At 39.3% G+C, this 130,800-nt stretch overlaps 6 protein-coding genes and 1 long non-coding RNA gene across 18 annotated transcripts in view; 4 read left to right on the top strand and 3 right to left on the bottom strand.

Moving 5' to 3' along the window:
* nrde2 (NRDE-2, necessary for RNA interference, domain containing) overlaps positions 1–21,345 on the bottom strand; it is a 36,433-nt gene extending 15,088 nt beyond the window's left edge. Inside the window, exons 1-10 of one of the 2 annotated variants that reach the window (XM_077239669.1) lie at positions 21,323–21,345; positions 20,134–20,249; positions 19,219–19,330; positions 18,587–18,751; positions 18,157–18,300; positions 13,747–14,215; positions 13,255–13,663; positions 11,853–11,986; positions 6,748–6,871; positions 1,289–1,461 (exon numbers count right to left, since the gene is read on the bottom strand). In XM_077239669.1, the coding sequence (XP_077095784.1) occupies positions 1,289–1,461; positions 6,748–6,871; positions 11,853–11,986; positions 13,255–13,663; positions 13,747–14,215; positions 18,157–18,300; positions 18,587–18,751; positions 19,219–19,330; positions 20,134–20,194 (1,791 nt within the window). In that variant the 5' untranslated portion in view covers positions 20,195–20,249; positions 21,323–21,345. Of the gene's footprint in view, positions 1–1,288; positions 1,462–6,747; positions 6,872–11,852; positions 11,987–13,254; positions 13,664–13,746; positions 14,216–18,156; positions 18,301–18,586; positions 18,752–19,218; positions 19,331–20,133; positions 20,250–21,195 lie in introns of both variants that reach the window. The other variant, XM_077239668.1, reaches the window with a different exon arrangement.
* Positions 21,346–23,025: 1,680 nt separating this feature from the next.
* calm1a (calmodulin 1a) lies at positions 23,026–33,414 on the top strand. The gene is made up of 6 exons (XM_077239667.1): positions 23,026–23,157; positions 28,822–28,852; positions 29,060–29,203; positions 31,483–31,589; positions 31,981–32,116; positions 32,378–33,414. Exons 1-6 carry the CDS (start codon positions 23,155–23,157, stop codon positions 32,404–32,406), a joined length of 450 nt encoding a protein of 149 aa, XP_077095782.1. The 5' UTR covers positions 23,026–23,154; the 3' UTR covers positions 32,407–33,414.
* Positions 33,415–45,957: 12,543 nt separating this feature from the next.
* On the bottom strand, positions 45,958–85,108 carry ttc7b (tetratricopeptide repeat domain 7B). 9 transcript variants are annotated; one of them, XM_077239656.1, is made up of 23 exons: positions 84,901–85,071; positions 82,568–82,722; positions 81,579–81,747; positions 76,463–76,596; positions 75,748–75,869; positions 75,260–75,280; positions 72,255–72,333; positions 70,713–70,885; positions 70,342–70,405; positions 69,345–69,482; positions 68,318–68,401; positions 66,535–66,639; positions 66,269–66,386; positions 65,202–65,259; positions 65,038–65,110; positions 64,232–64,392; positions 62,225–62,341; positions 60,347–60,444; positions 59,335–59,490; positions 57,162–57,212; positions 50,807–50,947; positions 48,436–48,638; positions 45,958–47,462 (listed from the first exon to the last, which is right to left on the bottom strand). In XM_077239656.1, the coding sequence occupies exons 1-23, from the start codon at positions 85,019–85,021 to the stop codon at positions 47,241–47,243; spliced, it is 2,763 nt and encodes a 920-aa protein (XP_077095771.1). In that variant the 5' UTR covers positions 85,022–85,071; the 3' UTR covers positions 45,958–47,240. The 9 variants fall into 9 exon arrangements, with proteins under 9 accessions (XP_077095771.1, XP_077095772.1, XP_077095773.1 ...); XM_077239657.1 differs by lacking the exon at positions 75,260–75,280 and having other exon boundaries at positions 84,901–85,088; XM_077239658.1 differs by lacking the exon at positions 59,335–59,490.
* Positions 85,109–86,212: 1,104 nt separating this feature from the next.
* On the top strand, positions 86,213–86,732 carry mrpl57 (mitochondrial ribosomal protein L57). Its single transcript, XM_077239655.1, has one exon. The coding sequence runs from the start codon at positions 86,265–86,267 to the stop codon at positions 86,574–86,576; it is 312 nt and encodes a 103-aa protein (XP_077095770.1). The 5' UTR covers positions 86,213–86,264; the 3' UTR covers positions 86,577–86,732.
* Positions 86,733–88,788: 2,056 nt separating this feature from the next.
* On the top strand, positions 88,789–89,731 carry LOC143747150 (uncharacterized). The gene is made up of 2 exons (XR_013206682.1): positions 88,789–88,869; positions 88,950–89,731. It is a non-coding gene; the product is annotated as an uncharacterized LOC143747150 (long non-coding RNA).
* Positions 89,732–89,968: 237 nt separating this feature from the next.
* Positions 89,969–116,754, top strand: fam149b1 (family with sequence similarity 149 member B1). 2 transcript variants are annotated; one of them, XM_077239650.1, is made up of 16 exons: positions 89,969–90,417; positions 90,888–91,007; positions 91,172–91,319; positions 91,472–91,614; positions 92,700–92,816; positions 92,901–93,053; positions 93,162–93,340; positions 94,143–94,285; positions 101,283–101,351; positions 101,774–101,889; positions 103,154–103,378; positions 103,479–103,602; positions 104,725–104,850; positions 104,953–105,034; positions 111,587–111,724; positions 114,411–116,754. In XM_077239650.1, the coding sequence occupies exons 1-16, from the start codon at positions 90,371–90,373 to the stop codon at positions 114,476–114,478; spliced, it is 1,998 nt and encodes a 665-aa protein (XP_077095765.1). In that variant the 5' UTR covers positions 89,969–90,370; the 3' UTR covers positions 114,479–116,754. The 2 variants fall into 2 exon arrangements, with proteins under 2 accessions (XP_077095765.1, XP_077095766.1); XM_077239651.1 differs by lacking the exon at positions 101,283–101,351.
* An 892-nt stretch (positions 116,755–117,646) lies between these two features.
* ndnfl (neuron-derived neurotrophic factor, like) lies at positions 117,647–130,407 on the bottom strand. Of its 2 annotated transcripts, none has more exons than XM_077239652.1 (4): positions 130,076–130,407; positions 125,676–125,867; positions 120,951–121,075; positions 117,647–119,698 (listed from the first exon to the last, which is right to left on the bottom strand). In XM_077239652.1, exons 2-4 carry the CDS (start codon positions 125,834–125,836, stop codon positions 118,272–118,274), a joined length of 1,713 nt encoding a protein of 570 aa, XP_077095767.1. In that variant the 5' UTR covers positions 125,837–125,867; positions 130,076–130,407; the 3' UTR covers positions 117,647–118,271. The 2 variants fall into 2 exon arrangements, with proteins under 2 accessions (XP_077095767.1, XP_077095768.1); XM_077239653.1 differs by lacking the exon at positions 130,076–130,407 and adding an exon at positions 127,477–127,600.
* Between the last annotated feature and the right edge of the window lie 393 nt (positions 130,408–130,800).

Below are 130,800 nucleotides of genomic sequence, written 5' to 3'. Positions count from 1 at the left end.
GTGTTGGGTCTTGCGTCTCTCAACTTTCTCTTCACAATATCCCACAGATTCTCTATGGGGTTCAGATCAGGAGAGTTGGCAGGCCAATTGAGCACAGTAATACCATGGTCAGTAAACCATTTACCAGTGGTTTTGGCACTGTGAGCAGGTGCCAGGTCATGCTGAAACATTAAATCTTCATCTCCATAAAGCTTTTCAGCAGATGGAAGCATGAAGTGCTCCAAAATCTCCTGATAGCTAGCTGCATTGACCCTGCCCTTGATAAAACACAGTGGACCAACACCAGCAGCTGACATGGCACCCTAGACCATCACTGACTGTGGGTACTTGACACTGGACTTCAGGCATTTTGGCATTTCCTTCTCCCCAGTCTTCCTCCAGACTCTGGCACCTTGATATCCGGATGACATGCAAAATTTGCTTTCATCCTAAAAAAGTACTTTGGACCACTGAGCAACAGTCCAGTGCTGCTTCTCTGTAGCCTAGGTCAGGCGCTTCTGCCGCTGTTTCTGCTTCAAAAGTGGCTTGACCTGGGGAATGCGGCACCTGTAGCCCATTTCCTGCACACGCCTGTGCACGGTGGCTCTGGATGTTTCTACTCCAGACTCAGTCCACTGCTTCCGCAGGTCCCCCAAGGTCTGGAATCGGTCCATCTCCACAATCTTCCTCAGGGTCCGGTCACCTCTTCTCGTTGTACAGCGTTTTTTGCCACACTTTTACCTTCCCACAGACTTCCCACTGAGGTGCCTTGATACAGCACTCTGGGAACAGCCTATTTGTTCAGAAATTTCTTTCTGTGTCTTACCCTCTTGCTTGAGGGTGTCAATGATGGCCTTCTGGACCGCAGTCAGGTCGGCAGTCTTACCCATGATTGCGGTTTTGAGTAATGAAACAGGCTGGGAGTTTTTAAAAGCCTCAGGAATCTTTTGCAGGTGTTTAGAGTTAATTAGTTGATTCAGATGATTAGGTTAATAGCTCGTTTAGAGACCCTTTTCATGATATGCTAATTTTTTGAGATAGGAATTTTGGGTTTTCATGAGCTGTATGCCAAAATCATCAGTATTAAAACAATAAAAGACCTGAAATATTTCAGTTTGTGTGCAATGAATCAAAAATATCTAAAAGTTTAATTTTTATCATTACATTATGGAAAATAATGAACTTTATCACAATATGCTAATTTTTGAGAAGGACCTGTACATTTGCAGAAATTTCCCTCAACAAAAATGCAAAAACATCTGCAGATTTCATTTGGGCCAACTCAACAGGTTGCCAACAAAAGTCGCACCTGCCTGTCGGGGTCCTCGCAGTCCTCTTCTGATTGGCCCTTGGTTTTATCTGGTCTCCACGGCAACCAGTTGTTTGCCTCACGGGACGTCTCTACATCTAACCAGATCTTCCATTTAGGCCTGGTCTTGTCTTTGATCTCTGAGTCCTCCTGCTCTTCTTCATCTTCATCATCTGCAGACCAGAGTTCACTGTAATGTTAGCTCTCAGAATCGATACAAAAACTTTGATTTGGGGGGGTGGGGGGGGGGGTATAGAAGTCTTTGATGTATTGTAATTATTATAATAATTTGTTACATTTATATAGCGCTTTTCTCAGCACTCAAGGCGCTTTACATGGAAGGGGGAATCTCCTCAACAACCACCAATGTGCAGCATCCACTATGGATGACAGCCATAGTGCGCCAGAACGCCCACCACACACCAGCTTACTGGTGGAGAGGAGACAGAGTGATGAAGCCAATCAGTATATATGGGGATGATTAGGAGGCCATGATGGATAGAGGCCAAGGGGCAAATTTGGCCAGGATGCCGGGGTTAAACCCCTACTCTTTTTCGAAGGACATCCTGGGATTTTAAATGACCACAGAGAGTCAGGACCTCAGTTTAATGTCTCGTACGAAGGACAGTGCTTTTTGACAGTATAGTGTCCCCGTCACTATACTGGGGCGTTAGGACCTACACAGACCACAGGATGAGCACCCCCTGCTGGCCTCACTAACAAGTCTTCCAGCAGCAACCTGGTTTTTCTCAGGAGGTCTCCCATCCAGGTACTAACCAGGCTCAGCCCCGCTTAGCTTCAGTGGGCAACCAGTCTTGGGCTACAGGGTGATATGGCTGTGATAATTGGGCATCAGTTCTGAAAAAAACTTGTGTTGACAACACCTTTTTATCTATCTGTTTTTATCTTTATCCCATGATGTGACAAGCATACGTACTACCGGCACATCCGGGAACTTAACTGTCGATTTCGTCACCGCCCCTTTTTAGGGGAAAATAACTAGACTTCCCATAGACTTCAATACAAAATAGCGTCAGAAAACAACGTCTGTACACAACTGGCAGTCGTGAATAACTTAAACGGGTGGTAAAACACGATTTCACTTTTGTAACTTTAGCTAGTGTGTAATGTTGCTGTTTGAGCATAAACAACATCTGCAAAGTTACAGCGCTCAAAGTTCAAAGCAAGGGAGATATTTGCTTTTAAAAAATTTAATTTCTAAGGACTACAGCAAACAGCCGCTTTTGGACTACACGACATTCCTCTGGGTTTGCTGACGTCAGCATATCCAATTATAAACCCCTCCTCCGAGAATACTTAATAAGCGGGGCGAGGCCATTTTATATTGCTGTTTGGGAGATGAGTTGTCGCAATGCCGACGAAACGCTGCTGTTACTTTCATCCGGATTGCAGGTCCACTTTGTTCAGCCTTCCTAGAGACAAGGGAGTTAGGGATCAATGGTTAAAATTTATTTTTAACTCGGTCCCTCATAATTATGACCCAAATCTCGCTCTCTGTGCTGCACCTTACGGAGGAAAGCTTCCACAATCTTCCTGAGCTAAATGCAGGATCGCACATCGACTTGTCCTGAAAGATGGAGCAGTTCCAACTTTAAAAACAGAAGCTTTTGTTTACGATCCACAACCTGTAAGTATGATTTATTTTTCGTCAATGTGTTTTCCTGTAATAGTTCGTATTGTTAATTGTACGTTGTAGCAAGGAAGTAAACAAATGACAACGCTGTTTGGCTCTGGTGGTTTGTTAAATGCTCATTCATACTTAACGTATCTGACAAACACCTAACGTACCAAACTTTTTTTTAATCTCAACAGCGAACTTGTAATTAGTGTAAATTATTCTTTGATTAGAGCTTTTATGTTTATCTACATGCTTGTTCATCTACAGGCATGCTAAACATGGTTCTGTGTTTGATTTAGCAGCCGATGTTTAGTGTTCGTTTTGGGTTAATAGCTCTGTCGACAGATGTCTACAATCGTTCTAAAAATACAAATGTAACGGTGGCATACATTCAGAAACGATCACTATAGATCCGCAGTCTTTACTCAAAAAAATCCCTTTGAGAACTGTTGTATAATTTGTTAGAACGATTATATGAAATTCATGTTTATGAAGCTTATTTTTTTGTAATTCTATAATAATTAGTACAATTAAATAACAGCGTATCTAAAAAGTAATGAGAGAACAAAAAAAAAAAACCTTTCTGAAATGTCGTTTAACAGCCATTCTTGAACAGGTTCTGCTCGATTATCTTCACTAACGTTTCCCCGGGTCCGACTGGTTTTATTGACGCCATTGTACACCAAAGCACAAACTACCATAGCAAACTACCGTTAAAGGTAAGAGGCGTGTTTCCGGAAAACGTGCACTAGACGGTTAGCGAATCACAACACACTGGGCCAGCTAACCAATCTGAGCCCATTGCGTAGTTTTGAGGGACTGGCATCATAGAACCAGGAAACCATCAGACCGTTTTTACAAGGAGGGTAAGAGCAGTGTAGAATAAAGGTAAAATATATGAAAAATAATGCAATTTTTAAAAAACGAAGCATGAACACGTTACAGTGCACCCCACAAACACAATCAAGCCTTCGAAAAAATGCATTTTACCACCCCTTTAAGGAATCACTAAGTTTAAACATGTCAAGTAATTATATGTCCACCCTGCCTGCCATAAAGTGTGAAAGATACATCAACAAACTTAATTTGGGCAATTTAAAAACATGTCCCTTCATTCTCCCAGCATCAAATTCAGGGCTCTCAAGTCTCACGCATTGGGCGTGAGACACACGCATTTCAACCCATTCACACGCCACACCTTGTATTTCTCACGCTGAGGAGTAAGGGAACTTGTCCCGCTATACAATTAATGGACGAGGCGCAGGCAAACGGAGGGAAGTTTCTGCCGAGTTCATAGCATCTGTCTCAAGTTATACTGAGTTAAATCCTAGCTACCAGCCAATCAGAAATTAGAATTAGTTGTTTCCGTGTAAATTATGTGTTCCCGCTGCAAGCACGTTCGTTACTAGACAACACGCGCACACACGGAGTGGAAGTTGAAAGAGCACGATCTGATGAATGCGGTTTGCGGACATCATTTTTTTTTTTTTTTTTATTTTTTTTTAGCATTTTGATTTTACAATTCCTGGACGATATCTCTTGCCTGTGATCAAAGACAGTGAGAGCTGATGTTGAGGAGTATAGCCAAATTCGTGCTAAATTATTTTTGATTGCAAAAACTGCTTTTAAAGTGGTCATCGGATGCAAAATACACTTTTATATGGTATTTGCAAATAAATGTGTCTTTGCAGTGTGTGGACACAATCACCATGCAATGAAAAAAATCCATTCACTTTTTTTTAATCCTCAAAAAGCCAAAAAGTTGTTACTCATTATCATTTAAAGAGACATGCACCGAAACGGGTCACTGTGAACAGAGCTGTTTTTGAAGAGGTAAAAAAGGGTGTTGTTTTACACAACCATTGAGAAATTTTAACCAAAGTATGTTTCAAACTTTACATGAAGACCCAAAAGAATCATACCAACTTGTGGAAAATGGGCATCCGATGACCCCTGTAAAGGTGACCGGTTTGGGTCTTGACATACGTGCTCAGGGCAAGTTGTTATGACACAATGTTATGTACATTGAGCACTGATGTTCAGTTGGCTTGTTTGGGGTCAAATTTATTTTTATTTTTCAATAAATTTGTATTTTTTAAATATAACTATTTATTTTATTTGGATGAATTTGTCTTTTTATCAGATTTAACAATTGTTATAATTTCCATTTGTGCTGGTCAATTATGAACAATAGGCAAAATTGAACTGCTAGCAAAAAATTGAAGCGAATTTGGTTGGGTCGAGGGACCGCTACTGCAAATATTTGGGTGGCTCCTCCCCTAAATCTCACTCTAAACTTTTGATAAAACTTGAGAGCCCTGCAAATTGGTGTAACAACCCCACCCAGTGGGGTTATATATATTATAAAATATATTATAATGTATATTATAAGACATAATATATACATTTAAAGATGTTTACTTTCAAAAACGAAGTAAAATCATTCACTGGCTTACCATGGTTACTCGATGAGGAACGACTACGAGTAAATGTCCGGGTAAGACACCTTTGGCCACTTGGTGGGGTTGTTACACCAATTTGACGCTGGGAGAATGAAGGGACATGTTTTTAAATTGACCAAATTAAAGGGTTAGTTCACCCAAAAATGAAAATGATGTCATTAATGACTCACCCTCATGTCGCTCCAAGCTCGTGAGACCTCCGTTCATCTTCAGAACACAGTTTAAGATATTTTAGATTTAGTCCGAGAGCTTTCTGTCCCTCCATTGAAAATGTATGAACGGTATACATCATCAAAGTAGTCCATGTGACATCAGTGGGTTAATTAGAATGTTTTGAAGCATTGGAAATACATTTTGGTCCAAAAATAACAAAAACTAGGACTTTATTCAGCATTGTATTGTCTTCCGGTTCTGTTGTGGATCCGCGTTCAGTGACGCTGCTGACGTAAGACGCTGCTGACGTGTGTCTGGTGCGCCCGAGCTTCGTTTACAGTCTGAGGGAGATGCACGCTGGAAACAAAACAATCTTCACAAATATGTCTAAGGATTTCCACATAGAGGAAGACTTGCATTTTTTTGCCCAGCCATATTTATTTAAACCCGAATACACGGACGCACCAGATACACGTCAGCAGCGTCTTACGTCATCAGCGTCACTGCGGACTCGTGAATGCGGATCCCCAACAGAACCGGAAGACAATACAATGCTGAATAAAGTCGTAGTTTTTGTTATTTTTGGACCAAAATGTATTTCCGATGCTTCAAAACATTTTAACTAACCCACTGAGGTCACATGGACTACTTTGATGATGTATACCGTTCATAAATTTTCAATGGAGGGACAGAAAATTCTCGGACTAAATCTAAAATATCTTAAACTGTGTTCTGAAGATGAACGGAGGTCTTACGGGCTTGGAGCGACATGAGGGTGAGTCATTAATGACATCATTTTCATTTTTGGGTGAACTAACCCTTTAAGTTTGTTGATGCATCTTTCACGCTCTATGGCAGGCAGGGTGGACATATAATTACTTGACATGTTTAATCTTAGTGATTTCTTAAGATATTCACGCCTGTCGGCTGTGTACGGACGTTGTTTTGTGACGCTATTTTGTATTGAAGTCTATAGGAAGTCTAGTTTATTTTCCGCTAAAAGTGGGCGTGAATCTGTTCAGAGACATTCTACAACGTTGCGCCGGTTGTGAGTATTCGCTTTTACCCATGTCCGTGTAGTCAGAAATACCAAACTTAAAAATGCCTTTGAACTAAATGCTGAACCAGCAGCTACATTATATAGTACATTGGCAATTATCTACATCTGTGTGTGTGTGTGTGTATACTGTGTTTGGTTAGAACACCTGGCTCAGGTGGAATCACCCATCCTCCTCTCTCCTGCTGAAGCATCCAAGCATTCCAACCCCGAGCCCCCCGCTCCCCTATCCTGGGCTCTCCACTGTCCCAAAATGGCTCAAAAAATTCCACCTGGACAAAGAAATAGAAAGATTATAAATATCCTAAAAAACACAAGTAGAACAACAAATAAAAGCCAACAATCCATCAAATTTCCCACACATTTAGACCAATAGATTTTCATGATTTTTCCATTCATTTATTATTATTTTTTTTAACTTTTTATAGAATTTATACCCTTTCTTTATGAAATATTTAAAGCTAACCATATATAGAAAATCTAAATTTGCTGTAATAGTGCAGCAGATTAATGGCATATTTCAAGAGAATCGTTCAAATTGGTATAGAAGCATGAACTTTGGCACAGGTACTCTCCAAGGGTCCTTTTTTGGGAAAAAGGCGTTGGCCACCCAAAAATTCAATATGGCCATTTTTTCAAGATGGCCGCTATTTCTGTCAAATGCTAATTGTCAATTTTTCAAACAGTGATATCATGTAGGCATAACATTTTGTGAAAATACTCTCTTCAGAATGTTGTTTTGGAAAACAGTGCTTGTCCCTCAAAAATTCAAGATGGCAACCATTTTTCGAGATGGCCGCCATTTTTCTTGAATACTTACATTTTTTTTTTACAAATGGTGATGCTATCATGAAATTTGGTACAAATATTCTTCAAGGAACATTATCATGGAAAAAGGTGTGTGCCACTCAAAAATTCAAGATGGCGACCATTTTCAAGATGGCCATAGAATGTACATTTCCAGAAGAAAATGTGAGTGGGTGCTTGCAGTGGCAAAACTCGCCACTCGGTTGCTAGGGTGTGGGACATGATTGCATACGAGCCAAAAAACACGTCTGTACGATGTTCTGGTGCCGAGATATGGCTTATTCATCTGTTCAGGTGGTTGCTAGGTGGTTGCTAGAGTGTTCTGGGTCGTTGCTATGGTGTTGGTAGGCGGTTGCTAGGGTATTCTGGGTGGTTGCTATGGTGTTTGGTAGGTGGTTAGTAGTTGTCACAGATGGTCACTATTGGAGTTCTTAGCATTTTCTTGGCATGATTTAAAACTTACTTAATCGCTATTAGCATGTAGCTGTTCACAGCTAGCATGTGTACCATGTTGGAACTCCTGTTTGCTAGCATGAGTCAAAAGAGCCAACCCCCATCTCCATATGATGTTCTGATGCAGAGATATGCTGCCGTGCAAACACAAAAGACCGTAACTTCGTTTTTGGTTGAAAATGTGTTATTGATATTTTTGGCACATTTTTGGCCTGTGTACTTACAGCTGCCATCAGTCCCTGTAACTTCTGATGTCCTGAGAGCCTTGTCCTGCACTAATGCGGTCAGATAATATGGTCAGATAGTCCAGGGACCGCTCCCGTCACGTCTGCCGATCCAGGGACCTCTCGCGTCACGTCTGCCGATCCAGGGACCGCTCGCGTCACGTCTGCCAATCCAGGGACCGCTCCCGTCACGTCTGCCGATCCAGGGACCTCTCACGTCACGTCTGCCGATCCAGGGACCGCTCGCGTCACGTCTGCCGATCCAGGGACCGCTCCCGTCACGTCTGCCGATCCAGGGACCTCTCGCGTCACGTCTGCCGATCCAGGGACCGCTCGCGTCACGTCTGCCGATCCGGGGACCGCTCGCTTCAAGTCTGCCGATCCAGGGACCGCTCGCATCACGTCTACCGATCCAGGGACCGCTCGCATCACGGGACCGCTCGCGTCACGTCTGCCGATCCAGGGACCGCTCACGTCACGTCTGCCGATCCAGGGACCGCTCGCGTCAAATCTACCGATCCAGGGACCGCTCGCGTGAAGTCTGCCGATCCAGGGACCGCTCGCGTCAAGTCTGCCGATCCAGGGACCGCTCTCGTCATGTCTGCCGATCCAGGGACCGCTCGCGTCACGTCTGCCAATCCAGGGACCGCTCGCGTCACGTCTGCCGATCCAGTGCCTCCGAACAAGATGGCCGCCACCGAGCCTGTGTCTGTTCCTGTTCCTGTGCCGGTGTCTGTTCCTGAGCCGGTGTCTGTTCCTGTGCCTGAGCTGGTGTCTGTTCCTGAGCCTGAGCCAGGGTCTGTTCCTGTTCCTCCGCCATGGCCGCCCGATGGACTGTCGTCTCCGCCCTGGCCGCCCGATGGACTGTCGTCTCCGCCCTGGTCGCCCGATGGGTCGTCTGCTTCGCCCTGGCCGCCCGATAGGTAGTCTGCTTTGCCCTGGCAGCCCAATAGACTATCTGCTTCGCCATGGCCGCCCGAAGGGCCTGCTCCGCCCTGGTAACCTACACAGCCTGCACCACCCTGGGCCTCAGCCAGGACTTTTGATAGGCCTGAACCTCCCTGGTCAATGCTTGGGACTTGATTGACTTTCATATTTGGTTCTGTTTTGGCTCCCCTTTTCCCCCTTCTTGGTCTCTGTTTTTGGTGTATCTGACTTGTCTGCTGTGGTGTTGGGTTGTGTATGTTTTTGTTCCCGTCTCGGTTTTATGTCTCTCTTTAGGGACGCCACGTGGCGTCCCTTTAGAGGGGGGTAATGTCAGGATTCTGTCACTTCTGTCTGGTCTTATCTTAGTTGGTGACAGAGGTCTGACATTCCCGGTTTGTCATGTTCTTGTGTTCTAGTTCTGTTTATTGTGAGCACATGGCTTGTCATGTGTTTCCTTTGTGCCATGTGCTCTCCTGTCTATTGTCAGCCCCTCCCATCTCGTTACCTGTTAATTGTATTATCTCCCTCACCTGTCTTGCTTGTTACCTTCTGTCATTTGTTCCCTATTTAGTCTCCTTGTGTTTGCAGTCCTGTGTTGGTTCGTTATTATCTATTTCCCTTGTGTTTCCTGTGTCTCAGTTTTGGTTTTCAGTTTTCATGTTGTTTTGTAGTCATTTAATTAAACTTACCTTCCTGCACTTGAATCCTCGTCTTCCTTATTTTCTTCATCACGTGACAATTTCATGGGCCGTCCTACACCATATTAAGTCAATGGGGCAACTTTGGGCAGCGCCTGCCCCCCAGGGGTGCAACTTTTACACCGTTGTGAGGTATGTTCTTACAGAGCCTGCCAGCCTCTTGAAATGTGGTAAACCACACGTTTCTGCGAAATCCTCGCTCGGAGCTATGAATCGTCAAAGTTTGTCGCAATGTTAAGTCTATGGGATTTTTTTCGGCCGCTTTTTCGCCCCTGGGGCGAACATCGTACCCCCGATCACTTATAAAAGTCATAGCACACCATTTCCGAATAATCCGAACGATTTGATGCCTCATTCGTGGGTCTGTGACAAAAGCTGCGGGAGGAGATGCGGGTTGGGGACAAAAGTTGGGGCTTTGCCTTTGGCAATGGCGGCCATCTTGAAAATTCGCCGCCACATTGAATTTTTGAGTGGCCAACGCCTTTTTCCAAAATAGTGGCCCTTAGAGAGTATCTGTGCCAAATAGGTTATAGGTTCAAGCCTTTTTTAGTCTTGGGTTTTAAAATACTGATATTTCCTGGTTTTCACGGAGAAATCCATTTGTAGAATCACTAGCAGTACGACTTTCACATAAAAGCGCCGTAAAGTGTGTACTTAACTGCAAATTAAATGAGACTTCACCATTCAGCTATCACACAATCCCCCGGTTTCACAGACAAGGCTTAAAGGGGGTAGTTCACCCAAAAATTAAATGTGTCATTAATTACTCACCTTCATATCGTTCCAAACCTGTAAGACCTTCGTTCATCTTCGGATATTAAGATATTGCTGCCTATGGGTGGTTCAGAAATTTGATTAAAAATATCTTAATTTGTGTTCCAAAGATGAACTAAGTTCTTAGGGGTTTGGAATGACATGAGGGTGTGCAATTAATGACAGAATTCTCATTTTAGGGGTGAACTAACCCTTTAAGCTTGTCACAGACTAAAATGCATGTTTGAGCTGTTTTAACTGAAAGCAACTTACACTGACATATCTTAAAATTTGTCAGTGCCATTGTTTTGTCTCAAGATGCACACCAGTAACGTATTTTAAAACGCATATTTATAAAAGCTAATGTCCTAATTAAACTAAGGCCTAATACTGACTTAATCTAAGCTGTCTGTGAAACCACACCGAAGTGTCAAAACTACCTTATACTGCAGTACCAAACTCAACCAGCACCAAGAACTTGCTCAGCCAATCAGAGAAAGACACCAGGAGTGGTAAGGCGATGAAAGGATGATTAATGCAACAGTGATGTGCACGTCACTAATTAATATCTCCTAAAGTTTAAGGATAAAAAAATTTAAAGAAACAAAGGTTCACAGTTATCTACCATAAGTAAGAATGTGAGGTGGGTATAATAGGAGTAAACAATCACAGACTGAAATGCATATCACGTTTTTAATAATCACCAACAATCGCTTTTGAGCCTATCAAGTTCATGTTGAAATTGTCTTGGACAGAGCGTGGTCTGACTTTCTAGGACTTTTTAGGTCTTGCTCAGCAGAATGTGTATGTGGCTGTTGATAGAACAGATATTTCTGCCGTTAAAGAAACAGTTTTTTTTAAAAAGCAACAGTGCATGTGAATATGCCTCTTCAGCAAATCCTTTGACCGAAACGAAGAGGCCAGAACAACCACAGTTTCACATTAACCCCTCTTCCTGTATAGTATATATAGCATATATAGTTATGCCTCTGCTGTATATACTTTTATAATTGTTAAATATTTTTACCACAGATCTCACGTTTATCTTAAATGGACTACAGAGTTACAGTTTCACGGCACAGTAAAAGCGGTTACATATTTTGAGTTGGTGGGTTGCCTGAAAATTACTTGACTATTTTGTTTTAAGGAAGACCAGTTTAATTCCATGGGTTTAGGGCTCAACCTGACCCCAACAGGACACGTTTCCTAGGGGGTGCTGACATAATATGCATTCATAAACAATGAGATAGAGCGCAATCGAATGAAACAGAATGCCAAAGACGTTTATCATCGTAAATTGTATGGCTGTAGTGACAATGCTTCAGAGGAAATGAATTAAAGGACGCAACTTTTACACCAGGGTTTTAATGCTTTTGTATTTGTTTGTATACCTGCTGTCTAGTGGGCAGATCTTTCACACTGTCTGGCTTGAAGAAAGTGAAGTCCAGCAGGGCTTGGAAGAGACACACGGCTTTCTCTATGTGACCTGCTTGCCGCAGGAAATGGCACTGCTGTAGGAAGATATCTGCCAGAAAAGAGAGAATACTTTGTTTCACTTGAGTTCTGATCATGGATTATTAAATATATACCTGAAATAAGAATAAATATAAATCAAATGAAGATTTAACCTTAAAACAACATTGAAATACTTAATACGGCACTGCCACTTCTGAACACAAGAGGGAAGCACAGAGTCACAGGAATAATTTACCCAACTTAATCTTTCACTCACCCTAATGCTGTTCCAAACCTGTATGTTTTTTTATTTATTTTTTAATATTTAGAACAGCATGAGGGTTAGTAAAATATGGTAGTTTTCTGGATAAACTACCCCTGCAACTAATTTCAGAACCTTATGTGTTCTTAGTATTCAACATTGGCCCCTCACATTACAATAACAATGTCAGACCTTTATTTGTATTGCACTATAGACATTAGACCTCATAATCAGTCTGGTCCAATCTGTGTAAAATTAATTGCATAATATGAGTGTAAATTTCAGCTCAGCAAAGTGCTGGGAGTGCTGATCCAGATAAAGGCAGCACATTGACCCGACCTATCGGGGTAATTGTTTAATTACGCTAATGGACAACCCAGTGATAGAGAGCACAGAACAGCAAGGGGTCTGGCTCAAAATCTGATCACACACACCGATATTAATGGCATATTAATGGTTATTAATATTAATGGTTCATTTCGGCGAATCCCAGTGCGGGGACACCCAGGACAGTGATGTTTGTGTTATGACTCACTGTCTGTCTTTCTCTAAACTGAACCACACAATACACCCTCTAAACTAGCTGACAAAAAACATTACAATCCACCTCAAAAACACCACATCATCACTTTTTACACACACGCGCACATGCACGCACACAGACACACACACAGACACACACACAGACAGACACACACACACACACACACAGACAGACACACACACACACACACACACACACACACACACACACACACACACACACACACACACACACACACACACACACACACACACACACACACACACACGAGCTACTTAACTCTACAAATATTTATGCATGTAATCAAAACAAGTTTACAGTTTCCACCCAACTGCTGTCACAGCAACATAAGGGGAGGGAGAAGAAAAACAACCACGGATGCAAAAAGAAATAAAACCCAAACTATGACCATGCAAAAATGATCTGAGGACACTAGGAGACATTAGGAACACCGTGGTGGAAAATCTGAGCAGTCTAAAAATGATACATTTGGCAAGTATCTACAATTGACAAGTAAAAAATATCGCTGTACCCAAGAGGCTTTCCTGTGTGCCTGGAAGTGGAGGATGAGACACCATACTGCCATCCTGGACTGCACTGAGCGTGCTCAGACATTTTCCAAATACGCCGTTGACCTTTGACACTGAGAAAGTGCTGAAATGACTCTGTGTGAAGAGGAGGTACTTCCTCCATAAAGAGGCACTGTTTGGATGGACAAACACTAGTTTCTTCCACTCTTTCTGCAGGACGACAGGCTCCCATAGTTCCTTGCACAAGCGGAGTTTCTCCAGTTTCAGGTCCACGTTGGCAGGGTTACTTTCCACCGCCCTGTCCACTATGGACAGCTTCTTCTCCAGCACAGCACGAATAGACATCTTTCTCATGTCACTGTCGCAGTCAGTGTTAGCAGAGAAAGACCCAGAACCGAAGGCCAGCTCATCCTGATCAGAGACAAAAAGACAGATTTGTAAGATAGGTAAAAAGGAAACTATTAAACTGGTCCATTTAATCTCTGGAGGCCTACCTGGAAGTGTACGAAGTCCAGCCACATCTGGATGTCTGTAGGATTCTCCCGTAGCTTCCTGTTAAACTCCTCCACTCGTGCGCTCAGAAGGGTGCTGCTGCTTCCTTGAACCTTAACGCCCTGCTGATCTCCCTTGACCTCCGGTTGACCCTTGCCCTCCAACCACAGAGAGGTTCCAGGGTCATAGATGCCGAGCGGATTGACCCATGATACAGGTGCCTGGGTGGAAGAGCCCTGCTCTTCAGTGCAGGCTGGGAGCTTGATGTAGGATTCAGAGGTGGCGGCACTGCCCTCAGAGAGTCTGGGCAAAGCCGGCAGACTATCTGACCGGAGCCGCTGAAGGGTGGAAGGACAGAAATAGCGCTCAGGTTTCTTGACCAGCCGTTTCTTTTCTGGGCCTCTGTCGGCCCAGTTTACATCCTGCATCCTAAAGTCCAAACCTAGGCATGAGTCTCCCTTCCTCTTATACCTGAAAAGCAGAAGTTAGCATAAGAAAAGCGACAAGTGACAAGTTTTAATTAAATTGGTGGAGAACCTCTACGCTCTCCCCCCAAAATCAGTGCTGAAAACATAAAGAAAGATTTAGATTCCATCTGGGCCTGCTGACAGATGAAGGACAAAGTAAAAACAGGAGTTGGCAGGTGACTGAGGGAGTATAAGATAACTTGAGAATGTGAAGGAAAGAGATTGAAGACGAGGGATATCCTCTTTGAAGCAGCACTTGACCTTCTCAAGAAAAGAGTGCTGGGGTGCACCTCGGTAAAACAAACTCTCTTTGTGCATGATACCGATCAGCTTTAGAGCAGTGTGTATGGGGGGCATCTGTATGAGAGGGGGGTGTCGGGAGAGAGGGACGGTGAGAGAGAATGTGAGTATTGATTGTAGTCTCTTAAGTTACAGATGGCAGCTTTGACACCAGATTAAAGCTGGAGAACTGCCAGGCGTGAGATTTGCTGCCTCTGTACAGCTAATAAACCCTGCACTAAAGCAAGCAGTGCCAGAACATTGGAGAAAATAATATCCAGAATGACACTTATGAAGAGCAGGGGCACCGAACTTTAACTACAGCTGCAGTGAGTGCATTCACATTGATAACTATCAAAACCTATGAAAAAATAACTCATAAAAAAATGCAAGCATATGGCATTTAACTTAAATTTTCCCAAGGTATGTCACCAAACCGTAAACAGACATGTGCACATTAACAGATTATCAGTAAAGATGTTTACATACAGACCAAAACTGGGGGAATAGGTAAAAAGCTTCTGTGAGCATTTAACTGCAGCCTGCTAAAATAAATACAAATTCTATTCTATTTCACTATTCCTTCACCTATGCTCTCAGTTCCTTAATCCCTCCATGTTCTAGCTTGCACTAATTCTGAACGATGGGTGAAACTTTGTATTACTAGCACTTCATGGCCTGGTTTAACAGACAGAGCTCAGCTTAAGCCAGTATTATGCCTTAGTTAAATTAGGTTATAGCTTTTATAAACGTGCCTTAGAAAAAAACATTACTGAAGTGCATCTTGAGACAACAATGGCAGTGACATATTTTAAAGGGGACCTATTATGCCCCTTTTTACAAAATAAAATAAGTCTCTGATGTCCCCAAATTTTTTTTATAGCATGTTAAAATTGCCACTTTTAGGGTGTGAGCAAAAACTGTTTTTGTGTTAAAAAGCAAATGAGCTAGTGCTCCCAGCCCCCTTTCAAGAAGAGGGCGGGGCTTCAAGAGCTCATGCTCCGGCATACCGGCAACAATAAAACAGGATAATCTCACGCACTGAAAAAGTCGGAAACTGTCAGTAGCAGTATTCAGCCTTATATGTTCGAACCGGAGCTTGCGCACATAGCGTGAGCGAGCATTACTTTGTAACGCGTTATACCCAACTCTGTTAGTGAGTGGATTTTTTACCATTATAGGCTGGTTGTTCTCACACACTGCGGACACACACCGATGTTTAAACGCCTTATAAAAGTGAATTTTATCTAATAGGTTCCCGTTAAGATATGCCAGTACAAGTTGCTTTCAGTTAAAACAGCTCAAACATTTTAGTCTGGGACTACCTTAAGCCTTGTCTGTGAAACCAGGGGCATATGTTTACTGCCTCTTTAAGATGAATCATTTGTTGAATTCCTTAATTAGGGGTTCAAGCACAGAGTGCTGAAACCCTATTGTGATTGTAAGGATTTGTATTTTTGATCGTGCAGCCCAAACCGTAAGGCCTAGAGACTTGAAATTTGGCCAGATGTAAGTCCTCAATTTGGTGAGAACCTATCAAAGTATGAACCTGATTGGCCAATAGGTGGCGCTACAGCAAGCAAAAGTATAAAATTGCTCATAACTCCTAGACCGTTTGTCATAGAATCAAGTGTTTTACACCACTGTGACCCTTGGCTCAAGACGGACAAGATGTACATCTCCGATTTCGGCCGGAAATCGAGGAGAGATTCAGAGAATATGACCCAGATTGGCCCATAGGTGGCACTACAGCGATCAATTGTGCAAAACTGCACATAACTCCTAGACCGTATGTCGTAGACTCAAGTGTTTTATATCATTGGAAAGCTGGACTCCTGATGAACAAAAAGTATATCTCTGATTTCATTTCCGCCATTATAGATTTTCCGCCGTTTTGAATTTTGTCAAAGAAATACTTTTGCAAACTAGTCCTAAGTTTTTCGCCCGATCAGAACCAAACCAGTGCAGAAATGTTCTCTGGAGTCTGAATATCAATAATTATCGGAAAAAAGTTTAAATTTCGATTCACGATCGCTAGGGGGCGTAAAATAAACGTTATGGGAGGAGCCTATTTTACTAAAAATGGCTATAACTTGAGAAGTAAATAAGATTGCTTCACCAAACTCAGCACACATGTAAATGAGTTCAATCTGAGGTCACAGTAAAAAAATCGCGACGACACATTGGTGGAGGACATTGGTGTATCTCAAAAAACATTGCAGCCATCGGCCAATGAATATGACCACCTATTAGACAAAGTTAACGGAGGCCGATCGGAACGAAACTCGGTGGGCATGTTTGACTCATGGCCCTAGAGGTCTGTAAGAAGTTTGAAAGAAATCTGCCACTATTTGGCGCTAACGAGTTTTACGGCTCTGTAATTACGTGGTGTTGCAAACAGCCACACAAGAACCACTTAAGAACCACTGCTGTCAATTCAACCGTTCATTAAATATTCGCAAATATGTTAAAAACCTACTTTTGCGAACTAGTCCTAGGTTTTTAGCCCGATTGGAACCAAACCAGTGCAGTACAATTCGCTGGACTCCCTAGATCAATAATCAGTTAATAAATAATAAAAAGTTTAACTTTTTAATTTGGTTGGCTATAAAAGGGTCATTTAGAAAATGGTTGTGGCAAAAAACACTCAAAAGCCTATAAATCCGAAACGAAAACTCAGAACTTTACGAAAATTGGTGGGCATGTGACATAACATAGTAAAGAAGCATGTAAAATGTTATGGAGATCGGACCATAGGTGGACCTATAACTGTTAAAAAGCTTTGAAAACCATGCATTTCCTATGGTAAATTGCCTGTATTGGCTGTAACTGGTCTTTTCCATCTATGATGTCACTGGTTAAATGCTTGCTAAATAAAACTTAACGTGTCTAATGCTTATGTACTTAAAGGCCTTAAACGCTTGTACCCCCCTCAAATGCGGCTTGCAGCTTTAATTGTAAATTGCTTTTGATAAAAGCATCGACTAAATCAATAAATATCAAACGTAAAAAATCTAGGTTTTACTCAAGCCTTTATAAAAAACTGTTAAAGATGTTTACATAACCTCACACATAGCAAGTTATTAAGCATAATGGGTGTAAGATGTGAATGTAAACACACTCCATGTACTCAAACTTTGATCTTAACTACAAAATAACTTTACAAAAAATACAAAATTCAATTTATCAGATATTCGCAGGAAAAAAATGTTTTAACACAAGAAACTTGGGTTATATAAAAAAAAGTTATCTAAAAAAAAAAGTTTCTTGTCCACATGTGGATGTTTTTTTTGTGTGCAAATATCACATTTCAAAAATGTCGACAGAAATGCTCTACAGAAAAAAGTTTAATTTTTGTTCAAAGTTTGTGAATTGGTGAATTCATTGCAGAAAATTGAGAAACCAAAAAGTGCTTTTGGAGTTGCAGATGCAGACGATGTCATGTGGATTTTAAAAGGACTCTGCAAACAGAAGTTTGTGTTCTAAAAGCGGTTGAAAGAGACACGAGCACAATACACACTGCAGCCCTCTCATACACACAGTTGCAGTGCGTCCATGGATTATGGAGAGTCTGGCACCTGCTGCTGCTGCCAAACAGAAAGAATGAAAGAGGAGCGCATCTATGTGTGAGACAGACAGACACACAGAGATGGTGAGTAAAGTTACCTGGCTATGTCTCCTCTATAAAGGGATTTGTATTCCCAGTTGGCACGGTCAGCTCTCCTGTCGATACAGAAGGGGGAATCAGTGGGGGTCTGGAGGTCATCCAGCCACATAAAGGTCTCGCTCACCCGAACCTGAGCTTCCTCTCTGCAGCCAAGAGGATGAAAGACAAGGACATAAAAAAAACACACAGACAAATAATTACAATAGACTGTCTGGAAATGTGGTTGAAGTTTTGTATATTGCAAAGTTCTAAAACAATGCAAAAAGAACAACCTTTGGAGGGAATTAGCTAATTTTTTGCACAAAAAGACACACATTCTGCTTCTGTTGTCTAGAAAAGAGCTGCATATTAATTCTGCTAAATGTCTACTTTAATGTTTAATGTAAGAAAGTAAAGTTACTACAAGACAGAATTTTTCTATGAACACACATGTCAATATTGTCCTTTTTTAGCAGGTCGCTGGGGTAAACGGTGTCGGATTCAGAACCATTGCTCTCAGAATTATCTCTGCTCCTCTTCTTGTGTTTTTTCTTCTTTTTCTTTCTCTTCTTCGGTCTGCCATGGCTATCTTCTCTCTCTTTCCGCTTCTGCTCACTGAATAGACATAAAAAAGGAAGTTATCCTCTCTGATAAAAAGACACTTTTTAACAAGAAAGCTAATACAATAGTGTTTAAATGCGTGTATGTGTACATTTCAAGCCTGGTCTATAACAGGCATATAGTACTATAGTACTGTACATACATACATAGTTATGAAGCTTAAATAGCCATTTAAAGAAACATTATATATTTACAGATTACTATACTTGTGCATGACATTTTAATGTGGAAAGGACAATGAAACATTTAGCTAAGCTTCAGCTTTGGTTTAAGTTAAATACAATTTTTATTTCTGTTTAATGCATATTTCATTTTAACAAGATTTACTTTTGAATCAAATAACTGACATATCCCCTTTTGTAATCTATTATGCAAGTTTTTTAAATCACACATTAAGTTTTACACAGGTGATAAAGTTAATTTATTGAGTCAATAACTGCACTGCGCAAGGATCAGATGACCTTGTGCCTGCTGGTTCTTCTGCTTGCACTCGGTCTGTGGCACGCTGGTGAGTCTTCAAAGCATCTTCTCTGTTGAAGCTCTGATTATTCAGCCATTCCAGATCTGCTGGAGCTGAGAGAAGAAACATTCAGTCAAACCAAATTAGCTCTGCCGGCCTCTTAAGAACTGAATAAATCAGTCAATCATGACTGTCCAAATGAAGTGAAACCTCAGAGGAGTGCATCTGATGTGATTCACCTGCAAAAAAACCCTGTCAGTTAAAGAGAGCTGATTGCTTTAAACAGTGAGAAGGACAGAAGCATGATGCTATCTGTTACTCTGTGGACAGCCTGGGAATGAGCCAGATGCATTGCAGACCTGGCCGATATTCTGCACAAATCCCCCACTGCAGCAAAGGTGATCTGCATGCAAGGGCAGTTTGTTCTTTTCTACAGTACTCAATGTGAGAATGGTCCTTTCCCAATAATTTGATATTGATTAGTTGGGATGTGCATCTTCATCTAGTTTTAACTGCTCAAAGGAACCACTCGTACAGTGTGTTCTCATACAGAATGCGTTCTCATACAGAATTCTGCACTCATTCAGAATGGCTGACTGATAACATTGTGTTGAACTACAGCCAAATAGGTCCAGTTTTTAGCATACAAGATTATTGGTTTGTGCATAATATGTGCTATATCTAGCTTGTAAACATCACTCAATCTATTGCTCACTTTGAACAAACCCTATGCCTTAAACTTTGCCGTGTAACTTGTCCGGAATGTTTGTGTATGGAGATCTATGACACATTACAGATGCTTCATAAAGGATTCAGTTCAGTGCAGTATATTCCAACAGATTCACCACAAATCACTGATCTAGAAGTAATACCACTACTACAGATGATTCTATAATTAAAATATAATGTAGCTTACCTCTATCCTCAGTAGAGCTGTTAATGCCTGACAGTCCAGCGCAGGACGGAAACAGAGCCATGTTGCTTAATTCAATTCAAAACAGACGCGCGCCGATTGCGTCATCCGTCTGCGACCTAGCAGGAACACATGCAGTGATGAGAAGTCCGACTCATTTGTACGGATCGGTTCTTTTGAACAATAAAAATTATACAGTAATTGTTTTATGTCATGACATTATTACAACAAGCTTGCAACATTGATTCAGCTCATTTAGAGAGAATATATATATATATATATATATATATATATATATATATATATATATATATATATATATATATATATATGTGTGTGTGTGTGTGTGTGTGTGTGTGTGTGTGTGTGTGTGTGTGTGTGTGTATATTACAATGATTCAATTTGCAAACAAATACTAAAGTTAATATTTTTTGCATGTTTTAATAAAATACGATCTATAAATGGCAACTGTATTTCTTGCGCGTGTTGATAAAAATGTCACACAATATGTTATATTTCACATTTCATTCTAAGTCATATAAGTCGTAAACATATTTCCAGTTTGATTAATTCGTAACATTTCTGCTATTATAGTAGGCCTAAACTCCTCCTTGTCAGTTAAAATCATCCAAACCAATCATCTTAATGTCTTCATATTCATCCAAATTATGAATCGGGTTCGAAAGAAACGGTTCTGGTTTAAATTAATCAGTGAGATGATTATTAGAAAATCGCTCAATCGGTCATGTTAAGATTTATGATCATCAATTTTGGGAGAAATGTTTTCCATGGCGATTAGGAAATTTGACGCACTTTTGTTTACCGTTAAATATAAGAACATAAGTTTGTTTATTAGGTTATAGTAACAATTTTCTGCATTTAGGCCTATTTAGCAAATGTTTGGTCCTCCTAATAAGTGTAATTCTTTCATTCTTATCATAACGGATAGATAGGCTGCATGTATGTATTTATTTCAGTTGTTGCAACATTAATTTCACCCAGTTTAAAGTGTTATTTATTGTCCAAACCGGTTTATGTTCAAAGAGGATAGCAGTCAGTGCTTACCACTGCTTTCTAAGAAAACTCAATTAAAGCTTAACTTTCTTGAAGTAAAGAAGGCTCACGGTGAGTATATAATATGAAATCTGATCGCGGGAGAGAAATTGAATCAGCCCTGGCTGTCTTGTCTAACCGAAGGGCTTGTTGGCCCGCCGGTTTCAGTGCTGCGTGATCCGGGACACACAGAGCGCAATGGCTTGACGCATTGCAGGTCTAACGTAACCAATCGGAGACTCTGTTACAGTCACGAGCGGATTGCGGGTCTCAGCTGGCCAATCATAAAAGCTGTGACATGCTGAGTGGAAATCTCACTAGCGTCAACAAAGGCACTGAACTTGATGCAATAAGTAATATTCCGACGATAAAAACTAGTGCCTTTTTGAGAAGTAGTCCCTCAAGATGTAAAGAGTTCTTTGATCATTTATAGTAATGTGGGCATAATAAAGTACTTTTACTGGTTGTCGACATGTCCTTATTTTTATATATAGAATCTGTGATTTTTAATGAATGGGTGACTTTTTAATTGGTATCCTATATTCCTAAATGTATTCAAAACACGCTAATTTAATCTGCCTAGTGTGATGAAGAACAGAAATAAACTTAAAACAATGTTATTTATAATATTATATTAATATAATCTATAATTATTTTCATGTTTTATTTACTACTTATCAATGAACATTTCGTTTTCAAATGTAGGCTAGCTGTTCACTGGGAATTATTTAAATTAATAAATGGATTAACACACACACACACACACACACACACACACACACACACACACACACACACACACACACACACACACACACACACACACACACACACACACACACACACACACACACACACACACACACACACAACACACACACACACACACACACACACACACACACACACACACACACACACACACACACACACACACACACTGTTCACAAACTCATTCTTGAAGTTCATTTTTGAAGTTCATTTTTGAATGTGAAGGTTGAATGAGTTTACTATTCTTGCTGTAGACATTTTGCCATAACAGGCCTATGAAATACCCTTATTTTTTTTGCTTGTCACATTTATAATTGTGATTGTCTATCAACCATTTTCCCTGCATTTTCTGTACACAACTTATAGAAAACATTGATTGGTCATTTGTGGGAAGATTTGGGTCTGCTTAGAAATTAAACCAGAATTATCAGCATGTGAGAACGCACACTGTGAGATATTTTGCAAATAATCCCATATTTTTTTTGTTATTACAACAATGAATTGTATGTGAACCTTTGTGAGTGAGATAATTTTTTCCCCCGCAGTAGTCATATTACTTATTATACTACATACAATAACAGTGTGTAAAGTGCTCTAAGAAATAATTACATATCAAATACACACTATTGATCTGTATTGCGTGCTTATATTGAAATTATTTTTTAAGAAAATACTAATTAGGGTACTAAACTTAAATTATTAATACGTAATATAATATATTACTATTCTAATAAACCTGTTGGTTTACATAAAAAAAACATTTTGGCCTACATGCAGTAGAATGTAAATATGCTGTTTGTTTTCTTGTAACAGTGCTGAAACTCCCCTGACATTTTCATATGGACCTACCAGAAAATGTCAGATTTCATGTAAGTACCGGTAGGCCTATATATAATACATTTCTCCAAATAGAATTATTGCATTTCACTAGTAGATTTTTCTTTTAATATATATATAACTAAACACTTCCCCTTGTTGGGACTGAGGTGGTCTTGATAATTAGGTGGGCGGGGCTTGTGACTGCACTATGCGGAAGTGAGTGATAGGGGTCCGCACGGCGGAGGAACACACAGATGTATATAGAACCGGATCACCTTTAATACTCTGCGAGCGACAGTCGCACGGTAGAGCTTTCAACAGTGGAGCATCGCTGCAATCTAGTGTAGATTTACAAACCTAGCCTACTTTCCAACCTCAGATATGGTACGTATAGGCCTTTGTCATACACTACTCGTTTATGAAACGGTGTTAATCTTTCATGTATTTAACGCTTTGCGATTAATATGCAGATACGACTAACCACCTGCTTGCTTGCTTGCCACTGCTGCGTTTTGCGCTCTGCTCTCGTGCAACAACAAATTTAATTTCATATGCATTACAATCTGTTCTGTATTTCAATGCACTTCGCAAGAGGTGGTTGCGTCTGTTTATTATTTTGAACGTGTTGCAGTGTTATTGATGTCATAGTGCGGCAGGAAATGTGACATGCGTTTTATTATGGTGCTGAACAGCAGCAGACAGATGATCAGTGCTCACCTCCTATTAAATAAAAACACATTGTTCTTGCATTCATATTTGGCGTGTATGAGACAATATTTGCTTTGCTTTTGCAAATTATTTTTGCTATCTAGACATAATTGACAGCGCCTGGATAAATCAGGCCAGTCTTATTAGAGAGCATGGAAAGACCTTAAATGATTAATTCTCCTAAAAAAAATTGTAAATTAAAACATCATTTACCCGCCCTTATGTCGTTACAATGCAAACCCGTATGACTATTTCTTACCTGTAGCACAAATAGAGATGTTAGAATGACTGCCTCTGTCGCCCTTCACTTTCATTGTGTTGAAAAAGATGCAATGAAAGTGAACAGTGACTGGGGCTGTCAACATTTCTTATTGTGTTCCACAGAAGAAGAGAAGTCGTCATAAATGATTGCAAAAGTTCATTATTTGGTTGAAATATTACTTTAAATGTTAAGTGTAATGAAATGAATGAGATCTATTGAGCAGTTGTCATGCGAGCGAGGTGGGTTGGCTGTAGATGGTCATTGTTTCATTTTTTTAAGAGAAGGCATTATGACATACATATGTGACCTTGTTATTTATCTCAGCTCCTTTTTCATTTAGCTTTTTATGATTAAAGTTTGCATAACTTTCAGATCTGTCAAAATAAGCAGGGTTAGAATTGCACATTGGCTTTATTCAAACATTTTTTATTCATTTATTGCTATATTAACTTAATACAACAGGTCTGTTTGTTGTCTGTACTCTGGACTTTTTGTACGCTGGATGGATGCGCTCGAAATGGATTGCATAAATCATACGGCTGTATACCAAATGAGAAAATAAACAAACCTTTGTTTAAATGGTGCATTTTAGCTCAAGAAAGCAAACATTGTTCGTGTAGCATGGAAAGAATGTCCCGAGTGAGTTCAACAAAAGTCAATACTGACTCAATGAGTCCATACAAACGTTTCTGTTTCAGCTTCTCCACAGCATGCTGCCAGAAGGCTCAGTGTTTAAAAAAAATGTTTGAAAAAAATTCTTGGTGCTATTTAAGCCTGTGCTGTTTGGTGAGAATGATCTCAGTTCTTTGATGAACTATGAATGGTTAGTTGCTGAGAGGTGTCTGAGGTGTCTGTTTCCTCCCTGGTTGCGTCTTCAGGATCTTTCTGACCCTGTTGCAGCTCTAATTTCATTGTGCTGCCTGTACAGGCAACTGTGCCATTAGATTAATTGGGTACGTGTGGGGAAAATAATCATGTTTTTTTTTCACCCATCATGTAAAACAGTCTAGAAACAGTCTGCGCTTCTTTATATTCTTTGGGGTGTACCTCTGAAATGACAGTCATGCTGAACTGCTTGAATGCTAGAACAATAACTAGTCTTTTACTGTGTATATAAGAGCTAACCAGCTGTCCATAGTTCAGTACTGGATTAAAACTCTTACTCGCTTATCCTAAAGAATTTATTGGGAAATCTTGTAACTAAAATGGACAGATTGGCCTTAAAAGTATGGCTTATTCAGGCCTCGCTGTCTTTACGGCACACAGTTGGTTTGGCTCATAAGGAAGCCGCCTTCACAGTTGTGGTCGTGAGTTTATATTAAGCCGTCTTCCTGTCTTGGGTGCTAAGTTGTAGGAATTTGTTCTGTGTATAAAGACAGTTACTGGAACTAGACTCGGTAGAGCATCGGTGTGGTCGCATGATGGTTCAGGGCCTCGGGGACTCCCATTTACATGGTGTGAAAGTGGCAATACCACACTCATTATCGTACACTGGGGGTCCTGAGCGCCAGGCCAGCCTTTTCTCAGCTGCTCCTGCCGCTTGGTGGCTCATAAATCAAGGCCAGATTCCAGGCAACGTTGCGCAGCGTTTCAGATCCAGGCCAAATTCCTGGCAGTGGTGTAAAATGTTTGAAGCCTTGCTGGATGGCAAATAGCCTGGAAGGTTTCCAATAGAGGTGCAGGATCTTATTCTCCCCTCCCATCAGCTTGAGAGAAGAAATTATCCTTAATGGGCAGGACCAATGGGGTATCTGTGGACATAATGCGGGGGGAAATCTGCATAAGAGTTCTAAACTTTTATTGGTAGCTGAAAGCTTCAAGTTGTTGAAATGTTTATTAGATGGACACTAATGTGGATATTGTTACAGATTTCCTTATTAAGATTAAATTTGATTTGATTCGGATTAATTTGGGTAGGCCTATATTTAATCTATATTTAAATATAATGTCCATTCCCTCTCTAATAATGCTATAAATTATACAGAGCTATATATTTTTTAACTATTCATTAAAGTCAAAATGTAATTTAAAAAAGTGGATAATGTTTTAAACTAGCATTTATGAATCAAATATAATTTTGTAAATTGGATAAACAATTATGAACAAAACAGCATGAATTTATGCAGTTTAATGGAAAGAGCCAAAGCGTTGATCACAGCGTACTTTTTGCATTTAAAAACATGAGATGCAGTAGAATGGGGAAAAAAAGCCCACAAAGTCTTGAGACGTATTTTAAAAGTTGAACTACTTTTAACTTTACATGGCTTTCTAAACATACAGGCATCTTGTGCGAGACGCAAGTGCAATGGTCAAAGATGTCAGTCTAGCGCATGTTTACATAGAAAACAATGGAAAATCTGCGCAGAAAAAGAGCTCTGGGTGAACGACTGATCTTCACTGCATTGAGCTTCTCTATTTCTGCGATGTTTTGAATGAACAACGCAGCAGTGCCACATTTAGTGGGTAGAACTGGGTAGGCTAACAAATACATTAAAACACAAAAACAACTTGCATCATCACATCTCATGTGCCATTGAGAAGGCTTTCTGACGCACCTAAGATTCGAATGCACTGTTTTTGCATTTAACAGTGGAAACAATCGCTGCAATTACCAAACAAGAAAAATCCAGTCAATTTCCGATGGACATAATCAAGTTCAACCCTACATTATTTTCTCTCTTAACAAGCCATATTACTCTGATAAATGCGTTACGATAGGGAATAAAAGATGATTAGCATTTTTTGCTTCATGTTGACTTTAAAAGAATTGGCTCATAAGATTAATTAAAGCTAGCAGAGCTTTTTTGCAGAGCTTTGCAGGAATACTGTTGGTGCAACCAAGGATAGAGAGGAATCGTCACTCTTGCATAAATCACAACTTTTGACAAAGTTTGTTGTTAAAGTCGTCATGAAATGATAATTCACTCTTTATTTTCTAAATACATTTTATATTAGAAAATAAAACAGTTCATCCATGCATGTGTTTCTAGGTTTTTTTTTGTTGTTGTTTTTTGACCTCATAATTTTTATTCAGAAACTTGATCTTCCTGTGAAAATGATAGACCTCTCTGGTGACATGCGGGACTTCTTCAATCAGTTCATCCTCATAAACCCCACCCCTTTCTTACAATTGACCCCAAGCTCACATTCAGATCTCAATCCAATCAACAACCAATGAGCCCTGAGCAACATTTTTCTTTTTTCGATCATTTTCAACCCCAGTGTAAGTCAAAATATAGAAGAAAAGTTGTGTTGTTACATACATTACATTGCGACTTTACTAGCCAAAGTTTTATGGGTAAAGGATGTATGTTCATATTTAGTTTACATTTAAAGGGAATTAAGGACAGCACACTAATTGGATCAACGTGCCGAGATCCCTTGCACAACAGCATGACCTTTGTAACTCTCCAGGTCATAGTTTGTCCCTACCTGAATTTGAACTCAAAATTTTCCTGCTAGCAGCCCAGATCCTTAACCCTCAGGCTAACAGGACCCTTAGGGAGAGACGGGGTGAGAAAAATACATTTGATCACAAGCACATTGAGACAGGTGAGATAATGGATCCACGCAGGGAATGGTAAAACCTGCCATAGTGTTCATAGACAAAGAGGTGTTGGCACAATTAGCAGAGATGTGATGCCACTCAGATGGTCAGAGAGATATAAATGTAAACCTACAGCTGGCTGTAAACTGAGATGACCACAGGAGCAGGTAAAGTGACGAGCCGTTTGATTTTGACAGACGGGCCTTAATACCCTTCTTTGATTTAGCTGTCACTCTGTGTACCTGCCGGTCTATCTCAGAATACTTTGCTTGAGAAACCTGATGGGACGCCCATTTGACTAATCTCAAATAATGTAAATGATCCCTGACCCTCGGCTTTGTAACCGTAGTAAGCTGCTGACATTAAGCTTCTCAAAAAACAGCCCAATATCTTGCTGTACGATACCCAATGCGGCCCAGGAGGTTGGTACAATAACATCGGCCTCAAGGGTCAGGTGATCTCTCTCGGGGTCCGTTGTTCTTCAGCCTGATCAGCCAGAGTCACCGCTAAATGCTTCAGGTATCGTCTGCTCAAAGAGACCAGAATGCCTCCAAAGAGACCCATCCTCTACTCTGAGAAGAACTCTGTGTCGTTATCCATGGTCTACGATCTCCTTGACCAGCAGCAGTTCTTTTATAAAGAGCTGATCGAGCTACAGGAGAGAAACTACAAGTCATTCCTGCAGATGCTGGTGGACTCCACCAACAGCCGCATTGACAGCGTGGTGAGAGATGTACAGGATTTGAAGAACTGTCTGCAGCAGTGCAGGACTGAGTTAGGTGATGTCAGGCGCCAGGGCACACAAAACGCCAAGCGGGCCGAGTGTCTGGCAGAAGGACTGGTGATGGTTCGAGAAGTGGTGGAAGGCCTGACCTCATTGAAAAGCCCTAACGTTGAGGTCAAACCCAGGAAAGCACCAGTAAAAATGGACAAGCAAGATGTAAAGACAACTGATGGCTGGAAAAACGAACCCAAAGCAAAGAGGCTGGTGGCTGACCTGACCGATATTCAGTTTGATGGCATAAAGGTTGCATTAGCATTAAGACAAAAAAAGCATTTTTTTGTCTCTGAATACATTTAACTCTTTTTGTTGTGGCCTTGGATATATATATATTCACCATTAGTTTTTGAATTGGTGGTCAAAGTGGTATTTTGTTTTGTATGCTTGAATTGATTGGTTAATCTGGGACCTTGAGTTTTTAAGTGGAAGCTTTGGGTGTCAATATCAGGAAGTGATGGCAGATGAAGTGGATGTTTATTTTTTAAGAAAGCTTTATGAATAGCATTTATGTTGCTGCAGTATTTATTTTTTATTCATGTTACGGTCGAGCTCTTCTATTCCCATTTTTTATATTTTAGACTGTGGGTGTGCAATGACTTGATCTTGCTTTTGTGACTTGTTTTTCTTTATGACAGGACATCTGTGCCTTTAGGGTTTTCTCAGTTCCACAGTAAAGTGTACAGTAAAAATAAAATGAGTTATGTTTATGACATCCGTTATCTAATCACTTTTTTTTTCTTCTATTTCCAGGCTGACCAACTCACCGAGGAGCAAATTGCTGGTAAGCCAATCCGTATGCTTATGTTATATACATGCCCTGAAATTACATCAGTGCCAAGGATGAAAGTCACATAGTAGCTGCATACTATCAGCACACCTGCGTTTCATCCAGCCAGACACTTAAGGAAAATGTATCTTTCTTGTGAAAATAGTTTAAAATGGGATTGTATATGAGGTTTAAATGTTGTTTTCATCCATTTCTTTACAGAGTTTAAGGAGGCTTTCTCCTTGTTTGATAAGGATGGTGACGGTACCATCACAACCAAAGAGTTGGGCACAGTGATGCGTTCGCTCGGTCAGAACCCCACGGAGGCCGAACTCCAGGACATGATCAACGAAGTGGACGCTGACGGTGAGTTGGATTTAGTTCAGACTTCAGAAAGACTTATCAGGATGTGCTATCGATGCTATTCTAAGGTTAGGCTTTAAGTTAGAGTTAGCCTAGTTGTATCAGCGTAGTGTAGCCAATCAGCTGTTTGCGCTTAACTGGTTTGAGAGAGAAAAAATCACAACATTTTTGAATGTAAATTTGTATATTATGTGTCTAACAGCAATATCAAGTATTCAGGTAAACATCCAGATATTGAAAAAAAAACAGATTTATTTGGCTTTATTTTAAAATACAGCAGTTCTAGTGCATAGATCTGATATTGAGACACATCACAATTGTTTATATTTCACTTAAAACATTACCTAAGGATACATTCCCTTTTTATTTTAAAAATCAAACATTCTTATCATTTTATTATTGACTCACTCATTAAACTCACTCATCCCAACACCTCTGTACAGAGAATCTCACCTATTGTTCCTGCCTCGTAATGTTGACCTTTGACCTGTCTCGTAATCTTGATTTGGAATTAGCTTGTGTGCAAGCAAGCTTTCAAATTGCACCAAATATAATATGCCTGGGATGCCCCTCTTGTTACAGAGCTGATGTAATTAGTGTTCCAGTAGGCTATGGTGTCTTTAGAGTGTCTTATAGCGCTAGTATTGCGTTTTGTTAGATTATGCAGAGCACGTTGGGTTTCTGATATACTGATTATTTGCAGATGGTATTATGCGGTATGGAGTAGTTTTTGTAGGTCAGACAGCAGTAAAGCCCGTTGAATAACAGCAGGTAATAAAGACCTCATGGAATCCTTTACATAATCCACTTTGGCAGTGGCGGCGATGGAATCGAGAGAGTGTTTGTGAAGAGCTCCACTAAGGAGAACTTACAATGTGAAGAAAAACACACACACACATACGCAACCACGTGTCTACACCCACATTGTCAGATTACACACGCAGTGTGAGCCCTCTGGGAATGGCTGTAGTGATCATTTTCACACTCGCATGCACACAGGAGTATGTCATATTTGTTCTGAGTAATGGAAATGTCTCACCTCAGCTTGGTTAAACCTCGAGGGTAGCAAAACACCCATTACAACCTGAAAACCCCTGACCTGTTATTTTTCCTGCCTTGTTTAGATTCAAATTTGCAATGCACCAATATTAAAATCCAGGCCAGAAAGAGTTTATAAATGGCTGATAGTAAAATTCTGCATTATTTTGTCTAAATAAATTAAACATAAAAGTCTATTTACTAAATGCTACAAGTGAATTTAAGCATCACATTATAATGTACAGAACGAAAAATGGATGTTCATTTTGAGGTTGCTAAAGATTACATTTAACTGTGTAATTAAACTAGCGTTTTAAACATTAACTTTGAAGGTGCAGTATGTAATATTGACAGTTAGTGGCTGAAATGGGTACTGCAGTCCAAATTCAAAATATTGGAGAGAGTTGTTTCTTCCGCCTCTCCTCATCAGACTCAACACTCAGGCTGGTTGCCAGATTGAGGACACGCAACAGGAACGAGCGCAGTTGACAATAGAAAGCGCTGAGCTTTACACTGTAAGTTGATCAGCTAATGTATACGTTTGCAATGTTTTATTGACAATGCTTTTTTAGGTCAGGTAGAATCGGCGAGTTCGCTTGCTGACTTCCGTGGCTGCAATGCGCTGTGTTTTCCGCCAACTGGCAACTGAAATACTATTGGGGAAATTGAGTGTGGACACGATTACACAGACCAAAACAAAAACAGATGTTCTGACACGGAACGCACATTTCAAAGTAGGATAACTGGTTGTTGCATTGTTTTTTGGATAAAGAAGTATTTGAACTTAATCCTAAATCTCTGCAAACATATTATGGTTTTTTATGCTTTATTGCAGTCAAGAAAATTACGTACAGCACCTTTAAATGAGCGTAAGATGACAGCAAAGGTAATAGAAGTAAAAGAAAAAGATAGAATGAGCTTTAACAAGTAAATGTATAATCGTATAAGTAAAAAAAACTCTAATATTGATATGTTGTGCATCAAAAATGTAATGTTTTATCCCACAAAATAAGAATATAGATTCCTGATACCATGCCTGTATGGGGTTTTGTGCATCCAAGAGAGTGTTGGCTGTGGTTCAACTAGACCCAAACTCACTAAATATGTGCTATTAGACCTCATTACTCCTCATTATGCCCTGTTTACTGCCCCACTTTCTTTTCCTGCATTCTGCTTCCTGGATGCTTTATCTGAGTTTTCAAACATCTCCGGCATGATCTGATGATTTTCTCTGTTTCTTTCAGGTAATGGAACCATTGACTTTCCTGAGTTTTTGACAATGATGGCCCGGAAAATGAAAGACACGGACAGCGAGGAGGAGATCCGTGAAGCGTTCCGGGTGTTTGACAAGGTCAGTGCTTGCTGAAAACAGGGAAAGATTATGTTTTTGCTTCCATGTGAGGAGGCAGGAAAAAACAAATAAAATTTGGAAAACTAAATAACAAGCCCTTGTTCCACATAAAGCTGGTTTCAAGCGATTCATGGTGCAGTCATTTCCACAGTCATACATATTCCCTTATAGCTTTGCAAAGACATTTAATTGTCAAATGTTTAAAAAAAATCATCATTGGCCTCTTTTGCTTCCATTTGTCGAATGTTACCCTTGTTGCCCGTTTTCCCTCTGCATTACGCCTTCACGATACGTCATTACTGATTTTAAAATCGCCCACTTTAGATTTAGTGCTTTAATATTTTTAAAAGCATGACACGGCTTACTTATTGATCTTGTCTATCTCTGTCAGGACGGGAACGGCTATATCAGCGCAGCGGAGCTTCGCCACGTCATGACAAACCTGGGCGAGAAGCTAACAGATGAGGAGGTGGACGAAATGATCAGAGAAGCTGACATCGATGGTGACGGTCAGGTCAATTACGAAGGTACAACGCAGCTGTGCGCTTTCCAGATTATCTGAAAAGGGTCACCGTTTTATGCCGATTAAATATTACTTTTATGAATTGCCAATTCAATTTTAATAATGTAGTTTGGATTTGGATGACGCAAGGTTATTTGCTTGTATATACAAAAATTGGAGATTAATTTAAAGGAGCATTCCGGAACCTAGTAGGTTTTGTGCTTTGAGTTGTTGTTGTGATCTTATGAGTGTCATGTCTGATGTCCACTTCTCTATCTGTCCACAGAATTTGTACAAATGATGACGGCAAAGTGAAGCTCTTCTGTTCTCTCCTGACCTCTTTAGAAGACAAAAAAAAATCAGTCAAATGTTTTACTTACCTCTTACGCAAAAATATTCATTTATTCATACTGTTTCTGTATAGAAAAAACTGAATGTTAAAAAACAAAAATGTCCATATATAGAAAAAAATATATGAAAAAAAAAAAACAAACCAAAAAAAAATGACATAAACAAACATAAATGACCTGCATGTACTGGTTAGTGGTCCTGTTCCCAAAGAACTTCTTAGACATCTACAAAAAGATCAATCAATTAATCCTGATATCAAACCTTCAGAAACTAAAGTAAAAGCATCTGGTGAACTGCTCAACTGGTTCCATTTGCTAGTGGCGATGTTTGGGCTGGCCAATCGTCTTCTACTTCCTGTTTCTGTTCTACATGCATGCAGCTTGAGTCCGGAGCCGCTATTGGGGCGGAAACCTCAGCGATGTCTGTCGGAGTGTTCAGGGGGAGAATTTAAAAGAGGGTTTAATATTGTTTGGGGGAGGTGGGATTGGGTGGCGGGTGGGTTTTCAGAATCTGCATAGAGGACGAATGAATGGGACCTTTGCAGTTTGCTTCAATAACTAAATAAAGAGATATTTTTAAGAAAAATGAGCAGTTAAGAGATTTTAAAATATGTTTGGCATGTCAAGATATTTGGAGTTTTGTTTATTTGTGCATTGTGCCCGAATAGTAGGGGCGTTTAGCGGGAGGGAGTGGCTTTGGAGTTTCAGGGCGTGACCTTTCACCTTATGTGGAAGCGTTTTTCGGGTAAGGGCAATGGTGACTCTACTATAAATGTTTTATCTTTAGTTTTTCTCTGGGCTCAGACTGTGAGCGTGTCGATTACTCTGGAGAGTGCAAAAGAGGGCTTTGGCTGTCAGGGGTTTGTTTCTACTGCCCACATTCAGTTCTGTTTATGTTCATTCCAAGTTGTATATGCTTGTCTTTTGATTTTTTTTTCTTCTTTTTTTTTCAATAAAAGAACATGAACTCGAAGCTCTCAACCTTGTTTGTCCTTTTTGTCATCCTCTATTGAAATTAACATTTTGGGAAGCTTTTGCAGCCGGCCTACAGAAATTGCCATGGCAACCGCTCTCTTTTTCTGTATGTCTCAGTATATATGTGTCATGTTGCATGAGCACTGATCTATCCAAGCGCAGACTTGAGCGCGTCTGTCTTTGGGGATTTTAGGGGTTGCCTGGCAACCTGGATCTATGGCTGTGGTGGATGGGGGAGATATCAAAAACCATGTGGGAGCTGGAGAAGAGACTCTGGAGAGATGGTGTGTGTGCGCGTGTGTAAGGCTACAGCTGATGAGATCCACCTCCTGTAGTCAGGCAGAGTTTACCCGTGCAGCAGATCTACATGTTACTTCATTATGGGAATTATTAATTTGCATTTTTCCAATCTGAGCTTTACCCCATCATTCGCATCAGATGTATTGTGTTCTTTTTTGCAAACAATTTTCAGTGTCGCTCTTAATTTACAGCTATTTAAAGACTGAGCTCAGTGACAGTGTGCTCGGGGGGGGTGGAGATGATTGTGCGTCTACTATGTGCTCAGCAGTGAGAAACAGGATACAGTGACAGGCGTGTGGGAGGAGAGAGAGTGCTAACAGCCCACGTCTCTCTGCCCTTCTGACTTATGAGCTGCACGTGGCTAAGCGTGTGTGTGTGTGTGTGTGTGTGTGTGTGTATTAAATATATTTCTTAATCCAAGAAGAATAATCAGAGAATGGATAAAGACTTAAGAAAATGTTTGGCTGATATATGCAGAAAATGCCCCTTCGGTGCCTCTCAGATATGGCAGAATGTTTTTTTGTCATGTGGTTGCAGGCGCTGGTTGGTCACACTCCCTCTATCCTCTCAGGATTTATGGGAAGAATCTCTGAGCAAAAACAGCCAAAATGTCCTACATAAACAGAGAATGTTTAACACTCAGTGCACCACACAACGATAAAACACACACATGTAGGGGGTCCAAAAGTCTGAGACCATATTAAAAATATGGGATTTTACTTTAAAAACCCTTTAAATAGTTTTTCAATAATATATATATATATATATATATATATATATATATATATATATATATAATTTAATATTTATCATCTTTTATATTAATATTCTTAAGAATATATTCAATATTCTACACAATCTCACTAATGAAATGTTAATTTTTATAATAAACTTCTCCCTCTAATTGATGCTGATAATATAATTTGTAAGAAAGTTTTGTTACACTTTATTTTAAGGGGACGTAGTTACATTGTACTTACTTAAATAAGTACTAAGTAATATTAATTAACTGCATGTACTTACTAGTGTGGGTTTGGTTTAGGGTTAGTTACTTGTAATTATGCAAAATTTACTGTTATTACTATAGTTAGTACATGTAGTAACGTGTAACTAAACTGTCACCTTAAAATCAAGTGTTACCGAAATGTTTTTATATGAAATTAGAAACACTAAAATGATAAGCTTGTTCCCTAGTGGTCTCTGGTTTATTTAGCATTTTCTTATTTTGCATAATCTAACCAATTTTGGGGAATTTTTGATTGATTTAGTGTAATAGTCAAGTCTCAACTCTTGGCATTTTCAAGAGGAGTTAAAAAGGAGATTGCAGCTGAACTTACTTATGGTCTATTCATCCATTACATAATAGGAGCTCAAACTGAGTGCATTGCATTGTGGAATACAGTATTACACACAATGACAAAACCATTCAAGTATTTAACGCATAAAGACATTTGAATACTGCTATGCAATCAATGTATGTGCAATTTCTGAACATAATCACGGACACAAAACATTTGTAAAGAGCTTGTTATAGGTGTAAACATATGAAATGTATGACCTCAACCGAGCACAGACAGCGAGACACAAATACATTGTTTATTGGGACATATAATGCACTTCTATGTAGATGTAAGATGGCAATCAGAAGGTAATAGATTCAAAATCCACAGTGATGCTGAAATTACACACTGCAGCTTTAACTCATGTTGCTCCAGGGGTTTTGTTGTGTGGCATATTCTATTCAAAATACAGGCTTACTCATGCATGGCTTAAAATACACTCACCTAAAGGATTATTAGGAACACCATACTAATACTGTGTTTGACCCCCTTTCACCTTCAGAACTGCCTTAATTCTATGTGGCATTGATTCAACAAGGTGCTGAGAGCATTCTTTAGAAATGTTGGCCCATATTGATAGGATAGCATCTTGCAGTTGATGGAGATTTTTGGGATGCACATCCAGGGCACGAAGCTCCCGTTCCACCACATCCCAAAGATGCTCTATTGGGTTGAGATCTGGTGACTGTGGGGGCCATTTTAGGACAGTGAACTCATTGTCATGTTCAAGAAACCAATTTGAAATGATTCGAGCTTTGTGACATGGTGCATTATCCTGCTGGAAGTAGCCATCAGAGGATGGGTACATGGTGGCCATAAAGGGATGGACATGGTCAGAAACAATGCTCAGGTAGGCCGTGGCATTTAAACAATGCCCAATTGGCACTAAGGGGCCTAAAGTGTGCCAAGAAAACATCCCCCACACCATTACACCACCACCAGCAGCCTGCACAGTGGTAACAAGGCATGATGGATCCATGTTCTCAATCTGTTTACGCCAAATTCTGACTCTACCATCTGAATATCTCAACAGAAATCGAGACTCATCAAACCAGGCAACATTTTTCCAGTCTTCAACTGTCCAATTTTGGTGAGCTCTTGCAAATTGTAGCCTCTTTTTCCTATTTGTAGTGGAGATGAGTGGTACCCGGTGGGGTCTTCTGCTTTTGTAGCCCATCCGCCTCAAGGTTGTGCTTGTTGTGGCTTCACAAATGCTTTGCTGCATACCTCGGTTGTAACGAGTGGTTATTTCAGTCAAAGTTGCTCTTCTATCAGCTTGAATCAGTCAGCCCATTCTCCTCTGACCTCTAGCATCAACAAGGTATTTTCGCCCACAGGACTGCCGCATACTGGATGTTTTTCCCTTTTCACACCATTCTTTGTAAACCCTAGAAATGGTTGTGCGTGAAAATCCCAGTAACTGAGCAGATTGTGAAATACTCAGACCGGCCTGTCTGGCACCGACAACCATGCCACGCTCAAAATTGCTTAAAGGGTTAGTTCACCCAAAAATGAAAATGATGTCATTAATGACTCACCCTCATGTCGTTCCAAGCCCGTAAGACCTCCGTTCATCTTCGGAACACAGTTTAAGATATTTTAGATTCAGTCCGAGAGCTTTTTGTCCCTCCATTGAAAATCTATGTGCGGTATACTGTCCTTGTCCAGAAAGGAAATAAAGACATCATCAAAGTAGTCCACGTAACCTCAGTGGGTTAGTTAGAATTTTTGGAAGCATCGAAAATACATTTTGTTCCAAAAATAACAAAAGTGATGACTTTATTCAGCATTGTATTCTCTTCCGGTTCTGTTGTCAATCCGCGTTCACAAGGCCAGTGACGCTGCTGTTGTAAGACGCTGCTGACGTGTTATCTGGTGCGTCCGTGTATTCGGGTTCAAATAAATATGTCTGGTTAAAAAAAAATGCAAGTCTTCCCCTGTGTCGAAATCCTTAGACACGTTTGCAAAGATTGTTTTGTTTACAGCGTGCGTCTCCCTCAGACTGTAAACGAAGCTCGGACGCACCAGATAACACGACAGCTCGTCTTACGTCAGCGGACTCATGAAAGCGGATTGACAACAGAACCGGAAGAGAATACAATGCTGAATAAAGTCGTCGTTTTTGTTATTTTTGGAACAAAATGTATTTTCGATGCTTCAAAAAATTCTAACTAACCCACTGAGGTCACATGGACTACTTTGATGATGTCTTTATTGCCTTTCTGGACAAGGACAGTATACCGCACATAGATTTTCAATGGAGGGACAAAAAGCTCTCGGACTGAATCTAAAATATCTTAAACTGTGTTCCGAAGATGGACGGAGGTCTTACGGGCTTGGAACGACATGAGGGTGAGTCATTAATGACATAATTTTCATTTTGGGTGAACTAACCCTTTAAATCACCTTTCTTTCCCATTCTGACATTCAGTTGGGAGTTCGGGAGATTGTCTTGACCAGGACCACACCCCTGAATGCATTGAAGCAACAGCCATGTGATTGGTTGATTAGAGAATTGCATTAATGAGAAATTGAACAGGTGTTCCTAATAATGCTTTAGGTGAGTGTATTTCGTCAAATGCTTTTCACTATAGGACCCATGCTTTCCCCCTTAGCAGTGCTGAATATATAGTCTCTATCTAGTGTGCCACTTTAAACCACATGCTTAGACGACACTCTAAAGGTCTGTCATTCACTCATTTACTCTGTATTCACGCAGTGCCAATAAGGTCATCTTATCCCGACGGCTCCCTCTCGACCCCTGAGCTGGCAAATCATCCGGCAGAGGATTTTTAATTTATAACTGACCGAGGGTTCAGCACCTCCTCTGCAACATGAAAGGCACATGCAGTTGTCCAAAAAAACAAAAAACAAAACATAAATACTGAGGGCTAACAGCTGTCCAGAGAGATGCATGAGAGAAACCAGACTATGGGTCACACGCAGACTGTAACTCACATTGCACATTGTATCACATATGTATTTATCAAATGTATCAGGAGCTTTTGTCATCTGTTAACACCCTGACCTGCTCAGATGGAAAGAAAAATAATTCAACCATGGGTAAATGGAGGTACCCGGGGGGGTCCGTAGAAAATATACAGTCAGAAAAAGTATGTGGACATTTCAGTCGCACTTAAAAATGCATTATTGTGAGGCACACCAGTCTCGAGTCCCACGTAGGACAAACACAAATTACAAGGTCAAAACACGTGAATTTTCATTTCGTCATCTTCAAAGATTAAAAAACGTTTTTAGATCAAATAGGATTTTTTTTTATATGAAAAATGTATTCTGATTGGTCAATATGCTATTGTGCAGTGATTTATGAATAGAACTAGAACCGATCCAAGAAATAAAAACAATCAAAGACTTTAGCAGAACATCATAGGCCTAGAAAACTGGAACAAAATCACTTTCAAAGGGTTGCCCAGGGTGCTTATTGCTGGTTGGATGATGTACACTACAGTCAATTGTTCATTATCACAAAATAAACCTAACCCAGACAGCAACATAGTGTCGGCCCAGATCCGGCCCACATCTGGAACACATGGATTCCACACGACCCAGATGTGGGCCGATCTGGGCCGACACTATGTTGCTATCTGGGAATATACACGATGCCTTGTCAGGCCGACTTAAACCTTAGTAAAATGTATCCATGTTGCTCATAAAAAAAAGATTTCATGTCAACACAGCCACCTTGTGAATCTCTCAAAACCCATGGTTAATTACCAAGTGTATTTTTTGTGCTCCTTTAGGCGTCATGGCACGTGCGTTGCAGGTTCTGCTCTACGGAGCATCACTGGAGTTGAATAATTAGTCAGTGCGCAGTGTGCACGAGTGTTTGGCACAACTCCAGAGTGGTCTGGGAAAGCCATGTGTGTTTGTGATGGGGAAGCCCATATGGTGGAAGAAAAATGCACAGCGGGGGAAATGAGATATGAGTGTATAGCTAGTGGGCAGTTGAAGAATGCACTCATCAGCATTTGAACTGTTCCACCTTGTGCTTGACTGTGTCTGCCTGTGTTTGTGAGGGAGTCCCTGCCCTTCTGCACCGCCGAACAGAGAGAGTGAGGTCATCCTACAGATGGGACGGGGCTTATTGATTGACAGGCTGCTCTGTGGGGTTAAATGATGCTGAAGTGAAACACTGCATTAATATTTCACATGCACATACACATTGCAGGGCAGCAACAGACTGACCACTGAAAGAATACAGGCTTGCATTACAGTAACATGAGAAACTGAACACAACCATGTTAACACACACTATCAAGCAGGCTTGAAGCAGCACAAAGGATAGTTTGCCGTTCACACTTCACACACATAGCTAAATGGAGAGTAAAGGCTGTGTTGTTGATTGATATTGTAAAATGCATCCACATTTAGGACAGGTCACATTGAACAGCATGTTGTAGCCTAGGATCTCAAAATAACCTGGACGGTGTGTGACAGGCTAATGCCATTGCCATCACTGATATATCTTCACTCAACCTTTGAAGGACTGATTTATATAATATTATTTTAATTTATAATTAACATTCTGTCATAATTTACTCACCATCACGCCGTTCCAGATGAAAAGTGAAAGAGGCAGTGACTGTCAAGCTCCAGTAATGACAAAAACAAAACACCATAAGACTATCCGAAAACTATTTCTAATTATTTGTGCACAGTTTTAATCTTCTGAAGCCAATAATTTACAAAGTAGTAAAACTGTTCTCTACCATTAAACTCAAAATATAACTCAAATTTTTTATAACTCAAAGAGACATCGATGACTTTTCACGTTATTTTTAGACATTCTGCATCTGCATCCAGTTTTCCTAAATATTAATTTAATTTAATTTAATTTAATTTAATTTACAAATATTAGGATTACCCAACTAAATGCAAATAAAAGTGGTCTTGGGTGAAATAAAATACTGGCACATTCAGTATTTACAGATTGATCTGATGAATTTCTTCTGATGACCAGTTTTCCCTGGAGTCTTACTGTCCCCCAGGACTACAGCTCAGTGTCTCTTTGATCTATTCTCCCCATATTCAGCTCAAGCGGCCCTTGCCAGGATGTATTCTTGTGTCAGTCTAAGTGCATTTCTTTGCTTGGTTGCTCACTTGGGCCTTTATTCCTGCCACTTTGTAAAGTTGCTGGGAGACAATCACCACTGTTATGTGTGCAATAAATAAAGTTAATTAACTTGAATTGAATTTTTTTTTTTAAACAGAGTACTATGAGTCCCCCCCCCCCCTCCTACTCTCCCTCTTTCTCACTGGGTGTTCCTGCTATGTCCATCTCTTTGCCCAGTCTCCATCTGTTCCTTCTCCTCCCACGCTTCCAGGCGAGGGATGGATGGATGGATGAAGAGATTGTAAGGCTTTCGATATGTGTATGTTTGTGTAGGAAGGACGTGGAATAGGACAGTCATCTGCTGTTACAAGTTTGCTAAAGACTGGAGACCCCTGTGGGAAATACATAATATGTACCACCTTGTGTCAGCAGTCTTGAGTAACTTCAGAGTGGAACAGCAGGAAAAATTAGTGTGTGTGTGTGTGTGTGTGTGTATGTGGTTTTGATAAATTGTTGGGGGCAAAATATCGCCACAAAGATGGCAATATCCGAAATCCTCCTTGTGTGGACATTTTTTGGTTCCCACGAGGAAAGCTTAAACATATATAGTATAAATATTTACTGAGTGGTTTTTTTTGTTGAAAATTTAAAAATGCAGAAAGTTTTCTGTGATGTGTATAGGATTAGGAGATAGAATATGCAGTTTATACAGTATACAAATCATTATGTCTTTGGAATAAAACATGGAAACCTGACGTGTGTGTTTGTGTCTTGATTTGTATTACCGGTAATTAGAGAAGTTATACAAGTCTTAGAGGGTAGAAGAACTTAAGACAAGATAACAGATGCACCGATTATTCAAGTTCGCAGTAACAAATTCATGACCCTTTTTTAAATACCAAAATTGACCATACTCATCAGCAATTAATTTTCCAAAATAACATGGCATGTGATCCACTGTATCTATCTTCATATGATCCTCTCCTTTCTCCACTCTATAGTTTTGTACTTCCAACTGTTGACGAAACATCTGGTTTTATTTGACAATCCAAGTCTTCCTGTCAGTCAGACCCACTCCCCACTCACTTGGTCAAAGCATGTATACCTTCATTATCTGGTCTAATAACAGACATCATATCATACATTCTTCTCTCACCTCAGGTGTTGTTCCTTCATCTCTTAAGACTGGCGTAATAACTCCATGGCTTAAGCAATCTGGTGTTGCTGTCCCTAATAATTTTGCCAACTTCCGTCTTTACTATTTCTATCAAAATATTGGAAAATATTGTTGCAGCTCAGGTCGGTCTGTTTGTACATTTTCAGTCTAGTTTCTGTCCATTACATAGCACAGAGAGTGCTGTAAACGTTACCAATGATCTGTTGATGGCAGCTGATTCTGGAATCTTAACTATACTTATCTTGCTTAATCTAGGTGCGGCATTCAATGCCATTTCTCATCAAGTTCTTTTAGATAGAATAATCTATGTTAATATTACTTGTGTCCCTCTCACTTGGTTTAGATCATATTTCTCCGGTCACACTTAATTTGTCCAACTTAATTTCATATTCCACATCTATTACCACTGTCTTTTATTATCTACTTATCACCTCTTGATCACATTTTTAGGGGATCTGGTATTCATTTCTACTGCTGTGTGGATGACCCTCAGCTCTATTTGTCCTCCGAGCCTAATTCTGCTTTTCTTTCTTTTTCCCTCTTGAACGGTCAAATCCTGGTTCTCGTGCAATTTTCTCAAGCTAAATACTGATAATCCCGATGTTCTTTTTGAGGCCACTAAATCCATTTGGAAAAATTCGACAGCTTTTCACTTATTATTGATAATTCCATAATTTCCCTGTCTACTCAGGTTCAGAGTTTGGGTGTCATCTTTGATTAGCTTGTAATGGATGCCATCGAAAATCTCTGAAATGATGCTTGATACCTAAATATGAGGAAGACATTTGGTTTTGCCCAGTTAGAACTGCGATGCTGATCCAAACGTTAACACAAGACTGCATAGACCTGAGTGAAGGGTCACGACCCTCGAGAATGCTCAACGTGTGACACTGACATCAAGTACTGTCATGCTACAAAACAATGAACAACATTTCTATGTCTCTCTCTCACATATACTGACTAATCTGCTGGTGATAGATGACACATTGCTATCAACACTTTAAGTCTGTGAAACAGCAGGAGTCATGGCTAGAGGTGTCACCTTGAACAGTTTCACTAGCTCAAAAACTTTCATTAAGACACGCTTTTCCTAAATGTCCTAAAGCCAGTGCAAGCTATGGGTACATTATATGTGAAGCTAATGTTGTTTGGACAAATGACAGTAAATGTCCTTGTGCAATCTCAACACCCCTCACTGGGATAATCGCCAGCGAACATGTGGATGAACATGTGAGCGGAGGGCATATGAATCCTTGGGCAATCACTATTGCAGATTTTCTGGAGAAATAACTGAATGTGTCAGAAACTTCAGAGTATTTGCACCAAAATGAGGGGTTGTTAATTAAAAAATAAAGTCTGGTGTTCCACTGAATACATAAAGCCATTTGGGTTTGAAACATGATGATAAATTCATTTTCGATTGAACTATCCCTTAAATGCTTCGAATGGTTCTGTATATGCCTTGACAGAACATCATCCTGAATGCCATAGACAAATTTTCCCATTGCTGTGGGTAGAATGTGAGCTCACTCTATAAAAATCAAACTCTCTGGAGTCTCTCGTATTGATTCCGTGTTCTCTGATGTGAGAATTGACTGGGTTGCCAATCAATGACAGGATCAGAGCAGTAATACCAACGAAACACAAGCCACCGTCCAGAGAGAACAGAGAGAGGGAGAGAGAGAGAGAGAGAGAGAGAGAGAGAGAGAGAGAGAGAGAGAGAGAGAGAGAGAGAGAGAGAGAGACCACAGCAGAGATGAGATTAAAATAAAAGCTTTTTCTATATCACATAAATTAAATTGATTTTAAATCACTAGATATTCACAATTTCTAAATACTTTCAGTAAACATTTACATTACATTTTACCTTATATTAAATCATCACAAATGTGACTGATTCTTGCCCATGCAAAACTTACTTCTACAATGCAAGGGAGTTCTGGGTGGTCACCCGGGTGCTTCTATGGAGTTGCTAAGGTCTTCTGAGAAGTTTTTAGCTAAGGCTTAGGTTTAGCTGTTTGGTATGGGCATTGCTAATTGTTTGTTAGGGTATTTTGGGTGGTTGCCAGGGCATTGCTATTAGCGGAGTGTTTGCTAGGATGATATGTGTGGTTGCTATAGGGCATATTTTGTGTGGTTTCTAAGGCATTATAAGTATTAGGGTATTGTGGGTGGTTGCTAGGGTGTTGCTAAGTATTCTGGTATTTTGAATGATTGCTAGATCATTGCTATTTTTGCTAGTATTTGCTAGGGTATTGTTTGGTTGATAGGATGATGCTAATTGTTTGTTAGGGTATTTTTGGTGGTTGCCAGGTCTTTGCTAAGTGTTTGCTAGGATGATCTTTGTGGTTGATAGGGCATTGCTAAGTAGTGTTATGGTATTTTGAATGATTGCTAGGGTGTTGCTAAGGGTTTGTTAAGGTATTGTGGGTGGTTGGTTGCTAGGTGCTGTCAAATGTTTGTTAGGGTATTTTGAATGACTGCTAGGGTGTTGCAAAGGGTTGGTTAGTGTTATATGTGGGTTCTCTGGCATTGCTTGGTGTTTCTTGTTTTTTGTTACACAAACAAAAAAAGTTACACAAACAAAAGTTAGGGATGTGACAAACCCCTAACTACAAGTATGTGCAGTAATAACAGTGACGTTTGCCTTAGTAAGCACTTCAAATTCAGAGCTTTGTTTGGGGGCCTGATGTACATTCAGGTGCCACATTGTACAATGGTCAGTGAAATACAGCTCAAACCTCTCAACCATATTTCAGGCCACGTGAATGCTCTGCAATTGAAAATGATCAAAGGAAAACCCTCAGAGATATACTGGTCAGGGTTAGTTTTTAGTGTTTACAGAAGCCAGGGGAATAATGCTGTCACTGAGGGCTCATTAGGGTTCAACATACTCCTGACCCAGATTGAAGATCCAGCATGGGGCCATTTTGGGCTGTTTATAATGTTCGCCACTTTACAGCAGGAATGAAGCAAAGAAGAGGTCTCAAGAGGCATAAACACTTTACAGACAGACATTAAAACACACCTCTTTAATAATGACCAAACTCTTGCTGAAGCTCTTTTTACATGCTCCAGGGAGTGCTGCCTGTCCCGTAAAGCAAGCGGCAAGTACTCATTAGTTTAAGGAAGGCCTGTAAGTGCATTAAATAATTCACCTTCTTCATTTCCCACCTCAGATCCTTCTTACTCCCTCACTCCTTTTTTATTAGGCCACATCTAGTATACGCTAGTTTTCTGAGGCAGCTGCCCTCGTCTTTTCTCTGCATTTTTTTTTGCTTCTGAGCTTTTGGACCTTCATCAATCTTTGAGAGCTTTTTAAGGTATTCATCTGTACCACAAGTCAGGGGAACAGTAATTTAACATGCATGAGATGATGTCAGCAGCGCATGTAAGGAAACGTGAGTGACACAAAAAGGAATTAAAGAGTAAAAGTAGGGGCTGAAACATACTCTTAGCTTTTCATAAGTCAATGCAAAGGCGAGTTCGGTTTCACGTCATAACGTTTCGATATGTTTCAGAATGCAAGTCATAATGCAATTGAAACATGGACTATATTCTACGAATTGAATTTTATTTCACAAAGTTCGGGAGGATCACGTTCAGGTAATCAACCAATCAGAGCAAGAAGAAGCCGGTATAGCCGTCTCTCACATAGACATCATATAGACGATGTCTATGGTCTCTTACCTCTGTCTCGTGACAGGTATGGGAGGGGCTGGGTGAAGGGCATCATTTGCATTGCATGATTTATAAACACCCACCAGTTTGAAAACACCCACAAATTTAGAAACCCCATACTTTTCAGGTCAGATGAATCAGACCCCATACTCTTCAGGTCAGCTAAGTTAACGTTATGGCAGAGTAAGAGTAAGGTGTGGTCACATTTACCATTGTTGTGAAATTTTGCAGGCTAAATCCAGTCATTTCAATAGGAACAATCACGAATTTCACATGAGGGGCGAAATATTTACAAACGCAGATTTTACTTCAGGTTCAGTTGGTCATGCAAATTTGCCGTGTTGACCAAAAGAAAGATGCTGAGATACAAAGTGACATTTGTGTGAGCTGTGCTTCATACACTATTGACAATCGACAATGGACCTTTTTTGCCTGTGAAAGTTAGTTAATGTGTGCGGACCATCAGACTGTTTACATATTTGTAGCTAGTTACCTGAATAATACATCCAGTTTACTAGCACAGACATGAAGGGATCTCTATCTCCCCTTGGGGACAGACTGTGGTTTGTCCCATTTCCGATCACCTAAAATAAGAAATAGTGACATTTTGAGATATGCAGTCGTAACTATGACAAATAGACAATTGTGAGATATAAATATGCAATTGTATGAAATGGTCTCAATTAGGAGAAAATTTGGTAGCACTTTATTTTACAGTCCTGTTCCCCATGTACATATTAAGTATTTGCTTTAGTAATAGCAATAACTGGGTAATAACTATAGGTACTAACCCTGAACCTACCCCTAAACCTAACCTTATCCCATGTAGTTGACTACCCAGTACTTTCTCAGCCAAGTACTACACTACAAGTACACCTACAGTAAAATAAAGTGCAACCAAAAATGATCTGACAGTCAAATCGATTTTAGCTGTCCTAAAATAAAGGAATAACAAACAAAAACACAGACTTTTCACAATCGATCATTTATTGACATCATAAAACAGCTTTTCCAGTTGTGTGTTTGGCCCTGTGATTGACATTGCTAAAACTTCAAGTACACTCATACAATCTTCCTCTTTCTCTCTCTTACGTGGCAGAAATCTTTTTGACCATTATGAAGATAGTTTGCATATCGGAGAGAGTTCAACGTGTCAGTCTGCAACAGTCCAACTCCCCTCACGTTCGTTTCTCGGGAACACACAACACACACACATATGGAATACATCTTCACCCGTCTAACACATGGCCACTGAGACACAGATAAATAAACATCTAATATAACACATCTCTGATAAATCAACAATATAAATCTTGACCTCTCAATCATGATAAATGTGGAAAAATAAACCAACAAACGAAACGAAATGTCCAAAACTAGATTTATCTTCTCTTTTAACAAGAACCAAGATAAAATATTTGCTTTTAGAATAGTTGTTCTTTTGGCATCCGTTCCATGTGCTCTAGGTGATTCTTTTGTACATAGAGTATATAAACAATAGAGTGTTTGATCAGAGGGGGACATAATGTTTCTCTAGGAGTCATAACAAGGTTGACACACCTGTCCTCAGGAACACGTGTGCGTGTAACAGGGATCCACTGTAACAGCGTGTCAAGTATTCCATTCAAAATAAGCATGCGCACACACCACAGATTCTGGATAGTTACACATATAAAGGACACACACTCTCTCACCGTCCATTTAACTCTGCACAAACACACAGCACACGTATAGACACTTTTGACCGTCTCTGTGTCAGTGTTATTATTGGTTCGTGTGACACACAGCTACTAGAATCTCGAGATTGTATGTTTCAGGACATGTTTCGGGCAAAAAGGAAGCACTGTGGTTTGATGAAGCCGCTGCATCAATCACCCGCTTCACTGTGACAACAGCTTGTACAGGTTTCTCATTGGTCCAATCATACAGTGGCGTGAAACTGACCAATGAGAGTGCTGTAGGGAGCGGGGATTTAAGATGGGCAGCACCACTATGATGTACAGAAGTAGGAGGACATTCTAGCAGGGAAAAAAGGAAGGAAGAGGGGAATGGTAAAAATAACGAGAGTGAAGCAGTGTAGAAGAGTTCACACTGATAACCGTGTCAATCGGAGTTTATTTATCTGAGAACAGATAAAAAGTTTAGAGGGGTGGGAAAGGCATTCCAGGATAGAAGAGAAGTTTCAGGGTCGGGCGTTTGTGTGCGATTAAGGGCTGTGGTTCATGCACGACTCTCGGACAGAGGTTTTTTTGTTAGAGGGTGCGGGGAATGATGGTGAAAGGTAAGATGGGGCAGCTGGCCTCCAGCTCCAGGGCAGTAAGGAAGCATTCAGTCGCGGCGGTGTCGTTGCCCTGGGCTTGCAGCACCTCACCCAGACTGTTCCACACGTCATGTGCCGTACTGTTCACCTGCACCGCATCACGCAAGAACTTCTCTGCAAGACTGTACCTCTGTAGCTGATGCAATATTAGACCCTGCAAAAAGACAAATCAAAAGAGGAAGAAGGTTTTTAACTATTGCTGGTAAAAAAAATAATATTCCAGGTTCCATCTGGATAAATGTAAACCCTCCTATTGATTTAAAACCGCACATACCCTTTAGCCTCAAATTTGACCCACATTAAAAAGCATTATAAATTCATAAATTAGAGTACAACATGGGCTTTTTAGAAAACAGATCATCTATTTATATTGTAAAACTGATCTAAAATATTGATAAGTAACAATATATGGGAAAAAACGGTTTATTTTGATTCAATTATGTAATATAATATTATATAATTATATCATTTATATATTATATTAATAATATATTATTTCGTATAATTTATATTATCTGTGGTTTTTGAAAATGGATAGTGTGAGCAGCTCTGAGAGTTCAGATGCCGTCCACTGTCCTGCTGTTAGAACCGTGTCAGACACATAAACAGACACACACACAAAAGAAGGTCAGAGAGACAGATTTGACAGAGACAGGGGCAATACTTCCTCCTGCAGCCGTCTACTACAGGGGAGTTCCTTTATGAGACATGACATTTCTGCTTACTATTAAGACACACACAAACACCCCTGGAGACAGCAGGGCGCACGCGCGCGCGCGCGCACACACACACACACACACACACACACACACACACACACACACACACACACACACACACACACACACACACACACACACACACACACACACACACACACACACACACACACACACACACACACACACACACACACACACACACACTGTCTGGTAAATAGTGACACGGGATGAGATCTTGTCTCTCTCCTCAAACTCAGCATGCCAATCTAACACGCACTAAACATTCCCATAAGAAGAGTAAATCCTGAAAAAACTGTGGGGAGCAGCCAATTACTACTAAATAATGCCTTAATGAATATGTAAAACCACACCAGGTTTGTGTTAGCGGGTAAAAAACTTGCTCACCATTCTCTGCATGGTCTTGACGTGGGTGGGGCTGATGGACAGAGCCTCCTCGTACCAGCGTTTGGCCTCGTCCACGTTCCCCCGCAGCTCTGCCACCTGACCCTTCATAAACAACACGTTATGGGACATGGGGAACAGGTTGGCTGCTTCCTGCGTACACGCTGTCGCCTCTGCCGCCTTTCCCATTCCAATATACACCTCCGCTATGGAGAGACAGACAAAGAAAAATAAGATATAAAGAGGAAATCGAGAAAGAAGCATTGTTGGGGGGACCGATCGTTGAGTTTATTTCTTATCTCGAGTCACACAGGAAATGGGATTCTCAGACAGGCTGTCAGCTACATCATCTGAACTGTTTAATAGTTCAAAAACAGTGATGAAACAGAGGAACTGATGGGGTGTCCTGCCTTTTCAGCCAACCAACAAACTCAGGGAAAGTGACTACTAAGCATGCTTCACTCTTGACACCTTTCTCACCCTGCCAAGTCCTGCTAAGGTTCCCTAACTTGACTCAGTGACAGCCAAGCTGGTTAAAGAATAATTAGTCTTAGTATCCAAGTTGACTGCTTTATACTGAGACAACAAATTAAAGGATTTTTATGTGAGAGACGCATTTCCCAATTTTAGTATCTCCATTTCCCCCAAATTTAGTAGTACGTACGTACCATTATAGTATTTATTCATATTTTGACTTATTCATTTGATTTATTCAATTGTTTTTTAAATGAATCAGTCAGTTTGAATGATTCATTCAATGACTCACTAATTAAGACACTGATGTGCTGTCACTTACTGGTGGTTTTAATTTCAGTTTTAAAGTATCATTTCCTTTTTAAAATAATTTCACATTTAAATTTTTTTAATTTGGAACAATAACCTCATAGTATTATCTATGCAAATGTAATTATAGAGTTAATTCATTCAGCCCACCTCTGAATAAGATTAACCAGTCTGTGTAACTACATCTAAAATAAGGCCACTTCAGTTGCAGCTGAATGTCACAGAAGTGTCATCATCGACAGAGATGGCTTTTGTTGATCCTAGTTTTATTTGATTGGTAACAGCCCTATAGTGTCTTACTATTTTAATTGAATTAAGTGTTTAAAATATATTGGAATATTGCAAAAAGATGAAAAATGAAAATTCTGTCATCATTTACTCATCCTCATGTCGTTCCAAACCTGTAAGACTTTCGTTCATCTACGGAATACAAATGAAGATATCTTTAATGAAATCTGAGAGTTCTCTTTTCCTCCATTGACAGTCTGCACAACTACCACTTTGACACTTCAGCAAGTTCATAAAGAGTTTGTAAAACTAATCCATATGAATGAAGCAGTTTAGTCCAAATTTTCTGAAGAGACACAATCGCTTTATATGATAAACAGATTTGATTTAAGCTTTTATTCACATATAAACATTCATCAATGCACACATCAGTTGTTGCACACGGAAGCTCAAGTACGCTAGCTGGACGTGAGAGAACCAATGAGGTTCATTCTCGTGTTACGCAGCACGTTTGAGCTTTTGCTATATTTATATGTGAATAAAAGCCTAAATTCAATCTGCTTATCATATAAAGCGATCGAGTCTCTTCAGAAAATGTATACTAAACTGGCTGATTCAAATGGATTAGTTGTACAATCTTTTTATGAACTTTTTGAAGTGTCAAAGTGGTAGTTGCATAGGCTGTCAATGGAGAGACAGAAAACTCAGATTTCATCAAAAATTCTTCATTTGTGTTCCGAAGAGGAACAAAAGTCTTCCGGGTTTGGAATGACATGAGGGTGAGTAAATAATGACGCAATTTTCATTTTTGGGTGAACTAAAGCTTCAATGAAAAAGTTTAGTTTGTTTCACTACTGTGAACTAACCAAAGCACAGAATATGAAAACTTCTGGAGTCAGCTGTCCACAATAGGCCTAAAAAATCCAAGGTATCAGCATTAAAAAAAAAAACTACCCCGTTTATCAGTACTTGGGTAGCATATGAATCGAACCAATGGCCTTGGAGTTGCTAGAATCAGACGCAGAACTTTCCTAAACTTTATTGCTTGTCTATCTGTAAATGCTGATTGTAGACAGAGAGCAAAAATATCCAGATGGGTAATTCGATCCTGCTGGATGTGGTTTCCCTAATGTATTTGTTTGGACAAAGGCAGTTATTAATAACAACCTGGGTTCACAAAGCAGTGAGGAATAAGCTTTCTATATTTGAATATGGTGTACTCTTACAGTTTGTTTATAAATGAAGAATTTTATAGCAAGACTACAGAATTTGCCGTCCATTAAACCTGGACCTCATACAGTGCAAAAACAAGATATGGGCGTGGCTTATGTTAACAAGATGCAAATGAGGGCTGTGTTTATACCTGCATGCAGCCAGATCTGGGCGAGGGTCATCCAAGGGTGGAGCGGTCCCTGTTTTGGAGCGCTGCTCTGGAGGGAGGAGGCCACCTCAGACAGCGCCTGTTCCACACGTGATGCTGCTATAGAGGTGGCGTGGACGGAACCTGCAGTGGAAATACAGACAGTCAGCAAAGACATGTACATTGGAGCTTTTCTACATATATGGCCACTGGCCAGCCCATACGTGCTAAAAATCCACTACACACCAGACTTTAGGGGTCATGCCTCTCAGAGAGAAAACATTTACATGAAGGCCAAATAGAAGTTGATCATAACTAAACCCTGTTCTCAGCAGTGTTGTTTTTGTTGACAACTTAAACTAAAATTAAAACTAAAGCTATTAAAAATTGTTAATTGAAACAAATATTAGATTCAATTCTTTAAAAAACTTAAACAAACGTGAAATCAAATATGTTTAAGTTGAAGTAATAAAATTACTAAAGCTGAAATAAAAAAATGCATTAAAGCTAAATAAAATAAATAAAACTAATGAAAATGACAAGCATATAACGAAATTACTATAACTTTAAAATTAAAACTGAAAACACAAAAATTCTAAATATGAATAAACACTAAGAATGCAGTAAAATAATAGTAACATAACACTGGTTCTTATGTATTTAACACACAAGAGTTCGGGTTTGAAAATATCTTGATTCCAAAGGGATACATATGAAGAGGATCATCTTTAAAAGTGATTTTTCCATTCTAAAAAAAAATACGACAAATGAACACCAGTCATCTGAATTAAGGGCCTTTAGGAAACACAAGGGTAAAGAAACAGCATGACAAAGATTGGGCTCAACTCTCAGGGTTCCTAAAAGGTGGACAAAATTTTTAACAAACACATTTAAGGCCCGTTTACACCAAGAACGATAACTATAAAGATAATTATTTGGGTTCTTTTTATTATAAGCATGCACTGCAGTTCGGTCATCTGCCGTTTGCTTGTGTTCTTTAAAGCAGGATGGATTCTGATTGGCTGTCAATGTTTTTATCATTCATCAGCTGGAAACGATTATGAAAGTGATATCGTTCCTCTGTGTATCGTTATAGTTCTCAATGCCTCATGTGATTATTTTTCTGTACAGCACTTTGGTCAACTTTGGTCATTTAAAAGTGCTTAACAAATAAAGTTGGATTGGACTGGATTGGAGTTGTGGTGTGGACAATGCTATTCTTTGAACAATTTGTAAAACTATATATTTATTGTTATAGTCCTTGGTGTGAACGTGCCTTGATACACACCACTCAAAAAACACACAAACAGCATAAGATTATCAATAGTAAACAATAAAGCACATTTGCTGCTGCTTTCCACACGTTTTCTAAACCCTGCATGTAAGAGTGCTGGCTGCAACATACAAATTTCAGCAACAGATCAACAGAAATTAGGTTGTTTTCCCTTTCTGCTCAGTTTGAATATGAGTGCCTTCAATTAAATGGATAGTTCACCCAAATTGACATTTCGGTTATCATTTACAATCATTTTCATTTGTCAATCTGATCAAATGATTCACTGAAAAGAACAATCCAACCACAAACCAAATACTCATAATTTTCAGTGAATGACAACTAAACGTCTAGGTTTGTTCCTCACATATAGGTATCAGAAAGAATCAGAAGACTTAAAGGGTTAGTTCGCCCATTTAAGACATGAAGTTGTATGCAATCCTTACCAGCACTATAGTGCATACACACTGACCCACTCTGTAGTCACCTCCCTGGTCAGAGTTCTGTCCGCTGGAAGTTTTTCAATAAAGTACTCCGGGTTATTTTCCGGGGCCACAAAACTGTGCGTTTTTACCTGAAAAAATGATTTGTGTTTCAAAGCTTGATTAATTTACCACACAAAAAACACGCCGGTCAAAATTCATACCTCAGTTTTAATCGGCACTATTTTCTATCCATTTCTATCGATCCGCGCCGCTGTCAACGTCAACAGTGCGCACGTTCCGATCAGCTGTTCCATAGTGTTTACACAATCGATTGACAACGACATAAAAAGTATTAAATTAACATTGGTGCGAACTTGTAAATTCCCGGGCTGTGACCACAAGGATGTGCCGGGATCCAAGTTCAGATTCCATCGTTTTCCTGTTTCGAATATAACTATGAGACAGCTTTGGCTGGTTGCCATCGGCTACTCTGTGTGTGTAGTGCTCACTTCAGCGAAGACGATTACATCCCCAACCAAGGAGGAAAAGGAAAATTAAAGAGTTTTGGTGTACCAGTACCACGGGTAATCTCTATTTACTAACTTTATGATCCCATGTCTAAACTGTACGGTAAACAAGCTGATGTTTAGATTCCATTATAAAACACGTGAAAAGATGTCTAATATAAAAACATTATATAGGGATATTGGTACAATTTGCTGAGAAAACTATTTGATTGTACACACACACAATTGAGGTTTTGTGTTGCAATCAATAACATTTGATTTGATCTTGTATACTCCGGTTCATAAAGGTATCCCTTTGTCGTTGTGCTAAAATTACTTTCATCATCTGATCCGTCTGACATTGTGCTAAAATTGGTTTCACCATCAGAAGTTTCGCAGTCAGCCATGTTGTCACCGAGTCGCGCTATCAACAGCTGATCGGAACGTGCGCACTGTTGACGTTGACAGCGGCGCGGATTGATAGAAATGGATAGAAAATAGTGCCGATAAAAACTGAGGTATGAATTTTGACCGGCGTGTTTTTGTTGTGGTAAATTAATCAAGCTTTGAAACGCAATTCATTTTTTCACGTAAAAACGCACAGTTTTGTGGCCCCGGAAAATAACCTGGAGAACTTTATTGAAAAACTTCCAGCGGCCAGAACTCTGACCAGGGAGGTGACAACAGAGTGGGTCAGTGTGTATGCACTATAGTGCTGGTAAGGATTGCATACAACTTCTTGTCTTAAATGGGCGAACTAACCCTTTAAGATACAGTCCATAAGTCATAAAGACCACTTTAAAAGTACCCATACTTTGATCGATTTTCATAGACTTTGATAGGAAAATCTTACTGAACCCAAACTTTTGAACAGTAGTGTAAGTCATTTGGGTTTGTAAATGAACTTTGAGTTCTGGGTGAACTATTCCTTTAACCATGTTATCAATGAATTCCAGATTTGGCCTCAGTTCCTTTTCAATTTGCCTGATTCAGGAGATGAACTGAAGACACTACATCAGTTTTCTGAACAGGCTGAACTGAAATGAAATTGCCCCCTGCAGTTCAGCGATCAGAGTCCCTATTTGTCTGGACGTGCAGTGCCCTGGCATCAGTGTGGTCATTAAAGTCTCCGTCGGGGTTCAGAGGAACATATTAAGATCCTCAAGAGTCTCTATGAGTCACAGGCTGGACTTTATCGACCAGACCAGCAGGACATAAAACACATTCATACTGAAATCGATCCATGTACATCTCAGTTTTTTATTCAGTTCCTATGTTTAGCTTTTCTATGGCGACAGTGGACAAAGCCATGGATCACTGGACCAAACACTGAGAATCTGACCCCATCTGTTTGAAAGGCTTCCAGGGGATCTCTTCATGAATGTCCTATGCCACAGCGTTAAAAATCAACTCATCGAGGCCAAAAGAATGAACAAATTTAAACTGTGAAATAGAACATTTAATAAAAGAGGAGACGATCATTAATGGCTGTCCTAGGTTGTACTAATATACAAATATACGATCTCTTGGAAAAAGGTAGATAGTTCACGCAAAAATGAAAATTGTCATGTTTCTTACTCTCATGTTGTTCCAAACCTTTGTGACTATTGTCGATTCAAAATAAAAGTAAAGATATTTATAATGTTACGAAAGATTTCTATTTCAAATAAATGCTGTTCTTTTGAATCATGAAAGAAAGTAACACCGTTTGTAATAACTGTTACTGTTTTCTACATTGATAATAATAACTGTTTCTTGAGCAGCAAATCATCATTTTAGAATGATTTCTGAAGGACCATGTGAAACTAAAGACTGGAGTAATGATGCTGAAAATTCAGCTTTGCCATCACAGGAACAAAAAAAATTACATTAAAACCGCTAGTTTCTAATTTAATAATTAAAAAGTCTTACAGGTTAGAACACGAATAAATGATTCTAAATCAATTTCTGTGTGAACTATCCCTTCAAGTCTCTATTTAAAATGACTCTTCTGCTTGACTGAAGTAGGGCAAGATATCAGGCTGTTGAGGGGTCCAAGAGCTGCTGTCACTCTGTAGGGCTGAAGTTGATGACTGACAAGTACTTTCTAGATAAACAGTCAACAACTTCACATCTCTTTTAAGCACATGCGTGTGCACACGCAAACTCAAACAGACACCCATGATGCATCAGACCAGGCTGCAGAAAGAGCGTGACCCATGAAGCCACATGCTAAGAGTGAGAAAGCATCACCACACACCATCACACACACATAAAAAGCAGCTGTTTTTAAAGAGACAGTACTTTCTTCACCAGAACCTACAGTAAATTACAGCAAGTCTACATTGGTTTGTAATGCAGCCCCTCTTAACGACTGTAAACTGCATATGTCAGCTTTTTTTGTGCAAATTGGCACATTCAAACTCATATTTAAATTAGAATCATATAACACTATGAATTGATTTCTGTTAAATACAGGCAACATCATTTCCCAGGTTTTTTCTCTCCATTAAATTCAACTAAAAAGTTATCTTCTTGATTCAAAATATTTACAATCTTCTCCAGCAATTTGCAATCAATTTCCCTAAAAACAATTAATTCCACTTTTGTGGGACAGAATTCCTATCTTAGATTTTTACAGGCTACGATTCTTTCAGGATTTTGTGTCCATCGCAATTGGCTCTAAATGAGCACCTCTCAGCACTATCATGACACCCGTGCTCCCGTCCTCTTAAACGTTTCATCGCTCTGTTAACAGAGCCAGGAGTTTAGAAACAGCTGCTAAATGTGAGACGCTAAAGGAAATTAGAGCTTGTAATCTACGGTCTAGAGACCTGGGTGTTATTCCATCAGATATCGCACTTTATATCAAATGTCCCTAATGACAAATATCTACATTTAAATAATAACCGTTAAAATAATTAGAGGATCAGTAAAGGTCCCTCTAAATGTTGTTGACTTCACTCAGGTTTCAAATAAAATTAAACAATAATCTTAAACTGGGATTAAACTGTGGACTATCAAATGGAATTAAAAGGGCTTAAGTGTAATTTTGGATTAATGGTAAAAAATAAAATTAGAACACATTCCAGACAAGGTCATTCAATGCTCTCTTAAGGCACCAAATCGATTTAGAATAATTTATGGATTTTAATCACAGCACCGTCGCTTCATATTAAAATGAAATTTTAGTTTCAAATGAACTAAACTAAAAAATAAATAATGTGAATGTTGGAAAGCTTTTATAGGGCTATTGTGATAACAAGAGACAAGCAGTGTGTATATTTACACATACCCTACGTTCAAAAGTTTTGATTTTTTTATGAAAATAATACCTTTATTCATCAAGGATGCATTAAGTTGATCAAAAGTGAAATTAAAGACATTTGTAATATTAATGCTGTTAGAATGCTGTTCTTTTAAACTTTCTATTCATCAAATAATCCAGGAAAAAAGTATCATGGTTTCTACAATCAATTTTTTTTAATACATTTTAAAATATATGAAAATAGAAAAGTTAATTTAGGTTGTAATAATATTTCACAATATTACCGTTTTTACAAGTTTTTATCAAAAACAAAGCATGAGACTTCTTTCAAAAACAAAGAATTTTAAACACACACACACACACACACACACACAGACACAGACACACACACACACACACACACACACACACACACACACACACACACACACACACACACACACACACACACACACACACACACACACACACATATCCCAAACTTTTGAACAGTAGTGTAAATAAAAAAACAAAAACAACAACATTGTGGTAATTATATAAAAAAGTATAATTAAAACGAATAATTTGTTTGGCTTTAAGGAGCTGTATGTGTTTGAAATGCCTGGAGGAACACAACTGTCTCTTTAATTATTAAGAACTGAGGCCAAACGAGTGCATTTATGTCTCTCTCCAGCACAAAGAGGTCTGGGACACAAAACGCCAGGTGAGGAAACACAATAAGAGGGCAAAACAAAAGGTAAGACGCAACGCGGCTATTGAACACATTATGGCCGAGTGCGTTGGAGTCTCGTAACAGACAGGTGGTGAGTGCACTTTGCCAAGGAGGAGAAGGCCAGTGAGGCAAAAAAGCAGGTGTGTGTTGAAAAGTGTGTGTAGCGGTAGAGCAGTAATGACAAGAGCTACTTACAAACCCCAATAAAGGAGTCAAAACCATGAAAGAAAGCATCTGGAAGGTTGCCTTGGAAACCAAAAAGAACAACAAAAGGGGGCAATTACTCATAAAAATTAGGAACAAAAACAACAACAATAAACACAACAACAGAAAGTTTACAGAAACACAGAGAGAAATTTAATAGAAAATAAAAGAAACTGTTTCTGTCTGACTTTCTATATACACCACAAACCAAAGTGTCACAAGTCCTGAGCAGGTAATGGCCCTGTAAACCCTTTATTTGTGATTCACACGCTCTCTGAACAGGAACTGGCAGGTGCGTACCACTGTGTGTTGGGCTGTACGTGTGTTAATACAATGATTTCGATGCACAAACAAGGTGAAAATAGTTGCAACAGATCACATCCACAGCATTACAGAAGACAGACAGAGAAATAAAGACCCTGTTTACACCTGGTATTAATATCGGTCCCGGGTGCTCTGATCATCTGTGGACAGTGCTGAATTTTGGCCAAACCAAAAGGTTATTCATCCTGCATACTCTGTCTTGGACAAGAGTGAAGGACTGCCTACACACCTTTCAGTTTTTTGTTGGGCTACAACATTTAAACTTAGCTGGTTACCGTTCACTATAAAATAAACAATTTTACAGTAGGCAGTTAAGTTCAAATATCCGAGTACACTGTTTATTTTTCTAATTTAATTGACTTTTCAGGACAAATTATATTTTCAACATCCATTTGTGTGAAAAGCTTTTTTTGAAAAAATTAATTTCTGTTAAGAGTTAATGTCACAAGTTTAATTTTCGAAGTTACTTTTTTGTTCTTTTTTGACACACTAATGTAAGTGATACATTACAGTTTAAAAGTGTGGGGCTGATAAGATGTACTTTTTTGAAAGAAGTCTCTTATGCTCACCAAGGCAACATTTATTGGATCAAAATACAGTAAAAACATAAATATGGAATATTATTATAATTTCAAATAGCCGTTTTTAATTTTATTTCAATTTAAAATGTAATTTATTCATGTGATGTCAAAGCTGAATTTTCAGCATCATTACTTCAGTCTTCAGTGTCACATGATCCTTCAGAAATCCTTCTAATATGCGGATTCTGTCCTCAATAAATTATTATTTTTTATCAATGTTGATAAATGCTTAACATTTTTTTTTCAGGATTCCTTGATGAATAGAAAGAAAAAATGGGGGGGAAAAATATATCCATTTATTTGAAATAGTACTCTTTTGTAGCATTATAAATGTCTTTACTGTCACTTTTGATTAATTTAATGTCTCCCTGTTGAATAAAATAATTAATTCATAATAATAAAATAACAATATGAATGTAAATACCAGATGTAAACAACAATCTGTCTCGCCTGACTGGATTACTCCAAACAGATGTTTATATAAAACGTAAACAGGGCCAGAGGAGGAAAGCATATTAGATTAGAAAAAGACGACAAAACTGCAGTATGAGTGAGTTTGAGTAACATTGGAAATCTCCTGTTGAACTCTCTCTCTCTCTCTCTCTAATGATACAAGTGTGGATATGATCCCAGGTCTTAAACAGCTAGTTGATAGCAAGTGTCACTGCTTCTCTATCTTTCGTTTCCCCAGGAGCCAGTGGAGATTAAGAGCTTAATGTCAGTCTCACGGGCCACTGGATCCCCGAACCCACACCATCACATCATTCTCCCAGTGGCATTTAGAGTCTTATAACAGCCCTGTACTCAATTAATGTCCTTTTACAGCTGATACAAGCTATGACTGGACTCACCATATAAATAAGGCTGAGTTACATTTAACTCTACAGATCTTGAAACAATAGTACAAGTACTTCAACGCTTATTCACATAACTTAATCATTTGATTCTTCTACTTGCCATCACTGTAAAATTGCTTCTTGGAATGGTTGAAATTACATTAAAACCCCATTAGTTGCCTGATGGTCTTTAGAGACTGAAATCTTCAAAAAGGCCTCCAAAAGCCAAACACTGCTTCAATACCAATTCAAACTGCAGCAGCAGACAAGTCATCAAACACACTTAACCAAATCCCAAATTAATTGGGCTAGTTGGTGGGGCTATTCAGACAGTGCAGTTAGTGGCATGGCGATTGGCTAGTGAGAAGAGACTCATGGCAATCTATTGGTCGAAAAACACACACAAGGTGCACAGTGCATTACTGGCGGAAGAGAAGCGTCGACGGGGGGCGTGGTCACAGAAAGCATGGCTGCTGGGCCTCTGAGTGGATTCAGTCTTGGGTGGAGGATAGAAGGATGGAAGAGGAAAAATAGGAGATACAGGTTCTGACCCCGAGAGGGAGGAAGAGGCATGAGAGGCTAGGAATAAAAATAAGAAAATGAAAAGGATGTGATATAAAAAATTAAAATTAAAAGAAGAACAGAAGGAAAGAGACATTAAATATTTAGGGCTGTCATTTGAAAGCATTAATTCAGCATGCATCTTAACTACAATAAAATAAAATGTTAAAAATAACTCAACATAACTCATACCCTGTATGTAAATTCTGTAATATTGAAATGAAATGAAATTAATTTAAAATGTTTGATTGACTGACAGCCCTAAAAATAATGGAAAAGGTTCAAATAATAAAAAATAAATAACCAGAACTAAACCCAGCTGGAGCAGTTAGATCAGATTGTAAAGAAAATAGGTAACTGCTGAATCACGGAGACGAGACATGTTTACCGTCTGCATTCACAGCAGAGAAACCCTCCGCCATCACTGCTGTGCAAACGCAGCAAACAAACACCTGCGCTCATCTCAGCCCTCTTTATCTAATTACTCTACTCACTGCACAAGATACTGGGAATAAAATTCAATATGACCCATCAACAAGGATTACAGCTTTAGAAATTTTAAAAGTTAAAATGTACATTACAAAATGTATTAACCCATCATCTTATTAAGCCATTAATTCTAAATCTAAATTGGTGTGTTTGAGAAAGAGAAAGAGAGAGAGAGAGAGAGAGAGAGAGAGAGAGAGAGAGAGAGAGAGAGAGAGAGAGAGAGACATATGCAGGAAATACAGATAATATGACAGCAAAGCTGATGTCTGTTGTCATGGTTATGCAAACTCACCATAAAATGTGGGGAAAAATATCTGTTAACAATAATAAGAGATATTGATATAGGAAAATTAATGTGTGTGTGTGTGTGTGTGCGCACGCTCACCTGTCTCTGGATCACTGAAGTCAGGTAGTGACATGGCGTTCAGCTGGCGACGGTCAGCAACGGCTCTGTCTAACAGACTGCTCCCCCTCCCAGAATCACTACACACACAGACATACACACAGAAGATAAAAAGAGGCAATTAAGACAAAATTACAGACAGAGCTCTAATGCTCAAACACACAGACAGGCAACCCGATACTTGCACATCGATACACACAGAATGATGAAACCCTCAGAAATCTCACTCAGCATATCATGGTACACTGCTATAGCACACACACAACCACAATGCTCCTGCAACACTGTTCATCTTAAAAGGAGCATAGATATAAGAAAGAAAATCAGAAGAAAATGTTAGCGTGAGAAGACTCGGGTCAGGATGGTAGGGTGTTACGGGTGGTTATCAGGACAATGCTAGGTGGTTGCTCGTGTACTCTCAATGGCTGCAAGGGAATTGCTAAGTGGTTGCTTGTCCAAAATCAAAAGTGCCCTAAACTCAAGTCATGATGATCCCAAGATATGAGATCATATGGGAATGCAAGTATAATAGAATTTCCTAATTTCAAATTTTTTAGATCTAGATAAAAAAATGGAAAAAGATAAAAGACTGTAGAGTTTATGTTGGGGGAGACCAAAGTCGCTTTAAGGCAAGTCGGTTTACTCAGAGACAATCTTGGGAAAAAAAATTCAGACTTAATTGTCACTTTTTATTTTATTTTAATTTAACAAGTTAAGAAGAAGAAGGTCAGGCATAGGTGGATGGGAGAGAGAGTGATTGAGCCAATTCAGTAGATAGGGATTATTAGGAGGCCATGATTGATAAAGGCCAATGGAGGGAATTTGGCCAGGACACCTACGCTTTACGAGAAGTGCCATGGGATTTTTAATGACCACAGAGAGTCAGGACCTCGGTTTAACGTCTCATCCGAAGGACGGATGTGTGTGCGCATATACCAAAATTAGTCCTCTTTCGCTGCTTTTTGCACTTGAACTGTTTAAAAGCATTTGTTTTTAAACCTCAAGGCTTAAAAACGCATTCAAACGATAAGCTTTCGAGACGGCACAGAACAGCAACGTCACGTGAGCGTAACCGCGATAGAGACGATAGTCCAAATCGGTTGATAGCTGTCATACTGAGCATTATTGTGTGGTCACATTTACTACAGTTCGGCGTATTTTCACTTAATCCAGTCGATAGGAATCCACATGATCAGGGATTTCGCAGAGATTTCGCAATGAGTTCAAGTTGGTTATGCAAATTCACCGTGTTGTGACTTCCATGTGAGCTGTGCTTCATACGTCGCTACACTAAAGACAATACAGAACGAACCAAGTTTTACCAAAATTTCACTACACACCTCTTCCTCCTCCTCATCATAGAGTCTCTGTAGGGCGCCCAACAACCTCTGATAGAGTAGCATATGTTTGGTGTTCGAGGATGACTATGAGCATGTATTAGCGGTGAGGTCCTGACACAGTGGTGCTACCCAGGGTTTGGAGGGAGGAACTCTGAATATGTGGCAGCGGCAGAGTTTGGTTACTGTGTCCGGACACTAATTGGTCTCCAGTGGATTGTCACCAGGTACGGAGTTCAGGACAGTTTGACGGGAAGAGCTGGAGTGTTCTGACAGCGGGGGGTTGGTATTTCAGCCATTAGAATGAGAGAGCGAGTGAGAGAAAGAAGGACTGAATCATAGTATGCAGCACTGGTACGAGCTGTGCTTTTATTTATTTTTAATGAAGGAGTGGTTAGCTCCTCACAGTCAGCGAGACATGCTGTGCTGTCTTATGTGTGATGGTGAGTGCAGACACTTGAGCTTCTAGCATTCATGTGTCAACAGCTGGAAAGAGAGAGGCAGGGTGTGTGTTTGTGTGTACCTGGGGTTGGTGAGGTTGTAACAGGATTTCCAAATCTGCAGCATGCGTTTGCAGGAGAGCAACGCCTCCTCTGGGCCTCTACACAACGTCTCCAACTTCACCTTTGTAAATAAAAGACTACAGAGACAAATAAAAGGTTTATATTCACTCTCCTTCCATCTGAAAGTGCTTAATAAACAGAGAAGAGCTGAGTTTATTGAACACAGATAAAGACTAATCAGCGTAAATCTCCTCTGAAAGCCAAAATAAATGCAAAACTTTAATCAGGGTCAAAATGATTCTGCCCTTTCAGCTGGGATTACATAAAAAAACATCAACAGAGCAGATCCATAGATTTCTCAATGAGAAATAAATTTGAACAATACGAAAAAAATCTAAATAACGAATAGTGTGTACAGTACAGAGAAATCAATTCTGATTTGTTAATCCATAAATAGCCGATTTTAACATTGGACACAATTTTGTCTAAATATATTAAAAACAAAAATAATTAAAGATTAAAATCAATCATTTTAAATGCTTACATTTAATTTAGGCATCACAAAATTAAAAGTACAGTACACTACTGTTTAAATTCTTCGGGTCAGTAAGATTTATTTTTTTGCAATATATACTTTTATTTAGCAAGAATGCACTAAACTGACTGTTTTAAAGATTTCTATAAAAAAAAACTGTTCTTTTGAAGTTTCTATTTATCACAGAGGGAATGTCACATGTTAAATTAGAAAACAGTTGGAAGAATTAGATGACAGCTAAATAATCTAAACATAAAAATAGGAGAAATACACAATTTAATATCCAATATAAAACAACATATATCCAATAATCCAAATTATGTATTTGTGTTATATTGAGTGCTGTGCTGAATACTGTATTTATGTGTATGGGAGTTTGGGGTGTATTGTATCCCGTCTAGAGTTGCAAATCTCTGCTAATGAGTGCACACAGAATCCCCTGGTAACATCTGTATTTCACACACATTTCTCCAGATAGTATTTCTGCTTGCATGGAGTGAACATCCCACCATCGAGAGAGCAGAGGGGCATTTCTATAATCAGATATGACAGCGACTGAGGAGATCCAGCTGGTGTGTGTGTGAGTGAAGCAGATACCATATATTGAGGTTGATCTTTAACAGTTCGTTGTCGTTGGAGCCTGAACCGAGATCAGCTTGAGCTTCATGCATGTGCTGCGGCCTCTGAAGGCCACCCTGATAAGAGTTCAGCCAATTCAAAGCGCTGAAGGCACATTCTCATCAGCCGCTCTTTCATCTCTGCTGTATTTGCACGCTACACCGCTAGGACGCCCACACAAGCACTGAATTAATCTTGTCGCATGTGTCTGTGTGTGTGGAATAAGGTGGGCTGGATGTTCTGGTGCATTTCCATTCAAGGCAATGAAGCAAAATGCATGGAAACACACACACACAAACTGGATAAACACACACACAACACCAAAACCCTTCAGGGAAGAACAGGTTGAAAAAAAGGGCCATATGATTGGAGGAAAAAGAAAGCTGTTGTATTTTTTTTCTATTATGTAAGTGGCTGAAGCGCACAGCCGGAAGAACGACAAACACACACACACACACACTCAGAAATGGAGGCAATGTGAAGTTAATTTGCGTGGGGACTGTCCAGTGCTCCAACCATCCAGCAGACACATGCATGCTTCTAACTTGTCTAATTGAAGATGCCAGCAGCAGATATGTACCCATCTATCCCAGCTGCTACAGCGAACACAGACATTCTCATTAGAGTGGGCATTGTGACATGCCTCTAAATGTCTAAACACTGCCTGCTACTGTGTGTTCATGTGTGTGTGTAAGGCTTTACAAATGCTGTGCAAAAAAGCAGGGAATAATCTGATTGGTTCTCTTATCCATGAATTCCCTTTCTCTGATTGGCTTCTGACGACTGTATCAACTCAATGCAGTCAAAAAACAAGGCTACATCAAACTATAAGTTAGATAAAGTGTGCCATTGATTGTGAGCGTGTTGGACTCACATGAAGTTCTCAGGGTATTCGCTGAGGGCCATCTCGATGATGTTGAGAGCATCGTGGTAGTGTTTCTGAGCTGACAGCAGCAAGGCCAGCAGGTGCAGTGAATGAACATCATCGCCCTGCAGCTGTAATGCCTGGCGAACATAACCGAGAGCTTCTGGAATCTGACATTCACACACAAGAGACGCTTTTATTAGATGATTGTTTTAAACAGGGTGAGAGTGAAATGAGAAGGAAAAATAATAGACTGACATTTTGAGAGAGACAGACTGACAGGGAAAATAAGGACAAAACAATCTTTTTTCATGGTAAGAACTTAAAGACTGAGATGTGGCTAGGGTTGGGAGATAAATCAATAATGATATTTATTGAAAAAAATAAAACCACTATTTTGATAATAAACTTTTGAGTAATTTAGCCAACATGTAGACTACATGTATAGGTCTAAAAAAGAAAAAGATTTAATTTGGGCCCTATATTTCTTTCTTACATTGTTTCATGTTCTAACAAAAATATGTAGGGCATGTTCTTCATCATTAATGAATCATTAATGAATATTGTGATAAATATCAATATTGAATGACATAGGAAAAAAATTAAAAAATAAACACATGTAATAGTATTTTTGGCCATATTGCCCAGCCCTATGTGTGGCTTGAAGCAGTTGAAGTTAGCCATATGCAAATGCTTACAGTCACCTAGGTGTCAAAAGCAAACTGGAGGAGAAATGTATCGTGTACCATCATCTGAATGTTGAGATGTTTTAATCTCACTACCTGTGTGTAAGATGCAGATGTTGATATTCCTACCTGTCGAGATACAGCCAGCTGCAGTGCCAGATAGAAAACAGCCAGATGATCAGTGGGGGACAGACTCTGTGCTCTGAGAGAGAGAGAAACAGAGTGTTTCATCAGTGAGAGAGAGAGAGAGAGAGAGAGAGCGAGAGAGAAATTTAGGACAGTCTGAAAATCACCTCTGGAAAGCGCTCAGTGCTTTTTTCTGATACTCTTCCTGCATTCCTCGAAGGGATGCTGTAAAGACAGGTGACAGAGATGTGAGAAGATGGTAAGAACAAGATAAAGCAGGAAACTAAGAGAAAACTGTAATGTTTCAGATACCTAAATGTTAGACAAAGGGCATCGGGGAATTATAAAGTGTGTAATAGAGGGAATAGATATGTAGATCATTATGGAGTGATTATAAAGAGAAAATGTCAAGACCATTATAAATTATGTAATTGTCATTACAGAGAGGTACAGAGTGTGTTATTTAAGAAAAGAAATGGGTTATAAAGTATAAATAGATTATAGAAAGGGTATAGTGCAGGTGATAGAATGTAGAGAAAGCATATAAACCATTACAAAAGGCATTACAGAGAGGTACAGAGTGCTTAAAGAGTGTTATATAAGAACAGAGAAAGGGAAAATTATAAATCGACCCGGGAGCGCAGAAGTTTGTGGCACGGGCACACATTCTAATTATATATAAAAAAGAATTAAAGCCTAATTAATAACACACACACACACACACACACACACACACACACACACACACACACACACACACACACACACACACACACACACACACACACACACACACACACACACACACACACACACACACACACACACACACACACACACACACACACACACACACACACACACAGATTTTTATTTCTTCCCTCAATAATTTATTTTTATTAAAAAAAAAACATGCAGAACCAGAATCTTATAGATTCTAAATTAATTAAACCAGATTCAGTTGAATAGAATGACAAACTGAATCTGGTTTAATTATTTTAATATATCAACACTTATGGAGGGTTATAGAAAGTGTATAGTGTTATAGAGTATATATTACAGAGGGCGGAAAACATTTGAAAAAGATTAAAGAGAAGATACATTTTGTTGTAAAGTATTATAAATGGATTATAAAAAATATATAGAGAGTGTTATAGAGGATACAGTAAATATTACAGTCGTATAAGGGTATAGAAAAGGTATATAAACCGTGTCCTTGTGCAGGTTTGCTCACCATCTGTGGCTTTCAGACTGTAGACAAGACCAATAGCTAGATAGCCTTTGGCCCTGAATTCAGCAGCCTTCTCACCCATATCAATCACTATTTTAGCGAAGCGCTCACCTTCTTCCAGCTAAAACACACAAATACACACCCCATGTCATCACCATCTCACTGTTCGTGGCTGGTCTAACAGTAATGGATTTACAGAGTCATAAACAGGTCAGTGTCAGCTCTCCAGTTGAGCCTGTGCATATTTCCCATGATTCCGCTTTCATTACCCAGTGCAGGTTTCCAATACACAGCTTGACGGCCAGCAGAGGGATGGTGGGATCGTCTGGCTTCAGTCTTATACACTCCTTCAGCACCTTCACTGCTCGAGCCGACTACACACACACACAAACACAGAGAATGCACTGATAAAAAGTAATTTCTAATGAAATATTTATATATATATATATATATATTTTATAAATAGTATATAAGGATATGATCAGACTACCAGCAAAAATTTAATATTTTTTGTGTATCCAGAACAACCATAAATTCTGGGGTTTTTTCTAAATCTTTTTCAAACCACATTTGGAGGTGGTTTGAAATGCGATTCCAATCAGACCTTTACAGATGCGTCTCAGTTTGGATGCTCTGGCTGCTCAAATCAGATTTTAAATAGTCTTTTGCATCACTCTTAACGTGACGCACAGCGATAACATCCAAACCGGTGTCGGAAATGCCGGAAGTATTTATATGGTATTAAAAAAATTACATGTCCAAAAATTTAGTCCGTGAGTACAGCATGGATCATCACAATATATACCAGCTCTCCAGATTAGCGCCCTGTTAAGTCCAGGTGCAGAACTCCTCCGCCGGACAAGAAAAACTCAAGAGTTCTGTACTGCAACTCGACAGGAAGCTTACTTGGAGAGTGAGATGATGCACCTCCATTTTTCCTGCATCCTTTTTGAAAGCCTCGTCACACACACACACACACACACACACATATATATATATATATATATATATACAGTGATGTGAATAAGTTAGGACACCCATGCTAAAGTTGCCTAAAAAGAGGAATAAAAAATCATCTGTTGGAAATTGATCTTAATGCCTTAATTTAAAAAATGAGGAAAAATCCAACCTTTAAGGACACCAATTTTCTTTGTGAATGAATAACGTATCATAAATGAATAAATGTTCTTCCTTAAAATACAGGGTGCATAAGTCAGGACACCCCTGTGTTAAATTCCCATAGAGGCAGGCAGATTTTTATTTTTAAAGGCCAGTTATTTCATGGATCCAGTATAATATGCTTCCTGATAAAGTTCCCTTGGCCTTTGGAATTAAAATATCCCACATCATCACATTCGCTTCACCATACCTAGAGATTGGCTTGGTTTTATTTCAGTTAGCCTAATAGCTGGTGTGATTTGCATTGAGAGATGATCTTATGGAAAGTGCCCCATGCCAATCTCTAGGTATGGAGAAGGGAATGTGATGATGTGGGATATTTTAATTTCGAAGGCCAAGCGAACTTTATCAGGATGCATATTATCCTGGATCCATGAAATAACTGGCCTTTAAAAATAAAAATCTGCCTGACTCTATGGGAATTTAACATAGGGTTGTCGTGACTTATGCACCCTGTATTTTAAGGAAGAACATTTATTTACTTATGATACATTATTCATACACAAAGAAAATTGGTGTCCTTAAAGATTGGATTTTCCCTCATTTTTCTAATTAAGGCATTAAGATCAATTTCCAATAGCTGATTTTTTATTCCTCTTTTTAGGCAACTTTAGCATGGGTGCCCAAACTTATTCACATCACTATATATATATATATATATATATATATATATATATATATATATATATATATAATAAAGATATTTTATTTTAAATCCATATAAAAGAAATGTTCATTCATTTTCACCATTATCAATTTTCATTATTTTTATAGGCCTTGAAATCACAACTTCACAATTGCCTGATATTTCCAGGTTTTTGCATGACCCTGAAAACTTTGGGGTACATAGGAGTTGTAAAACAGAACACTAACCTTCCCAGCGGCCATCAGGGAGAGAGCGAGCTGAAACCAGAGATGAAACTCCTCAAAGGCAAACTTCATGGCTCTTTCGAGACACTGTGGAGAGGACACATTAAGTTAACCTCAGATAAGAGTTGAGAACAATAATTATGACCCTACCAGATACAAACACAAAGGTCAAACACAGAGCCAGGCCATGTCTCCTGCTGTAGATTACCCAGGGTGCCACAGGCTTTTCAGTGTGTCTCTGAGGCTTTACAGTTAATCACACTAGCAGCTTAGCAGAAAGCAATTCATTGAACAATTAGATCTTTATAACAAACATCTACACAAACACACATGACCCTGCAGAGGGCACACAATAAATGTGGCAGGCTGCTGGGGCCCTGCGATTGCACAACTGCAAAAATCCTTGAATATAAAAGACACACCAAAAGTTATGCTGAGTCTAACATTAGCAACAACTGCATTATCAACAGATGGAGATGGAATAGAAAATTATGCCCAGGTACACTAATGAAAACATCACAACACACACACACACACTCACACTCACACTCACACTCACACTCACACTCACACTCACACACACACACACACACACACTAAGTGCCTTTTTTCGTCTGCCTGTTCTGTCCTAAATAGGCCAGGCTTCTGAAAACAAACATTTCAGGTTTGTCCATGGCTAAAATGAAATGAAGTAGAAAGTTATAAATAATTCTTTATACTTAAAGAAACTGTTACATGCAGACTTCTGCTCTAATACTAATTCTGGGTTAGTTCTAAATATAATATAATATAATATAATATGATATAATAATCAGTTGAAGCAGCATTCTGGCTTGTTATATGCTCACTAACAAAAATAAATGTTGTGCATAACCTCTAGACCAGTCACAGACACACACACAGAGAGAGTGCAGTCTAGAGTACATGTCTGGTCTCGTTACCACAGCAACCACACCAGGAGGTTTAACTCGTCCCGCTGAGGGAGTATTCCTGAACGTTCCCATAGCGATGAGTGTGGGCAGGACCTCACCTCTGAGAGCATCTCATATTGTCCGCGACGGCCAAGCGCGATGGTCAGCAGGTCGTAGACCAGCGAGGCGCTCTGGAGGCTGATGATTCGGTCATTATTGTGTTCAGGGATTCGACTCAATACGGCGTCTCTGTTAGCCTACGATAAATACAGAAGTTAACATACTCATTCACACACACCACACTACCGTTCAAATGTTTGGGGTAGGGAAGACAACCCATATGCTCACCAAGGCTGCATATATTTGATCAAAATACAGTAAAACCAGACATACTGTGAAATGTTACAATTTAAAATTACTAAAATTTTAAATTACAATTTAAAAGGATAAAATTACATTTTAAAATGTAATTTTATCCTTTTAAATTGTAGAGCTGAATTTTCAGCAGCCATTACTCCAGTCTTCAGTGTCACATGGTCCTTCAGAATTTCTTCTAATATGCATATTTGGTGATTTGATCAAGAAATATTTCATGACATCTTAACATTATAATCAATGTTGCAAACATTCATATTTTTGTGTAAACCGTGATCACTGATCTATATAAATGACAGTAACTTGTTACATGTTTTCAGGATTTTCTTTATGGATATTTGAAATCTTCTGTAACGTTATAAATGTCTTTACTGTAACTTTTGATTTATATAATGCTTCCTTAATCAATACAAATATTAATTTCATTCTTTCAAAAAAGTAGCGTATACCAGAACTATTGATATTAGATGCTACTGATAATATTAGACAGCTTATTTCACTATAGGTCACTGCAGTAGTAAAGTAAATATTTCTATGAAATAAAACACTGCTTGATCACGTTGTGCCAAAGTAAAAACACATTATAACAGAACAGAAAAGCTCTGATTCTCCAGCTCTGCTTTCAGTGCTATTATGATGGGCATTCTATGCTAAAAAACCTGACGCGACATGTTCTAGCTCCAGTGCTGGTGGTCACACAACAGCAGTTCAGAAGGTCACAGGAGTTTTACTGCTACTCACCATTGACTCACTGATTAACAACAAAAGTAAGGCCTCCTCTGTGTTCTCCTGCGGACAAAACAAACTAGACAGAGAAAGAAAGGCTAAATCATGAACTTTTCTATCCATGACATCATGAATACAGTAGCAAGAAACAAACTACCAGAATTCTGATCATTTCATTTGTCCCATTTTTTATACTACATCATAAAAATAAAAGCAGAAAATTGCCCTAACCTGGCGAGATGCAACAAGAGCAAAAGCAGAGCCAAACTGTTGCCAAATCGTAACAAACCCTGTGTTTTTTAGTATACTTCGGGCTTTAGACATGCCACTATACAAATGGGAAGAGAGAAGCACGATCTAGGGCTGGAGCTGGAGATATGTCCTACTTCTCTCCTGAGTAGATGCGTGGACGGCGGCTGAGGGCGTAGTCCTTTATGTGTGGGTTGTGTCTGAGCGGATCGTCCAGTGGGGACTGGTGAGGGGGGTCTTCAAGGGGGTTCCAGTAACTCTGTTCACACATGCCCCTCAGCAGGATCTCTGCAAGCTGCCTGGCAATAGTCTAAACACAAACACACATAAACATATACCTTTAGAGTAGTTCTCAACCAGGGGGCCAGGGCCCACTACAGGGCCTAAGCAAACTTCCAAGATGATGTAGAGGCCACATACAAACTGTAAAGTTTCAGGAGTGACAAATGTATTTAAATACGTGTATGAATCCCCTAAATTATCATGACATGTGTAGGGAAACCGACTCGCTCCCAAAAATTGTGATGATTGATAGCACGGTAACCACAGCAACATTCTGCCGTGTCGCATGTTTGGTATCCGCTATAATATCATCGCAGACCCCGCACTTGAAGTGTTGCCATGTCCACTTATTATGAACATTAACAACCAGTTGTTCAGTTCGGTTCTGTACACACTGCAAATAATTTTTTGTAAATGCGATTGTCATTACCAGCTTATTTTAGGAGTTAATTTGGTTGTAGAATGCGGTTGTCACTCCAGTAAATTACTGAACTGTGTGTATTGAGCACTAAAAAGGTGAACTGACAACCATATTTAATTGGCGTTTAAAAAAAGCGTTAAGAAAAGATAAAACAATAAAAAATCAACATGAAAACTGGCAAAATTTCTTATTTGTATTTGCTCCCTCAACCCTGGTCAGTTGTATTTAAGAACCAGGCTCCCCAAAGTCTTGGAAAACCTGGATATCAGAGGTCATTTTAAATGTAATTTTATAAGTGTAATTTCTAGACTTTTCTATAATGAATAAATAATATTATGTATAATATTTATCTAAAATATGTTATTGAGAAGAATTATGTTCTTAACATCTTTTTTTTTTTTTTTTACTTAAGAAGAAAATGAAAGGTGTTATTTGTTATTTGACTGAAAGGCGGGTGATGCTGAAGACTTGCTGAATGAAAAACACATCAAAGCTTGTCTTTTTGCACTGCCTGCAAATTACCGTAGTTATCATAATAAGCGAGCTATTTTCGTCACGACTGGCTTGACGGGAGTTAATCACACTGTGTGTTTTTAATGCGCCATCTCAAGTTAAAATCATTTTTTTTAAAAACCCGTCTCAAGATGCAGATGCTCTTTTGGATGCTCTTTTTATGAAAATGAATCCTTCTTAAATTTGATCTTAAGAACAATCTTAAGAAAAAAAGATAAGAACATTCTTAAGAAAGGTTTTTGGTTCAGTTCAGAAGAATTTTATGAAGAATGTTTCGTGAATACGGCCCCCTGTTTCTGTAAATTAAAAGCAGCTTTGTCATTACAGAAGTAGAACCAGAAATCTGCATGGGGAGTCTAAGAACATTGTCTTGGATAATGAGAGGACTTGGGGTCAACGAAGGCTGACAACTACAGTTCTAGATAAAGACAACAAAATGAAGCCATAAACACACACAACTCACCATACGCAGGTTCTGAGTGGTTCTGGTCTCAACGGCTCGGAGAATCTCTCGAAAGCGGCCGACACCATGGGTCAGGTTACTGCAGCACCGGGAAATAGAGAGAAAAACGAAACATTAATAATAATAATAATAATACATTTTATTTGTTTGGCGCCTTTCTGGACACTCAAGGTCGCCTACTCAATTAATCACCTCTAGACACTCAATTAATCACCTCTAGAGAGCTGAAGAAACCTGACAGCTGGCATCAACATATTTCACATCAACTCAACACAAACACATGGAAACACACGGACAGACATCCTCAGGACAAGTCAGATCTCTGCCATGATTTAATGAGCTCTAACATCAAGTCATCAAACTAAAGAAGTCACTTATCAGTGGACAGGATGATAACAGGGAGCACATCAATTACAGTAGTTCTTGATACGGTTACAATTAACACCTGTTTGAACTGTGCACAATCTGTGAATGTGTTAGAGCCTGTTAATGACTGGGGTCAATATCCTCATCAGACTCCAATATTCCCACGAACTGACAGCACATCAAAACACACAAACCATGAATGGACATGTGTGTGAAAAAAACAGAATATAGCTTGCAGAGGTTCACATGACTACAGGGAGACGCTGTACAGAAGTTGTTTTGAGAGAGACAGAAGTGTCAAAATAGGGATGAGAGTGAGCAGCATAGAGAGAAAAAGAATTAACAAATAATAAACAGGCCAATTCCAGTAGGGTCCTCACACCATCGGTGCTCAGGCCCTAATAAAACAGTCAATTCAAGCATTGGTTCAAAAACATTCACATGTTTTTATCCCATTTTAAACCTATAGGAGTTTTGTAAATATGTCTGTGTGATCAAACAAACAATTGTTTGTTTGTTTTTTTGTCAAAAAGTATTGAATTTTAATATCAACCATAAAATGAAAACAGCTTAAACCGGTGTATAGTGTTTTTATAGCACTCAGACTGAGCACTAAACATTTGTTGTGCTGTAAGAACTGCATGTTGCATGAGATTTAAAGACATTGCTTTCAATCATTTATGAGTCTAACAGATACATTACCCACAATGCACCACTGCAGCGGTCATATTTCACACAGATGCATTACAAGCAATGACAGATGCCCGACCTGCATCCATATGGTAGATCCCTCCCCAACCACATACTCACTGCATCAATAAAAAAAAAAGAAAAAAGATGGACATTCTCATAAACAGTTCAAATTGGCACATGTAAGGCCAACTCACGTTTCACGCTAGTGCTGGAAATCGCTAAAAAGAAAGGTGTACCTCTGGTTAGAACGAAAGATTAGGATATAGGATGAACTTGTCTCCTACTCCTTCAGCTTTCCCATGCCTTCCCTTACCCTCCTACAACAGGAAGATCACTGACTAGGTGTGTTACTCTCTGCAATCAGAGGGTCTATCAGAGTAAACAAAATCAAATCTTTGCTGACAGAGATTAATCAGCTTGTGGGATCCTCCAGGTTTAGTTCACCTGCTTCAAAGCACTATCTAGGCTTTTCTTTTCCCTCTCTCTGTTTGATTTGTTTTGCTCCAAAAATAGTAAGCTGCCTTGCTGCCACTGTGTGACTCGATTCCCAATTGATTTCTATTAACTTTGAACTTAGCATGTTGCTAAGCTAACAGCTTGATACATTAATATGCAAAAAAATAATAAAATGTTGAGGAAAATTTGAAAAATCTACATTCCTGTAGCTCAAACAGTAGTGCACGAACCAATAAAATCTGTACCTTTGATGCAATGTAAGTTACATATGCAAATGTAAAAGTCATTTAAGTAAAATGTTTATATTTAATCTATTTTATAGGTAAACTGACATTCAAAAGTTTGGGTTCAGTAAGAATTTTTTATGTTCATGAAATAAGTTTCTTATGCTCACCAAGGCATCATTTATTTGGTCAAAAATACAGTAAAAACAGTAATATTGTGAAATGAGTCATTACTGTGATTTCAAAAATAGTTTTCTATTTTAATATATTTAAAAATGTTATTTATTCCTGTGATAGCAAAGCTTTCAGAAATCATACTAATATGCAGATTTTGTGGTCAAGAAAAATTTCTTATCAATGTTGAACACAGTTGTGCCGTTTAATATTTTTTATAGGAACCATGACACATTTTTTCTATGATTCTTTGATGAATAGAAAGTTCAAGAGAACAGCATTTATTTAAATAGAAGTCTTTGCAACATTATACTTTTTTTTTTACTCGGCCTGCTTCTCAACTGTGGAGAACCGCTGGACACAGTCTCCAACAGTGTTGCCGAAAAGGCCACCTTGTGAGATGGGAGCATCGAGAAAGCGAGCTTTGGCGATGTCTCGCACCTCCGCAAGATTTAGCCCTGGGGTGCTTCTGGGCCACCAGTGTGGACATCGTCTGACCGAGGGCCAGCGCTGTGACCAGGGGTCAGTCACTATACACTGCTCAACCCCGACTCAGAACTACCCTTGCGCATTGCGTATTTTGGCCATCCACAAACTGGTAGGGCGGCCATCACATGCAGGGAAGAGGCGGTCTGCCATTAGCAAAGCCACCCCACCACCAAGGCTAGTGAGAGAGGAAAAATTTTTCTGCAGATTTCCCCCCCCCGAAAAATCTTGACGAAGCCACTTAAACAGTGTATATTCTATTGTAATATTACATTTTATTAGACTTAATAGATTTATTTTGACTAATTTATTGCTACTTTTAAATAAATACGTATATTTATAATCAACAACTCTTGCATTGTCCACCATCTTGGAACGTTTTTTCCCATTTGTTTCAATGCATTCTGGGATTTTCTTATCCATGAAGGATACATACGATGCCATCTTAAAACTGCAGCGTATTCATGCAGCCTACATGTTGAGAGTGTTCCAATGCTGCCTTAAAAGACTGCTTATGTAGGCAGCTCACTAGGTTTTTGCTTTGTGTGAAGCTGCTACAAAAAAGCAAGGCACTACTCTACATGAAGTATGTGTAGAGATACGTATGAGTAGTTGTCAAACACACGTCTCCATTGTGCAGAGGCCGCGGTGCAGGGAGAGATGGTGGCATCAGAATACACATAAATAACACAAGACACACAGACATACACAGGCTGAGAACTACAGATGGTTAATGAAGCATTTGGGGAAAAAAGCCACAAAGACAGAGGAGTTAGTGGGCAGACAAAAAGCTCAGCAGATTCCTAGACCACTCACTGAAGCACATGTCTGAGGGAATGAGGGGTGGAGAGAGAAAACAAGGGATGTACGAACTGAAGGAATTATAAATGAATGGACACCGAGGTAGCCTGTATGGGCCATGAATCATAATGTGCTGTGTAACTGACAGGGCTGAGTGATATATTGAATTCTATATACTCAATGATGTTTTGACTCTGTAGATGTTTTTGGTGGTGATATAAATCTACACTGATTCTCACCATGCTTTTCATCACACACACACACACAACACACACTCTCACTCTCACACTCACCCATTTTTGAAATGAATAACATGAGCCCTCTGAAGTCCAGTCTCTAGGAAGTAGCCAAGTTCCTGTTCCTGTGTGACCGGGCCAGGCTTTGGACTGCGGTTCTGAATGCCAGCACTAAGAGCCTGGAGACAGGAAACGTCATCAAATGTTACTGTCAATCATTACTCGAACTCTTTTCCCCAGTAACTTCCTGTTAGTTATTCAGCTAATTCAGACCTTATCTTCAAAAGAAGCACAGAGTGAGATTTGCTATATTTACACGGAGAACAGAGAGGACGGCGGTTAGGAGGGTACGAGTGCGCCACGCATGAAGGTCAACCATAAAACTTCGGCTGCACCCAAAAAATGCAGCATCAACACTGCAGCAGAATACAAGCTCTGCCGTTCTCCTCGCCATCATTCACTCTCTCTCCGTCTCTCCACTCGCCCTCCCTTCCCCACCAACGCTAAATCACAAGCAGTAAATACTAAACACTGTGCAAGGGGAGGAATCTGTGCGACAGAGAATATTACTCGGCAAGAGAATGAACTTTGACCTGTAAAAGGCTTTGATTGTGATTTAAAGTTCACAGGTGGGACAGTAAGAGATTAGACTCACGGATGGCTGACCCTCAGCAGCAGACCGGTGCAAATCTTTCCTCAGCTACAAAACTTATGTACATTTGACATGCTAAAACAGTAATGAAAACTGTAGTGAATGAATATTTGAAAATACCTTTTCTACCTCCTGAAGATAGAGCAGGGCAATGTCTCCAGACTTCTCATAACAAGTGATGATCTCCTGGTCTCTGTCTGCAGTACGATTGGACAGTGATGGGGACGCCATGGGCACTTTCTCCAGACAAAGACCTATGAGCAAACAGCAGAAGGATGAGATGCCTTACACATGCCAACAGCAAGAAAAGTACAAAGAGCCGTCCTTGCGCTCTGCCAGATTGTTCTGTCAGAAGGATGTTTATGACTTATGACAGCTCATTTCAATAAAGATAATCTGATGGATGAAATATGGCAATAATTGATGCTAACTTTTTTTCCCTGATAGGGCTATATGGCATAGCAGTTCTATAAATGTCTCATTCATTATGCAATACCATCAGGAATTAAATAAATCATTAAACACAATTTCTAACGCATTTACCATATTTAACATAATAACCATGGAGAACTAGGAGGGCCATTTAAAAGTAAAATGAAGGAATGAACTATCAATTAACTGAATCACATTATGCATCTCTGCACTGTTCTGATCGGATAAGATATAATTTATTCAGATCAGATCGGAAATAAAATTAAATAAAAAATTATTAAAAAGAAAATAGATGTTGTATATTGATGTTATAAATAAATTGTATAACTGTATTATTATTATAAGTATATAATATGTTGTTACATATAATATATAGATTTTATACCTTTATTTCTGATCCTACTACACAGCTGTAAATTGAACAATAGATGTGATTGGCAGTGATTTTGTTGCTTTGTGCAGAATTTTGCATTCAGTAAGGTCAAAAAATACTTGATTGTAGTTAGTGATTTATTTTTTCCCTTATATTCCAAAATCCAAATTAAATAAACATTTACAACTGTTTATTGAATTAATGTTTATAATGTTAATACCAATAAAATAATCAATGTCTTTATTTCTATTTTATATGCACATCATCCAAATTAACTGTTAACTAGAGAGATTAAGATTAAAGACTATTTTGAAATTTAATCACAAAATGCTGACATTTGAATGTATTGACAGCCCTTACATTTCATAGGCTGTTTATTTGTTGCTTGAGGTATCGATTTAGTTTTTGATACAGTATGTAGTTACCACAGGCTGGTAAAATACCAAAGTCAAAGATCTGGCATCAACCCAACCATATTCCTTTCAAAATCCCTAGTTCCATTCAATTTCTACTGAGCCACAGTATTCATTTCACTTATGTGAAATTTAGAGATGTAGAAGCAAAGTTTGAATTTCACACAGCGCTTTTGTCAATTCTAATTTAATTGACTAATGAAATACACTGTTATTGTTTGATCCATACTTGGATCAAATAAAAATTTTATGATATTCACTCAGCACTGAACGTGATATCTTTCTTACATGTAAGTGGAGTTTGTTTGTTGCTGCTGGCCAGAGGAAGTAAGACAATGAAATATACATGTGTGAGAAAATCAAAGACCTCAGACAAACCAGAAAAGCTTTAAATGTTTAAGCACAAACTGATGTCTGTTCCACTGCCGTATCTCCTTCCCTCTTCTGGGTCAGCTGAGAGCCAGGTAAAGATACAAGCACGGTTCTTTACAGATGTCACACAATCTGTGGCCAATCTCTGTCTACTGGCTTCAACTTCCTAATTCACATCTTAAATCGCTCATAGCATGAGGGAAAACACGCCAGACCCGGCGCTCCGGTGGATGGTAAACATGATGAGAGTTGTTTGTTTGCATGCAGTTAGTATTGGGTTCTCCATGCAGATAAAGTTTTCATGACAGTTTGGCAATGTGACAGGAAACAGAAACTGTAGCCCTCCTAACTACTTTTCAAACTGCTTCAATAATACTAGATATCGACTTATAAATGGATATCACAGGATGAAGAAACCGTTGTGGTACTAAGTCACAAAATTATTCCAAAATGAAAACGGAGCCAAATAATCCATCACAAGCGAGAAGGTAATGATGAGGCTCTGATTAAAAGTGCACTGACAGTGAAGTCTCAGTAAGACAGGAAGAGAACAAGAGTGGACTGATTGGCATAAAATATTAGTTAAAGGTTTAAGGCATCTGCACTACTGTTGAAAAGTTTTGGCTCATTTTTTTTTTTTAAATAAATGAATACTGATCAAATGTGACATTAAAGACTTTCCCATTTTTACAAAAAAGTACAGTATATGTCAAATTATATGTTTATCAAAAAATCCTGAAAAAAAATATCATGGTTTTCAACATTGATAATAATAATAATAATGTATCTTGAGCGACAAATCCGCATGTTACAATGATTTCTGAGGGATCATGTGACACTAACGACTGGAGTAATGATGCTGAAAAGTGCAATTACAGGAATAAATTTAATTTTTCAAAATAGAAAATGATTGTAAATTGTAATATTATTTCACAATATTACTGTTTTTACTGTATTTTTGTTCAAATAAATGCAGCTTTGATGAGCATAAGAGACTTCTTATTGACCACAAACATTTGATTGCTAGTGTATGTAATCCTAAACTTGAGTCACAAGTTTCAAAAAATGTTTTTTTTTTGCCTATATAGACATTTCAAATGTACAATTTTTCTCTATCAAGAAAACCAACAACAAATATTGATTTATCTTGCATTAAATGGCTGCGAAGTGTCCAATTATTATCCAATAAAATGCTCTTTAAAAGTAGTATGTCCCTCTACTTAGCAAATAACAAATTATGGCCCATAAAATGTGAATTCTAGACATGAAAAGGTTGTGTAAATTAAAAAAAAACATTAAAATGTATATTCATTATAAAATGCTCAAAGCGTTTTAAATAGTTATACCAAGCTCTAAAATATATTGTGTAGAAATAGGAATCCTGAAATGTAATTATCTATTGCTAGGAGTGACCATACATTGAAAGTTTTGAGAACAAAACTAGGGCTGAGGATTTTTGAATATCATGGACAATGGGGACCTTGGTGCAATAGTTGAAGAACCACTATCATGTGGGCACAAAATTACACACTCTAACTTTAAGGAATAGTTATATTTCATTACAAATGTGGGTAGAGGGATTGTTTATGGTCTTGTTGTTCCACACTGATGCCCAAAGAGAAAAAGGGGAGATAAAAAAAAATGAATGAGAGAGAGAGAGAGAGAGAGAGAGAGAGAGAGAGAGAGAGAGAGAGAGAGAGAGAGAGAGAGAGAGAGAGAGAGAGAGAGAGAATGTGTGTACATGCCGTAAATCCCTTTACCTTATATAGACCTGCTATGGTGGAGACCAGACTGGAAAAGGCACATTGACTTCTGTTCTGATACAGATAAAATTCATCAGAAATCTATTCCTCTCAATTGCTGTGTTCCTCTAAACACACACATATAGCTCTTAGAGGTTAAAAGGCCCGTTATACTAGCCGGATCCAAGACGAACCCCATTACCGTGATCAGGCTCTTAACGGCCACAGTAAATCTGACGCCTCAGGACAGGCTGTGACAAGCAGCTCATGGCTGCAACAGGGAGATTTTTTTAATTCAGGACGAGGGTTTAATATACACATGAGACAAGGCAAGAAGTGCCAACAAGATGACACACACGTGTGTTCGTGTGTGGTAGCTGGGGCATGATGGATGATTAGGGTCAAAGGAGGAAGCTGCCCCCCTGTAAAGGCAGTTGCCAGTCACAGAGATGCTATGAGATGATTGGATGAGACAGGCTCTGTGCCACCCTGCAGTTTTTCCCCCAGAGCCCCACAGTACCGCCGATCTGTCAGAACTCTGATCAAAGACCTCATGCTGCGGTCTTGGCAAACACATTCACTGTGCTTGGAATTAAAAGTGTGTGTGTCTGTGTGTGTGTGTGTGTGTGTGTGTGTGTTCAGAGCAAAGGATTTAGTTGCAAAATCTTTTCTCTACAGAGCACCACATATGAAATCAATGCTGCCACCCAAAGGTCAAAATGTGAACAGCAGGATACCATCTCTACACTGATCTGACCAAGTGAGTGTTAAAAATACATTAAAAAAAACATACATTTAAATAAAATACACTGAAATACATATTTTATAGTGAAATAACTGTGATTATATTATAATATAAATATCATTATATACAGTTCCATTTAAACGTTTGGGTATCATGCTTTCTCTGCGCACCAACACCATCAAAAATACAGTAAAAACAGCAATATCGTGAAATATTATAACAATTTAAATGAACTGATTTCTATTTTAATATTTTTCTAAATGTAATTTATTCCTCTGATGGCAAAGAATTTTTAACAGTCATACTGTATTGTTGGTCAAATAAATGCAGTCTTGAAGAGCATATGAGACTTATTTTCTAAATATTTTTTAAAATCTTACCGACCCCAAACTTTTGAATGCTAGTGTATGTCCTCCTAAACATTGAAAAAATATTTTTTTTTAGCACATATACACAATAAAAATGTAATGCAGCCATTACTCTAGTCTTCAGTGTCACATGATCCCCCAGGAATCATTCTAATATGTTCATTTGCTGCTCAAGAAACATTTATTATTACTATCATATCAATTTAGAAAACAGCTGTGTTGTTTAATATTTTTGCTGCTCAAGAAACATTTATTATTACTATCATATCAATTTAGAAAACAGCTGTGTTGTTTAATATTTTTGTTGAAACAGTGATACATTGTTACATTTTTTTGTAACATTATAAATGTTAAATTTGATCAATTAATTTGTCCTGCCTGAATAAGAGTATTCATTTCTTTTTAAAATAAATATTTGAACAGTAGTGTAATCTATAGAATTTATACTGTATGTATATTGAAATCTCACTGGTCCACAAAAAAAAAAAATCCACTCCATAGAGCCGTATATTGAATATCAAGTATCTTACTGCTGTGATTGCCTGTGATTTTGTTGTTTTGTTTGTGCAGCAGTTTGCCTTTAGTGAGGACAGAAACATGTACTTGATTGCAGAAAGTTTCGGTTGTGGTTAGACGAAACCTTCTTACCAAAGCAAGTTACAAGTCTGTTTCACAGCGCATACATAAGCAGTTTATGGTGCTTTCACACTGATAGAATGTCAGCTATGTAACAGACCCGCAGCGCTAAACAGAAAACACTGTGATTTCTGAGTTACTACACTGATTATTACCTTTGGTGGCATAGGCCTCTGCGATCATGGAGAGTCTGTACACTGGAGCTCCCACCAGCTGCATCTCATCCAGATTCACACGGCCGTACTGATTCAACGCTTCCCTGTAATCAGCCTCCACATAACACAGCTTAGCCATGATCAGACTGGCCTCCTGCATGTATTCCGGCTGGGAGAGAAAGACAAATGCACAAACCGCCACAATATAGTACACTCAGTCACTGTAAAAAAAATATATATCTGTATATAAATTATATATATGATCAGTAAATCATGACAACATATGTTTTCACATTACTTTAACTTTAGTTTAAAATAACAAGATAACAAGTTCAAAATAACTAATTATTAGTTATATAATAAATGACCCATTTTTTCAAATTCAGTTGAATATAATTTAAGTTGAAATGACTTATACAGCCAAGTTGATTGTACTTAATTTATAGCAGCAGGTCTTTATTTATACTTTTTTTTTACAGTGAAATCAATCAAATACAGCTCCATAATCACCTCACATTTTTAGATACAGAACAAGAATATATTAAATACATTGAAATACATGAAATAAATAAAAATTTCACTTTGATTTTTGTCATTTCCATTTTCATTTGAATTTAAGTTTTTAGTAATTTTATTGTGTTGTCATTTTTATTAGTTTTTGATCTCATTTAAATCATCTATATACAGTAGTCGACATTTGAAATGTATCAAAATCTTTCATCAGTTATACATGAATTTTGAACAATACCTGTTCTTGTCTTAGGACAGATTTGATTAACTTTTCTGATCCACTTTAAATGTTGACTACTGTAGTTTTTATTTATTTTTATATTTCAGTTTTAGTTATTTTAGTACATCACTAAATAAAAAATGAAATTCTTTAGCTAACTACCTTAAATATATATTATTTTATTTCAAGTAACAAAAAAAAATGTTTGTGGTTTTTTTTTTTTGGAAAAGAAGTTATGGTCCTGACTGTTCAGGCTTACCTTTAAGTTCCCTCGATCAAGAGCAGCTGTCAAGTGTTTCCGGACCTCCTGGAGGCGGGGCCGGGGCCCACGGGGACTGGTTCCCTGCTTAATGGGGTTTTCCTTGAGGTACTGCTGGAGTTTGGCCTCCCCCAGCAGAAGTTCCCCGAGATCATCTACAAGAGAGGCAGAGGTTCAGTCCTACACCTGAATTCACTCAAATAAGCACAGAACGGAAGGCCAATAGTCGCTTTGCTGTTTCCTTATAAAGGTCCAGAAAATTCAAGTATTTCATTAGGTGTGTGCTATTCTTTTTTAATGATGTCATTATGTTGCTTTCTTGCCACCAGCAAATCGCTGCATTGGTGATCATGGTTTCGAGACGAGTATCAATATATCTGCCCTTTCCAATGAACACAGGAATGCGCAGTAATCTCAAACAGCTTAATCCAGATATTATAATCAAATATACAATTTCGTTTGAAAAAACAGTTATCACGGTTAGAAGATCTGGCATCTGTTAAATCATCTCAGATGTATTAAGCGAGGTATGAAGAACGGACCTCAGGACTATACTGAAGAAATTTTGTCACATGACATTTACTTAATTAATAGGCGATTTGATCATAATGACTGACAGCGAGCTCAAGCATGGAAGACATTTTATTTTTGGGTGAACTATCCCTTTCATCTTTCTCTTCTGACTGATACAGTAACCGTGGAGATGTCACCTGCAATATATCTACACAGTAAGGTCAAAAAACAAACACTGATTGTGAAAATAGCATTACATAAAGTCCATATATAATCCAGTCTTGGACCTGACCACATTCTTACAAGGCTCTGAGGACATAATCCTTGAGTAATAATGTTTATAAATATGTAGCCTACCTTTTAATGAACCGGGCTAAATGTAAAGATGGCAACAGGCAATTTTAACCCACAATAGTATGAATTCATTATAGATATTAAACCAACCTTTAGGACAGACTCCATTAATTTATCAATTTTACCCAGCCAAAAACATCTTACAGATGTTCACAAATGATATTGTAAAATGTTATTTTTGTGACACATTCCCTTAAACAATCCCTCACTTATTTTAGTCTTGACAATATTTAAACATAATGCAAATAAAATAATTATGTTTTATAACATTTTTTTTTACGGTATTATACTAACTGTATTTCAATAATGATGGAACTGAAACGACTATGAATTATTACCTACAAGTTACAACAATTACAAAAAAATATATTTCTTTGTAAACTTGAAGCCCCTTTTCAAGTATTTTTTTAAAGAAACAAAACATTATAAAGATTAATATAAGAATCTGTCAACACAAAAAAGCATTCAACACTTTTAAAATAGTCTGTACTTTTAACTAATCTCTGGTAATATTTGTATACTGCCCTTTTCTATTCATTATAATTTGTATTTATTATTTTGTACTTTTATCTGAGTGTGAGTTCATGAAATTTAAGTTTGAAAATGCAACGTTGAACTAAGTTATCTGTTTAACAAATAACTGAATCTGTGTTTGCAGTTATTGCAAAAGAGACTCCTATAATTTGACATTACATCTTCACAAGATAATAAGCCAAATAATGACTCTTAATAACTTTATAGACTTGATAAAATGTGACCCTGGATGACAAAACCAGTCTTATGGGTCATTTTTTTGAAATTGGGATTTATACACCAAATGAAAGCTGAATAAATAAGCTTTCCATGGATGTATGGTTTGTTAGGGCAATATTTGGCCGAGATACAACTATTTGAAAATCTGGAATCTGAGGGTGCAGAAAAATCGAAACCATTAGAAAATCGCCTTTACAGTTTTCCATTTATGTTTGCGATTGTGCTGCATTCACTCACACAAATAAATGTTTTATACATTTCCGGTAGGAAATTTGCAAAATATATTCATGGAACATGATCTTTACTTGATAGCCTAATTGTTTTTGTCATAAAGGAAAAATTGATAATTTTGACCCATACAATTTATTTTTGGCTATTCCCACAAATATACCAGTGCTACTTAAGACTGGTTTTGTGATCCAGGGTCACAAATAGGAATTATAGAAATTATGAAGATGAATGGACACAATTGTGTGAGCAATCAGGAAGTGTAACGTTACGTTACTGGGGAGATGTGCAGAATACTACCAAAAGGGCAACAACAATATCATATTTTAGACACCCTGAAATCAAAGTATTAATTCAAAGAACCGTTAAATGTGTAGGTAAATGAACGTGAATAAATCAGACATTGATTCTGTCATCAGGCCTGAGGCACAGACTGTCAGAGCTAACGCGTTAGCCGTGAGAATATGTACATAAACCACACACACCGTTTGAGATGAGTTTCGCAGACAGCTGTCGCACGAGTTCTGGTATCTTGTCCCATTGTGTCTCAGATCGACAGCGCTCTATTTCAGACTCTAATCGCGACCCGGACTTTCTGGCTGTCATATTTCTACCTCCTCCAAGTACTGACCAAAACACGACCGGAGCCGGAGCACAGAAACATCAAAGACTTGGAGAGGATTTTAAAAACATGAACCGGATTACTCTTCCGGGCCATTGAACTCAAATTGGACAGACTTCAAACATGTGACTATTTTTGAGGCTATTTTTGTTCCTCATCTGGAAAAAATTAATTAAAACAAATTATAGTATAATTTAAGGGGGAAACACTTTCAGGACTGCATGAGGAAATCAGTGCTCCTCTACATTCTGCTGTCTTTTTCTTTTCATATAATACAATTATTTCAACTCAAATCAAAATGAATTAATTTATTTTATTTATTATTATTTATGCAACATTCATGTAAATAGCAGTGTCTGTCGGGTTTTAGGACTACCGTGAACTGAAGAGCTCTGTCCCTCTCACATGATTGAATGAAGATGCCCTTCCAGGTTTTTGTAGTTCATCAGCCATCAGAGCGCGTTGCACTGCAGCCTCCAGTGCTGTAGGGGGCGGTGCCAAAAACTCACCGCTGACAATCAGCAGCAAGTGTGTCTGCGGCATGCTGGGCTGGCCTCGGATTTGGAGAGAAGATCATTATTGTTGTTGTAAATTGTGGATTGGTTGTAATATCTAGGTTTAGATTTTTTAGCACATTCGACTTTCGTCGTCGTTGTACGAACGGTAGTAACGCTATTTCTTAATCGCTTACAACATGCATGCAAGTCTATGATGTGATGCAAGAAACATTAAAATGGGTTATTACGAGTGTTTACATATCTAAAATTGACATATGGCTGTAGATGATACATATTTTTCCTTGGCGTTGCTCCTTTCTATTTGAAATGCTGTTGATTTGATTTAAATGGCATTTTAAGTCAAGGTCAAATTGGTCTGTTTAGACTTGGGAGTTCAGGAGTAAATTTACATCAGATACTGGTAGCACTTTTTAGTTATTAAAGACATGAACAAATTATTTAGATCATATCTGCTGTTTATCAACTCTAACTCAAAAAATTAAAGTCTCAATATTCTCAAAGAATAATATACATACAGTACAATCATGTATTGTTTACATGTATATGTCACTTTAATAGAGTTTAAAAATAATTTTTGCTTGATCTTTTATAATCAATAATTTTTACTAATAATTAATTTATTTATAATGTTTTGATCTGACATTCATTCTGAACTGCTTTGGGGATATTTTACACAGATTCACACTTGTAACCTGTTACTGGCTGCAGGATGTTCTTGACTCTGGCACTTTTGCGAAAGGGGATCCCAGGAAAGCAGTGGATCGGGAAGTATCGTCGACCGCGAGTAGTCACCTGGCAGATGAAGCGGAATATGATTAAACGCCTGGAACAGGAAGCGGAGAATGAATACTGGATCAGCCGGCCATTCATGACGCTGGAACAGGAGCGAGGCCATGCAGCACAGAGACGGGAGTGGATGTGGCTTCAAATCAAAGATGCACGACAAGCCAAGTTTCCTGAACACAAATACATTGCAGACCAACTCAACCACCTGAAAATCACCAAGACCTGGTCCAGCTAACCAGAACATCAAAGACTGATGGATCTCAGAGTTTGCAGAGAAAGATGTAAATGAAATAATAAAAAAAACATTGTTTGATTTGATAAATTCTGCATTGTACACCTGGCTGTATGTGATGTGTGTTACGTTTATAAATGATTTCTTTTCTAATAATCACATCTGGCTCTTCTCCTTATTTCTGATTCAAGTATCAATGGTATAGCTTAAAGGGATAGTTCACCCAAAAATGAAAATTCTGTCATCATTTGCTCGCCCTCAAGTTGTTCCAAACCTGTATGAATTTCTTTCTTCTGTGCTGAATACAAAATAAGATAATTTGAAAAATGTCTGTAACCAAACAGTTGATGGGCCCCATTGACCTCCATAGTACTTTTCCCCATACAGACAGAATTTTCATTTTTGTAAAAAATCCCTTTAACTGTAATGTGTTACAACTAAATTATATTGTAACATGGAAAATTCAATCCAAGTGACTTCTAAACAAATGTGTCAAAAGTAAAAGCAGTAATGAAAAACAGGTATAAATAGGGTGAAAAAAGTGGTCACCCTTTTGATTATTATTTTGAATCAGATATTCAATTATTGCATGCTATTTGTCTCATGAACATGCCACAGAGAGCTAGGGCAGATGTCAAGATTACTGATTGATGACAACATGTCTATGAAATGGATAGTTCTGGGGCCCGTTTCAATAAGGAGGTTCAACCAACTCTGAGTTAAAACTTGAACTCTGAGTTGACTTACCCTGAGATGGGAAACTCTGAGTTTTCGGTTTCAGAACAGCTGAAATGAGTAAGTTCAATCAACTCTAAGTTGACTGACTTGGAGTTAAGCGCGTGCACCACAACTATAAAAAGCCATTATCAATGGAGCACAGATATTATGTGTCACCATGGTAACAGCACCAGACAAAAAGAGGTCTGCATATTTCTCATCAGCAGTACGCAAACATTTTCTTTTTAAGCAACAGGGCAGCAGCGGCGATCGAGAGAGTTGGTTTGGGAGAAAATAGTTGCTCGAGTCAATGCGTAAGTTTACATTTTAATTAGGCTACTGTTATACAGTGTTGGGTGTAATTACCAAGTAATCTAAATACTGTAATTTAAATAAAGGGATTACTCTTAATTCTTCTGTAATATAAAGTAAAATATGATGTCATTGCATTAAATACTGCATAGACTATAGAACAATTCTGTATAAAACAACAATCGATTTAACATAACATTTTTTAAAGGTATATTTTTTATGTAACCTTCTCTCTCTACACACTTTGGTCAATTCAAGAATAATTCATGCAATTGTATATTGTTAATTTGAAAGCATTAAAAGTGCAGTTTATTGTCTCTTTTTGTATTGTTCAAGTGGTTGAGGTTGATATGGGATTTATAAAGTAATTAGTAATAAGTAGACCAATACTTTCTAGAGATAGTAATTATTACATTAATCTAATTACACTGTTGAAGATGTCATTTGTAGTTAGTAATTAATAACTATTTTAGAGTAACTTACCCAACTGTTATAATATCAGAGGTGAAACTGGAAGAACAGTATGTTATTCAACCTAATTTTAATTTTCATGTAGGTGCAATCCTTCAGGCATTAAAAGAAAATAGCAGCTGAAAAAATGAAATATAAAAACATAATTCAGTCAGGTATGGCTTGAGCAAATCATGGATGTAGGCTAACTGACTTTACAAACATTTGACATATTAAATAACTAAATAGCATCCAGTGTCTTGCAGTGCAGCAGCATTTTTGACATAGGTCTAATTTAACACAATTAAATGTTCATTCTCATTTGACTTCTACTCAGCCAACAGAAAGAAGGAAGAGGCTCGCAAAGATGGAGATGAAGATGAAGATGCTGAGGAGATGGAGATGCAGAGGAGATGGAGATGCAGAGGAGATGGAGATGCAGAGGAGATGGAGATGGAGATGGACATGCAGAGGAGATGGAGATGCAGAGGAGATGGAGATCCAGAGGAGATGGAGATGGAGATGGACATGCAGAGGAGATGGAGATGGGCCTGAGCCTGAATGCTGGAAGGCCAATGGCTGAGGGAATTCCTGGAGGGACTTCATCAGAGCCAGTCACTCCCGAAGATTGGAGTGCCTTCATAAAATGTAAGAGGTGTATGTGATTGTGATAACAATATGTGTTATTTTTTATATAGGGTGTTTTTGATATTTCCATATATTTTACTTTGGGTTGGTTTTTTTGTTGCTCCCAACAGATTCTGATGGTAATATCTGTCTTTTGGAGCCTCCTGTCCCAACAGAACCCCAGACAGTTGTAAGTAGCCTACTCAATACACCAGAAATTATGACAAATAGTATTATAAAATGTGCTCAACCAAATGCTCATCTTCACAGGACGATGGGGATGAAGAAACAGTTTCTGCTGCCACAGAGAGGCCTACAGAGGAAATGTTAATAATATGTGTCTACACATCAAACAATCTACACATTCACATTTCTTCACATTATTTATCTGGAGTAGCCTATAGAAACTAAGTTTATATCTAAGTATAAACGGATATTCTTATCTCTCCCTCGTCCCCAGAGTGTGGAAGAACAGTAGGAGGAAGGTCCATCAAGTTCTGGTGCACAGATGAACACAGTTCAGTGATTTTCAGTGAATGCCACAGTTTAATTCTGTAGAATTTGTTTAGAGTTACATGATGTAACTCTAATCTACTGTATTTTCAGTTGCCAGTTAAGAAGTTATATAGACTTCATCTTATTAAAAAAATTGGGGGGAAAAACAGCAATGAATAAATGTACCGAAAAAATGAATGAGGTGTTTAAACACCCCTTCCTCTTTAAAAAAGGGGAGGAGACCGAAATAAACTCTGGGTTTACGGAAGTAAACCTGCTCCCGACCAGGTTAGGTTCACAGAGTAAGTTACCATGGTAACTGACTCTGAGTATAAGTTACCTCTCTTTCAGAAACGGGCTTGACTTACCCTGCTTTCTCAGGTTTGACTTACCTCCCATTCTGAAACAGAAAACCCAGAGTTTCCCTCAATTCAGGGTTAACATACTCAGAGTTTTAACTTAACCTCCTTTCTGAAACAGGCCCCTGGTCCTTGATTATGATTGGCTTAGCTGCATTCAAAGCCATTGTAAAACACTAATAAACATTTCTATAGAACTACATTGCATGGCGTAAGAACTATTATTTGTTATTGATCAAATAATTTATTATTGTTGCTGTTTGTGTATTTTATTTCATCCTGCCAGGCACTTGTAGTAACCAAAATAGCAAAAGAGATTTTATCATGTTCATGATAGTAACCTACTAATATATTTATACTCCCATTCACTAGAGAGCAGTGTACACATCATTCAAGCGCAAACCTCTTTGAAAACTACACTTCCCATAAAATATTGAGCTCGAGCGACTTGGTCTCCATGACAGTCTTGTTATTGTTGTTTAGCAGATAATCATGGATGGATGAAGAATACAACTGCTTTTCTTTCCAAAAAACCCTTCCTAATAAATCAGTCAACGATATGGTGGGATAATCAAATTTCCGTTTCATGTTCTCGGACTCTTTTCTCTCGTTCACACAAGGGTTTGATAGGTCAGGTTCGGCCCAGCTCAGTGCTGGATAACGTTACTACACGTTTTCTCACAGCTCAGTTGTGATCCGGTCTGTGTGGTTCCTGTTTGTGAAGAATGAGAGAGCAGCGGTGGTGCAGCAGCAGCAGCGGTCGGGTCCGGACACAGGACGCTCGTAGTCGGATCACAGGATTGGTGGAGGAGATGCGCCTGTAACAGCATCAGGAGGATGATTTCACGATACAGCCGTCGGCCTGTATCTCACAGCCTAGAGATGTGCGTATTAATCAAACAAACGATCTCAAGCTGCCTAATTAGACATCATTTTGATATCTTAGTCGCATAGATAGCCAGCTAATTAGGTTACTGTGGACTGGCTTTTGAATACATCTTGTTGATTTATTAAGTACAGTGTGTAAATACTAAAGGAAGCCTTCATTTCCCCCCCTAGATCTATGTATAGAAAGATTTTTGGATGGATATATTGCTAGATCTTTTAATAGATGGATGGGTAGATAGTCAGATCTTTGGATAAATGGATAGCTCTTTGGATTGCTTAGATGGATGGACAGACAGAAAGATAATCCAACCGACTGATCGACAGACAGATATAAAGATAGACCGACAGATTAGATGATAGATAGATAGATAGATCAATAGACGGGCAGATTGATTGATTGATAATCAAGCTGGCCTGTCATCATCCAGTAAATAATTGTCCTCTGTCTCTCTGCCGGTTTTGGTAGTCGTGGTTTGTCCCGCAGCTGTCCGGACCAGCATCCTCTTCCAGAGGAGGCAGATGATGATACTGTGCATTCTTCCAGACTCCTGCATGATCTACAGGAGGACATGTCCTCATACAGCAGGTGAGTGGCAGGTTGAATGTGTGTCTGTACAGGTATATATTAAAGGCATATGCTTTCATCAATGTATATATTGTTAGATAATATGTAGTCTTGTCTATAATATTCACTCTTTCCAATATTACATTTGAATTTGTGAAATAATGACACTCTTTCTCTCTTCCTAGGTCTGAGGAGTCCTCTGCATCATCCATCAGATCAGGATATCAGACACTCACCACAGATGACACAGCTCAGTCTTGGTCTGGTATCCATAGTTACACAGGAACTGGCATCTCTACAGAACGCAGCTCTGTCTTTTCGTGGGGCTACGATGTGAGTCGTAGAATGATGACTGATTAGTGTGATTATTCTTGAATTCTACACCAGATGCATTCTTGTTTTTAACTTTACAGCATCTTCAAAACTGGGTGCTCAAGTTCATGTCTTTTATCCTTCTCCCCATTTCTTTTTCTCTTTTGCGGTAGGAATTTGATAAAGCCGCTTCCAGGCAGGTCCAGCAGATGTTTGAAGAGATTGAAGAACAGTTGTATGAGAGGAAGTGTGAAACTCAGCTCAAAGGCCTGCAGGAAGAGTGTCAAGAATGGGCTTCACGATTCCCTCACCTCCGGTTCGCACACGTATACATGCACACACTCAGATCTGTCGACATCAGTAATGCCTTACCAGTCTCTGGTTGGAGCTGCATGATTAATCGTATTCTAATAGTGATCACGATTTCTGCTTCTCTCGATTAATCGTCTGCGATAGTGATCCACTGAAAACATTCTCCGATCTCCACTGTGATACTCTGCTCAAATGAAAGTGCTATACAGCCCGTACGTGTCCACCTCGCACCTTGTGCTATAGATCAAATCATGAATCTTGACTACCGTATATTGTTTGCTATTCGGGTTGCTGAATAAATCTACTTGCACAACCTTTTTGCTACAATACAGTCTTTTTTGGTGTTTTAATAGATTTTTTTTTTTTTTTACATAATTTAAAATTATTGGAATTAACCGTTTCTTTGCTTTTGATAGAAACTTCTCAAAGTCACCATGAATATACATCTCAAAAGAGAATAAATGACGGTCGCAACTTTAGTTTCATTACCGGTTCATAATGTAGAGATAAACTAGAAAACTAGATAATGTAAATTAAACCTTGCATATGTGTTGATGCTCTCTTGATATGTGTTTAAGGGGGCTATATGTAGAATTTCAGAAACTTTTGTATTAGCGACACTAGTGGCTGTTACCTGAACTTCAGCCTGCAACTGAACGTGATTTAATGCCCCGATATACTCATGGCGAAGTTCTTTTTCATTCTTTGCTTTGAAGTTAAAAGAGGTTGGAAATACCTTTGTGTCGGTATACTGTTAATGAACATCCAGACACCGTCCACGCTGCTGAGAGCGATATTTTGATGAATATGTAAATATGTGCTGCGTGCTCTTCTCTCAATAACAAGAAAAAACAAGATGACAGATGAAATCAGTCTACAGCCTTTCATAGACAACCTAGGAAGTCGGGGAAGGTCTTGTTTTTTAAGTTTTGTTACAAGCTGTTCACACTATTACAAATGTGATTAGTAAATGAAAAATACATGCATATAGCCCTTTTAAGGGAGAGTGCAATAATTATATCATACTCATAATCGTGCCACCCCCTATGCCTAGTTATTAAACCTGTTTGGGGCATTTGTGTGTGACAGGATCCTCGGAACGCAGCTGGTGTGTCCCACAGATGAAGGATTCCAGTGGTACGCCACCCCAGCTCACACTCCCATCCTCTCCAAGGCAGGCCAGAGCAAAGAGATAACCGCCAATGAGTGAGTTCAGTTTTTTGATGTGTGCGAATTATTTATAAGTGTTCTGTAAAGTCTCATTATCATGGCATTGTGCACGTGTGGCAGGTTGTGTGTGCAGGGTCGGAGGGCTGTTTTGTGTCGGCCCTCTTTGGAGGTGACCCATGTCACACCCAGCAGTAACCACGGAGATGAGATGCCCAGGGTGATTGAGGCCGAGGGGCTGATAGAAGAGTATCTCGCCTTCGACTGCAGGGACCTGTGAGTGTGTGTGCTTGTATGCTTGTGTGTGACAGATGGGAGTTTATTTTAGCTTAATTTATCTGATATTTTGTCAGAGATTTTTGCAGATAATATGTGTTTATCTAGGGATGAGGAATGGGCACACGATTATGTGAACAGACGGCGAAGGCGCTGCCTGCCCCCTGTCTCGCCCTATCGCTGTCGTCGGGAGGCGGTGCTTGGTCTGCTGTTTGATGATGTGTGGCGTGAGCTCATTGGCTGGATGGAGGAGCTTGTACGTAGGCATTGGGAGGGTTTTGTGTCAGGTAGGATGAATTTTCAAATACTTGTCTAAATGTGATTGGCCCTGGGTTTTTTTTACTTTATCGTTCAAAAATTTGGGGTGGTCCTTACAATTTTTTAAAATATATTTTAAACTGGTGTGAAGAAAACACAAGTTCTTTATAATAGAAATGAAGTGTAATTCTAATTGAAAGCAACACAGACACTGTTTTTTCATGTTAAATACTGTAAAGCTGTTTGGTTTAAAGCAATCTATTGTATAAAGTGCTATATAAATAAACATGACTTTACTTTACTAGTGATTTATACTGCTTTATATTTTTGTAGAAACTATGATACATTGTTTTCAGGATTCTTTGATGAATGGAAAAGTTCTAAAAACAACAGTGTTTATTTGAAATATAAATATTTTGTAACTATATAAAAGTCTTTACTTACACTTTTAATGCATCCTTTAATTTCTTCTTCTTCTTCTTCTTCAAAAAAAAATACTTTTACTGACCCCAGACTTTTGTACTGTAGTTTGCATGACCAGGACATCAACCAAGGAGTTTATTTCGTAATAATGATCAGCAAGATTGTAGATTATACTTTAAATGATATTTCATACCACACAGCTCACCAAATAAATGAATAAATGTACATGAAACATTGACTTTTTGTTATGTGAGAGGAGACTTAAATGATACAAGAAATATACAGTTTCGCGTCATTATTCTGTACTATTTGAGAGCAAAGTGTCGTGTCCAATCAGAATCAAGTATTCAAGTATTGAGTTGAGTATTGGTGAAGAATATTTTCTCTTTGAACTTCTCTGTCCATCAGATGATGAGAAGAATGCCATGGCCCTCAGCCCTGCGTGCCCTGATACCCAGAATCCTTTTTTGCTGCTGTCCAATGTCTCCTCAGTGCTTCCTCCACTGTCACAGAGCAGAACACAGCAGCTCACGGCCAGCTTGCAGGCCCAGGTTGGTTAACCGCTTCAGAGATTGTAGAATATATTTAGAGCAAATTCTTTTGGGTTGGTCCTTTTTCCTTTTGTGGCAGATGGATGAAATCCTGATTTCATCTGAAGTCCTGTCTCACTGATTTGTAACCCTTCCATCCCCTGTAATCTGCTTGATGATAGTGTCCAAATATATTTAAATAACAGGATTCCCACGGTCATAGAAAACTGATTTCCAGGTTTGGAAAAGATCTTTCAAAATCTTTAAAAAAAAATCTTGAAATTTCTATAGTGAACGGGTATCGGAAATGAAAAAACTTTTGGGAAGTTTGCTGTACTCCACCCAAAACAAATTTAAACACCATTTGGCTATTTTTAAAATCTAATTATGCATAGATTTTATGATCTTACATTTTTGTACTTTTAAAAAGTTATGCAGTAACTTTTAAAGCAGTTATGTTTTGCTTTAAAAATGTTATTTGACTAGAAATTGTATTATCTCTATAAAATAATTAAAAATCTTTTCCTGGGAATTTTGAATAACTGGAAAAGTCATAGAAATGAATTTAGCCAAATCTGTGGGAATTCTGTAGATATAAGCGTAGATCTTCACTGCTTTGTATCCTCTCTGTCTTTACATATTCACATACCCAAAAATACACACAAATGCCGATTCCCTTTCGAGAGGTCTCTCCTATTGCGTAAGTAGCTTACGCTATGGGAAAACTCCTTTTCTCGAGAATATTGAAGTCTTTATGTAAAACGCATTGCAGCTGCACAGCTGACAGCAATGAACGAAGGAAGCTCGGTCATTGGCTGTGCTGCGGCAACTTGCTCGAACCAATGACGGGGCGACTCTGAATGCGCGACCAATGAGCGCGCTTCGCGCCCGCGCGCGTCAGAGCCCGCCAAGATGGGCGTGGCCAAGAGCTATTTATTGGGCGCCCCGTCATGAGAGTTCTTTAGATTTAATCTCCTTCAGCGAACACCTTCTTCGCTGGATCCTCCGGATTATTGAAGCCTTCGCCGCCGTCGAAAAAGCATACCAGCGGGATTGCTACGAGGACGTCGGCACCTTCAGCCGCCTTCGAACGCCATCCTACTGAGCCATCCGGCGTGCCACACACGCAAGTATCTTTACATCTGTTCGCCCCGCGACACTTGTAAAAGAGCAATTTTCTGAGGCGTTGTTTCAAATGCCTTCCTGCGCGTCGTGCAGAGACCTTCTCCCGGACGGGGATCGTCACATCATCTGCGCTCGCTGCCTGGGCCGGGACCACGCAGAAGCTGCTTTGACCAAGGGCGGATGCCCGGAATGTGATGACCTGGGTCTCTCCGCACTGCGGGCTCGCCTCGCCGCTTTCGCCGTGAGCGAGCCCATCGCCGCCACCCCTCTGTTTGAGCCGCGCACTAAGAAAAAGCGCCGCTCACAGAGGCTTCCTGAACCGGAGCTCAGTGACGTCACGCCGAGCCAGTCTCCGCGTGCTTCACCGCCGCTCTTGCCTTCCCCACCGCCGGTTCAGTTCACCCAGCCGGACCCACACCCCTCTAGCAGAGCGGTGGGCCTTGTGACTTTCGGCGTGTCCGAGGACGATGGGGGAATGGATGACAGCTTGTCCATCGACGCTGCATCGGCCGACTGACCCCGCCCCGTCGACGCTAGCTAGCACGAGCGGGGGCTCCACCATGGATACGGAGATTATCCGCGTCCTCTCGAAGGCCGTAGAGGACCTCGGGCTCGATTGGTCTTCTCCCGAAGAACCAACCCGAAGCCGACTGGATGAGTGGTTTCTGCAGGGGCGCCAGCAGGCCCCTCGGCAAAGGCCTTCTCCCTTCTTCCCGGAGGTTCATGACGAACTCACCAAGTCATGGAAAGCCCCCCACTCTGCGCGTCTGAAGCCTTCTTTTTCTTCGTCGCTCTCTTCTGTGGACGGCGCGAAGGAAAGAGGCTACGAGGGAACGCCGCCCCTCGAGGAGGCCGTGGCCAATCATCTCTGCCCGGCCTCCACCACCGGATGGAAAGCCAAAGCTTCCCACCCCTCGAAGCCCTGCCGCACTACTTCTGCTCTCGCCGGTCGCGTCTACGCCGCCGCCGGCCAAGCTGGATCAGCGCTTCACTCAATTGCGGTACTTCAAGTGTTCGAAGCTAAGCTTCTCCGCTCTATGGACGAGTCTGGCCCCGAACCCGAAGCCTTTAAGGACCTACGCAGCGCAACTGATATAGCTCTGCGAGCCACGAAGGCCACCGCCCAGTCTATTGGCCGCGCCATGGCTAATTTGACTGTTCTCGAGCGCCATCTGTGGCTGACTCTGACGGAGATGAAGGACGCGGATAAGGCGCCGTTTCTCGACGCGCCTATCTCCACCAGCGGGCTGTTTGGACTGGCGGTTAAAGGTTTCGCCGAACGCTTCACTGAGGCCCAGAACGCTTCACAAGCTATGCGCCATTTCCTGCCCAAGCGCTCCAGCTCATCGCAGAGCAGACAGAGACCGCCACAGCCGCAGCGGGCTAGAACAGCTCCCACCGCCTCTCAGCCCGCGCCTCATGCTGACGCTCGACGCCGCTCGCGCTCCCACAACCGCAAGCCGCCTCCTGAGCGACGGGGTCCTCGGCCCAAGATCGTGCTGAACCCTGAGCCTCGAAAGCCTTCCTAGCCACAGGAATGAGAAGAGAGAGTGCGTGTCTCGCAAAAGCCGAACCACTCTCTCTGCAAAAGCTCAAACATTACCCAGTCCCCTTACAGGCGGCTGGAAATGTCCATACAGCAGTCAATGGGCCAGTCACAGAGCTCGCTCACCTGCAAACAAACGCCGTTTTTACGGCGACGCACAGAAAACACAAAAAGAGTATTTTTCTGCCTGTGTCACTAAGGGTTCACATGTCCACAAAGTGTGCATTCCCAGATACTGTCAAAACAGTGCCAAATTCATTCCCAGCTCAGGCTGCGCGCCCCATGAATGTAGATCACGTGCCTACGGTCATGTACGCACCACTACACACAAGCACTGTTCACACAGTTATGAATTCATCCCCAGTAAAAGCGGGAAACATTATAAAAGTGACGCGTGTGCCTACCACTGTTTATGCACCCCCACTTATAAACACTGTCCTTACAGTGTCAAACACAACCCCAGCTCAGGCTGCGAGTTTTACAGACATAGCGCGCGCTGTTGTAAGCACACACGCGCCCATTCACTCAGCTGCTCAGCGCGCGCCCGCGCCTCTGAGAGCTACGAGCTCAGGCGATTCGCTGGCCGGGTCCCTACGTCACAGCGGCCCGCCCCTAGCCTGTATTCAGCCCATATCTGTACACGCAGCGGCATGGGAAAACATTCCAGATATGCCGAAATGGGTATTGAATATAGTAAAGCACGGATACTCGCTCCAGTTCGCTCGTAGACCACCACGTTTTACGACTGTGGTCGAGACGAAAGTGAGAAAGGAGTGTTCACAGGTTCTACGCACCGAGGTGCGCAAACTAATAGAAAAGGGCGCTGTGGAAACTGTTCCCCCCTCTATGAGCGAGGCAGGTTTTTACAGCCGCTATTTTCTCGTCCCGAAAAAGGATGGTGGTCTCCGCCCCATCCTAGATCTCAGACACCTGAACAAAGCACTAATGATTCGCTCGTTCGGAATATTAACAACCAAGCATATCCTCGCGCAAGTACGCCCAGGAGATTGGTTTCTCTCAGTGGATCTGAAAGATGCTTACTTTCACATTCCAATAGCGCCTCATCACAGGCCGTTTCTGAGATTCGCTTTCGAGGGACAGTCTTACCAGTACACAGTACTTCCGTTCGGCCTGTCCCTGGCTCCCCGTACATTCACGAAATGTATGGACGCAGCACTTTCCCCCTTGAGACGAAGGGGAGTGCGAATACTGAATTATCTCGACGATTGGCTGGTCCTAGCACAATCAGAGAGTCAGTTAATAACACACAGATCTTGGATTATCAGCCATTTAGAATGCCTGGGTCTAAGAATCAATTTTGCAAAAAGCATACTATCTCCCAGCCAGAGGATTTCTTTCCTGGGAATAGTTCTAGACTCGATGCAAATGACAGCGCGTCTCTCATCAGAGCGCGCGCTCACCATCCGGCGCCTTGCAACATCAATCAGGGCGGGCGCGCGCGCCCCCGTCAAGCGGTTTCAGAGGATGCTCGGTCTCATGGCCTCAGCATCGGCCGTACTCCAGCTAGGATTGTTGCATATGCGCCCTCTCCAACGCTGGCTCAAGAGCCGCGTCCCTACTCACGCGTGGCGTTCGGGCCACTTTTTAATCAGAGCGAACCACGGCTGTATAAAAGCCCTGACGCACTGGAAAGCCGCCGACTGGTACCAGTCAGGCGTGAGTCTGGGGGTGTGAACACAAGGAGAAAGATGATAACGACAGATGCCTCCAAAATAGGTTGGGGGGCCCTTTACGAGGGCAGGCCTGTCTCCGGCTTTTGGTCAAACCCGGAGAAGCGCCTACACATAAACTGTCTGGAGATGAAAGCGGTCGCTTTGGCTCTGAGAGCCCTGCTTCCACATCTAAAAAACGAACACGTCCTCGTCCGAACGGACAACATGACGGTAGTGTCGTACATAAATCGCCAGGGTGGACTCAGGTCGAGCTCCATGCATTCAATGGCCAGGAGACTCATTTTATGGTCCCAGCACAACTTGCGCTCGCTGAGAGCAGCGCATGTGCCAGGCGCCCTGAACCAGGGGTCAGACATGCTATCCAGAGACAAGATTCTCCCAGGAGAATGGGCTCTCAACCCGCTGACGATTCAATGGTTATGGAAAACCTTTGGCAAAGCGGAGATCGACCTCTTCGCCTCCAAGGAGAACGCGCACTGCTCTCTTTTCTTCACGAAGAGCACGGACGCGCTCGCCCAGAGCTGGCCGAGCCGCCCCTTATATGCCTTCCCTCCGATCGCGATGCTGCCACAGGTCATCAGTCGGGTCAGAGAGGAGAAAAACGCAGTGCTTCTGATAGCCCCACTCTGGAAGAACCAAACATGGTTTCCAGATCTGATGCAAATGCAATCTGCACCACGGCCGATTCCACTGAGGCCAGACCTCCTCAGTCAGGCCAGCGGGATGATATTTCATCCCCGCCCCGATCTGTGGGCCCTTCATGCATGGCCCCTCAACGGGTTCCCAGGAACCTCACGAGCGGAGCGCTAAAAACCATCGCTGAGGCGCGGGCGCCCTCCACGAGACGCTTATATGCCCAGAAATGGAAAGTGTTCAGTGACTGGTGTAATGCCAAGGGCCTGAACCCTGAGACATGCGAGATTACGAACGTACTCGCTTTTCTACAAGGGCTTCTGGAGGCGGGCCGCACCCCCTCCACGCTCAAAGTATATGTGGCGGCCATCACAGCGTCACACAACCCTGTAATGGAACGTCCATTGGGAAGAAACTACCTAATTATTCGTTTCCTAAGGGGCGCTAGGAGGATGAACCCTTCACACCCCCCCTCAGTGCTGATCTGGGACCTAGCTACTGTCCTAGACGCTCTTAAAGGGCCCCCATTCGAACCACTCCGAACCGTGCACCTTAAACAGCTCTCGCTCAAGACTGCGCTCTTGCTGGCACTCGCCTCGGTCAAGAGAGTGGGCGACCTGCACGCGCTTTCGACAAGCGCTGCCTGCCTAGAATTCGGACCTAACGACTGCAGGGTCGTCCTTAGACCGAAACATGGGTATATTCCTAAAGTGCTCACCACTCCCTTCAGAGCACAGGTTATCTCCCTAACTGCGCTATCGTCTCCAGCAGACGAACACGACGCTAATCTACTCTGCCCCGTTAGGGCTCTCAGAGTGTATTTGGAGCGTTCTGCCCTATTCAGACAGACAGAACAACTGTTTGTATGCTTTGGCGGCCGTACGAAAGGTTCCGCCGTTTCAAAGCAGAGAATCTCTCACTGGATAGTTGAGGCTATAGCGCTGGCTTATGAAGCTAAGGGACTTCAATGCCCCTGGGGAGTCAAAGCACACTCCACCAGGAGTGTGGCTTCTTCCTGGGCATGGTCCTGGGCGGGATACCGATCGAGGATATTTGTGCGGCGGCAGGCTGGGCCTCACCGTCCACATTCATCAGGTTCTACAACCTACAGGTCCCGACATTGCATTCCAATGTACTATCAGCATGATACTAGTTGAACTACGAGTTCGTATCTAGATTATGTATGTGCTTGTGTCACACTGAGCGCCTTCTAGCCGCTCTGTATTTTTCCCACATATAAAGCTCGCCTCTGCCGGCTAGTTGGATGATAACTTTGCTTTTCAGCTCAGGCACCTGCCTCTGGCTATCATAAGGCGAAGTTCAGCACGCACGGTGTTTTGCATGGTGTTCCCATAGCGTAAGCTACTTACGCAATAGGAGAGACCTCTCGAAAGGGAACGACTCGGTTACTAACGTAACCTCGGTTCCCTGAGAGGAGGGAACGAGTATCGCATAAGCTGCCGTGCTTGTGCTTGGTTAGTTCGCTTCAGTCGTTTTAACCTAAAGAACTCTCATGACGGGGCGCCCAATAAATAGCTCTTGGCCACGCCCATCTTGGCGGGCTCTGACGCGCGCGGGCGCGAAGCGCGCTCATTGGTCGCGCATTCAGAGTCGCCCCGTCATTGGTTCGAGCAAGTTGCCGCAGCACAGCCAATGACCGAGCTTCCTTCGTTCATTGCTGTCAGCTGTGCAGCTGCAATGCGTTTTACATAAAGACTTCAATATTCTCGAGAAAAGGAGTTTTCCCATAGCGTAAGCTACTTACGCAATACTCGTTCCCTCCTCTCAGGGAACCGAGGTTACGTTAGTAACCGAGTCGTTTTCACTGCTGTCAGCATTTGTTTTTTCCCCCCAGCTTTTTCCCTCAGGCTTGCAATTCATTAACTTTTTACCTCCCTTTTTTCTGTCTTTTCCTCATTGTCTCTGTTTCTGCCTTTCTGTCCAATCATCCATCTGTATTCTTCCTTTCTCTTTCTATACCTTTCTATTTCTATCCTTTCCCTCCATTTTCTTTCCAAAGAGCTCAAAGTCATGGGGTTCAAAGCACAAGTCAAGACGGAAATCCAAAAAGCAGAGAAAGTCATCGACTGTATGTAAATTTACCCTGATAACAACACTTAAACAGAGAGGGCGAGCGAGAGTGTTTCTGTCTGTGTACCGGTTCCCCTCTTTTTCTCCTAAACTTCAACTGTATCTCTATGGCTAAACTTTGTTTTTTTAACAACCAAATCAGTAGCCACTGTTTAAGCATCCTTAGAAAATGTCTGACTTTAATTTAACCTTGTGCTCATTTTTTAATCTTGTGGAGGAGTTTATAATGCTTGCTCCCACTCTCAGTCTCTTTTCAGTGTCTTTTTTTTTACACAACATTGCATGCTGTACAGATCATGGATGCTGTTTTTTTTTTAAACACTGAGATATACAGACTTGTGCACTAAAGGGAAAATAAAATTAAAACCTGAACTAGCCTAATTTTTTTCTTCCCTGCTTCCCTCTCTTTCTCCTTCACAGACCAGTCGAGTGCCAGTAGGAGCGGCGGTTGCTCATCACAATTTCAATGACCTCATCATGATACATGGCATTCCACTTCAGCAAAGGAACCTGGGAACTCTGGAACGAATAGCTCAGTATGAACACCACAGAGGAAATAAACACAAACTAATACAACTTTACTTTGCATATTTAGCACTGTAGTTTAGTCTTTAATTCTGTTAATGCACAATATTTGATCTAAAGTAAAGGTCGCTGATGTATTTTGTCTTTAGTGCCACCCATAGGAAAACCAAACAAACAATATACAAGAGTTTCAGAAGCTGTTCTAAGTTGATTAATAAAACAATAAATAAATAAAACATTTTTTATAATAAAAAACACTGAATTGATTTACCTCTAAAAGTTTAACAATGTTTTCAAACGTTTTCTTAAAAGATATGTTTTTGTTTTTTACATTTTCAAAGAAATACTCTACTGTTCAAAAGTTTGGGGTTGGTAAGACTTTTTAAAAATGTTTTTGGAAGTCAATTTAATGCAATCCTCAAAAAAACAAACAAAAAAAAAAACGATGCCAAACATCATCAATCTTACTACAACAAAACAGCATTTTTTTTTTTCAAACTGACAGCTTCTGAGCATTTATTTTATTTACCAATTCAAGAACCAGCTCCTATTTGCTTTTGTGTCAGACTTAGGGTGACCAGACATTCTGAAAAATTCGGGACAGTCCCGAAATCTAAGCTGTTATCCCGAATCCCGAATCCGGCCCTAATTGTCTCGAAAATTATACTTAAGCAAAATCTTGAGTAGTTATTAGTAATAACTAATAACTAATGATAACTCAATCATAAACATTAAAAACTGTCCGTGGAGGCTGAGTCATCCTGCCGCCGGCTGCTCATTGGCTGCAACATATTTTTTGTTTCTTTTTTTGAAGTTCTACAAAGATACCGTAGGAGCTAATTTAGATATGCAATTGATAAGCACATTTTCATTCATTGATTCGTTTCGTTGACATGGCTAGTGTACTGGAACTCCAACACGCCGCTAAAAAGCAAAAACGTCTCTGCAGGTACCGGGAGGAGTGGGTGGGGAAGTATCCATAGTAGCCAACCCCCAATCTTATTTTTATTTTAGCCAATCTCATCTGGTCATCCTAGTCAGACTACAGTGGTTGCATTGAACCAGTGACAACTGAAAGACATGCTGTCTATTAATTGTATTTGTATTGCTTTGCAATACTTAGTCTTTTTATTCAAACTGAAAACTCTAGTAAAACTTTTTTTTTAACACGCTTCCATAGATTAGCTGTGCAGGAAACACTTCTGTATTTCTATGGCTTCTCTAAATGCATCATACTTTCTTTGATTAATCTTCTTTCTGTCATTCTGACCGTAGAGACTCTGAGGAGAAAGTGTCTCATCGTCCCGGGTCTAGTGTCATTCCCACCAGTAAACCTCGGCCCCGTCGTGCACTGGAACAAAGCTCCTCCTCCTTGACTCGCCCCCCTCAGTCGGCACGGCGACGGAACCCACCTCCTCGCACTCTGATGCCATTGTCATCCAGTGTAACGCAGGCCATCACAACTGGCTCCATGGAAGAGGTGGTTAGAGGCACAAGATTGTAAGAGCACCTTATATTTGTGTAGTGTATCCGGTACTCTTTTGTTTCCTGAAAAACAAATTTCTTACAATGGTGTGTGTCTGTACTTTATGTGTTTAAGAACGACCGCCAGTGATCGTTTGGCCTCTCCTCCAATGCCTCTCAGTAGAAACACACTTCTCCCTCCTATTGGCACAGGAGACACAGACCTCACCTACTCCGGACAGCACTCACGGCTTATGCAGGTGCAACCAGGCGTTAATAGTTAGTTGTTTTACAAGATGAGTCACCAAAATATTTGGTGTTTATTTATTTTTTTCGGGAAGAGAAAAATTTTAAGGAATAGTTCAATCAAGAATGAAAATTCTGTCATCATTTACTCACCCTCAAGTTGTTCTAAACCTGTATGTATTTCAGTCTTCTGCTGAACACGAAAGAAGATATTTTGAAGAATGTCAAAATCCAAGCAGTTGATGGTCCCCATTGACTTCCATAGTAATTTTCGTCTATACTATGGAAGTCAATTGTTAGAAGTCAACTATACTAATTGAAGTTACCCATATTCTTCAAAATATATTCTTTTGTTCTCAGCAGAAGGTTTGGAACAACTTGAGGGTGAATAAATCATGACAGGATTTTCATTTTGGGTGAACTATTCCTTTAAATGTAAAATGTAAACGTGATGACAGTATTTTAATTTTTGGGTGAACTATACTTTTTAATTGATTTTTTTAGTAATATGAAAATGATACTCTAAATGTCTAAATGAGTCATTCATTCATTTGATTCGTTCAAACAGATGATTCATTCAGGAATGAAGTAAATGTCTCTCTTTATGAGTGGGCCATTGAATCATTGGTTCACCCGATTGATTCGCTCAAAATGCAGATTCATTTGGAAATTAAACACTGCTGTGAGTTGCTTCGGAGACGCACAACAGTTCTGCTCTGGCATTATAGGTAATATTTTCATTGACAAAATTGAACAAAAACAGATAATATTGCATCTAAAATATAACACAATATTAACTTATTTATTTGTTCATTATTCATTTATTATTATTTATCTGTTGTATAAAATCAATATCACATTTACACTTTACGCGCTATTCAGGACAAAAACATTACTCGTGTGATATTGCTGAACTACATCATGATATAAATATGAGACAAAACGTCATTCAGGGGCATTTTAAGTGCATTCTATAGGCTTCATCACGCAGTGAGTTGTTGCCCAGTATCGTGTTTGTCACCAATCAATTTTATGAAATGTAATTAATTAAATTAATGTGTTAAATCGACAGCCATAATTTTTATATATATATCAAAAATATATATGTGTGTGTGTATAAACACATGTGTTTGCAGAAGCAGAGAGGCTCCTCGAGTCGTGCGCATAGTGAAGTGACCGACGAGGGTGTCAGTCTGCAGCCCCGAGACAAAATGCACTTGCTGGACGTGTTTTCCAGACCCAACACCACACACACCTTTAGGGTGAATCTCTCCAACATATTTGTATACATAAATACTTCATCATGACCCTCATCATGTGTTGTCTTCATGAGTGTATTGATCATGGTAAACCTTGCTTTGCAGTCAGACACCCCTTATCGTCGTTCATTTACTGGAATAGACAACATCGGTCAGGGACGACCTGGCAGAGCATCTGTTGGCATAGGTGGGTGCATACAAACACACATCTTATGCTCCTCAAGATGAACACTGTAGTTCTATTAAAGGTGCCTTGTGTAATATCCGCAAAAAAAATCAATTCATACTCCACATTCCATACCAGATGGGGGCAGTCTACCTCCAGAAAGTGAATTGATCTATTTTAGAGTAACAAACGAGAAACGGCATAGTCTCTATGTTCCGCCCCTACCTTCACAACGACCCTAGAGCCATAGCCGAAGCCGAGCCAACTCCTAATAGAGGACGTTTTGACTCCAGAGGAACGTTGGTTGATGTCAAGTGATTTTTAAATAACATCTTCAAGCTACTCCCCTTCACCAGTGAATATTCATATTTGTTTTGTTCATATTACACTTTTATTGTTAGTTTGAATTACATTAATTTGACAGACAGCATTCGCTGCTGTTGACCAAACTAGCGCCATTCAGAGCTGCCAACTTTCACAAATTCACTGTCACCGATTCTGTCAATGTTATTACGCAATTCAAACAAAAAATACCGTTTTGGCGCTTGTAAATGTTAACGTTACACGACAGATCCCTAGCGCATGTGAACCGATCATCTCTACTAGCTGAAAGTAAAAACACACGAACACTGTTGAAAGATACAGTATGCTACAACTTACCAGAGGTGGAAAGAGTAATAAAATATTCTACTCAAGTAAAAGTACTACTACTTCAATGAAATTTTACTTAAGTACAAGTAAAAGTACCGGTCTAAAAATCTACTCAAGTAAAAGTAAAAAGTAGCTCATTTAAAATTGACTTTTTTAACAGCGGGGGTGGGGTGGGGGACCCTCCCGTGTAGGGTTGTAATGGTATAAGATTTTCACAGTATGGTAACGTCTCAGAAAATATCACGGTTTACAGTATTAATCAATTGTTAAATAAATAAACTGTATTATTAAATTATGGGTATTATTATTATTATCATCAGTTAAAATGACAGTTAAATTAATGAAAACAGGATTTTTTTTTGGTTGAACAAATGCTTTTATTATAACAAACTTGAAATAATTTGTTTGTTTATTAAAATTTCAATAAAACATGTCTAATCAATTAAATTTGATAATTAATAATGAATTAGATTAACAACTTATTTTTAACATTAATAATTTATTAAAATGTTTAAGAATAATATTGTCCTATGAAATGTATTTTATTCAGAAAATTAATGTTTCTTTTTATTAGGGGTGTAACGATATTCGAACCAAACCGAAGAACCGCGATACAGAACCCACGATTCGAATGGCGATACTCTCATGGCGTACCGAACACGCCCCGCCCTGCAAGCTACCCCGGCCCCGCCCAGCCCGGCTAATTGATTGGACCTGGAATCAGTGTTGCCAAGTCCGCTTATTATAAGCGACTTTGGGCTTGTTTTTCTGTAAAGTCGCTTACAAATATTGGTAGTCGCGGGTCGCGTTTTTTTTTTGGGCTTATTCTAAAGTGTAGTTGCTTATTTGGGCTTGTTCTCAGCTCGTTGTCAAGCAGATATTTTCTATATGTTATTTAAACGTAGGAGTTTGTCTTGCCTGTTCCCTCTGTCTCTCCCCTTTCCCTATACACAGAGTTTTTTCCCCACCCACATCCTGCTTCTAATTGGCTCTGACCCAGATGGCAATAAGTACTAGCCAATCAGAGGCAGAGAAGGGCAATCGTTTTTTTTTCTGGTTAGGAAAACGTCAGTGAGTGACGTTTAAATGAAAATACGTGCGAGTCGCGACTGTCGCGACTGATGGTGACTGGACTGTAGGAGAGTTTTTATATATAAATTATATTTTAGATATTATAGATATAGATATTATAGTTTAATATTGTTTAACCCTTTAACTGTCACTCCCCCTTTTTTCGCATAGACATGAAAATCACTATTCAAACTTAAATGGTTGTAATTCAAGAATGCTTTCGAATATAGACCTATGGTTGGTCTTGTTTTAAAGAAGACATTTGCCAGATTAATGTTGAAATGAAGTATTATGAAGTTATGAAAGTGAAACAGAAAAAAAGTTATACAAGTTTGAGTTTATGAAAATGAACAATGTAAAAATATAATTATTTATATTTTATATAAAATATATATATTACAAAATATATTTTACTCTAAAACTGCCAGAAAATGTAAGCCAAAAATCTGAAGAAGTTGTGTTCCAAATTTTAGGTTGATATCTCAAAAAATGAGCTTTCAGTAAGATTTTATTTGGCCGCAGTACCAACATTTTTCACTAGATGGACAGCCAAGCTTCATTACAGAAGAAAAATAAACTACCGTGTGCACAGTTTTACAAAACTAGGCACAGTTTACCAATCTGTCCACATGGATGTAAATTGACAATCTGTACCCACAGTTTAAAACTATCTGTCACCACGCATTGTAACAGTGGCGGTAGCGCGGAGTAAACGTGAGTAAACGCGAGTAAACGCGATCATCTCTTCCTCAGTTACAGAATAAACATGAATGGACACCTGAAGATATGTTGAAAAATACAGTATACTTACTGAAAGGCATCATAACTCGTGTAATCGCTCAATCAGTGTTTCATCAGCGCAAAGACGTCAATAAAACTGCATAGCTTGTCACTAGCATTATATTTACCTCAGCAGGCTAGTGATTAAGTGTCCACAACTTGTTGGTTCCTAGAGAAATGAACTCTTGCACTAAATAAATGCACAATATTATCCTATATATTATATTTTACTTAACATGTTAATTATATCTTGATTATTTAAAGTACGTTTAAAATATCTTTAATGAAAATGACAGCAACTGTGTAAATTATTATATTTCAATAACAAATTAGAGTAAAGTTAATGCAAAAACTGACAAAGACACAATTTTTTCATTAAACCACTGTTTAATTTTTTTTTTTAGCTTTCTAAACCGAACCGAACCGAGACATCAAAACCGTGGGAAAACCGAACCGTCAGTTTTGTGTATCGTTACACCCCTACTTTTTATGATTTAATCCAAATATATTATCAAAAACGGTGGTAGGCTAATCAAATGTAAATTTAAACTTGTGTCCTTTTATTTTTTGGGGAAGCGCTGCAAAAAAAAGATTTACTAAATTAAACCATGGACAAAAAAAAATATTCCTATAAATAATGTTCAAATAAAATGTATTATTATTGTTATTATTATTATTATTTTGAGAAGTAGGCTACGTTCTACTGTATGCCTACAATAGTAATATATTTCTGTCATAATTTCTCCTAGTAGTGGTAAATGCCTCACTTCTCTCTGGGAGTTTTCCGACCTCCCTGAAAACTGCTGTTGTCAAGCCCCTCCTGAAAAAGAGCAATCTGGATAAGACCATATTAAACAACTATAGACCGATCTCAAATCTTCCTTTCATAGGCAAGATCATTGAAAAAGTTGTCTTCAATCAGCTGAACAAATTCTTAAGCTCGAATGGATACTTTGACCATTTTCAATCTGGTTTCCGACCGCACCACAGTACAGAGACCGCGCTCATAAAGATAATAAATGATATTCGCTTAAATACTGATACAGGTAAATTATCAGTGCTGGTACTACTCGACCTCAGTGCTGCATTTGACACTGTCGATCACAAAATACTTCTTGACAGGCTGGAAAACTGGGTCGGGCTTTCTGGGATAGTCCTAAAATGGTTCAGGTCATACTTAGGAGGCAGAGGTTATTATGTGAGTATAGGAGACCATAAGTCTGAGTGGACATCCATGACATGCGGAGTCCCTCAAGGCTCAATTCTTGCGCCACTCCTATTCAACCTGTACATGCTCCCAATGAGCCAAATAATGAGAAAGAACCAAATCGCTTACCATAGCTATGCAGACGACACACAGCTCTACTTAGCCCTATCGCCTAACGATTACAGCCCCATTGACTCCCTTTGCCAATGCATTGATGAAGTAAACAATTGGATGTGCCAAAACTTTCTTCAGTTAAACAAAGACAAAACTGAAGTCATTGCGTTTGGAAACAAAGATGAAGTTCTCAAGGTGAACGCATACCTTCAGTCTAGGGGTCAAACAACTAAAAATCAAGTCAGGAATCTGGGTGTGTCTCTGGAGTCAGACCTTAGTTTCAGTAGTCATGTCAAAGCAATAACTAAATCAGCATATTATCACCTGAAAAATATTGCAAGAATTAGATGCTTTGTTTCCAGTCAAGACTTAGAAAAACTTGTGCATGCTTTCATCACCAGTAGGGTGGATTATTGTAATGGACTTCTCACTGGCCTTCCCAAAAAGACCATAAGACAGTTGCAGCTCATACAGAACGCTGCTGCCAGGATTCTGAGCAGAACCAGAAAATATGAACACATCACACCAGTCCTCAGGTCTTTACACTGGCTGCCAGTTACATTTAGGATTGATTTTAAAGTATTATTACTGGTATATAAATCATTCAATGGCCTAGGACCTCAATACATTGCAGATATGCTCACTGAATATAAACCCAACAGATCACTCAGATCATTAGGATCACATCGGCTAGAAATACCAAGGGTTCACTCTAAGCATGGCGAGTCTGCTTTTAGCTACTATGCCAGCCGCAGCTGGAACCAGCTTCCAGAAGAGATCAGATGTGCTCCTACAGTAGTCACATTCAAATCCAGACTCAAAACACATCTGTTTAGCTGTGCATTTACTGAATGAGCACTGTGCCACTGTTCGTCCGACTGTTTGCACTGTATTTTATTTTATGTTTTAATTATTCTGATTTCTGTATTTTATCTTTTATTCTAAACTGTTTTAATTATTCTGATTTCTTTTGATTATTTTAATTTCTTCTATGTAAAGCACTTTGAATTACCATTGTGTATGAAATGTGCTATATAAATAAACTTGCCTTGCCTTGCCTTGCCTTGCCTTGCCTAGTAAAACCGAACTTTTATTTTGACGGTTTGTGAAGACCTGTTAAAAGTGTATTTGACAATGGATTTTCTCAAATAAAATTATGAAAATGCTCATTAGGCGTTCTCTCAGAGCAGCTCTGGAAATGTTCATGTATTCATATCCTCAAATTGTTTGTGAGACGCTGAAAACACCATGAATGTCACGAGTACTTGAGTATGTAGTAGACAAACGCAGCTCAGCAGAACAAATAGGGTTAACTTATATATTTACTTGCAGTATTTTTGTGCTTAGCTTAATTATCCACAGACCATGTCGCGATTGGGTTTATTGCACAGTTCTACTTTCCATGTATTCATCCATCCATTATTTTGTATGTTTTGTGACATCTGCATTAAGTGAATTCCATTTTCATGACTGGATTCCGGGATTCCCTTTGCATCACGTAAATCGGGACATATCTTTATCTGCAGGAGGGATGGTGTCCTATATCCTCTTTTTGCAGCCACTTTGCGTCCATATTTTTTTTCCAAATTGGATATCTATCCTCGAGGACAACCACGCTTTTTTTATACTTTTCATACTGGCCATAATTCGCTTGGCGCTTAGCTTTCAGCTTCAGCTGGGCGTCACCTTTTTTGCGCGTTTGTTCTCCCGCCCTTCAATCAATTCAGTAGTTTCCGGAGTGTGTGATTTCCCCCCCCTTGTATTATTATTTTTTACTCAGTAACGGATATGATTTCAAATGTAGCGAAGTACAATACTTCAAAGAAAACGTACTTAAGTAAAAGTAAAAGTACAGATTTTAAAAACTACTTTAAAAAGTAGAAGTACACAAAAAAACTACTGAATTACGTAACGCGAGTAAATGTAATTCGTTACTTTCCACCTCTGCAACTTACCAAAATGTATTCTTCATACATAATACCGACCAATCATTTTTTTAATCAGCGTGCAGAGGTCAATAACATAGCTGGAGATCAAATATGTCAGATTTACCTCAGGAAAGCAATTTAGTAAACATAATATAGCTCACGTAGTTCTCATTACACCTTTCAATGTAGCCATTGCTAACTTTAGAACTTATATCGAAAACTAAACAAACATATAAAACAAACCTCTAGTGAAATACTAACAGCATCTTACTTACCAATCCAAAAGAAATGTTGCAAGTTCGGAGTCAAACCTCATTTCTTTCATTTCCATTAGTTGTCTCCAATGATGGAAAGCAGTGCCAATGTTAACTCTGGTTCTGCTCCTTTTTTTATCCAATTTTATTTGTGATTCCGAGCGCGTTTTTTTTCCCTGCAGCGGGTGGTTGTGGTAAGGGTCTCTTGCCAAGGGCTTCAGCCATTCTTCCGCTCTCTTTCCACACGATTGACATCAGGTTCAAGTACGCCCACAAGCCTTGCGACTTATTCGTGTATTGCAGTTTGGCTGGTGTTGCCCGCATACCGCCTCCCATGGCCGAAACTGGTATTATGACATCTGTCGGGCCGGGGCTAGTAATTTAGCATGCTAATTCAGGTTGATATCTCTGCAACACTATAACTTTTCATTTTTTTAATTACATCATCGCCCTTATTCCTTCTCATTCTTTTGATCCGTGTAACTAATTTTTTGTATATTTTTAACTCAATTCTGACACATGGCACCTTTAACTGTCCCATTGACTGTGTTTTGGTGTGTGAGCACAGATTCTCTGGGAATTGGTGTGACTGGAATCAGTTTGGGTATCAGCAGCTCCTCCTTTATAGACTCATTTTCCCATCACCCCCATGGCCACTTCCCCATTGAGCACGAGGAGGAGCCAGATGGAAAAGCTCCGCCCCCAGGTAAGTGGGAATTAATGTAATCATTTTTTGCCTTAGAAAATAAAGGCAAAAAATAAATAAATTAACATACAGTAAAAACACATGTCGTCATCAACTAGATTTGCATAAGTTTCTGATAAAGTTATGTTGTAGGTTTTTTTTCTTTGTAAATGAAATTTGTTTGCAATGTACAGTAAATGTGGCAATAAATAGATACAAGAAAGAAAAGACCAGTCAATTTAATATACAAATAATTTTTTTTTAAGTCTCTTATGCTCCTCAAGGCTCCATTTATTTGAACCAAAATACAGATACATATACAATAAACAAATAACAAAGTTATACCAAAAGTTGATTAAAATCAATTTAAGATCAAGTAGAATTGCAGATGAATGGGTGCTACAACGAATTACTTGTTTAAACAGAAAGGTTTTTAGTCCAGTTTTGAAACGAGGGAAAGAATCCATGTTTTTGAGATGAAGTGGAAGGGAATTCCAAAGGCGGGGTGCAGAGCGGCTGAATGCTCTGCTCCCCATTGTGGCGAGACAGGCTGGTGGGACAGACAGATGTAATGTGGAGGAGGATCTAAGAAAACGAGATGGAGTGGAAACATGTAGGAGATCACACAAATAAGGGGGAGAGAAGTTATGGATGGCTTTGAATGCCAGCAAGAGGACCTTGAACTGGATACGGAACTGAATAAGGAGCCAGTGAAGCTGCTGAAGGACTGGAGTGATGTGATGGATGGAGGGGGTTCGGGTAATGATTCGGGCAGCAGAATTTTGGACTAGTTGAAGTTTACGGAGGGATTTGTGAGGGAGGCCCAAAAGAAGTGTATTGCAGTAGTCTAGGCGGGAGGTGACAAGACAGTGGACCAGAATGGCAGCAGTGTGGGGGGTGAGGGAGGGGCGAAGACGATTAATGTTACGTAAGTGGAAGTAGGCTGACCGGGTGATGTTATTGATGTGTGGTTGGAATGATAGTGTGCTATCAAGGATGACACCCAGACTCTTAACCTGAAGGGAAGGTGAAATGGAGGAATTTTAAATTTTGATGGAGAAACTGTTAGTTTTGGCTAATGTGGATTTGGTACCAATAAGGAGAACCTCAGTTTTACCACTGTTAAGTTTAAGAAAGTTGAGAGTAAGCCTGGATTTATTTCTGCAATGCAATCAGTGAAGGTAGTGAGTGCAAGAGTGGATGTGGGTTTTTTGGTGAGGTAAAGCTGGATGTTATTCGCGTAGCAGTGAAAATTAACATTGAATTTACGGAGAATATTTCCAAGGGGAAGAAGGTAGATAATAAAAAGAAGGGGTCCCAGGACAGAACCCTGGGGCACACCTGTAGTGACGGAGGAGGAAGTGGATTTGAATGACTTAAGCTGAATGAACTGAGTGCGGCCAGTGAGGTAGGATGTGAGCCAGTTTAGTGGAGTGTGGGTAATACCAATGGATGACAATCTTTTGAGGAGAATGATATGACAGATGGTGTCAAAGGCCGCACTCAGGTCAAGGAGAATGAGAATAGTGAGTAGTCCAGAGTCAGCTGCCATGAGAAGGTCATTGGGCGGAAACCAGACTGGAACTGTTCATAGGGATTGTTGTGAGAAAGGTGTGAATGTATTTGAGTGGCAACTACTTTTTCAAGAATTTTGGAAATATAGGGTAAGTTAGATATAGGACGGAAGTTGTTAAGAATGGAAGGGTCAGCACCAGGCTTTTTCAGGATATGGGTAATGACAGCAGTTTTTAAGGATGTGGGGACAGTTAAAATAACTATTTTCTATTATAGTTTATTCCTTTGTTGGCAAAGCTGAATTTTCAGCATCATTATTACAGTCTTCATTGTCAGGTGATCCTTCAGAAATCATTCTATTTCTAATATGTTTATTTGGTGCTCAAAAACAATTATTATTAATTTTGAAAACAGTTGCTGCTTAATATTTTGTGGAAAGCGTAAAACATTTTTCAAAAATCGTACTGACCCCAAACTTTTGAACTGCAGGTTAATCATAATTCAGCATTCTAATATTAATTCTTAACTGTCAGTTATATATAAAAACAAAATTAGCAAAACAAAGGCAAGTGTAAGGAATGAAGTTTGTTTGAGCTGAATTAATTACATAGAAATGTGGAACCGAAAATATAATAGGATATAAAAGCAGCCTAGCAAGCAACATTATAAGATTTATATAATTGGGCAACTCAAATTTGCACTTTTTATTTATTACTTAATATTTATGAATATTACATAATGTTTTACTTCAAGTATAATGATGAAAGAGTATAATGTAAAAAGAAAGTAATTTAATATTCTGATTTATCAATTTATTATCAATGATTAATTATTAAGTACCATGCTCAGATGTCTAAACTTTTTCTTTATGTAAGATATAACTTACTAAACCTTACACGGATCTCACAGTAAATATTCCTTACATACTTGCATTACATTTGTACTACAAATACCCTGAGTTTGTATTAAGTAACTCATCTTGGATATATAACAGATACTGACATGATTGGATGATCTTTATACTGATAATGATCTTATGCTATTTATGTTTATACTAAATTGATTTTAGGCTATTAATCTTTAGCATAAAATGCAAGTCATTCTTGTAAAAAGCAACAACTAAGAATATAAAAGTACCTTTAAAGCCTGACTGTAGTGTTAACACTTTGTTTCTCTCTATCACTACTCCCAGTGTCTGTTCCAGCACGTTCCCACAACAGAGGCGGTACGACGGCACGCAGTAGCAGACCAGGGCTTTAACACAAAAAACATGTACACACACACACACACACACACACACACACACACACACACACACACACACACACACACACACACACACACACACACACACACACACACACACACACACACACACACACACACACACACACAATCTCCCTCACCTTCTTGAACCAAACACACCTCAGCACTGACGCAACTTTTCTTCAGTACTGACAGATGCTTTATACGTCTGCTGGACTTTTGTATGACACACCATTTGGGCGTGGACTATATTTATGACAACAGTTGTTATTCTCAATAGTATTGTTATTCATGTTGTTGTTTGAAATTTTCTAAAACCCTATTTTTGTATTTTGGATTATTCAGCTTCATATGGCTGCCAAATACAGGAAACTGTCTATCCATTACATCTGTAGATGTACTGTACATGCTGTACTGTATGGAGTAACAACTTTTGGTTTTTGAGGCCTACATGGAGTTTCTATGCAGGTTCTTACAAGCAGGGTGGTTAAATTGCCTGAATGTTGCCCACACCGGATTGTTCAAGACTATTGGATTTTGGAACCTGCTATGGAAGATTATACTGTCTATATCATAGACGGATGTTCCTACGTGATGCAATTCCAACAACTGTATCCACAATCATAGAAAATAGGCGTGTAAGAATTCTTATGAAGATTCCAAGGTTTTAAGCCTTTTTATAATGATTCTGTGATTATGGAATGTTCAATAGCATTAAAACTGAGCAGAGCTTCAGTGTAGAACCTCAATGACCCCGTTTTTCAGAGATACACTGAAATTCTGGAAGCGTATCTGCAATACGAGTGCGGGACAGTACAATAGTACAGCCTACATATTAATGATGGGCGGAAAGAGGATTCAAAGTTTTTAATTTTAAGTTTCTTTTTAAAACATTTTGTTATTGAGAAAATTAGCCTTAAAGTGGGGTCATATTTGCATAATTTAGGTGAAATTTTGCGGGTATTTTTCAATTGTAAATCCGGTAGCGATGTACGAAATACAGCTCACACAGAAGTCACTTGCTTTCGAACTAGCTTTCTAGTTTTCTGCTGGTTTGCATGGTGAATTTGTGTGACCAGCTTGAACATGAGCTAAATCTGCATCAGGAAATCTTCCTTCCTCATGTGAAACTCACAATTGTACGGATTTCAATTGCAACGAATAGAATTTACCCGCAAAAAAATGGGCAGAGCAATTGTAAATGTGACAGCACCTTCAGTCCTGTGAGCCATATGGAGCTTGGAAAGCGATGGACAGGACGGTGTGTATTAATTATTTTATCTATAAAACAGAAAACGCACATAAAGACCGCAGAGATTTCAGGGTTTGTTCAAATGTGTACTGTAAAAATATTTTTTTGGGGATTTGGGATTGAGGGGGGGGGGGGGGTGTTCACAGGAATATTATAGGGTATTTACTTTAGTTTTTTAAATGGCCATTTGGTTTCTTTGGTGCCAGGAAATCCTTAAATATTTAACACTGACTGGTAAAGCACATTTTGAAGTACCGTTTTACTGGCAGATATTGAATGTGGCTCTTACAGGTTCGTAATGTTTATGTGGCAGCTTCACTGTAACAGCATTTATTGAAAACGTACTGACTATAACTGAACATTTACATTTCTCAGATTTGATTAACGTGTTGATCTCAGTGAGTGAATGAGTATTGCTTTTAATCGACTTTTTTGTCTATCTGGAGAGAAACCAAGCTCAAAGCATGTATCATGAGTGTACAGGCCATTATAATGTTTTATTATCAGAGAGATGGATTCCTCTACAGCCATACCGAAGGGATGTCACAGAAAGACATCTCTTCATACCCCAGCCTAACGCCTAGACAGATAAAAATATTCTTCGCTCAGCTCGGCAAGGACAATCCAGAGTTGAAGAAGTTGTAGCCATATTTGACTTCTAGAGTTTCTTTATTCAACAGAGATTTCTAGAGTTCCAGTAGACTTTTCTGCTGTCTTGAGTTTCATTGCTTCTGATTTGAGTGGGCAGATTTCAAGAGCCATGTCACCTGAATCAACAGACCATGCTGGTCTTTTAAATATGGATGCAAGGGGACATGTTTCGGACGTGGAAATAATGGTTTATCTACTCTGAATCTGGTGATGACAGTGCTGGATGGGTGTGTGTGTGATTGTGCATGTGGAGGTGACAGCTCCTGGCAGGTGTAGCACTGCTGTATCTAAGATTCCCCTTAAATGTTTACCTCTGTAAAATTAATGAGAATGGCAATTGAAAAAATAAAGGTAATTATTTGAATAATACAGTGTTTTTCTTTTTGTCTTTGACATTGTAACAGTACTACATTCATGTGGCTGTATCTCATTTACTATACAGTTTTAAATCCAAATTTCAATTGCACTTTTTCTCTTGCAGTTGTTTTGTATGTTCGTTTCAAACACTTAGTTTAAAACCTTAAACTAGAATGATTTCAGTGATTCTATCATCACTATATTTTACTTTCATTTTTTTGGTGTAGCTGTTGGGTAAACAAGTGAACAATAAAACCACAATTGCCTATAAAAACTTTTTTGATAATTAATTTTTTTTGTTTTGTTGCTGAATTGATTTAATAGACCGTAAATTCTGTTGTCTCCACTTATAGTCAGTCTCATTCGCAGCAAGGACAGAAAGGCTGAAGAAGAATTATTAAAGTACAAAATGACTGATGATCATGCAGTTAAAAAGACGTGTTGCCAACTACTGGCGTAATGATCTTACCTGTAGAAATGGCCACTGAACGAATCTTTTTGTGAATCGACTCAAAAGATTCTAATCACTGGATCAAAATCCCCACTTCTGGGACATCCAGCAGCTGGCCGGAATTTTTTCCTAATTTGGACAGCAGAGGGAGCCACTGGAGCGCTTTGATCTCTATCGGACTGGAGCATCCAAACTAAGTTCTTTGTAAATAGTTTTAAGACTTAATAAGAGCTCACAATGTCTGTTGATTATTTATATAATCAATATTATTGATTGTAATACTTTCGTATCGTCACAGACAGGTGAACGCATTTTTACTACAAACATCTCATTGAATTGCTTTCATGTGTATAACCTCGATTCATCAGTTCGTTTTATATTCAGGAATATGAACAGCCATTGCCCTTGAAGAATGTCAAAGTGTGACACATCCACAGATCATTTTCATGTCTGGTTGGTAATTGTGTTTTTATTAGTGCGCAGAAGCGCAGCACAACAATCACATCACACACATTGAAGCGAACAGCGAAGTCGTTTTCCCTGCTGCATGCTTTAGCAGAGTATAATCAACACACTGACTTCACACAGCTCCTTTCACTCTCTCTCGCGGCTCCCATACTTGGTGTCTTTCTCTGATACTGGTGGCAGATTGAGAGATCTGATACAGCTCTGGTTAGCACTGGTGCTCAAAGCCCTCCGGCTGTTTCTCCTGCATATTTTGGCACGGTCCTCTTTTGTGTAAGAGACGAGAGAGTTTCTGTTATTCAGACACTCAATACTGTATAATTAACAACAGAGACGGCACCACGGACAGCAACAACACAAACATTGATACGGGAACATCGTAAAGTAAATAAGTTTTTGCTGGTGTGAGCTTGGTCTCACCTCTCTTTGTATTTGTGTGTCTGTGTTGGCATATTAATGTGTCTATGTCTTTCAGTGGTCACATTTGACCTCAACCGCACCACATCTAGGCCCACAACAGTTCCCTCTCTGGCCTTACATTGGCTTCCCTGTGGCATATTGTCTCTCCATTGAGTCCTTCTCCACCGAGAGCAAGATTCTGAGATGCTCACTTAACATTCACTCCTGGTTTTCACAGTCTTGCTGTGGTACATAATTGGAAGCCCCCAGCGTCTCATAAGATAAACGTCAAACACATATAACACCCCTGATTTCAGTTCTCCGATCACCGCTGTAGTGACCGCCCGACGTGGGTTTAACTCTTGGAAATACTTACAGAGGACTCTCTCATTGGCTGGACGGGACTCCGGGTCGATGCAGTGATCCGTCGAGATGCGTTTGCTGTCAAGTGGGATCTGCCTCCGATAAACGCAATATAGACTCCGTTCTTCAGTCCCCATCCAGGCGAGAGTGACTGAGTTGCAGGTCCGCAACTTGTTGAAAGACTTAATCTGCAGTGTGGCGGGAAACACCGGCACAGCTCGGCGGTGGTACGCCGATGATGCCTGAATTTTGAGACAGAATTTGGACTTCCCAAAATTGCCTTTAGGGATTGACGATGAGGAACCTGGAGCCAAGGCCTGGAGCTGGATGAGGTATGACGGGGCACCATGCAGCCATATCTGGGCCAGCTGGTGTCCCACCTCCTGAGACGTCAAAGTCCGTCCTTTACTAGAGACGGTGACCTTGACTTTACTAGTGCCGTTACAAGTGTGTAAGGTAAGGAGGCCATTTTGTTGCCACCCACGAGGTTTAAATCGGAACTGTTCCCCCTGTAGATTGCTTGCGTCCTCGCTCAGGGTGACCCATTTGACCTGTCCTTCCCGTAAGGACGTGACAGCAGGACGAGCCTCGTCGTGTGTGCGGGCGAAAGTGCCGGTGTATGCCGCACTTGTGCCATTAACCCTGTCCACTACAAACACGTCAAAATAGTACTGTGTACCTGGAAGGAGGTCCGAAACCGTGCACACACTTTCGACATCCCTACACACACATCCAGGGTCCTCAAACTTGTCAGCTGTCGATGATTCACGGTCCTCAAGGGTATCCGGGTGCCGCCACCACCAGTCTTTAAGCGTTGCCCACACAATCTCCTTGCTTTGTTTGTCCCTTCTCTGTCTCTTCTGCACACTCTGTATCTCCTTTCGGATTCCCTCACGGGCAGCGCAAAGACTTCGGTAGTTGTGTTTGTGGTTGACTAACACACAATATTCGTGATGTGGCAGGTGACCATCTTTAACAACTATGGATGAGCTCGGAGCCCAGTTTAAGGTGACACTGGTCATGCCCACCCCCAGTGTCTGCACTCTGGGATCTGAAGGCAGCTCCGGGAAAGCCCCTGAAGGACCAGGACCTTCGTGGAGGTATGCCGACACCTGCGTGTCCTGATCGTTTGATTTCAGCCGCAGGATGTAGATGGACGCTGGAGCGTAGGCAGGACCGGTGTAGGTGTCTACAGCATTGCCGGTGTAGGTGTAAATCCTAACCTCTCTTCCAGAACCTCTCCACCAAACCTCAGGCATGCTCTTCTTCGAGCCCCCTGAAAAACGAAGCATTTCAGATCAAGGTCAAGCATATTCAAAAGCTCTAATCAAAAGAAAGCTAAAAAACATTGGGCCGCAAGCACACATAAGACTGTTTTTCATGCAAACCATCATTACTTTTGTCGGCACACTTTTAGAGGGAACATTTGGTAATCAAAGTGAATAATTTAAAAGTGTAGATGGGGACCCCTGAGTTCACAGTCTAAATGATTTATATGTCACTTTATGACTTTATAATGCTGCTTTGCCTGCTAGACTACCCCTCCATTTCAGTACATGTGCATGATTATGAAAGAAGAGTGCAGAAACGTATCAGGATTATTCTGGTACTGTTAAAACATGATGCAGATGTGTCTTCCAAATATAAATGAAGATAATTGTCAAATGTATTTTGCAACAAAATAGTTTGTTTAGCTATGATTTAGCATTTAGTTGTCTATATTTAGTTATATTTAGTTGTCTGTTTTAATTGGCATTATGAATGTATAATAAATATTTATTAAATTATTTTATAATGTCAAAAAAATTGGTAACACTTTAAACTAAGGTTTAATTCGTTAACATAAGTTAATAATGCATTATGTATTTATTTATCTTGGTTAATGTTAATTTTACATATACACATATATTTTTAAATTTAAAGTTGTATAAATTAACATCTAACATCCACAAATATTAATTAACAATGAAAATCAGGATATTTATAATTAAATTATTAAAATATTAAACCTGAAAATGAAAACTCTGTGGTCATCGACTTACCCTCATGTTATTCTAAACTTGTATCACGATTCTATTGCTTCTGTGGACAAATAAGTATTGTAAAGTACCATTAAAATTAGAAACAGATGTTAATGTTTATCCATCCAGACTGTGCTTGCATATGTTGTCTCTTTGTTTCTGTTTGAAAATGTTTTACTTTCTATCAGGAAACAGCCTGGAGATCTGGAGATGGATAAGAGGAGAATCTTCTGTCCACAGAGGCCCTAAAGCAACACAACAGCAGTTTTACACCTACTAATTAAATCAGTGCGCCTCAAGCGACTGCTTCGCTTCTTCATTAGAGCCTCTGAAGGGATGTAACCTGTCCGCCCTTTGGATACAAAATCCCTGAGTTGTCTGTTAGCCCTAGTTAGGCCTATGCTAGTAGGCTACTCCCCAAACACGCAAGTTTGTGTTTGCATGCATGCACAAATATACCTTCAAGCAGACACAAGTCCATGAATAAGCATACACAAACAAACTTACAGTGTGCTTTTTTAGGTGCTTTATCCTTTAAGGTCCGAACAGCCAAGCTCCATTCGATGGGCACTGCACAGGGGCTCACAGTAACAGACAGCAAATCAGCTTTCTTCTTTAGTGTGAAATACAGTCTGAAAGACAGATACATATCTGTATGTATTAGAGACATCACATATGATGTGGTTTGGTCTGATTGTCCATAATACCTCTAAAAAAAATCTAATTTTATATTCTATAAATGAACCATTATCATAAATTATTTGGTCAAACAATATGCTTTTTCAACAATTTGTACCAGCCTAATCAAGTCTCATCAAATAATCTAATCTACTGTATTCATTCCTGTTTAAAATAAAAAAAACTTTTAACATAACTGTGATGTATTATCTCACAATTATGACTAATTCTCACAGTTGTGACTTTGTATCTTGCATTTAGGCTGAATTTCTTATTTGAAAATTTGTCTCAAAAATACCTGTTTTATTTTTTACACTGAAGCAGAAACAGGGTTCCATAAAAGACCCCCAATTGAAATTAAGCTGCTTGTTACAAAATCGTTGGATTTATGATTCTGACATCAGACACATGAGTCATGACTACCCATTTTTATCAGTAAACCCCTATTCAGTTTTCAGAACTCTTGATCTGCTCAGTCATATTATTATTTCTAAACTGATCATTTCAGTTTGACCTTTCTAGTTTGAGCAACATGCCTTAGCATCGTGAACATTTGGCATGTATATTGAACCTGCCAGCAAACCCACTTGTGAGTATAAGGCTGATTCTTATATAAAGAAAGCGTTTACGTTAAAGAGACCCAAAAAGTTCACACAATAATGAAAGTTGTGTTATCATATACTCACCTTCATATTATTCAAAACCTGTATGACTCTTTTTTCTTCAAGGCAATATAAAGAAGAAGAGAAGGTTTTGAGAAGGTTTTTTTTTCAATGCCAATGGTTTGTTTGGTTATCAACATTCTTCAAAATACCTTCTTTTCTGTTTTGCAGAAGAAAAAAATGCATGCAGGTTTAGAATGACATGAGGGTGAGTAAATTATGACAGAATTTTCATTTTTAATAAGGGTCAGAGAGAGTTAAAAAAGTGGTTATGTAAAAAAAATTATGACTGTTTTGGAGGGAAAAAATTTAAACATTACTTAAACGGACCTCAGGGGGAAAAAATTTATGCTAAAAAATTATGCCAAAAAGTAGGGATGCACCGATACCAGTATTGGTATAGGGCCGATCCTACGCTCGTACTCATTTAAATGCTCCGATATCACGCAGCGTGTACAGTACAGTGCTTATGACAAAGAAACAGACAACAGAGCAAACAGAAAGCAGAATGGATATATCAGAGAAGGATATCTATGAAGTGAATGTATCAAATGAATAGTTTAGCAAATGTAAATGTTAAACAAATTAAATATTTACGCCTATATAGCTGCTGTATAGCTTGTCGAGCACACATCCATTTTTCACAGACATTACTGGAGAGTTTTTAGTTCAGTTGGATATGGCAATAGCAAAGAAATGAGGAGAATATTACTAACGTTAACTGACCCTAAAAAGTGCACTTCTGTTGCATGCTCTTGATTGTTGATCGTTCACTCAGCACATATGTGTCATTTAAATTAAAACTAAATCCTATGTACGAGTAAAAACATGAACTATATTATTTATTTAAAGAGTGGTATACATTTTAACAGGAGGCGGTACAATAATCACATGACGTTTTCAAGAGGTTTTCTGTGCGCAAACACCCAAAGCGTGTGCCCAGAATGCTGCTTCTCAGACAGCGCATGAATAGTATTACATATTTCTCTTTCATGTCTTCTTGTGCTTTGAAGCCTAGGACAAATTCACACAAAATTATGATAAAATGCCCATATAGGCAAGTATCCTTGTGAAACAGACAGGTATGTCTTAAGTGAACATAAACAGTCGAAAAGGAAACACATGTAACAGTATGCTGGATACGTGAAGCTCTTAAAGTGACAGCAGCCTAATAATCCTACTAATGTCTTTGTCCTCAATGTTAATCTAACCACAAAAGACAGAGAAAATCACTCACTGCTCTTGAATGGTTGAGCCCTGCTGGAGCAGCTCTAAATATTAACTGTGCTATTAAATAGGATAAAATATGATTGAGCAATAATAAGAACAGTAAAAGTAACAGTAGCTCCAACAATACATTTTAACAGGCATAATAAAGCATGAAAATAACTGAAGGAAATATCTTTTGGCTAAGACAACTAATGATATTCATATTCTTTTGGTTTATCCAATATTTTTAAAAATTAAAAATTAAATGGGAATCCAGATATCAGTACTCGTATTGGAAAGTAAACGAAAGTAAAAGTGGTATTGGTGCATCCCTACTAAAAAGTGTATGACATGATGCCTTTAAATAACATGCCGCAGAGCTTCCTTGGGGACTGTTTGACTGCTGTTGTTTGCACAGGTTGATCTGCTAATGAAGGTGAGGAGAAACAAAAGCAATGAATCAGAATGACTGATCTCTGATAAGCTTCTATCGATCCATCACCACTGTTTAGATATGCATCTCCACAAATCCTAATGTTTACAGATCACAACTGATGCCAGGTGCACCATCACTGGAGAGCACTTTGCTCAAGCAGGAAACGCATTCACTCCCCCTCCATGAATAACATCACACTGGGCAGAATCTGGTGAACCTCCCTCTGTGCATTCTGGTAACACCAGTCATTTGGCAACCGCCACTTCCTCTGACCTTGAAAACAAGCTTGTGTGGCTGCCTTCAGTCAATGGTGTTTGCATCTTCAACTGCTCATTATATTTTTTCTATGGAAATAGTCAGACATTAGATTTAAGACTCAGCATTTGTTTAATGCAATTTGGATCTCTTATTTGCATGCCACTGGCTCACCAGCATAGCACATTATCATAATATTGATTTCATTCTTCTGGTAATCAAGTTTAACTTTGACCTTGACTGAAATAAGGGGTCATCGTTTTAGTTTGAGGGATTACTGGCAGGTACACTTTAGGTGTGACCATCCCTTACCCTTTTAATCCAATTTTTAGTGAGAGTTTTGTGTGCAAGGCACAGTTACAATCTTTTAATAGATTAATTAATTTGATTTATGATCAGCAGCTCCTGCCCTACGGCTGTGCATTGAAACACACTCTGTTCTTCTCTCTCTTTCTCGCGCTCAGTCTGAAGCCTGACACCACCTCTGTTACGGGTGAGGGAGCAGTTCTCACTGTGATTCTCACTGGCTATTGTTGCTAATGGAAAAAGAAAGCTGCAGTTTTAGTTTAGTTCTAGCTGCTGGGTTTGGGTTTAGCTATTGGGTTTGATGGAGAGGAAACTGAGAAATCTGTGGCATGATTTTAAGACCATTAATGAGAATTAACCATATAGGAGATCACTTTTATTTCAATTATCAAAAATGTTTAACAGTTTTCGTTGAAAAAATATTGTTGAACAACACTGACCCAAAATGTATACTGTGAAAAATGGGAATATTATAAATATGTGTCATTTTAATAATAATAATAATATTGTCACAGATTGGCTGTGTTGATAATTCAAAGATGATGCTTGACGCAGGATTAATGAATAATTATAATACTTTTAATGCTCATGGAGAGAATACTACACGTACACAATGTAAAGTTAATGAGAAACAATGAACTGAAGAAGACAGAATGCTTAAATACACGAGGAAGGTAATCAACAAAACAGGGAACACGTGTGGACTAATTAGAAACCACAACTAATGAACGACTAGAACTCAGGCAATGACAAAGACAATGAAAACTAAAGCCCTATTCGGGCGGTAAATGTTTCTCATGTGGACGTCCGAAAAAAATTATTTGCATGGCACTTCGGTGATAAAACTTTGGTTTTATGTCTTGTATTTTACCTCAAAATTATGGATGTCATTTTAAAAATGTAGAAATTAGCAGAAATAAGTTGTAATAGTAAAAGTAAATATAATAAAAGTGTAGGCTAGATTGTTAAAATTCATCCAAATTACAGCGAAGCACAACAGTTATCGTACTGTGCTTGGCAGTGGTCAAAAAGAATTTAAACAGTACATTTTTAATTGATCTCTTCTTGTAAACTCAGTGATGTGGATTCGGACGGCAAATGATGGCACAACATTATACAACGGATTTTTAAGGGGGTGGTGGGAGAAAAATACTGACATTCTGGACTCGGACAGCACTAAAATCACAGACTATAGCCCCTGTTAATGTTGAAACAACTTACGAGCCCATGAGAAACAATTACCGTCTGAACAGGGCTTTAAAACTAAACAAGACAATGAGAACTAAACACGACTGTGACAAATATCAGGAAATATTTATTTTGTATTAAGTTAATGTTGTATAATTTTTTCTACCCACCATTTTCAACCCCATTGCAACCTCCTGGGTTTTTGAAACCCCCTGCTCTAAAGGACAGATATCAGTTTACAGTGATTGTCAAACGAGTCGATTCCCTGCTAAGTGATTATGCAGTATTAGCAATCTCTCTTTGGAGGATTACAATGTTGATTTAAACTCTTCCATTTCTTCGCTACTTGAATTAGAAGCTTCAAAACATACACAATCAGTGTTTCTCTTTCATTCCTTTCCTTTCCAATTGGTTCACTTGACCAATTTTAGTGTACCTTCCCTTTAATGGAAATTATTTATTGTCTATCTCCCAGCAGACCCCCAAGATGTCTTTTACCTACGAGCGCGTCCTTTGGGCAGATGCACTGGTGTGACCCTGTTCTCACTCAGCCATGTTGTGGGGTGTAATGTCACTTCATTTTCAGGTGCCAGGGCACTGATAGTGCCGGGACCAGAAAAGAGGGCCATGGCCAGGCAGAGACACCAGGAGAGAGCCATCCTTGTCCAACACAAACAGCCACTCACTTGTCTGGAAAACAAAGAATGCCATTTTTAAACAAGTGGTTAGAGCTTTTTTATGCATTTTATCCACCAGTTTTTTTTGGTAGTTTTGAATATTTCCCTAAAAACCACAAGGGTGACATCAAAGGACAACCATGCTTTTTTAAGTTTTAACTTTGAAAACTATTACATTAAAAGACTTTTGGTGGAGAAAGATTTTCATTGACAACTTAAAGCACATCAAGTAAGAATTAATGACATTTTACAGAACTACTGTGCTCAGTTCTCCCTTCATAAAGACACTCTGAAAGGAGCATCTGGATTCTCATAATAATAAATTGGATTAAGAAGTTTGACTTCTTTTACATACACTACATTCACCATGTTGTACTGCCTTTGAGCTGTCTGACCTTTGACCTATGGCATGCTGACAACACTGTTAAAAAAATTGTACAAATGATACCTCTAGACGTACAACAGCTTTTCACTGGGGGAATAGCCTTAAAATGTAAATGTTTTTTGGTTTAGCAATTAAAAAAGCCATCTGACTCACAATTATCTGCAATTTTTGTATCACTGACATCTTTTCAGCAGGGGCCACTGGTTACACACTTCACAATCTCCGCAGATGCAGTATGTCATCCAGATAATGTTCGCCTACTACAGTTCTGCTCATTTGACATACTGCTATTTGCATATATAATAGGGAAGTAGGCTACACATCGCCTATACTACAGACTGCCGTGAAAAATCAATTTACCATATCTTGTCAGTCAGTCCATCTATTTAGATTACAAACGTCCCATGCCGTGGTTTATGAAAGACAAATGAGGACATCTGGAAGTTTCAAAGGAGCTGATAATTCAGCAGAATTTTGACTTTATCTCATTTCAAAAAAGTAAATCCATCATACTTAAAACATCTGCCTTGTCCTTGATGTAAAAGTTGGAGATAAACTTCCGACTTCAAATTAAAATTAAGATTAAAATCTTCTGAAACCTGTCAAATTTCAGCTCTGACGGCTGAAACTCACATTTTCGGGTAGATCTGCACTCGGGGCTGATGTGCTAGATGACAGTGCTGTTATTTATCTCTCAAGGTGCTGACAAACTCACTGGTGTTTCAACCGACATTCAGCACAAAGGTTATTCATTATGGCTGACAAGCGAAGAACTGAGCTATCAGTCAATCAGTTGATTCTCACACTCCATCTGTTGTGAGGGCAAGGTGAGAGATATGTGTGTGTGTGTGTGTGTGTGTGTGTGTGAGAGAGAGAGAGAGAGAGAGAGAGAGAGAGAGAGAGAGAGAGAGAGAGAGAGAGAGAGACTCATCCTAGCTGATGATTCATTGATAGCAGGAAACATTTGCCTTTATTCAGAGAGAATTATTTATATGAGCAAAGAAAATTTGCTATCCGCTAACACTCACTCCACACAGAAACCTTGCGCTGCGAGACGAGAACGGCTGGTAAACATTCACTTGAATTTATGACTCTATTTTTAACAAGCGACATCAAATTGGTTTACTACGGAAATAGAATTCAACTCTTCTCATTATGTACGAACAGCAGGCTGCTTTGGTAGGGCCTACTATAAAAACCCATCGACAAAAAGAACAAAAACCGACCAAAACAGCACCTGGAGGTAATATGAACACCGCCGAGCGGCGTCTGTGGGGGAGAGTTGAGGAAGTTTGAAACTCTCAGATGTTCAATCTGTGTTTATCTGCAGCTGATGGGCCCAGTGATGTGAGTTCACGTCCCTGGGGAGAGAGAGGCAGCGATCAAAGCCATCGTTCTGAAAAGTGTCCCCATAACAACACGCATGGTTGTCGCTGGGGAAACGTTGCCCCGTAGATCAGATGACAGGCGGTGGAGTGAACGCGCATGAGACGCGACGCGCTCTCTCATCACCCAACCTCTGCACTGATTATGAGTGCTGAACAGGCCCTCATTAGAAACAGAAGAGAAGGATGGAGGGGGTGGAAAAGAAGGATGCAAGGAAAGTGTGAAGAGAGAGAGAGAGAGAGAGAGAGAGAGAGAGAGAGAGAGAGAGAGAGAGAGAGAGAGAGAGAGAGATTGGAGCGGGAAAATGTCCAGGAAGATGAAGAGAGGGATTAAGAAAGGTGAAAAATAAGACAGTGAAGGTGAGAAAGAGAGGATCGGGAAAAAACAGGTAAAAGGAGAGTGAAGGAGGGAGGAGCCGAACAAGGGCGTAGGAGGTGAGAGAGAAAGACAGGAGGAAGGGATAGAAGGAAATGTAGAAGAAAAATAGAAGACTAAATTGACACGTGCATAAGAGAAAGAGGAAAAGAAAAAGAGCTGGATGGATGGTCATAAAACCTCCAGGTGAATCTCATGACAAGTCAAGAACATGTTTGAGTTATATTTCATCCCAAAGTCAAAAGAAGTATTTGACAATGAGAAGGCATGGGATAAACCCCCAAAAAGCATTTTTTTTGCATTGTAAAATTGTTTACATGCTATTTTTTCTGCCAAATTTCTCATTAATGTAATGCAAAAAAAAAAAAAAAAAAAATACTGCAATGCAAAAAAATAATAATATTATTTACATTTTATTATATAGGCTATTTTAAATATTTTATGTATATTATTATTTTAAAATGATTAAAATATTTATATTATTTCAATACGTATTTCAGTGTATTTATACACCATAGTGTTTGCTGTAAGCAATCTAATTTTAGCCTATATGAATCAAAAAATGTAAATGTAAAATAAAAATATTACAGTAATGAGAATTGCCATTGCAAATAATCGGAGTGGGATGCCTGGTCAAATTACGGTAATGATAATGGGGGAATTGTGTGGGTAAAACACTTAATTGTAAAAAAATAATGGCGTAATGCAAAAACGTGATTTGTCCTAAAATATGCTTAATTTCTTTATGCAAAATATAATATCTGATTTTTTCCCCCTTTTGATTCCCCGTGTCTCTATAGTACTAAGTCGGTCCATTCATTAAACCTCACACTAGTTTTATTTCTCTCTTTATCTCTCAATCTCTGTGTTTACTCTGTTCTGCTTGTATTACTGTACACACTCTCTCTCTCTCTCGATCTGTTAGAAAGCTTGTTGATGGCGTTGGTGGCTGGGGTGTCATGTGACACATGCTCTTTGCAGGGGTCCTGACTGCTCCCAGGGGAGCCAGATATAAAGCGAGAGAGAAAAGAAGGGGGAGAGGTAGAAAAGAGAGAAGGAAAGACAGAAAAGGACTCCAAACTTGAATGGTATAGAATGAAAACTGAGAACTCATGCAAAGATGTGGGCCGTAGGGGGGTAAATAGACAGAGATGTGCTCAGATGGGGAGAAAGAGGGTTTAGTGAAAGATTGAGGAAGAGTATACATATATTATGGTCATGAACACAAGATCTAATGGCTTACTTTAACAAGTCAAAAGTAACACTAATTGCTTTGTCTCTCCTTTCAGTCTCTGTCTCTCTCAAAATTGAATTGAGCTGATTCAGTTTCAGAGACGTTAGTTATGGTCATGCAGTTACAACACTAGCACAGCAATATAATGCCTATATGTACAAACTATATGTTATCATAAGCATAAGTTTTATCATTTTTATCATATACATTTTTATATCGTTAGATTTTTATTTTATTTTAATGTTATATCTATATTAAATATTTATTAAAAATGTTACACACACACACACACACACATACACAAACATAATATAAAAATATGACATGAATAAAATGTTTGAATAAATCTTTATATATATATATATATATATATATATATATATATATATTTAAACCAGAAATAAAAATGAGAAAACATTCCAAAACTTATTCTTTTCTGATATTTTGATTAATTGTAACTTTCTTCTGCATTGTGAAGTGTTTCCCCCCCCCCCCCCCCCCTGTTTTGGATTTCCATGAAACTGAACCCCCATCCCAAACCACACTATCTCACTGCTGTGCTTATGGGCTATTTAGTGGTCAAAGAGACATGAGTAAGAGACACACACAGAGGATGATCTCCATCTCACGTAACAAAATATAAATTGATGAAAATGGTTTTCCAAAATACTAAATATAAATACTTTTACCTAAAGCAACTTGCATTCAAGATTTTCTTTATCACTTTGTGTTTTCACTGGAAATCGAGCCCATGACTTTGGCATTGCTGGCACCATGCTCTACCAGTTGAGTCCCTGACATGTAATCACAGACACACAAACACGCAATCACACGTACTTACCTCAGCCAGCACTCGGGATCTCCACTCTGAAGAAAGAAAGGAGGAGAGGTGAAGAAGAGCTGAAGTAAACGGGTCTGATGTCTTCTGCACTGGTGCTCAGTGTCACAGAAACTCGCCTGTCCTGCTGGAGTATCCTGAGGATAGAGAGAAATAAAGAAAAAAAGAAAAGCCCTCCCACCCTTCTCCTCTACTCTTTCTCCCTTATCCTCTCTCTTCTCTCGTTTCCACTCCTTTTCTCTCCTCTTTTCTCTCACCCCCGACCCAGATCAGTGCAGTCTGATAACTGAGGCGCGCTAGTCAAATAGACACATGCGCATGGGAGCTATGTGTATGTGTGAGAGAGAGAGAGAAGAGGAGGAAAAGAGATAAATGATGGATAGAAGGATGGAGAAAGTCTCTTGGTAAGGACTGTTGTTGCAAGAGGGGTGATAGTGTGTGTGTTTGTGTGTGTGTGTGTGTGTGTGTGTGTGTAATTGCAGATTGGGGGGGGGGGGGGTGATTTGGATGTTCAGAGACATGTGTGTTTTTGAAGATTGCATAGTGATGTGTTAATTACATAATTTTCATTAAATCTCATAGAAACCCAAACCATAAACTTCATTATAAACAGTAAAATATATATATACTTCATGTGTATAAAACTTTGGGTCATATTTCTCTGCAAAAAATACATAAATGAAATGTTTATTACTCTTTCATTTTATGTTTTATTTTAATTTAATCAA

Source organism: Siphateles boraxobius, unplaced genomic scaffold, assembly GCF_051911475.1.
Source record: "Siphateles boraxobius isolate OS27281-9 unplaced genomic scaffold, OSU_SipBor_1 22, whole genome shotgun sequence".
Classification (NCBI taxonomy): Eukaryota; Metazoa; Chordata; class Actinopteri; order Cypriniformes; family Leuciscidae; genus Siphateles; species Siphateles boraxobius.
Note: the sequence above shows the minus strand (reverse complement) of the source record. Positions and strands in the feature narration are given on the sequence as shown.

Coding starts and splice junctions, on each gene's coding strand:
- calm1a (XM_077239667.1), top strand. Junction 28,853..29,059: donor CACCGAGGAGCAAATTGCTG/GTAAGCCAATCC, acceptor ATTTCTTTACAG/AGTTTAAGGAGGCTTTCTCC. Junction 32,117..32,377: donor CGGTCAGGTCAATTACGAAG/GTACAACGCAGC, acceptor ATCTGTCCACAG/AATTTGTACAAATGATGACG.
- ttc7b (XM_077239656.1), bottom strand. CDS start 85,021: ATGACAGCCAGAAAGTCCGGGTCGCGATTAGAGTCTGAAATAGAGCGC. Junction 66,387..66,534: donor GTATTGGAAACCTGCACTGG/GTAATGAAAGCG, acceptor TGTGTGTTTTAG/CTGGAAGAAGGTGAGCGCTT. Junction 59,491..60,346: donor CTTCAGTGATCCAGAGACAG/GTGAGCGTGCGC, acceptor TTTTATTCCTAG/CCTCTCATGCCTCTTCCTCC.
- mrpl57 (XM_077239655.1), top strand. CDS start 86,265: ATGTTCTTGACTCTGGCACTTTTGCGAAAGGGGATCCCAGGAAAGCAG.
- fam149b1 (XM_077239650.1), top strand. CDS start 90,371: ATGATTTCACGATACAGCCGTCGGCCTGTATCTCACAGCCTAGAGAT. Junction 101,352..101,773: donor AGCAGAGAAAGTCATCGACT/GTATGTAAATTT, acceptor TCTCCTTCACAG/ACCAGTCGAGTGCCAGTAGG. Junction 104,851..104,952: donor ACACCACACACACCTTTAGG/GTGAATCTCTCC, acceptor CTTGCTTTGCAG/TCAGACACCCCTTATCGTCG.
- ndnfl (XM_077239652.1), bottom strand. CDS start 125,836: ATGGCTCTCTCCTGGTGTCTCTGCCTGGCCATGGCCCTCTTTTCTGGT. Junction 121,076..125,675: donor CCCAAAGGACGCGCTCGTAG/GTAAAAGACATC, acceptor TCTGTCTTTCAG/ACTGTATTTCACACTAAAGA. Junction 119,699..120,950: donor AGCACCTAAAAAAGCACACT/GTAAGTTTGTTT, acceptor TTCGTTTTTCAG/GGGGCTCGAAGAAGAGCATG.